General features: G+C 41.4%; 3 protein-coding genes across 5 annotated transcripts; 2 read left to right on the top strand and 1 right to left on the bottom strand.

The window, feature by feature from the left end:
• The first annotated feature begins 4,591 nt into the window (after nt 1-4,591).
• Nucleotides 4,592-47,899, top strand: ATAD1 (ATPase family AAA domain containing 1). Of its 2 annotated transcripts, none has more exons than XM_080911594.1 (10): nt 4,592-4,654; nt 9,106-9,280; nt 14,142-14,240; nt 15,442-15,562; nt 19,335-19,535; nt 24,284-24,390; nt 31,459-31,548; nt 34,425-34,475; nt 42,863-42,996; nt 45,024-47,899. In XM_080911594.1, the coding sequence occupies exons 2-10, from the start codon at nt 9,119-9,121 to the stop codon at nt 45,142-45,144; spliced, it is 1,086 nt and encodes a 361-aa protein (XP_080767720.1). In that variant the 5' UTR covers nt 4,592-4,654; nt 9,106-9,118; the 3' UTR covers nt 45,145-47,899. The 2 variants fall into 2 exon arrangements, with proteins under 2 accessions (XP_080767720.1, XP_080767721.1); XM_080911595.1 differs by lacking the exon at nt 4,592-4,654 and adding an exon at nt 5,266-5,320.
• On the top strand, nt 29,095-29,325 carry LOC308416560 (cAMP-dependent protein kinase inhibitor gamma-like; the record flags this gene model as incomplete). Its single annotated transcript, XM_080911597.1, has 1 exon — nt 29,095-29,325. The coding sequence occupies one exon, from the start codon at nt 29,095-29,097 to the stop codon at nt 29,323-29,325; it is 231 nt and encodes a 76-aa protein (XP_080767723.1).
• Nucleotides 47,900-51,689: 3,790 nt separating the features above from the next.
• On the bottom strand, nt 51,690-117,205 carry PAPSS2 (3'-phosphoadenosine 5'-phosphosulfate synthase 2). 2 transcript variants are annotated; one of them, XM_080911589.1, is made up of 12 exons: nt 117,134-117,205; nt 80,284-80,398; nt 76,830-77,065; nt 75,726-75,864; nt 74,706-74,824; nt 74,444-74,557; nt 72,391-72,502; nt 62,219-62,424; nt 57,103-57,238; nt 55,472-55,740; nt 54,275-54,504; nt 51,690-53,467 (listed from the first exon to the last, which is right to left on the bottom strand). In XM_080911589.1, exons 1-12 carry the CDS (start codon nt 117,158-117,160, stop codon nt 53,326-53,328), a joined length of 1,845 nt encoding a protein of 614 aa, XP_080767715.1. In that variant the 5' UTR covers nt 117,161-117,205; the 3' UTR covers nt 51,690-53,325. The 2 variants fall into 2 exon arrangements, with proteins under 2 accessions (XP_080767715.1, XP_080767716.1); XM_080911590.1 differs by lacking the exon at nt 54,275-54,504 and having other exon boundaries at nt 53,383-53,467.
• Nucleotides 117,206-144,179: the final 26,974 nt, after the last annotated feature.

Below are 144,179 nucleotides of genomic sequence, written 5' to 3' on the forward strand. Positions count from 1 at the left end.
TTTTAACCTAAAATTACACTTAATATACACAAGTCCATATATATGTATGCGTAGATATAGATATAAATATAAATATAGGTATAGATAATATAGATATAGTTTAAATAAAACTTTCCTAACTGGGCTGACAATGCTCCACTAAAGCCCACTGAATATCTAACAAAACCCCCAATACCAGACACGAGAAGCCCCCAGACTCCCAAAACATTACACAGCATATTTGTTATCTTAGGTTGCCTCCTAGAGGTTGAAAATTAAGACTCTAGTGCTAAAGACACTGTGTGCCCTAGACACTGAGGCTCAAAGCTGAAACTCCTCCCTGAAGACTAGGTTTCCTGATACCAGAAGGCATTATGCAAACTTCCAAGGGAGAAGCCAGGCAGTTGGTGGCTTAGGGCTTTAATCCCAGTACTTGAGAGACAGAGATAGGAGGATCTCTGTGCCCTGGAAGCCAGCCAGATCTTGAGTGACTTCTAGACTACCCAGAGAAACCTTGTATGGAAAAAACTTAAAATATTAAAAAACAAACAAAAAAAAAAGTTCCAAGGGAACGAAGCAATAGTTCTACCAAGCTGTGATGCCTATGAACTACAAAAATGACCAGCAAAGCACAGCAACTCTTAGTACAGCAGTGGCATCTATATCTTGGTGGCATCCAATCAACCTCTCCTCCAGATCCATTCCTCCTCTTCCTCCTCCTCCTCCTCCATTTCCCTTTAGAAAAGGGCAGGCCTACGAGGGATATCAACCAAACATGGCTTAATAAGTTACAATAAGACCAGGTACCTCCTCTCCTATCAAGGTTGAGAGAAGCAACCCAGTAGGAGGAAAAGGGACCCAAGAGCAGATAAATGAATCAGACACCTCTCACCCCCACTGTTAGGAGTACCACAAGAACATCAAGCTGGCCTGGAGAGATGGCTCAGTGGTTAAGAGCACCGACTGTTCTTCCATGGGTCAATTCCCAGCAACCACATGATGGCTCACAACCATCTGTAATGAGGATTCGATGCCCTCTTCTGGTGTGTCTGAAGATGCTGACAGTGAACTTACATATATGAAATAAATAATGCTCAACTATAACATTTATGCAGAGGAGCTAGCTTAGACCCATAAAGGGTTTCTTATTTATCACTTCAGTCTCTCAGAACCCATATGTATGAACCGTGCTTAGTTGAGCCTGTGGACCATGTTCTCTTGGTATCCGAAATCCCTCTGTCTCCTATGATCCTTGCCCCAACCCTTTTGGGGATTTCCCTGAGCTCTGCTCAATATTTGCTGTGGGTCTCTGCATCTGCTCCCATCAGTTGCTGGATGAAGCCTTTCTGATGACCACTGTGCTAGTCACCAATCTATGACTATAGCAGAATATTGTTAGAAATCATCTCAGCAATGTATTTTTTGTTTCCTTTTTCTTTTCTTTGTTTTGCCAGTTGATTTTGGTTCTATCCTAAATCTCTGGGTTATCCAGCTTCTGGTTCCTGGCCATCCAGGCAGTTAGGCATGGGCTCCCTCTTGTGGTGACATAGGCTGCAAAATGGCCACTCCTACATGTTCTGCACCACCATTCCCCTAGAACATGTTTCAGGTCAGGACAAATTGTAAGTTGAAGGTTTTGTGGGTGTGTTGGTGTCCCAGCACCACTACTGGAAGCCGTGCTGGTTACAGAAGATGGCTGGTTCCAGCTCTGTGTCCCCCATTACCAGGAGTCTTCGCTAGGATCACCCTTGTAGATTCCAGAGTTTCCACTGCATTAGGTTTCCGAATCACTCCCCAAATGCCCCCAAATTCCAGTTATCTCTCCCAGTACCCTCTCCCTCCTCCCTCCCCTCCCTCCCTCCCTCCCTCCGTGTATCCCTGTTTGATCCTTTCTGTTCTCATCCTCCCCTAGTCTGCTCACAGAATCTATTTTCATTTTCCAGGGAGATGCATGGGACCCAACCCCCTTGACACCTTGCCTCTCTGGGCCTATGGATTACAGCATGGTTATATTTTACTAACAGCTAATTCCTGCTTATCAGTGAGTGCATACCAAGTTTGTCTTTCTGGGTTAGCTCACTCAGTATGATTTTTTTTTTTTAAACAGCTGAGTTTAAATTGTGTAAATGTACTGCATTTTCTCCTTCCATTCAAATGTTGAGAGATATCTAGTTTGTTTCCAGTTTCTGGCTCTGGTGAACAAAGTTGCCATGGACACAGTTGAGCAATTGTCCTTGTGGTAGGATGGAGCGTCCTTTGGGCAGTAATTTGATCTCTTAAGACCCCAATGCAAGAAATTCTTAAATTAAAACATTAGGTACAGAGGAGATAGGCAAACCACCAGAAAGGAAAGAAGCAGCAGCGACATTTATTTTGATCATGTATACCGTCTTATGAACCTATGACCACCCCCCCCCCATCCCCAAGCTTAGACCAGGAGTATTATCACATATCTTTACTTTATAAACCCACTTTGTCTATTTTTAAAGATTTATTTATTTTATGTATATGAGTGCACGGTTGCTGTCTTCAAACACAGTAGAAGAGGGCATCAGATCCCATTACAGATGGTTGTGAGCCACTGTGTGGTTGTTGGGAACTGAACTCAGGACCTCTAGAAGAGCAGTTAGTGCTCTTAACGGCTGAGCCATCTCTCTAGCTCCCTGACTTTGTCTTAACTCTTTGTGTTATTGTTGTTGATGATGATGCATAGTCAAGGATCCGACTTTATCTGAGGGGAGGTCCCAGTGACAGTGATGGTAACACTGTCAACTGACAGAGCTGACGAGGTCTAGAATCACGGACAGAGGCCACTAGGCATACTTGTGAAGGATTCTCTTGACTGGGCTAACTGGTAGACTCATCCTAAACTTGGGTAGACCAGATATTGGCCCGAACATAAGGAAGTCCCAGGGATTTAGTTCAGTCTGCTTGCCTTTTCACGTGCTGGTGAGTTCCCTAGTGTTTCTCCCTTTGTTGATATTGCTGCCTCTGGCATCTCTGACTGAAATCAGAATCCAGATCCTTACTACTAAAGACTAGTAGTGGTTCTCCAGGAATCCTTAAAGCTTTTGGCATCGTGTTGAACTGCTGAAGCATGAAGCCTCCAGCACTGTGCAGCTACCAGGACAGTCATTGTTGGACCACTCAAGACTGTGCTGTGTAAACCAATCTAAAATTAAAACCAAAAAAAAAAAAAAAACCCAAAAGTTTTTTAAAATATCTATTCAGTCCACCTATTGTGTTCTTTTAGTGAACAGTCCTTTAACAAGGAGGTTTCCAAGATCTGGCAGCACTGCTGGGCTGTTTCTCCACAACTACTGACAACATTATTTACTAATATAACTGTCAGCAGTGTGAGGAAGCAGTGTGTTACTATGTGGTCCAGGGTATAAAGCAAACCTCCCTGGGAAAACCAGGCATGGGACACCAAGCCCAGCTTGGCTGCAGAATTCCGTATTTATTTATTTATTTATTTATTTATTTATTTATTTATTTATTTATTTATTTATTTATTTATGCTACACTGTTGCTGTCCTCAGACACACCAGAATTCCGTGTTTGTTTATTTATTTATTTATTTATTTATTTATTTATTTATTTATTTATTTATTTATGCTACACTGTTGCTGTCCTCAGACACACCAGAAGAGGGCATCAGATCTCATTACAGATGGTTGTGAGCCACCATGTGGTTTCTGGGTTTTGAACTCAGGATCTCTGGAAGAGCACTGACTGCTCTTAACCACTGAGCCAACTCTCCAGCCCGAATTCCTTAATCTTAAAAGATAATCCCGACAACAGAGAGAAACAATTTGCCTCCTCCAGGAATATAAAGAGGTTTTAAGAAGCCTGTATTCCTTCATAGCCCCACTGCCTTTATCTGAAGTGATGATGTTCCTTTTGTTTAGAGGCAGGGTCTACTTATCTTGTTCCTTGGTAATTCAGAAGTGGCTGGTTTTTAGATATGGTTCCTTGGAATCTTGGTGTCACGTCCATCTCTTCGCAAGAGGAAGGGGTAAAAGAAAAAAAAAAGCCATCAATATGCAAAACCTGTCACCAGATGCCCTATTTTGACCCAACTGCCAGACCTCCCTGGTCTGCCTGGTTGCTCAAGCGTTCAGCGGATTCTCAGGCACCACCTCCAGGTGTCATCAGTACAGAGATGGGGGAGGAGGGTGAGCTCACCCTAGAAACCGAAAGGCAGATGGTGAGGCCAAGCGCGTCTGCGCAGCAGCATGAGGACTTGCAGCGGGTGGTGGAAGTATATCTCGCCAGGGAAGAATTTCTTTGCCTTCCGTAAAAGGCTCCTCTGTCAGGGTTACCTACAACTTCAGACTAGCAAGGGATTTCGTGTGTCAAGCGTCATTCCCAATTCGGTTTCTGAGTCTCTCAAGCTGAACTCAGAGCCCTTTGGGGGGCACTCTGTTCATCCTATCTTCCTTTCTGAATGTATCGGCACAGCGGGTACTAAGGTGTAGGATGGGGAAAGAAGCTCGCCCTGCCCCGCGTCGCCATGCCCTCCACTGGCACGCCACGGGTTCCGCAGGGATTGCGCATGCTCCGCGCGGGGGGGGGCGGGGCTCCAGCCCCCGGAAGCGTTCTCTCCCAGGCCGCGTTTCTTTCCTGTGCGAGGCCGGGCTAAGGCTTCTGTCGTCTCCGGTCCTGCCTCTGGGTGAGTAGCGGGTTCCCGCGGGGCCGGGCCAGGTGCGTCCCCCCAACCCTCCCGGTCCCCCAGGGCCTGGCGCTCACCTGGGGAGACCAGCCCGGCAGTCACCTGCCCCCGTGTCGGTCACACATGAGCGCCGCCCCGGATCCAGCGGATTAACCTCCAAGGGCGTCCGGGGCCTCGCCTTGGCGCCAGGCCCGGCGCGAGCCCTCAGGTCTCAGCGCTGGCGGCAGTCTCCGGCCGCTCGCAAGGACGTCTCATGTAGACGGCTTGGTCACTGGAGGATTGGGGGCGCTCAGGGCGACCTCAGGACCAGGCTTGTAAGAAGGCGGCTGGAAGGAGCGGGCCGGCATGAGCCTGAGCCGGCCCTGCTCCTCCCTCTTTGTGCAGAGGCGGGGGTGTTTCTTCAGTGCTGGCCATGCTTTCACAGAAGATGCTGATGTATGTTAATAATGACCTGCCCTCTACGCGAAGCCTGGCGTGTCACAGGCTGCGTCTGTAGGGCCTTGATAGGCACAGAATTGGGACTTGAGTTGAGAGACCATTTGTATGAACACTGCAATGACTTAGGAAATACTGCAGCATAAACGTTAGTAAGTTGCACAGTGATAGCGCATCCACACTGAAACCAGAGTTTAAAATGAAAAGATTTAAAATTATATTCGTCTAAAGGTAATTCTGAAATTTCGCTGGTCTTGTGGTGTTTCTTAGTTATATACAGCAATGTGTCTATTTTGTTAAAATTAGTGTGTATGCAAAAATTGAAATACGTTTGCAGCTATTTCGCAGATATATCAGAGTTTTATGAATGGTAGATGGGTATATATTTCATCTGTGGAGACTGTATAAAATATTTCCATTCACTGTCTACAAAGCAGAATGTTTCAGTTTCATTTCAGGATTTTGAAGTCACTTAAGGATATAGATGAGCCTTTTGTTTGTATGTTTGGTTTTTGAGATAGGGTTTCTCCAGCTGTTCTGGAACTCTGAAGACCAGGCTGTTCACCTTAGACATCTGCTTACCTCTACCTCCCAGGTGCCGAGATTAAAGGCATCAGCCACCATCACCTGACAGCTTTTTGAGTTCTTTATATATTCTGAATTTTAATCTCTGTCAGGCAGTCGGCAGAGATATCTTACCATTCAGTGGGCTTTTTCGTCACTCATCACTTAGATTTTAGTTGCTACCACCACCAGCCTCTGCCTAGACATGCAGTAGTCTTAAATCTGCCCAAGTCAATGTTAATGTTGGGATAGGAAGACATATAAGCAAGAGATTTGTCTGTTTTTTTTTTTTTTTTGATGATTTTTTAAAAATTGGATATTCTCTGTATTTACATTTCAAATATGTTGGTGGTTTTTTGATAGGATTAAAGTGTTACTGTCACCAGGTATGGTGACACACAGCACTTGGGAGGCAGGGGCAGGTAGATCTCTTAGTTTGAGAACAGCCAGGTCTACAGAGTGAGTTCCAGGGCATCCAGGCCTACATGGAGAAACCTTGTCTTTATAAGCTAAAACAAGAAATTGTTACTGTCTTCATGACTTTAAGGAAATACACTTTAGGAATATCCCATAGCCCTAATTTATCATTGTAATTCAGTGACTGTCCAGTAGATGGCAACTTGAACATGCCAATTTAAACTTGTTTTTTGGAGGCAGGGATGTTTTATGTATTTAAGATTAATCTTGAACCATATATAGCCCTGGTTATCCTTGAACCTTAACCTTGGACCTTCAGTCTTCCTTACAGTCTGCTGAGTGCTGAGATTGACAGGCTAGTGCCACTGTAACCAGTTCTGACTGAAACCAAAGGAACCAAACCTTAGTGGAATGCCATGACTTTCCTGAGATTGTTAACAAAACCCTTTTCCCATCTGTTGGGTTATTATCATCTGTGTTTGCACCTTATTGGGATATAGACAATGAAAGTAAATTTTCAGGTCCTTTGAGAAGTTGATTATCAAGTGTCCTATTTTTGAAACTCATACAACAGATAATACTACAGATACTTAGCCAGACTCTGGATTGTTAGATGAGGCCATTATCATTTAGTGGCTAAACCAGTTCCTTTTTTTTTTCATTAGAAATTAATATAACGGGATTGTATTTTGTGTATTATATATTAGTCATTATATATCAAATATAACAGGTTCTTTTTTGTAGATGTTTCTTAAGTTCTTACCGAATTACTTATCATCCTAGACCAAAGTTTCTTTATCCAGAACGAGAGCTTGCAGTTAGTTGTTTAAGTGATTGTGATAGAAATGGCTCCTAGTGTCCGACAAGTCTGAACCTGACTTGTAAATAAATGCTTTACGAGTCAGACAATGATTTTGGATGGCTGAAAGAATTGGGAGGGTTTCCTTTACTTCACAACTATACATAAATGTTAGACCTATTGCAGAGACGCCAGTGAGAATTATTTTAACTTAGCAGGAATAAGAAAAGTAACTTTTAGAAGTAGAAGGAACATAGCTATTAGTCAGTGTAATACCCACTCAGCACCTACCTGAGGAGTCTAGATTCTGATTTATTTATTTCTAGGTGAGTTAATACGTATGAGTATTTTTTTCCTATCCTTCTTCCCCCAGCACATGCCAAGACTTAATGACACTGTTAGATACTGATACCTATCTCCTAAAATGTGATGTCACATCACTCATGATAAGCTTGTTTTTGTGAAAGTGTTGCCTTTGACACTGGAGCTAATTCCTGCTATAAACCCAATTGTTGCAGTTGCTTAGACATGTACCATATTTAAAAGCAGTACACCAATTCCTTTTACCCTGTTCCTCAGTTGTTTAGGGTCTCATTGTAGCCCAAGCTGTCTTACAAGCTCACTGTGTACTCCATATAGGCCTCTAATGTCTGTCTCAACTTTGCAGGCACAGGGACTACATTTGTGAGCCCTGTGTCTAGATCCTCTCCTTTTCATGTCACATGTAATCAGTTCCATACCCTCCCTTGTTTTTCCTTCTTAGACCATGGGTTCTCACCCTTCCCAGTGCTGCTACCTTTTAATACAGTTCCTCATGTTGTGGTGACCCCCAACCATAAAATTATTTTGTTGCTATTTCATAACTGTAAGTTTGCTAAGAGAACATGCAACATTTGTTTTTCTGATCCTGCTTATTTAGTTACCATAATGATCTCCAATTTACATTAATTTTCCTGAAAATTATAACTTTTTTTCTTATAACGCACCAAAATCCCATTGTGTATCACATTTTCTCCAAATATTTATCTGTTGATGGACATCTCTATCTTGGCTATTAGGAATAGTGTAGCAAAAAGCATGGTTGTATAAGTATCTCTCTGGGATACTTTTTTTTACATTTCTTTGGGTATGTAATTCATCTCCATGGTGATTTCTGTAGTGGCTGTGGTAGCTCTCATACCTGCTAGTGTTGTATAATATGATTCCTGCTTCCTCATATCCTCACTGGCATTTATTTATTTTATTGATGTTAACTAGTCTGACTGGGGTAAGATGGAATATCAAGACAGTTTTAATTTGCATTTCTTTGCTGGCTAAAAATGTTTATTGTCCATACGTACTCTCTTGAGAATTGTCTATCCAACTCACTAGACTTTATCATTTAGTGATTGTGTAGCGATGTGTGTGTGCTTTAACTTTTTAAATGCATTATAGATTATAGTTATTAACCACTTGTCAGATGTATAGTTTGTAGGGGTTTCGTTGTAGTGTTTTTTTGTTTTTCTTTTTTCTTTTTTTTTTTTTTTTTTTTTTTTGTTGTTGTTGTTTTTGGCAAATACCTTAACCCCAATCTTTCCCTTCTTCACCCCATTTGACAGAACCTAGAATCTTAAACTTGATAGGCTAAATCCCCAATCCTTCAATACTGTAATTTTCTTGATTTAAATTTATTGAAAGTTCTCTTGTTTTATATTTACTTTGTTGTTGGAAGCAAGGGGTAATTCAGAAAGTTTAATGCCACTTACCATTTAAGAAAGTGCATATTTAAATTTTAACAGGTTTCGTATGGGAGGCAAGTGAGTCTGTCTGTACTTAGATTTTCACTGTCAGTTTGACTTAGTATTGTTAAACATAACAGAAGACATTTTTACTCCAGTATTCGTAAATGATTTTTTTAGCCTTTTTTCCCCCTGCAGTTGGATTAACATTAAAATCATTGTTTTAATGTTTAAAAGCTAAGAGTACTATAATATCTGTAACTTACTTTTTAATAAGTGTTTATTTTATGACTAAGTGTATCTTACCTACCTCAGTTTCTAAGGAAGACTTTTAATGTGCTTGTTTACTTAACATAAGGTTTTCCTTCAAATGAGACACTTCTTAAACAATAGGCAATGTTTTATTTTGACCAGAGTTAGTCTCTTTTACTTAGGTATGCCTTCTTTCTCTCCCAATTTTAACAAATATGGCTATTTCTTAGTGACGTTTGTGTGTGTGTGTGTGTGTTTTTTTTAAGGTTAACAATCAAGATGGTACATGCTGAAGCCTTTTCTCGTCCATTGAGTCGGAACGAAGTTGTCGGTCTAATTTTCCGTTTAACGATATTTGGTGCAGTAACATACTTCACTATCAAATGGATGGTAGATGCAATTGACCCCACCAGGAAGCAGAAAGTGGAAGCTCAGAAACAGGTATGAGGACAGCAGGTGTGAAGGTCATGCTTCCCGTGCCAGCAGAGACGGTTTACCCAAGCTAAGATTATAAACGTAAAACTTGTGTGACAGCTCTTTGCTTCATCTTTTCAGTATCAATCCTTAAAATCTTTTTTTTACTCTGTGAGTGGACATCAGAAGGGTCGTTGTTTTGGTTTTGTCTGCATTGCATTTGTTTGATTCTGACACAAGAATCAAAGACTTTGTTCACACTTTGTAGACCAGGCTAGCCTTGAACTCACAGGTTCACCTGCCATGCCCAGTATTGGTTTTTAAAAGACACTTCTTATGTTCCTGTGTGTAACAATGTAACTCCTCACTTCCCACACACCCTCAAACCGTGGGAGAATCAGTTTAGCTCTCAGGTCAGAATTTGATAAGTTTTCATTTTAACTTTTTTTTTTCCTGGTAACAGTTTCTGTGTGTATGTGTGTGTTCATTGTTTGTTTTTAAAGACTTTTAAAGACTTTATTTTTTTTAAAAGTTTAATACATATATATACATACATATATATACATACATACATACACACACACACACACACACACACACACACACACACACACACACACACACATACATATAGTAGCTGCCTTCAGATACACCAGAAGAGGGCATCAGATCACATTATAGATGGTTGTGAGCCACTATGTGGTTTCTGGGAATTGAACTCAGGACCTCTGGAAGAGCAGCCAGTGCTCTTAACTACTGAGCCATCTCTCCAGCCCCTATTTTGTTTTGAGGGGCAGGACTTTGTGTAGCTATGATTATTCTGGAACTCATTCAGTAGGCCAGACTGACCTGGAATTTGGGTTGGCCTACCTCTGCCTCCTGAATGCTGGGGTTGAAGGTATTTTCTTTCTTCCTTTCTTTCCTTCTTTCTTTTTTTAACATTAGCTGGCAGCTCAGAATTACGTAGTATAATCATAAGAGAAATATGTATACTAGTCATAAAAGAAAAAAGATGATGTTAAAGTGTCTAATTTAGACTCCTTGTTAATTATTTAATATGTTCCTTTTGCTGTTTGTTTTACATCCACTAAAATTGGATCACTGAGCTATGTGGCCTCAGTGGAAGCACCCGAGGATGTCTGTGTTTCTGACCTGGTTAATAGTTCATCTGCACTTTTACTCTTAATCTCATGTATTGTCTGGGTCTGTCTGAGGAGCCTGAGAGAACAAGTGTTACCTCGTGGTAGCCCCTTTCCTGCTTTCCTTCCCTTGTACTCTCCCACTCAGGCAAAAAAACCACAGTATTTTAAGGCCTACTTAATTTAAAACAACAGAACTGTACAGAGAAGGAAAGAAGGAAACCAAGAAAGGGCAATGAAATGATAGAAAGGACAAAAACCAGCATGGAACTGTCAGCATAGGTCTTTTTCCCTCTTTATTTGACCCGCCTTCCCCTGTGGTTCTTATTATCATTTTCTGTCCAGAGACACCCGGCACGTGGCTAGGCCCACCCTCTAAAGTGATGAGAAAGTATGATTGTTCTTGAGGTTAAAAGATAAAACCTTGGGCTGAAGAGATGGCTCAGCCGTTAAGAGCACTGACTGCTCTTTCAGAGGTCATGAGTTCAAATCCCAGCAACCACATGGTGGCTCACAACTATCTGTAATGAGATCAGATGCCCTCTTCTGGCATGTCTGGAGACAGCTACAGTTTACTTATATATAATAAACAAATAAATCTCTAAAATAAATAAATAAATAAAACCTTATGTAAGTTGGTTTTTGCCCAGGTGTTCTTGTTTTTCCATTAAAGCAGCCTGGAGTTAGAAGCAGATGTTAAGACCAGACAGTTGGATATTTTGTCCATGAGACATGTTATTTTGAAAATACTTATAAAGTACTTTTTAGTGCTGTATTTATATGTAAATTATGTCCTAAATGAGAAATGTTAGTTCTTCAGGACTGGGCCTTTTACATTAGGGGAACCAGGGTTTAAACTCCAGTAATTGGACATCTTAGTTATATAACCTTGGCAGCTAATAACAGTGGTGACTTCTCAGGCTTAGAGAGGATATCTGTTTCCCCAGAACTGGATGTACAGTTGCTTGTGAGCCACCATTTGGGTGCTGGAGGTCAGACCTGGGTCATCTGAAAGAGAATCCCTGCTCTTTATGACTAAGCCATGACTTTAACTCTTCTTTTTATCTTTTCTGGTACTGTTTCAATACAACCTGAAGCTATAAATGAAACTGTTACTGTAGGAAAAAGACATGGTGAATGATTTTATATTTTCTGTTTCTATAAACTTTAAAAAAGTTATTATGTATGTGAACACACACACACACACACACACACACACACACAAATACACACACCCTGCAGTAATGATGTAGTGGAGATCAGAGAACAACCTGGGCTGTCCTCTCCCTCCATCATGTGATCAAGCTCAGGTCTTCAGGCTTTAGGCTTCACAGCATGCTCAGTTACCTGCTGAGCCAGCTCACTGGCTCTCAGTATATTTTATGTATTGTTTAGGAAATTCCATATATTGATAAATGCTATTATTTAAAATAAGAGACAGTTGTGAAATACAATAATATTTTCAGGGATTTTCAGTTTCAGTATTCTGCATTTTAGGCCTCATACTTCTTTGAGATGTGTGTCTTGTAGAACGGATGTTGATAGTAGCATGCTATCTTCACCTTGCAAGTGTGACAGCGAAGTATTTTTTGACATTGCCAGATGTCTCCCAGGAGGTAAAATGTCTCTTGTTGAAATCCAATGGTTTCGAGCCTTGCCTGTACAAGGCACACGGGAGAAAATTATTGTCTTAACCAGTGCTAAAATAGATACCTTAAGGCTGGAGAGATGGCTCAGTGGTTAAGAGCACTGAGTGCTCTTCCAGAGGTCCTGAGTTCAATTCCCATCAACCACATGGTGGCTCACAACCATCTGTAATGAGATCTGATGCCCTCTTCTGGTGTGTCTGAGGACAGCAACAGTGTACTTATATATAATAAATAAATCTTAAGAAAAAAAGTAAATTGGCTTATTGTGTGACTGCCTAGTGTTGTTCAGGAAATAACATGTTTCTCCGTACCAGCCCTGTCTGTCTATAAACACAGGCTCTATGAAAGGAATTCCTCGTAGCCATGTCCCTGAGAAACTACAATTATTATCTTAAATAATTAAAAGCATTTTAGGAAATAAAAGTGAATAAATTAGAAACCTTTTTCAAAACATGGTTTAACGGAACACCTTAGTTCTAAAATGTTCACTTAATTGAAATTTAAGTCTGTAGGTGTAGAGTTGATGTAGAGTTGAAGACCAGTGATCAAAAACTCCACGTTACATGGAGAAATGAAGATAAAGTGTATTCTGATCAGAGTATAAGCTACAGAGTCAGTGGCTTAAATTCAGCACCTATTCCTTCCAGCTAGCTTTTCACCTAAAACAAATTGTTATTACTAATATTTTTACATTTAATGTATATGTGTGCGTGCGTACCTGCTCACCACTGCCATGGTACACGTGTGGAGGGCAAGGAACAACTTGGAGGAATCATACCATATGAGTTCCATGTGAGCTTAGGTTGCCAGGCCAGGTGGCAAGAGCACTTGCTTGCTGAGCTATCTTACAGGCCCATGATAAAATAAAATCATGCTGAACTTCGGCCTGTTCATTATAAGAGAAAAAAATCATACCTACTTCCTGAAATCTGAGTTCATTCATTGACTTTATTTTTGCTTGTTTGCAAGATCAGGATATGTCCATCATTATTTCCATTTTAACTGAAAACTGGGTTGCACTGCTCAGGCTTATAGATCCTAGGCTGTTTTGCCTTACTTCAAGAACATACATGTATGTTATTTCAAGTTATTTTTGTTATCATCAGTTACCTGGATCATTGTTGTTAAAAGAGCAGCACTTCAAGATTTGGAAGTATGTGTGCATGAACACATGTGGATACCTTGATAATTGGAAGGAAGTTGGAATCTGTTTTAATTTTTTTATTAAGGAAACAAACTCCATTGTCCAATGTTTTCAATTCTTAACTTAAAGGGCTTTTATCTTGACATCTTACCTATAACTATCATCAGTAATCCTACTAGGAAAAAAAAGAAACTACTCCCCAGGTCTTTTGGGAGCCAAGGGAGCTTACTGATCTTTTCAGTCATGTGCCCCCTTTCTTTCTCCTCTCTCTCCTCTCCTCTCCTTTCCCTTCCCTGCCTCTCTGTCCTCCCCACCCCACGCATTTTGAGACTGGTCTCATGTAGCCCAAGATGAACTTGCTCAGTGGCAGAGGATGACCTTACCGCTTCTGCTTTTATGTGGGAGTGCATGCCCACCTTTTACTCAACTTCTGCCTTCATCATAGGATTACATGCCTACTGTCTCCACTGAGGGATTGATTACTTGTCCACTTCAATCTTCAGTCTCCCAAGTGCTGAGATTCTTCTTGTGCCCTCATGCCCACCCAACTTTCATTTCTCAAAAGCTGGTTAAGGGGGCTGGAGAGATTGCTCAGTGGTTAAGAGCACTGACTACTCTTCCAGAGGTCCTGAGTTCAAATCCCAGCAACCACATGGTGGCTCACAACCATCTGTAATGGGATCTGATGTCCTCTTCTGTTGTGTCTGAAGACGGCTACAGAGTATTCATATACATAAAATAAATAAATCTTTAAAAAAAGAAGTGAAAGCATCTTCACTTTAAAAAAAAAAGCTGGTTAAATTTTACTGATTTCGGTAGAGTGAATCCTCAACTTTCTTTTTTTTTTTTAGAACCCAAAATTCACAAGAAGCCTAGAGTATCCCTAGAAGAGTCTTACATCTTGCTGTTTAGACTTCTTTATCTGTTTTGAAATGTGAGTCTTTTCTTCTTTCTAGGCGGAAAAACTGATGAAGCAAATTGGTGTGAAAAATGTGAAGCTTTCAGAATATGAAATGAGTATTGCTGCTCATCTAGTAGACCCTCTTAATATGCATGTACGTATCTTTAATCTTACCTTTTTTAACCTTTACCTTTTGGGGGACGGGAGCTGTCTGGCAGTCTGTGTCAAAAGATCTGGAAGACCATGACTAATGTCAGCGGGTCTTTAGGAGGAGTCAGGTAGGGACCCAGGGACTCAGCACAGTTGTAGGCACAGATTAACCAGTAGTTGTAAAGTAAGGAGCAAGGTTTGCACAGTAAAAGTTGGTATATGTGAGAATTCACTCGTCTTGAGGCAACCAGACCTTGTGATACCAAATTTAGCATTAAATCTCAACATATATACCTACATCTGTATCTATTTATAGCTAAGATGCTTAATATGTTTTGACATTTTGTTTGCTTATTTTTTGAATGTATGTGTATGATGTGAGTTCATGTGTATATATGTCTTTGCATGTTTATGTAAACATGAATGTCAGGGTATATATACACGTACGGGCATAGTAGAGGTCAGAGGTTCATATTAGGTGGCTTTAATTACTCTTTCTACTTTATTGAGACAAGGGTCTTTTGCTAGACCCAAAGAATGTGGGTCTGACTAAGTCTGGCTATCTATTTTTTCCCCAAGAGCCTCTGCCTCCTAAATACTGGGATTATAGGTGGTTGCTATGCCAATCTGCCTTCATATGGATTATAGGCATCTGAACTCCTCTTTTCATGCTTACATGGCAAGTTCCCAGCTCAATAGTTGTACTTTTCATGAATAAAGATTGCAAGTGCAATTTCATGGGTATACATCTTATGTCTAACTAATGTCTGTTGTGTTTCACAGTGACTATAATTACATTCCTTGTAAATTTTTCCCTAGTAGCCAGTGCTAAATTATTTGTGTAAGTTTGTTCTCAAGTCTTTCTTTCTCATGTGTGGAATGAGTTGACCTTATTCAATTACAGATTTTGTGTGCGTTGTGCTTCTTGTTCTTCTGTTGCTAGAATTGAACCCAGAAAAGGCCTTAGATGCTAGGCAGGCTTCTCCTACTAAGTCTTTAGTAGTAAGGCTTTGTAATAAGAAATTGTTAAATTGTTTTTTTAGTCTCATAGACATTATTAGTTTAGTTATTCCCATGAAAATTTATTACTTATGATCTATAGCTTTAACCTTTTATTCACATATAATTCTTAGATTATAAAATGATTTGCCATTGGGGTGTCTATATGTATAAGTTGTGAAATTCATGTTGACTTTTTTTGCCAGGTTACTTGGAGTGATATAGCAGGTTTAGATGATGTCATTACAGATCTGAAAGACACAGTCATCTTACCTATCAAAAAGAAGCATTTGTTTGAGAATTCCAGACTTCTGCAGCCTCCAAAAGGTATGTTTAGTATATGTATTTGCCAAAGCATTAAGAGGATAAAAAAACATTGAACTTTTTGCCTTTAGGAACTTCTTCATGAAATCAGATTCTTAGTAGAATGCCAAGGTTCAATGAATTGTTTTATGAAGATTTTTTTTTTCTGAGCCATAAAGAAATTTAAGATATTTATTCATTCTTCCACTTGTGAAATTTTGGTGAATTCCACGGGGTACAATAATCCCTTTATCTGAAATGCTTACAAGTAAGTTGAAATGTGGACAATTAGGTCTCAAAATACTTTTTTAAGAAGATCAAATTTTCTTTTGGTTTTACTTTCAAGGAAAGCCAACATTTTGTTGATTCACAACTGATTTTATTTTTCCTCTTAATAGCTTAATTTTAGATGTTAATGACTTATAACATTTGAAAGAATAAGCTGAAAATATTGAATTGGACACTAAATACTAAGTTTCACTTTGGACGCTGCATCAATTAACAAGTTGAGTGTGCTTTTGACTACTTCTTTAAGCTCTTCTATTTTTATCTATGAAAACCTTAATTATGGCAAACTTTAATTAATTAAAGGCAATTCAAATAATGTAACAAGAAAACTCTCAGAAAGAAAAGTTAAATTGGGTGTGGTAACTCAATACCTGTTATTCCACCAGTTGAGAGGCTGAGATAGGAGGATTATGCAGTCAAAGCTAGGCTGGCCTACAGAGCTAGATACAGTCATAGAAAAATAAAACAGAAATTTAAGTTAGCCACATACGGCAGTATATTTTCAGTGCTGATGATTGTCTCAGCTTTTAATTTGCCTATGCATGTGTCATTCCTCAGTTACTTGTTACACTTAACTATATAAAGACCTCCAAAAAGCACACATCTTAGATGATACTATATGAGTGTAGCTAGATGAGGTAGTACATGTCTATAATTCCAGTATCAGAGTGAAAATGGCACAAAGATTAATTTTAAAAGGGGTGTGAAGTTTTAAGATTTTATAAAATGAAACATTTTAGTTTGTTATAGCTGTTATGAAAGTAACAAATACCCCAGAAACAACTCACAGACTGTGTGAAGTTCAAGAAGAAAAAAAAATTATACAAAGCCTCCATGTAATGTATACCATACTATTTTCCTTTGAGACCAACAACATATATTTGACATTTTACAATTTTAGAAACATATTCATAATCATGTTTCCATGAACAAACACCACCTATGCTGAGTGGCATAGTTTAAGTATAATTTCTGTTATTCACACAGTTGACACCTTCAATTTTTGTGGTTCTATTTATGGCCACTATTGACTAGAAATTTGTGCTTAATACTTTTCATTTATTTTGATGTTTGTAAATGCAAAACAGGTTTTTCCAGGTCAATTTACGCTTTATTTTTATTGTTTCTGGGAAATGCAGTGTTTGCTGAAATAAATACTTTCTCTCCATGTTTAAAAAAAAAAAAAAGAAAAGAAAAAGAAAACATATTTTTCAACGTTATTAAAAAAAATCATTATGTTTAATCTTTATACACCAAAAAAAAAAAAAGAAAGTAACAAATTAGTACAAGAAACTTGAGACGTTTGTTCATATATTAGCTTCCAGAACTATTGATTTATTACCCGATATCCATATTAACACCCATGAAGACCACTTAAACAGAGCAATACAGAAAGGTGCTGCTTTGCTAGGTTCACTGCTAATGTGTGTTGGTGAAAATAAGACATGTACTGGAGATCATCCAAAGATAGCACTCATGCTGTACTGTGAGACTCAGCAGCTCTGGTTTGCCATTGACATCTCTCACGCTCATTAAATCTGTTGGAGCTCATTCTGTCAGAAGATTATAACACTTACAAGCTTATATTGCACATTTAATCCTTAGACACTAGTAACTACATAATTAAGAATACTATGTGTAATCTGAGGAGGAATGATTAGAAAATCCTAATCTGCTAAACGTCAACATAGCTACACCACAAGGGTAAAATAATCAAAGTAATAAATGAATTCTTTGAAGCAAATCAGATTCTTAAAGTACTGTGTATTTGTGGAGTGACAGTGTACTTGAGAGTGTAAACTCTTGGGCCTTTTGTATCAGCACTTTGTTCTAAAAACTCTGAGACATAATAGATATGCAGGTGTGCATTCCACATTGAGATGCGATTCTTTTGGTATTTTCAGCTTTAAATGAAATGACAATACATTACTATTCTTTACTGTTGTACGTGACTACCCTACAAAACAAGTCAGTAGACATTTTAAACACCTAAATGGCTTAGTTAAAAATTGCAGAGAAGAGGCAGGCATGGTGGCTGGTGCCTGTGGTCTCAGCACTGTGGAGGCTGAGGCAGGAGGAGAGAGAACGTGAGACCAGCTTAAGCTACAGAGCATGGGCAACCTTTTAATAAAAGAAAAGGTTGCTTGAAAATATTAACAATTACTGGTAACAACACAGCCTACAAATTAAATTTTTTTTCTAAAGATTTATTTACTTTATGTGAGTACACTGAAGCTGTCTTCAGACACACCAGAAGAGGGCATCGGAGCCCACCATAGATGGTTGTGAGATGGTTGCTGGGAATGGAACTCAGGATCTCTGGAAGAGCAGTCGGTGTTCTTAACCACTGAGCCATCTCTCCAGCCCCTACAAATTCAAATTTTAAAATCAGCATTTTAGACAGCTTAGTTTAAAATGATTAAACTTGGATTGATGGGTATTGATGATTGATGGATACTTTAGTCTTAAAAAATTTAAGAACAGTGAGAAAATATGCAGACACTTTAAGGAAAAGTTTGATAACAAAATTGTGTTAACATTGTGAAAATAGCTTCAAAATTTTCACTTAAAGATATTTAAAGTATTTTTGAAGAGAAAATGTATCACAGATGTTTTTATCTTGTTTTGATTTTATTTTTTGATTTTTTTTTTCCAGACAAAATGAATTGTCATGGAACTAGCTCTGCAGCCGTGCCTGGCCTTGAACTCAGAGATCCATCTGCCTCTGTTTCCTGTTCATTGGGATTAGATACATGAGCCACCACCACCCACTTTGTTTTAAAGTTAATTTTTGTTATGTTTTGAGACAATATTGGATAATTCCCAAAAGCTTTCAGTTTATTTCATTATGGATCACCTATATATGTTGTCATTTCTAAAGTATTGTATGAAAAAAGCTGAGATTTAATTTAAGTATTTAAGACTAGATTATAATTTCAAACCTGGCTATAGGTAATTTATGACTAGATCCAGAATTTTAGGGATGATTCAGAAAATGTTATTCCATTTAACTGAAAAACAGTAATGCTTGCCAAATATTTAAGACAATAACCTGTTAAGATCTCTTGATTTGTTAAAATATTAACCACCTTAATTTTTTGCTTTTTTTTTTTTTTTTTTTTTTTTTTGCTTAACCACCTTATTTTGTATTTAGGGGCAGATTACTGTCAATAAAGATTAAAGGGGATAACATAATTTTATCCTTTGGAAATTAAAATGGTACTGACTGAAAGTTACTTTTTAGAGAAGATTAATATCTGGGAAAAGGTATCTTTTTGCTGAGACATAAGTGGCAAATGCATTTGCCACAGTCTGTTTGGAAATTGCCTTTTCCCTAGAGGTTTATTATCAGGATGCTTCAGAGTTCAGCTTGTGAAGATGGAAGACATTTCTACTAAATTAATAAAGGAATTGAATATTGAGAAAATTAGTTCTATGTTGGTTAGCATGTAAACTAAAGAAGTCCTTATTTTCTTAAAAGTAATAATAAAATAACTTTGATTTCCAGGTGTTCTTCTGTATGGGCCTCCAGGCTGCGGGAAAACACTAATCGCCAAAGCGACAGCCAAAGAAGCGGGCTGTCGATTTATTAACCTTCAGCCTTCGACACTGACTGATAAGTGGTATGGAGAATCTCAAAAGCTGGCTGCTGCTGTTTTCTCCCTTGCCATAAAGCTACAGCCTTCTATAATATTTATCGATGAAATAGGTATGCTGTTTCCTATGTGAGCATTTTAAAGTCATTTAAAGGTGCTAAGGTAGAGAACCAGAATCAGATTTAATTTTTGTATTTATCTAGGTCTATGATAAACCAAAAGATTTGTTCTTTATTTTGTTTAAAGATTTATTTATTCATGTGTTTTATGTATATGAGTATGCCGTCTTCATGAGTATTGGAAGATGATATCAGATCCCATTACAGATTGTTGTGAGCTACCATGGGGTTGCTGGAAATTGAAACTTCTGAAAGAGCAGACAAGTGCTCTTAACTGCTACGCCATCTCTCCAACCCAAGATTTGTTCTTTTTAAAGAATTTGTGTGGGTGACTGCCATGTGGAAGTCAGAGGCCAGCTTGGCAGAGTTAGTTCTTCCCATTTACACAGGACCAGAGGACCAAACTTATGCCACTCTGTTTGTGCAGTTATAGCCTTTACCTCTCAGCCATACTAGCCTCAAAGGATATATTCTAATATGCCATGTATAATTTCCATAATGTAAAATGGACCATAGTTTGTTTACTCTCTTATTTGATTGATGGATGTCTTTTCTTGATTTCAAATAGTATATAGGTTGTAAACTTACACATGTGAGTATTTTCTTATGCACCTGATTGTCTATGATAAATATAAGCTGAATATCTTTAACCTTAGGATTACTTGTTCTTGGAAGTTTTACACTAAACTGAGGGAGGGCAGGGTGAATGCAATCCCAGAACTGGGGAGGTCAATAGAAAAACCAAGACATTGTCTCTATTAATTTACATATAATGTGAGTTAGAAATTTAATTTAATTTCCCCCCCAATTTGGATAGTCAATTTAGAAGAAGAAAGAAAGACTCTCTTGTTTGTTTTTTTCAGAGACAGGGTTTCTCTATGTCGTCCTGGCTATTCCGACTCACTCTATAGACCACCAGGTACACATTTTACCTCTTACACCCTGAGTTTTAGTGAACTCCAAATTTTGTGGCTTATCAATATTTTTGTTCTTGGTAAAATATATTATTATGGGGCTGTAGAGATGACCCACTGGTTAAGGGCACTAGCCAGTCCTCCAGAGGACCTAAGTTTGACTCAGCACCCATGTCAGGTGGCTTACAACTGTCCGTAACTTAGATTCAGGTAATCCAACACCCTCATTGGGCTTTTGTAGGTACCCACACATATGGCATACACACATAAATAAATGATACAACTAAATCTTAAATTATAATCAAAAGACATACTTCTTTTTTTGTTTGGTTTTGGGTTTTGAGCCCTGGCTGTTTGGAACTCACTTTATAGACCAGGTTGACCTTGGATTCATAAGAGATACTCCAGCCTCTACCTCTTAGTGGTGTGATTAAAGGTGTGCACCATCACACTTAGCCTAAAAATATATTCTTATGTTGTTTAATTATTATACCTTTTAACGTACAATTTATTATTGCTAAATTATGTAATTTTATGTACTATGATAGGCTTAATAAAACTAGAGAGGTCCAAGGATTTAGTGTAGTGAAAGAGTGCTTACTTAGCTTATGCAAAGCTGTGTATTCAGTCTTCAGTACTGAAAACAAAACGAAACAAAAACTGGTTTAAAGATTAAGAAACAAACCAAAAAAAGGCTGAGGTGTTGGCTTAGCTGTTAAGAGTGGGAGCTGCTTTTTTAAGAGGACCCAGTTTGGTTCTCAGAACATACTTTGGGTGTAGTTTTAATTCCAGGAGATTTGATGAATTCTTTTGGCATCTGTAGGCACTCATTTGTGTGTGTATGAGTGTGTGTGTGTGTACGTGTCTGTCTCACACATACATACACGAGAATAGATTGTTTGAAATACATCTATAAAGAAAAAAGGTGCATAGTATGTTTTTAATTTGTGTGTGTATTTTTGTCAGTTTACTCTTTCAACTCATTTGAGTTTTTTGTTGCAAATCTTGAACAAAAAGGTTATAGCTGAATTTTTTTTAAACTTAAAAGTGTAACTCCCTTTAACTGGAAAGTACCTAATTTTCATTGATTATGAAAGCTAATATAGTCACATTTATTTCTGTTACATAATTTTGTCTTTTTTGTTTACCCGTCTGGTAGATAACCTCCTGCCCCCTTAGAACCTTTCTTCTTTCTTCTCCTTCTACACATTTGAAGCTATTTATTCTTTTTCTTCTATTGAAACAATTTACATACCTGCTTATTTTAAAAAAGCCCGAGCTTCCCAGGCATGGTGGCTCACCACAGTAATCCCAGTACTTAAGAAGCTGAGACTCAGTTTGTGTGAATTCAAGTCTGTCCTGGGCTACAGAAGGAGACTCTACCTTAAAATGAAACCAAAATCTTGGGTATGTACATACACAGACACATACACCCAAACTCATCCTTAATTACATCTACAGAACTTCTTGGTCAAGTATTTAGATCTTTGCCCTTTTAAAGTTCAGTTAGCTTATTTTTGGGTACAAGTGCATGTTTATTTTGAATAGAAGTCCTGTTAGGTACATGTTTTGCAAGTCTATATTTTTTATTTTCTTGATAGTATCCTCTTTTTTTTTTAAAAAACTTTTTTTTCTCTCTTTCTCCCTTCTCCCCTCTCTGTAGACCAGGCTGGCCTTAAACTCATGGAGATCCACCTGCCTCTGCCTCTGTAGTGTTAGGACTGAAGGCTTGTACCACCACTGCCCTACAGCACTATCCCCTTTAAGAGTTTATTTATGCTTTGAATGTTTTATATAAAACCTATCACCAAAATTAATGTCACATGTTGAGTTTTCCTATGTTACTGTTTTGAGTCTAGGAGAAATAAAAGCTCTTTTGCAGGCTATGCAAATGTTCTTATTTCTAGACTAGAGCCCATCTTTATGTATTTGACATGTGGTTGTCCTGTTGTTGAAATGTAATTTGTCGGGTGTACATTAAACTTACCTAAAAAATACCTTATCCAAGCCAAGTGTGGTGGTACATGCCTCGTGGGCCTAGTGCTTGAGGATGGTGGTTTCAGAAGTTCAAGGTATTCCTCAGATACATTATAAGTTCCAAGCCAACATGGGCTTATGTAAGAACATGCCTTGGAAATATAGGCATGTCTTGAATTTTTGTTCTCTTTCTGTCTTTTTTTCCTTTCTTCCTCTTCTAAGATGGGGTCTCTCCCAGGTCTATCTGAAACTCAATCAAAATCCCAGGACTCCAGGGGTGAGCCACTGCACCCTGATAATCAGTGCTTTTTTCTTCTTAGTATTTGCCTATCTTTTTCTGTCTGGTCACTGTTCCAAATCATGGCTGTTCAAGTGTGTCTTTTGTAACCAACAAATAGTTTGTAGTCTATTTTCATTGAACTTAATTACTGAGATATCTGTTATGGAGCACTTTGGGGCCTTCATATTATTTTAAAGTTAGCTTGCAAGCACTGCTTCTTGATAGTGAAGATAACTAAGGTTAAATTAGGCAGGTAAATTTATAATGTTCATCATAGGAAAACAGTGACTAGAGTTTACCCAGAATAGATATCGGGCTGATTCACAGTCCTGTAATAAGAAACGTTATGTAAAATTACAAACATTCAGAATATGCAGGACTATTTTGTACTACTTTTTTGTAGTTTGTACTTTTTTGTTGTTTTGGTTTTGAAATGGTCTCAAAGATATGGGAGTCCTATATCTTGGCCCGTCCTTGAACTCACTATAGAGGTCCCAGAGTGACCTTGAAAGTTAGCATGGGTTACCTTAGTCTTACGAGCTGGCCTTAAAGGAGTGGACTACCATGCCTTGTTCTCTTGGAATTTTTCTTCCTTTTTTTTCTTTTTTTAAAGCATGGATCTAATGTACTGTAACACATTTTTATGGCACTTTCATTTGTAATTGGTAAACTTTGAGCTGTAGTTTCTGTGCAAAGATAGTCATTTAGTAATGCCAGTGATATATTATACAGGTAAGCAGACCACTTGAAATAGGGATTGTACTAGACACTACCAGACTCAATTTTACTGTTGATTTTTTTTCTCCTTAGGATGTAATACTTTTCAATCTTTTGGTGTTCTGAAAGAAACTTTTTGTTCCATTTGTTTATTTATTTTTTTATTCTTTTTCTTCTTTGCTTATTGAGAGAATTTTACTCTGTATCTTTTGCTGACTTAGAATGCATAGTGTATCCCATCCCGGCTTTGAACTAGTAGTTTTCCTGAGTGCTGGGTTACATGTCCAGTTGTTATCTTCCTTTTAAGAAAGCATTGTATGAAATGTTTTTAATTTGATGGTAGAAAATAGTTTAAAAGGGAATGCTAAAATGACCTAAAAGTTTCTACATTTTGTTTACTTAAGGCTTTTCATTATTTATGTTTCACATTTTCCCCTCTAATAGTGCTTTAGCCATTTCCTCTTTCTGTTTACTATCTGCAGAGCGTGGGGGGGGGTATATGATGACATAACTAAGAACATGCAGGACTCAGGTAATGAAAAAGTAGGGCTTTTCCACTAAGACTCTACTTGGCCCTTCTCTGGCCTCTCATCTTAAAACCTTTGTATTTTGTACACTTTGGTATGTTGACGTAAATGTATTTTGGGACTAGAAGATTATTCACTGATTGTGTTCTAATTTGCTCAATAATTTACCAGGATTGTCTTTATTAGGATAATACCTGAAACAGCATAAATAATCCCCAACCCTCTTTGTTGTTTTATGAACTTCATAGCTTTTTAAATCGTCTTATATTATATAATGAATAAATTATCCACCATTAGTTACTAAGGTTAAGGACCATTTTCTTTTAGACTCTTTTCTACGAAACCGTTCCAGTTCTGACCATGAAGCTACAGCGATGATGAAAGCCCAGTTTATGAGTCTTTGGGATGGGCTGGATACTGACCACAGCTGCCAGGTATTTGAACAAAAGCTTCTGTAAACATGTATGGCTTTGTTATCAGTACAAACCTTACAGGGCTCCTTTCTGTACTTCTGAACAAAAGTCGTATTATTATTTTTATATTTAGTGCTAAGAGATAAGGAGCCAAAAGAATATAATTTTTATAAACTTTATCCATTTAGATGATTACCATAGAAGAGCCCACACTTCCTGTATAGTTGCTGCTGTGTGATTTTGAACCTAAGAGTACATATACTTTGTATTTGCCTTTAATCACTGCTCCATCAGTGGTCATAACAAAATAGAATGTTCTGTGTATAGAGTAAATTTTTGAAAGAGGAGAATACAAAATTAAAATGAAGAGAAATGAGGCTTCATAAGTATCTTTTTAAAAAGATATATTTATTTAAAAAATACATTCTTTTAATTTACTATTACTTTACGTACATTGGCGTTTTGAGTACATATGTTTGTATAAGGGTGTCAGATTCCCTATAACAGGAGTTATAAACAGTTGCAAGATGCCATGTGAATGCTAGGCATTGCACCCGAGTCCTCTGGAAGAACAGCAAGTTGTGCTATTTCTCTAGCCCCTCCACAAGTAGTCCAAACCGTGCAGTATGAACCAAACTGAACTTGAGACACTGCTATGGGACCACTAATCAAGGCATAACCTGCAGTGCACAGTGGCCACACCAGTTGTCCTGGCTGTATGGGAAGCTGAGACTGAAAGGGTAAAGGTTTGAGTCCAACCTGAGCAACATTACGAGGTCCCAATCATGAAAAAACTGTAAATTTTATAATGGTAGCCAATCAAATTATTTTGCTCCCACATTTTCCCCTATAAATACTGATTTCTAACAGATTCACTACCATGATTTTTAATTTAGTGTTCCCAGTTAATCTTGTTCTTTTTCCTCAAATAAATTATTCTTAAAAAACATGATAACATTGGGTGAGAAGGGATGGTTTAGCAGCTAAGAATACTGGCTATTCTTGCAGAGGACCCAGGTTCAGTTTCCAGCATCCACACTGTTGTGTGTAGCTAAGCTCCAGGAATGGGCTGCTCTACCAGCCCCCACCCAGCTTCCCTTGAATCCACAGATAAACACAGACACACACAGTTGTTCAATTTCAACTTGCCTTTTTGGCACAATTGCTGGGCACTACTTATCCCCCACCTGGAGAAGTATGGCCTTATTAATAGTCTTAGCTCCACACCTCTCCATTAGCCCTCACCTTTAGTTGCTCAGTAACACCCCAGTTAAACACTCCCAACTGCCCACCTGTAGGAGCCACCACAGGCCACTGCTCTGCCTGACCACATGCCCACTGCTCTGCCTGACCACATGCTGGTCACCTTTTCTTCCTCATAAGCGTAGCGATCTCTCTCTCTCTCTCTCTCTCTCTCTCTCTCTCTCTCTCTCTCTCTCTCTCTCTCTCTCTCTCTCTCTTTCTTTCTCTCTCTCCCCCTCCCCTCTGCCCTCCTCTCTCACTCTTTCCCTCTCCCTTTGTATCTGTCTCTTTCTGCAGGGACCTGGAAATCCCACCTATTCCTTCCACCCAGCATTTGTCCCAATATAGACCAAGAATCAATTGGGGAACAGGACCTAGCATCAGCACCACCTGTAGTGGATTCAGTAGGGATGCAAAGTAGTGAATATGAATGCATTCAGGCAAAGGATTCATACATAGAAAAGAAATACAATTAATCTAAAAGTAATATATTTTTAAAGGCAAATTTAGTAAATGATTATTGGTGATTTTACTTTCACAAGAGATAGGCTGAGTGTTGAGGCATCTACCTGTAATTTTAGCTCTGAGAAGGTAGAAACAGGAGTATTTCAAAAGATAAGGCTAGCTTGCGTTATGTGGTGAGATCCTGCCTCAAAACAAAATAAAACTGGCTGACAAAAACCCACAAGCCTATAGTTCTAATGTTTAAGAAGGTGACGCAGGGAATTTCCCAACTGCAGACCAGCCTGTGCTGCATAGTGAGGCTGATCTGGAAAAGTAAAGGACTGGGGATATAGTTAAGTGTTTACCTAGTTTACCCTGAGAGAACAAGAAAAATATCACCTACTTTGATGGATTTATATATAATAAAAATGTTAATAAATTGCCTTAATGGATATTAATCCATTAATATGGATTTAGTGGAAGGGAAAAAACTACTGTAAAATCAAGATGACAAGCTCTTTGCCATCCAGTTTGGCTCTGAACTTTGTCCTTTGTCTCTCCAGCACAGGAATTAGAGGCACATGCCACCACATATTTTCTTTCAGATCAAACTCATTCAAGTTTTATTCATGTTACTTGGTTGTGGGTTATGAAGTCTCTGTGATTATGTGTGCTGTGTATATGTGGTTTTTGTTTGTTTGTTTGTTTGTTTTTAAAGCAGCGTGGGAGAGGGTATCCATGGTGCTCATGCTTATGGAGGCCAGAGGACAACTTGAAAGGGGTGGTCCTCCCCTTCTACCGTGTGTGTACCAGGATCCTAACTCAGGTCCTCAAGCTTGGTGACGAGTGTGCTCACTGCTCCTGCACATGTGTCGCTACGCAAGAGCCCAGGCCTGTTTCCACTTAATGGGTTCTCAAACACGGTAGCTTTTTTCTCATGAGTTCTGGACTTTTATAGTCATTTCTCATAAGTTTCTCTGACCTGTAGTGTGTCTGATGTACACATCATATAAGTCTCTTGATGTTACCATAGTGCCTGCCATAAATCAGAACTCAGAACCATATCATTCTTAAGAAAATAATATTATGTGTTCTTTTCATCACCTCTTTGAAATACAATTTTATGATGAGAGGAACAGCCTTTTGTTAGTATAGTGGTTAGAGAAGAAATCACATTGTTTTTTGTTTTTCAGATTATCTTTTCAAAGACTGTTGATAATGCTTGGGTGTTAGGTAGCTTTTTGGCAAATGTATGGTCACCAAAGGCTGCTGAAGCCTATCATTAAAGCTGGGCACCCTAGCAGCTAATGATATGGTCTTCCATTTTGGAGAAGTGAGACATAAAGATATCTCAATCCATAAAGATTTGAGACATAACTTTAGATTTGCTTTTTTTAAAACATTTATGTACTTTATGTACATGAGTGCTCTATGTACACATATGCTGGCATGACGGAAGAGGGCATCAGATCCCATAGGTGGTTGTGAGCCTGTGGGTGTTGGGAATTGAATTTACAACCTCTGGAAGAGAAGTAAGTGTTCTTTACTACTGAACCATCTCTCCAGCCACTACATTTGCTTGTTTTAAATATGAAATAATAAAGTTGTTTTCATAGTTTAGGAGAATTAACCATTCTTTAGGTTTTGTTGTTTAAATGCTAAAATATTAATGTTTCTGAATCTGAGCTTTAATTACTTAACACAACTTATTTAATGCATGTATAAGCTGTCTTCAAATCACTCTTTAAGAAGGAAGGTGAGGGAGACTGAAGGTGGGGAGGGGAGGGGATATTGTAGTCAGGATGTAATATATGAGAGAAGAATAAAAACTTTAAAATGCATTCCTTAATACTTTAAACAAACTACAAATAGTTTCTGTTTTTATTGTGCATACCTTATTATTCACATTTATTAGGTCATTGTAGCTAGATTAATTTCAGTTCCTTGATTTCGTTTCCAGCACTTCACCTTCCGTACTGTAACCTTTGCTTTATCTTAGGTTTCTGAAATTTATCTTAAAAAATGTAGCTAACTTAGATTACTTTTCTTTCTCTCTCATTAATATGTAATGAGTGCTCTACCTGCATGTACACCTGCATGCCAGCAGAGGGCAGCAGATCACATTATACATGGTTGGGAGCCACCATGTGATTGCTGGGAATTTAACTCATAACCTCTGCAAGTGCTCTTAACTGCTGAGCAGTCTCTCACCTTTTAAGGTTTTGCTTTTTGTCTACTTTTTAGAATATTGCTTTAGATACACATGGTACCTTTTGTGTTTTACACTTTTCAGCAAGCTTTGTTGAATATTAGTTCACATTCCTCCTAACGGTGTATCAGAATATCCTTACACCTTTTTTGCTTTAAATGAGGGAGAGTCTCACTATGTAGGCTTGATTGGTCTGAAATTCACTGTGTACACCATGCTGGACTTGAACTCAGAGATCTGCTTGTCTTTGTCTCCTGCGTGCACACTAACTTGACTTGTACTGTTTCTTTATTATTAGCTCATTAAGTCACTTTTACCTATCTTGCATTTGGTAGACACGTTAAATGTCACTTTTTACCAAACAAATTGTAGGGAAAAGAAAAAGAATCAGGGGGTTAAGATTTTGTTTTAGGACCACTTGATCCATACACACTTGCATAATGTTGTGGAACTTAAATGTTTATTTGTACTTACATTTCCCCCCTCTAGATGGCAGACTTCGTTAATTAACAAAAACTGATTTTATATGTAAAAAGTAAAAATAGAATATAAAATTTGGTAGACATTTTAGTTTTACATGTAAAGAATAAAAATATAATATTTTAGTAGATATTTGGTAGATATGCTCTGGAGTTATTTGAAAATTTAAAACTGTCAGGCAGGGCGGGCTGTGGGCCCCTAGCGGCCCCGGGGAGGTGCTCGTGCTGGCGGCCCAGGCCCCGCGAGGTGACGAGGCGGCAGACTTTCTACACTGGTTAATCAAGAGTGAAAAATCTGAAGAGATGCAAGAAAACAAAATTAAACCAGGCCCGAGGAGCGATGGGACAGGCATGATGGAAGTCGAGTCCTCCTACTTGGACTTCATCCCCTGCGACCTGACAGGCCGTCCGAATGCAGCCCCTGACATCCAGGGTGACTCGGAGGCTGTGAGCGTGCGGAAACTAGCTGGAGACATGGGCGAGCTCGCCCTTGTGGTGGCAGAAGGACAGGCAGAGGGAAGTACCTCAGACAAGGACGCCAGCAGCCAGCCCGAGAGCAGTGATGGAAACACCTCGTCCTGAGTCAGCCTGTGGTCCTAACAGGCTGAAAGAGACCTGCTGTACGTCCTGGACTGGAGCCCTGGCCAGTCAGCCTGCCTGAGAGCCTCATGGAGTCCTCTGTGGCCCCAACTCCAGCAAAGTCCTCCACTCTTCCCCACCGCCCCACAGTGCCCAGGAACACTTAAAAGACACTAGCGCCAGGAGATGTTATTTATTCAGCTGGGCGGGGCTCGAGACAGGCCCTGCCCCTAGGTGAGCTGCGGCCATGTGGACAAGGATGTCCCAGCACCACTCACCCCTCCAGCCAGCCAGCCGTCTGCTGTCTGTCGGGAAGATCTTCCTAGCCCCTTTTTAAAGCCTTTTACAGTTTTTTAAAACAACTTTTTCAGAGAAAGAGGGGAGCTGACAGTCACTTTTTTTCTGTTTTGGTTTTGGTTTGTTTTGAAAGCCGTTTTAAGCTTAGTTCTGATGATCTATGCGGCTCTAAGTTCCCTCACAGAGCCTCACAGATCCAGTTTTGGGAAAGGATTTGGACTCAAAACTAACTGACCAATTCTTTGCCCTTTCTACCAAGGAACTGATACTTAGGCCTTAATAAATAATAAACTTAGGAAATAAATGTCGGTGATTTGTGTGAAAATAAAATAAAACTGTTAGGCAGAAATAATACTAATAGTGCTAGATAAGTATATTCCTACATAAAAATAACAAATGATGTTTGTATATATTAGGTAATGCTGTCATTAGGTTATTTATATCTTTAAGAAATTCTCACAAAGTGTGGCAGCACATGCCTTTTATCTAAGCACTGGGGAGTAGAGGCAGGCAGATCTGTGAGTTTGAGGCCAGAATTCTAGGACAGCCAGAACTGCATAATGATACCCTGTTTGAAAAAAATAAATCAAGGCCTTTCCTTGTTTTGAATGTCTTTGCTTGTATTGTTTTTTGATTTTTAATTGTTTTTTTTTTTATTAATTAAATTTTAATGTGCATTGATGTTTTACCTGTATGTATGTCTGTGAGTGTGTCAGAGTCCCTGTAACTGGAGCTGCAGTTTTGAGCTTCCATGTGTGTGCTGGGAATTAAACTCAGTTCCTCTTGAAGAGCAGCCAGAGCTTTTAACCACTAAGCCATCTCTCCAGCCTCTAAAGTTGTTTTCTTCATTTCTGTATTTTTATAAGTAACAGATCCAGAAGTTGGTAGGACTGATGGCATATTTTCTCTTTTAAAAATTTTCTTTCCCCCTCCTTTCAAAGTTTTTGTTGTCTTTGAGGGTTGGGTGATCAAAGAGCCTCGTGTGTGCCAGGCAAGCAGTTCTCTGCTGAGTTGCCCCACAGACCTTGCCCAGGAGTTTGATGCTTGTTCTTGTTCCTAGCTTCCATTTGAAGTTGCATTCGGTAAAGTTTAAATTTAGTGTGCCACCCATGGAGCTGGTGGTCCAGTGAGATGACCCTGTGAAATCCAGAGGGAAAGCACCTAAAATGCGTTAACCTCCATCAGAAGCCTCACACTTTCAGGGAAATGGTTTATTCATGACATTATCACAGACTTAGAGGGTGCCTTTCATTCATACTCCTAAGATGTATTCATTTAATAACCAACCATATTCTGTAAAATACAACTCATTTTAACATTTTTATAATTTATTGGTATAGGTACTTGTTGATCATATTTGTGAAAGTCAAGTGTTTTTAAAAATTATACTTCTGGGCTGGAGAGATGGCTCAGTGGTTAAGAGCACTGACTGTTCTTCCAGAGGTCCTGAGTTCAAATCCCAGAAACCACATGGTGGCTCACAACCATCTGTAATGAGATCTGATGCCCTCTTTTGGTGTGTCTGAAGACAGCGACAGTGTACTTATATATAACAAATAAATAAATCTTAAAAACGCAGTTTTTATAACTGAAGAGTAGACGTTTTAGTTAGTAGAAATCCAGTGAGATTTTACTAGTCTTTCCATATATGTGGTTGTTTATTTTAATTTTAAGAGTAAATTCAATTTTAACTATAAACATTTGAGTAATGCTGGTTACTGTAAAATTTCTCTTAAACAATTAGCTTCAAAGCCACTTTTAAGTCCCAGTGATAATGATCTCGGAAGTACTTTTGGCACAGCTGAGTAATTAATGCCTTATTTGTCTTTATGTGCTTAGGTCATAGTGATGGGAGCTACCAATCGTCCTCAAGACCTTGACTCTGCTATAATGAGGAGAATGCCTACCAGATTTCATATTAACCAGCCTGTGAGTAGTTCCCGTTGTATTCTGGAGATGGAAATAATTGCCTTCTAAACAGGTTTTTATCTGTGACTTCTAAAAAGGATTGCTTTGTTTTTTGGATTTCTGAGAAAGAAAGGTTTAAGAAACTCCTATAAACTGTGCCCTCTCTGATACTTTTTCTGTTTTTCTTATTTTTATCCTAAGCTCAGTACATTTGCTCTTTCCCCAAGAATATATAAAGTTTTGGATTAAGACAGTTAAATTAGGGAACTAGAGGTGAAAGAATCATTGTTTTCTGAATGCCTAGCTAGAACAACTGAGATTTATTATTAACAAGTTAGGGATTCCAGAACCAGGGTACTGTGCCGTAGCCGTTGAAGGTAGGCGCCGTTCTGCCTCTTCTACTTCCATTTGGTTTTTGAGGCAGTTGCACTCTGGAGCCTGGAACTCTGTATAATTTGAAACCCACCGCAGAGTGCAGGCTGGTCTCGGCCCACTTTCCCGAGTGCTGGTTTACAGGAATCTGTCTTCATTGTTACTTTTTTTCTAGCATTCCTTTTTGTTAAGTATTCCTTTTTGGATAGGTTGTTGTTACTTCTTAATGTCCTATATTTTCTATAGAAGAAACAATTTATACAATTGTGAATGTAGTCAGCTTTTATATTGAAAACACTAGGTTCTTTTCTAATGATAAGGGATGTGTTCTGTATGAGCAGCATATAAGTGCTTATGGCACTTAGGGGGATTTAGATAGTTTATTCTTTCAGATTTTATAATGAAAATATTAGAACTCCACTTAAATCTCAGAATTTTTAACTAAGCTCCATTATAACCTCTGGCTGGAAGTCATTTGTCCCACTCACATTCTGCCAGTTATTAGGTTCAGTTGATGCAGTGAAAACGGGCTGCTAAAGGGGAAGGTTGTGGGCTCTGTATAATTACTCTGATAAGCTGTAGCCAACACCTGGTCCTTCCGAGGATATGGATATATCTATATCTTTCCGTTGGAAAAGTCCCGGATAAATCACTAAGGTCTCTTTGGACAACAGAGAATGTGGTAGATGAATGAGACAAGCAAGCCTTCCAGTCCTAATGAGCAAAGGGAGTGTAAGCAGGTTGTAGGTGGTTTGTAGTTGACTTAGAGCACTACAGAAAGCAGATGTTTATCAATCTGGGAAGGGAGACGGCTGCTGTGCTGACATAGACCGTGTGCTTCACATACGTTCTCTAGTTTCCAGGCAACATAGTAGACTAATTTAAAGAACATTTGTTTATCTACATGGCTCTGAATACCAGCACTAGTGATCCTTATCAGAAAATCAGTTGTAGGACTGGCAGGATGACTCAGGGGGTAAAGGCACTTGTAGCCAAGCCTGATGACCTAGTTTTGGGAGCAGAGCCCACATGGTGGAAAGAGGAAACAAATTACAGAGAGTAATCTGACCTCCACTTGTACTTTTCCACAACATGAATATTTATTAAAAAGACTTTAAAAATTAAAAATTGAAATGTATTTCTAAAGACAGCTAAAGGGTTTGATGTACTTGTATAAAAATAGGGTTGGTCATTAAAACAGGCAGTGTGATACAATGTGCATTATGAAAATGAATTATAGCAGGTTTCATCAAACTTGTTAGATTTGTATACTGTTAATAACAAGCTGGAATTCTGTCATTGTTCATTTTTAGATAATGCACCTTAGGGTAATTCTTTTGTGTGTTAGCTACAGTATCAGAGAATATCTTAAGCTTATCTTAAAATTCCTTTCCAAGAAAAATACTTACTAACTGAAAAATAGTTGTTGGTGATCATATAATACATCAAACTAACCTTTCTGTTAGAAATATGAGGTATGGAAACAACAGAGCTTCCGTTTCATTTACCATGTGATTTTATAGTGAGTTTAAAATCTTTTCTTAATGTTAATAAGAATGAATTTATCCATAATGAATTTATAATCCATCCCTTTTTATGTAAAATATTCCTTATTTCATCATTATCATTTATGTAAGCAAGTCCTTATTTCATTTATTACTGCTAGTATTTTTATTGTCTTAGATGGCTTCTCATGTAGCCCAGGCTGGCTTGATAATTGAGGATGGCTTGAAGTTCAAACATTCCTAACTAAACCTTCCAAGTGCTGGGATTAGAGGCATTCTCTAGCACAACCAGCTTTTATGTAATTCTATAGAATGAATTAAGTGTAGTTTTTGTTCTCTGATGTAAAAGTATCATGTATCACTGAAGGGAAATCATTAACATTTACATAAAAATTTGCTAATGAATATTAATGAGCACAGAAATTTTACTAAGGTCTATTAATCATATCCCATAATTATTAGTGAAAATGGTCCATTTATGAAATGTCACAGTGAAAAAAGTTACTTTAGAATGCTAAATTTTAAAATAAAATGGAAGATACAATTAAAAATTGACTTAAAAGGAATTTTTCGATAGTGAGCTTTCATAAATTTAATAAAAGAAGGGGAAAAAAACTGTAGGACTGTATAGGAAATTAGCTGGCGTAGTTGTACATGTCTAATCTGAGCACTTGTGGGATAGAGGCAGGAAATTTGCTACAAGCTTGAGTGCAACCTGGCCTACGTAGTAAGTTCCAAAATAGTCAGGCATACCTTGTCAAAAATCAAAAGCAACAACAGCAACAAAAAAAAGAAACTATGGGAAAACATTATTTTAATATACTTCTTTGTCAGGCATGAGTAAGAAACAGTTGATTGAACTAACTATAGATAGAGTCATGTGATCCCTTGTTTTAACCTCGGCCAGCCTGTATTTCATATCCCTTATTCAGCAGTTTACAAAGGGAAAACAGTGGAAACATTACTTGGCCAGTAGTTTTTTAAAAAATGAATGCTAATTAGAATATTTTTTGATTTTAGGCTCTAAAACAAAGAGAAGCAATTTTAAAACTCATCTTGAAAAATGAAAATGTAAGTAAAAAATGGTTTATTATTCTAATGCTTTGTTTATAAAGTCATTTTAGAAAGAAATGAAGGAGGAAGCTGAGAATAATGTAGCTTTAAACTTAAATTATTTTTAAACTCTCCACTGTTAAAATAACTAAGTGCCATGTATTTGATGTAGTTTTTAAAGAGTAATGTATTTGCAGATTAAAATGTGACACTTTTCATACCATTGTATGCTTATGTAAGAGTATTTTTTTAAAGAGGTTTTCTATTTTGTTTTTACTTTATGGCTGAACCTTTAAAACTGAAGTGAGGGCTGGAGAGATGGCTCAGTGATTAAGAGCACCGACTGCTCTTCCAGAGGTCCTGGGTTCAATTCCCAGCAACCACATGGAGGCTCACAACCATCTGTAATGGGATCCAATGCCCTCTTCTGGTGTGTCTGAAGACAGTGACAGTGTACTCATAAACTGAAGTGAGATTTTAGAAGTGACTACAGTAGCAATGGTGTGCACACTTAGTGTTCAGGAGGCTGACGCAGAAGGACAGTGCATCCAAGGCCAGCCTGGGCCACACAGGGCGACCTAAGTAAAGTGGACTGCCAGGTATTTATAAGAATTAGCTTTTCTTTCTTATTAACTCTATATTTTGCCCTTTTTTTTAAAAGCAGTATTTTTCATAAAAGTTTTTAGGGCTGCTGTGTTAGGTTTGCCCTTTATCTATATGAGTTGTAAGCTTCTTCCTGTTTCTTTTAAAGTTTTTTTTTTTTTTTTTTTGGAATTATTTATTTTATGTACAGTGTAGCTGTCCTCAGACACACCAGAAGAGGGCATCAGATCCCATTACAGATAGTTGTGAGCCACCATGTGGTTGATGGGAACTGAACTCAGGACCTTTAAAGAGCAGCCAGTGCTCTTAACTGCTGAGCCTTCTCTCCAGCCCTATTTCTTAAGTCTTGTTGTGAAGTTTTTCTCTGTTAATGTCTTCTGAGTTTTAAATATATGTTTAAAAGGCATTTTGTACACTCAAGTTTTTTAAAGTAATTTCCTGTATTTTTTAAGCTCTTGTTACTTTTTTCCCTTCAAACTCTGTCCATGCCAAACTTGTTATCTAGTCACTGAACTCTGAGAGTTCCTCTGAACCAGCATTATCCCATCCATCCACCTTTCCCCTGACTTTCACACTTCTCATGTTTGCCTGGTGTAACTCTTTTAGTGGTAGTTTTGAATAGAAAAGATTCTTTTCCCTTTAAAATTTTAACCACATTCATATTTCATCTAAACATTTGTAATGATTCATTGGCATTACTTATATTTTTAAATTTGTATACAGATTTCTAATTATTGCCCACAATAATTTTTTTCTTATTGTTTGGAATTTTATTTATGTATGAAGTGAAATAGGACTGTTTAGGGCCCCAGTTTCTTTCTCTAAACACAACCTCCTCTCAGTTTTGTGTCATTTAGAAAACATAGCCGGCAGAGTCCAGTTAGTTCTTACGTGTGGGTGTCTTCCTGCAGTATCCTTCACTGTTTAGTGTTTACTGTTCTAGAACCTCCCACTTGCTGACTGAGCACTCACAGTGTTCAGTCATGAACAACACCTCTAACTTGTTTGATAGTTTGACTTGTCTAAATTTATTAGTCTATAGTTAATAGCCTCTTCCTTCATTTACCCATGTCTCCCATTCTTCGTTTCCTCTTTTTCAAATTGTTTTTCAGAATGCAAGTTTTCACATAAAATTGGAGTGGCTGTCCTTGTAATTTGGTTAGGAGACTGGGTGGGGTCTGGTTAGGGTAGTGGAGAGGAATGGAAAGGACTCCTCCTTAGGTGACCTGTGTTCTTCCATCAAGAAAGTGCACTAATCAGGGTGGCCTTTGTCTTAGGTTTTTTTGTTTGTTGTGTTTTTTAAAAAGATTTATTTTTATTATATAGAAGTACACCATAGCTGTCTTCAGACACACCAGAAGAGGGCATCAGATCTCATTACAAATGGTTGTGAACCACCATGTGGTTTCTGAGATTTGAACTCATGACCTCTAGCCCTGTCTTAGGCTTTTTAAATTTTTGATGTGTTTAATATTTATGTGGATCTTAAAACTATGATGTGGACCTAATGTGGATCTAACTCAGCTGTCTCAATGCCAGTTAGAGTATCTTTTTCTTGTTAGATTTTGTTATCTTGTCTTTTTCGGGATCAGCTGATAAGTCTTTTGAGTCTTGTGCTAGTATTCATTGTTGTCCCTTGGAGACAGATGCAGTGTCCTGTACTGTTACACCTAGGTGTTCCTCCCACCCCCGTGGGGATTTTAAAATCAGTTTGTCTTACTACTAAAGAACAAAAAAAATTTTTTTCCTTCTTTTTTTTTTTTTTTTTTTTGATGGATCATTACTTCTGATAGTGAATTTCTTCCTGGTTTTACATCTTTCTGCCCGATAACTTTCTTGTTTTCCTTAGGAGCAGTACTTTAGTTTCTTTTTAAAAATTATGCACACACACACACACACATATATACATACTTTGCATATATATTTTTTATTTATGTGGGTTTGCCTAGATGTATTTGAGTGTAATAAGTGTGTGCGATGCTGTGGAGGACGGAGGAGATAGTTTGATCCCCAGAACTGGAGTTAGAGACAGTTGGAGAGCCAATATGTCAGTGCTGCATGCGGAACCCTAGACATCTGGAAGAGCAAGTGGTGCTTAACCACCGAGCCATTTATCCAGTGCCCTAATTTGTTCCTTTTTAAGCTATTTTCTGCTGCTGTAATAGAATATAATAGATTTATTTAGTTTACAATTCTGGATGTTAGAAAGTTCAAGTGCATGATGAGAATATCCAGTTACATTCTGCTACTTCATCAAAAGCACAGGGGCAAGTTAGCAAAAAGAAAGCAAAAATAAAAAATAAAACCCCAAACTTGCAAAATTGGTTTGATCATGAATCAGACACCTTCTGTCAGACCCCACTTCCCAGCATCACTTGAAATTGCCACTTAACAACTTTATTACAATCCTGTATACTCTATCAAAATGTTAGAAAGCTTAGCAGTTTGCAAGAATTAGATCTGTGATTATCAACCATTTGGGAGCCAAGATAAAAAAGCAAGGTAGGCTTTTCTAAGAAATCTACATATATTCATGACTTTTTTTTGTATAGTTTCAGAAAAATTCTTAAAAATTCAAGGTAAGAATTCTAAGAATATGTTAGATTAAAAGCTGACAAATGGCCTTTTGCCTTTTAATTGAATAATTTATAACTATTTTGATTAAAACATTTTATAGTTATAGTGCTGCCTGAATTAAACATTGTTCATTGGTAATCCTTTAACAAGGAGAGGTATCAGTCTAAGAAAAAAAACCCAGTAAGTTAGCAAGTCTTCTGAATTAGTGTGTATATATTATTCCTAGAAATAATTAGAAGATAGTTGAGGTAAGCAATATAGTTATTTAATTTAAAATAATTTAAGCTGAGCCTGATGGTACAAAGGGTTTTACCATTTGTGAAACTGAGGCAAGAGAACTGAAAGTTGAAGGCCAGCCTGGGTTATAATAGCAAGACCCTGCTTCCACAAACCACCAGAGGAACAGGAATTTAGGGCATGCTACATCGCATAAGTAGCTAAGCTTCTAACTTTTTCTTTCCTTTCAAAACAGGGTTTCTCTGTGTAACCCTGGCTGTCCTAGAACTCACTCTATAGAGCAAGTTGGCCTCAAATAAAAAATCCCCACTTCTACCTCCTGAGTCTAGGATCAAGGCTTGCATTGCCAACATGTTTGTAGCAATGGGCTCTCACTGTATAGACTTGGCCTGATCACCATGCCTGGCAACTCAATAATGTTTTGATCAACATATGTAGGCTAGTGTAGATATTTTGCATCTATATGGTGAATATAAATAATTAAATTTAAGGCCTTTGTCACACTGAAACTTAGAAGTGACTTGTGTGTAATTTAAACTAATTTTAGTAGTCTGTTTTTTTAAACACAGTAAGGTCTCTGGAGTTTCATAATTATATTTGTCATGGTTATAGAGATTAGTTGGCATTCTAATTGTATTTATGAACACATAAGGATTAGTCTTAAATCAGTTTGTAATGCAAAATATGAATGTTCCCTGGTTAATTGCTGACAAATAACTTGTTTCTCTCACTGTTTTTTTAAATGCTAAAGGCATAATGCTGCCTCCGTAAGATTTGAGTTTTAGTTTTGTTCTTAAAAGCCTCACATTAATAGCGTACATTTAATAAAGGTAGCATTAGCATGGTTTCATGTTAGTAAGTAGAAAGAGTTTTGTATGTAATCTATTAGCATTTAAGCAAGACATGTCACCACCCTCTTAACACTGTGGCTTGATCATTCACTTTACAGTTAATTTTTGCTGCTTATATCCTGAAATAATAGGTGTATGACTAGGTACAGATGAATTTCTAGTGGAATTTAAAAAATTATTTATTTATTTATGTATGTATGTATGTATGTATGTATGTGAGTACACTCTCTCTTGTCACCAGAAAAGGGTATCAGATCCCATCACAGATGGTTGTGAGCCACTATGTGGTTGCTGGGAATTGAACTCAGGACTTCTGGAAGAGCAGTCAGTGCTCTCAACCTCTGAGCCATCTCTGCAGTCCCCTCTAGTGGAATTTTTATCATTATGCAATGACTTAATTTCCTCAACTATATATTTTTAATAAATATTATACTATAATCTACCTACATCTGACCTATGCAACTAAAAGTATTATATTACCTCCATTTCCTTCAATATTTGTCTTACATATCATTTTTTACCATTTATTTTTAACTGTATATTTTTCTTTCTTTCAAGTATAACATAAAGCCTGCTTCTTTCAGCATATGTGACTGTTTCAATCCTCAGCCACATTTTTATCATATCTATAATCTTTTTTAAAAAGATTTTTTTATTTTACTTATGTGTACACTGCAGCTGTTCTCAGACACACCAGAATAGGGCGTCAGATCCCATCACAGATGGTTGTGAGCCACCATGTGGTAGTTGGGAATTGAACTCAGGACCTCTGGAAGAACAGTCAGTGCTCTTAACTGCTGAGCCATCTCTCCAGTATCCATATCTACAATCTTGTCTTAGTTTAGTTGTTTGCAGTTGTGTTAATTATAAGGTTGAATTGATTTGTTCTTCATTTAGTTCTTCCCATGAAATGTGTTTTCTTTTTACTTCCTATCCTCATTGTAGTCTCATGTTCAGTAGTGTATTTATATTTCATGTTTCCTTTTTTCTTTATCTATATTGATTTTTGAATTCACATACTCTGGGTAGTATTATAACATTTTTATTATATATATGTTATATATGTATATATTATATATTTATTTTATATATGTATTTATATTATATATATATATATATATGTATATGTATAAATGTAATGGCCAGCCTCTGCCTTCCTTCCAGCTTTACTGGATAGGTTTCATATGTCTTACAGAGCCTTTTACCTAGGATTTTCCTTCTGTTTTCTGTACCCTAAATTAAAGATTGTTGTTTGGATAGTCTATCTCTCCTTTTTACCAAAGACTAGTAACTTCTCTTCCTTTTTTACAAAGAAAGCACATTATTATCATTGTTGTTGTGTAAGTATTCTGGCTGCTTGTACACCTGCATTCCAGAAGAGGGCATCATATCTATTTACAGATAGTTGGGGCCTATCATGTAGTTGCTGGGAATTGAACTTAGGACCTGTAGAAGAGCAGCCAGTGTTCTTACCGGCTGATCCATCTCACCAGCCCACCCAACTTCTCTTCATTTAGCATTTCTATTTAAGGAAGATGTCACTAATTGAAGGTCATAGTTGCAGAGCAGGCAACAGAGCAGATCTAATGCTATCTCTTTCAAGTCTTCCCTACTTCTGGAAAATTAATTAGCATTCAGTTAAGGTCATTAATTAATTTTTGCTTGAACTACTTTTTAAGATAGTGTTTATGTACTTGGATGTAGAAAAAAGGAGAATCCAGTTTTCAAATCCAGCCTGCTAGTCTATGTCTTCTAGTAGGGAAATTGAGACTATTAGTATTCAGAGTTATTACAAGAGATGTATATTGGTTTCTGTTACTTTGTTTCAACATTATTTATTCCCCCACTGCTGCCACTCTATCCCTCCCAGAATCTGTATGTTTATCATCTTCCCCCCTGAAATATTTCCTTCACTATCCTCTCTTATCTTTTTAAAAAATATTTAGTTACAAATTTGTTTATTTATTTTTATGTATACACCATACAGCTTTCTGCCTGCATGTATGCCTGCAGGCCAGAAGAGGGCACCAGATTTCATTACAGATGGTTGGGAGCCACCATATGGTTGTTGGGAATTGAACTCAGGACCTCTGGAAGAGCAGTCAATGCTGTTAACCACTGAGCCATCTCTCCAGCCCCCTCTCTCTTATCTTAATATGTAGTTCATGCAAGTACTATCCCAATAGGTGGCAAAATGACTTCGAACCACATCTAGTCAGAAGAGTTAAAGGGTCACTTCATTACTGATCAAGGGAACAACCTGTCGAGTGTTACAATTCTAAATATTCACCAAACACAAGCATCCCAGTGAAGTTTCCCTAAAAGAAATCAAATATTAGGACAATAAATCTCAATGGCATAAAGCTGAATTTCACAGAAACAGAAGAGATCAAACAGCACATTATTGAATGATGTTGAAATGTGTTGTTGAAATGTAGAAAATTTAAAACATTCATAGAATTAGTGGAAATAAAAATAGCATTCTAAAACCTATGGGATCCAAGAAAACAGTCATAAGAAGGAAACTTAAAATTCTATGTTTCTACATTAAAAATTAGATCTTAAACAACCTCATGATGCCTTTTAGGACATGGGAAAAATAAGAAAGAAAAAAAATTCCCAAGTGAATAGCAGCAAACCAAGTGAATTAGCTAAAATCAAGACAGAGATTAATGAAATAGAAACAAAAAACAAATACAAAGAATCAGTGAAACAAACAGTTCGTTCTTTGAGGAGAGTGACAAAACCTCCACGTAATAAAGAGAAGACCTGAAGTAATAGTCAGAGAGGAGAAGGGAGACACTGCAAAAGTACTGAGAAAATTCAGAAGATCATGAGGGCATAGATTTAAAAGTCCACCAAAGTAAACAGTGTAATAGAAGGGGGTGACTTGTACTTGTGTTACTAAATTTAAACCAGGATGGGTAAATAATTTAAACAGCTCTATAACAATGCATGACCGTGAAACAGTAGTTAAAAGTCTCATAAAAGGAGCTGGAGAGATGGTTCAGTGACTTAGTACTTCTTGCTCTTGCAGAAGACCCACCATCCATACGGCAGCTCACATCCATCCTAACTCTAGTTCCAGGGACCTTCATGGTCACCAGGCACACACACTGAACACATGTCCATATCGGCAAGACATTTATACATGTAAAATTAAATAAATATTAAAAGTTTAAATCTCCCAATTAAAAAAGCCCAGGGCCAGGTAGATCCAGCACAGAATTCTTTTAGACCTTCAAAAAACAGGTTAAGCCAGTTATTTTTCAAATTATTCTTTAAGAATCTTATAATGTCTCGTTTTAAAATTTGCTTGTTTGAAAGGGTAGGTACTTTGTGTGGCCTCCGCTTCTGGCTGTCCTGGTACTTAATAGGTAGCCCAGGCTAGCCTTCATTCCCTCCTCCTTATTGATCTGCCTCCTGCATGCTGGGGTGATACGCATGTGCCACTGTACCCAACTTTTATCTTTTTCCTTGTATAGAATTAATGTTCTTAAAGCAAAACATTTTATAATTAGAAATTGAGTAATAAAGGTAGTATTCATTCCATAGGAGTGAAGAAAATGATTGTGGCAAATGGGTACATAGGGAGAAACTAGGGTTGGACATCTACTGCCTCTTCAGATCCTGCTTCAGACTATTAATAGAATGTGGAAATTGTGCTTCTTGCAGCATTAAATGAAAATTATATGTATAAGCCACTTAGCACTGGAAATGAGACCTCAGATTGTGGATAATAGACACGAATACATTGATTTCCTTGCTTATTTATTTATTTTTTCTTAGTGTGTTTTAAATTTTGCTAAGCCCTGTAAGCTTAGATGGAAGGGCAAAACCAAGTGCTAAATTGAATCAGTATTGAGGCAGCATTATGCTCGAAAGAAATTTAAGTGTAAAGACACACCCAGTAAAGACACTTGATGTTTCAGTTGTAATGACAACTAATTAAATTTGTTTTTCTTTTAGAAAATTACAGTTTTACAGAACTAATAGCTTTCTGGTTTTTTTTTTTTTTTTTTTTTTTTTTTTACTTCACTGTTATGACATTCTGAACATTAATTCTCAGATGGATATTTATAAATATTTTACTTAATTTTATATATTTATTATAAACATGTTTTATGTTTATTTAAGGTGGATAGACATGTAGATCTTCTAGAAGTTGCCCAGGAAACTGATGGGTTTTCAGGAAGTGACCTAAAAGAAATGTGTCGAGATGCTGCCCTCCTCTGTGTCAGGGAGTATGTCAATTCTGCATCAGAAGAAAGGTAATGTTATGCAGACTCAATTTCTGGTATTTGTCAAACATTTTTGGTGAGGTGATTAGTGCTGTTTTGCTTTATACTGGATTCCTTATAGAAAAAGATAATTTTTATTTATTGGCATTTTTCTGTTTGTGTTTGTATATGGACACATGTTCATCTGTGCATGCAAGCGGATGCTAGATGTCTTTCCGCTCCTCACCACCTTAGCTTCTCAGATAGTGGGGTCTGCCTGAGCCAGAGGTCTAATTCTACTAGACTGGCTGCCCAGTGAGCTTAGGAGCCCTCCTGAGAAAGCCTTCACACTAGGGGATTGCAGGCACACTCCACCTTCTTTTTAAAAAATGTGAGATTCCACTCAGGTCCTCATGGTGGCAAGTGCTTTACTTCTTGAGCTTCTCCCCAACCCTTATTGCCATTTTCCTAAAGAAGTCTGCAAATGGAAAAATTGCTATGGGGATGTCTAGAATTAAGGGGCAAAATGTTGAATTTTATTTCATAAACAATGGAGTGACTCATAGAAACCCAGGCTTGCCTTCTTTGTTAAGAAAACAGAGTTTTCTAGAATCTATAGATTGTTTCTATACCTTAAAGGTCATTTCTGTGTAGAAATGAGTATGTATCTTTGGAAACTTCACACATAAAGTCATGTGGGGCAGAGTGGACAAGGCTTCGACTTAACAGTAATGAGTTACCAACAGCCGTTTCTCACGCCAGTCAATTTTACCTGAAACCACTTTGAAAGTGTGGTGAGTTTGAGAAATCAACTTTGTCATCCTCATTTCAGCAAAAATAAGTTCACCATGAATTAACTCCTTTGAGAAAGATTCTGAAAAGGCTTTTCTCCTGAAGCTGCACTATACCATATATCTTTTCAGTGTCAGCTCTCTCAGAAAGACTTTTTTAGTAAACCAGTATACCTTTGAGGCCATGTTAGAGGAGTTGGCTAACTCTTCTCTTGCTCTGAAGTTTTCATGCTGTGTGACCCTGACCTGCCAGCCTGTGGTATCCATGCATGTCTAACGACAGTGTGGTGCCATAGTAAGCTTCTCTTAAAACTCACTTGCTTTGCATGAAGTCCCTGCCAGACAGTAGAACCATGCTGCTCCCTCTTGCCCCATGTGAGGGATGCGTCCCACGTGTGTACCACCCATGTATAATTCCAGTTATTCAGCAAGTTGGGACTATTTAATATTATCAGGAAATCTACCTTCCAAAGGTCTGTCTTCTAGCTGAAAAAAGTCAGAGTCATTAACAAATGACGTATAAACTTTACTTAATTAATTGCATTAATAATGAAAGGCAAAATGTTAGAAAGCCCTGAAAATCTCAGTGGGAAAATTTGGTTATTAGACTTGAATCATCCTGTTTTCCCTGAAAAATTTTTCTCCAAGTGTCCATAAACTACCAAGTAGCAGAATATACCAGGGGTTTGTTGTTGTTGTTACTTTGTTTTGTTTTGTTTTTGTCAAAGTGAAGGGGACTTGAATTAGTTGTTTTTTAAAATAAGAACATTAAGTTTTACTTGTCTTGTAAAAGGCTGTACGTGCACTTGACTCCTGGTTAGAATTATGCTTCTGTTTAAATAGCTGCCACTCTTTAATGAAAGTGTGCTGCTCTTACGCTTGGTGTGAAGTGACTTACACAGCCATTTTGCTTTACTTACTCCTCAGGGCTTTTTAAATGTGCACTGGGGCTGGCTCAGTGCACTGTCTGCACCCACATGGTGGTTCACTACGTCTGTAATGCCAGATCCAGGGAACCTGATGCCCTTTTCTCACTAGGCTCTAGGCACATGCATAGAGTACATATGTACATGTAGACAGACACTCATGAAGTAAAATGAAAATAAGTCTTAAAACAGTTTCTCATGACGTTCATATTAACTTCTAGAAGATTGGGTCTGATGTGTTGTCATTCTCTTTGGGTTCTTGTGTAAATAAAAACATGCATCTTTTTAGTGTTGGTAAAATATTTTAGATAGGTATACTCTAAAGAGATTTGGTGATTTGATGGTTTTGTTTACATTTTAGTCATGATGAAGATGAAATCCGGCCTGTGCAACAGCAGGACCTGCATCGGGCAATTGAAAAGATGAAGAAATCAAAGGATGCAGCGTTTCAGAATGTTTTGACTCACGTTTGTTTAGATTAGGAGTAAAGATCATTTGTATAGTTCAGTGATCTCATGGGACATGCTCTCATCTGTACAGCAGTGAGGGAAATCCAGGCTTGTGGTTTTATACTCAGATCTCTGGTCTGTTATATAAATGGTGTTACTGCTTGTCAGAAATCATGAGGAGGAAGCTGAGTGCGGCCTGAGTGTGGGTGCTTGTCTGACCTTTTTAGCCATATGCTGTTATAGCCTTATAGAGTCTAAGCTGCTCTTCATGTAGTAGCTGATTTGTCAAGTCGTTAGTGAGGAATGGGGTGTGGTTAGGTGCTGGTTTCTAGACACGTGAGTATGAATGTGAGTGTGTGTGTGTGTATGAGTGTATATCAAATGTATATATCTACTTTTTTTATATATTCTGTAGATAGGTTTGAATTCAGAAGCTTTTTTTTTTTTTTTTTTTTTTTTTTTTTTAAATCCCAACTACTGAATCCAAAAGCACCAGATAGTCTGTAGCAAAACTGGGATTAAGGCATGATCTGACAGTTACAGTGAGATTCAGCCATTCCTAGTTGTCACTTGTTTGGGCCGTTTTTAAGTTGAAAATTTTCCTCTGCAGTTGGTTGAATCAACCGCACCTGAATATGTACACGTGTCTCAATTATAATGGTTGTCAGGAGAAGCAGATAACAAGCATTTGCTCAGTGATCAGCAGTGACTCCACCTCACTCTGCTGTGACACCGGGTAGACTTTTTAAAGTTTTACACTGAATTACGTTAAGGATTGAAACTTTTCAAAAGAATGGTTTGAGAAGCCTCAGTACTCTTGAATCCGTGTACATGACTCAGTGTAAGAGTTCTATAACTGTATTCCTTAAGTGCTGTTTGAAAGTTATATGTTCTTTAATTATGTTCAAATTTAATTTGGTCACCCAAACAAAATGATAGTTTATATAAATACTCATTACTAAATGTGCTAAAAAAATACTCACTTTGTAACTTAAATTTTAAAAATTTCTCAGTAGTATAAAATGTGTACAAATAATACACATTAAATTTCTTGTGTTGTACCTGTAGTCACTTGATGCTATGTGAACCACATATAAAACTCTTTTTTTTTTTTCATACCTCCAATAGCCAGAATTCTGTTTCAGGCACCTAGACATATGACAGAGCGAGAAGATAATGCCACAGCACAGTCTTAAGGTGCCTCTGAATCATCAGGAAGATTAAACTGACAAAGATGCTGTCGGTTTTATTATTTGTTTTATTTCTTTGAAAACTAAATTCTCATGTGTTATTGAGTTAATTTCTTTAGTAATATGTTTCACAAGAACCTCCCGGACACTTTCTCCCGATTTGTTTTCTGGGTTACACACTGCAGGAGGCTACTTAGGATAAGGACAAGCAGCTGTGCAGGGTTGTGAAGATGATGGGAAATGAATGCTAACACAGGATGCCAAGAAACTTACCTTGTTTTATAATTTACAATAAAAGGCCCTTCCTTGTGAGTCTTTTTTTCCACTTAGTTCTTGATTGTTCTTAATTACTTTATATTGTGGATATTGTTGTTTATAAAATTTGTGTTTGGACAGTTTTTATGTTGCAGTTAAGATTTCACACTTTTATAGCAGACACTTTAATGTTGATTTATTCTGTTTAAATATGAGTTTAAGTAATTTAATTTTAATGTAATGGCATGTTCAGAAATGAGCAATGTGTATACGTCTTTGTGTCTTTTTCTTTCTTATCTTTTATTAATTTCATATTATCCAATTAATAGCACTGAATTTTATGGTTCTAACCAGATAAAGAGAAATATACTAACCCTAACAACTATGACTCCTGTATGCATATTGAGCCATAAAGTCAGAGAAGCTATTTTCTTATGATTTAAGTAACTTTGAGTGTTTATAATTTCCATCTGCTTTAGATAAGACGTTTCACATATGTAGTTGGCTGTTAGGTTTTTAAGCATTTTCTTTGGGTTGTACATACTGAATATAGAATCAGGCTTTTTGGCTTAAGTCCAGACTTCCCACTAATGAACTGTATGCCCTGAGACTGGCTGCTTTGTTTCTGTTCTGATCTATGAGCCACCTACTTTTAAAAGTTGGGACATCGTGATAGCAGGGAAGCACTCAGTAGCGTGCCTTGTGCAGTTACTGTGCAAATGTTTGCTATTGTGCTACTGATTGTGTTCTCCATATAGTGACTTGTGCATATTGTCGGCTTGTGTGTCAAGTCTCTGAGCCATTTCTGTCATCTCTACACTGGGGACTAAGATGAAAAGGCCATGTGATGCTTCACTGTTGGATGACTTCGTTAGCTCTGGTGTCTCCTGCTGTTTTCATACCTTTTAAAACAGATTTTAAACTCAGCGTTTGAGTCAGTTTTTTACTGAGTCAACTTTCACTACTTCTTTCTTACTGAATCCCATTCCCCATCTGCAGTTAGACCCAGAACTCATTAAGAGCTTGATTGAAATAATCTAAATATTTTGCAGTGGACCATAATAAACTTGTATTATTTAACATGTGTAATTCATAGGTCTGATTTCAAGATGACAGTGTCTTGAGGCTCAGCTGCTTGTATAAAGATGAAAGGAGCCTCTCATTGGTAGGCTTTACTTTTCTACTGTAATTGGGTTATTTGTGGACAGGTTATAGCTTTCTTCTGAATGAGATAAATTGGGTATTGTGTAATTAATTTTTAAGCCTCTCTTATAGTCAGAATGTTAAAAATTTCCAAAAGGTAAGGGTATAGCCTACATAAATAAAATTTTCTTGGTGTAGGATTCTCTGTGTTTGAGGGAGAATTCTGTCCAATGGGGCTGGAGAGAAGATGCAGTGGTTAGGGTCATGCACTGTTTGTTCTTGCAGAAGATGTGAGTTTGGTTCCTAGCACCCATGTTGGCCTGCTCACAGTGGCATATAGTTCCGTTTCCATGGGAATCTAATGCCCCTGGCGTCTGTACACACCTACCTACCTACCTACACACACACACACACACACACACACACACACACACACACACACACCGTAATTTTAAATAATGAAGATAAATCTTTAAAAATGTCATTCAAGTCAACAATCTGTTGGAATCATATTTAAGAGGTCCTCACTCATATAAAACAATCTCCTAACTGAACTGACTAAAGTAGCTAATGCATTATAAGAGTCACCACATGCAAATGAGATCAAGTCAAGAAAGTCATTTCACAATGTTAATTGAAGACATGCTGGCAAACCTGATAATAAACACTGTTTATAGTAATGGTCAGTATTATTGCTAAAATTCTGATGGGAGGTGTTTCGTTGGTTTTTAGTATAGAACAGAGTTTATTCAGGGCGTAAGGAGGGAATTTGAGAGGGAGTAGAGACAGAGTAGAGGCCGTCCATGAGCATATGGGAGGGGGATGGGCAGAGGGGGAGTAGGATGAGAGGACAGAGCGAGAAGGCAAGAGCGTTATAGTCTCACTGTTTACTGTTCTAGACTTGAGTGCTCACTGCTCATCAGAGGGCACAAGGTTGTCAGCACCCAGTTCCCTCCTCACAATTTTCTGTCACTCCCACTTCAGAGAATCCAAGGCCCAGGCTCCTGCAAGCAGCCATACTCACATGATGCACACGTGTAAATGAAAAAATCTGCTTTGAGACTGCTTTAGATAGTTTTTGTGCTTTGAACTAAGATGAAGTGAATGTTAGAGCTACACATAAAAATCATGGGTTTATAAACCATGACAGTTCAAGTGTTTGCTCACTTGTTCTCAAAAGGGTCTCCCAGGCTGCCCTGAAACTCCTGCATCAGTTTACTTAATGCCACAATGCCCAGCATGATAGCCCCAAAAAGAATTGATAACTGGTATGTAAATTTGTAACCAAGAAATAGTGTAGACTACATTGTTTTGAAGATGATTTCAGAAAACAGATACTCTGCAGATTGCATGTCATTATGGCTATTCACAGGCATGTAGGGCCATAGTCAACCTTACAAAGACTACCCAACTAGGATTCTGGTGGCAGCAACCAGTTGTAGATAATCTAGGAAATAATGTATTTGAAACAGGTGAACTGCGTGCCATTGAGGAGCTGAAGAGCCAGCCTTCTAAATAGTGAGCTCTAAGTGGGTTCTATTTTTAGCAGAGACTGCTCAAGGCCTTCTTTTAATCCTCCATTGGACTTTGTGAACTCTTCTGTTAGCCCATTGCTCTGAGACGTCCTTGGATATTAAAACAGATGGCATTGAGTATAGGGGTTTATTGGAGACATCAGGACTAAAAGCAAAAGACTGGGTAAACATCTTCAGTCAACACTGTTAGCCAGCCAGCAGTTAGCCAGCTGATTGTGAAATGCCACAGATAACCCACTGGGCATGCAGAGAGAGAGAGAAAGAGGGGGTTCATTCCTGTGGACAGGCACCTGAAGATTGTTGTGTGGGATCCTGTTAAGGTCTCTCACTTGGAGTGCTATTTACTGTGTCCAACTCTGCCTCGGTAAAATAACTAATGACCAGTGTTTTTATACTAGCTGTGAAAAGTGAAACACAATTCTTTGTTTCCAGAGAGTACAAGTCCTTGAGACAGGTAAAGGGCAGATTGCTGACTGGTCCAGTCCTAGCTGCACTGGACCTGTGCTGCCTTCACCTGACCTAGATGACTGGTTTGCCCAAGCCCCTGCTCCCGGACCCCAGCCTTACTACATCCTATTTACATCTTGTTTGTTTGAGCTGGGAGGAGTTTGGGCTACACCTTCAGATGTTTGTAGCTTTCATTTGTTTTTAACTCTGAAAGGTGGAATCCAATCATCTTGGGAATATAGAAGACATCTAGACCCTCTTCTGGCATGTTCTTGACAAAATCCAAAGTAGTGGGGTTGTAGCTCAGCAGTTTAATTTTTTTTTCAGGCACTTTCAAGATCATGGTTTATTTATTACTCCAGATAAAAAGATAGCATACATATTAGGAAGCCCCTTAAAATTCAACTGTAAAGTTATATGCATCTAGTATTTTTGCATCAAATGTTAACCAAAAGTCTCTGGACACATGAAAGCCCCACTATTACCATGAACTATAGTAATAAACATTTGGCATTTCATTTGTTCAGTGTTTAGTATTTGCGCTATGGAACCAATAGTAAATAAACAATGACAATAAAATCACCAAAAAGCAGAGGTTTGTAGGTGTGCTTTCCAGTTGCAGTTTGTCCCAATGAATACACTGTTGTCTTCAGTCTTTCCTGAATTGTCCTCATCCTTGCAACATCTGTCAAGAAGCAGACAGCCCATACTGGATTCACACTGCTCTGCTCTGCACTAATACTGCCGTGAAGTTTACCTCTGAAAGGCTTCTTTCCAAATGTTTGATTTTTAGTTTCTGTTTTGTTTTCCACTCTGATTTGCTAGTCTTATAATAAAATAGTTTTCACCCCTTGAACCTGGCTAATATGTTCAAACCTAATAAGCAACCCATTTATTTTAAATAATTAAAGTAAAATAAGAATTTAAGCCAGTTAGTACTTTGGAATGCAGGTAGTAACTATTTGAATATCACCTTCATTTGGTAACTGAACTACGTGGATGTGGAGTTGGGAGAGGCCAGTGGATACTTCATCCATATCCCTATGCAGGCCCTTCTCTCACTGCCTGTTAGTAGGCAATAGAAATGTGAGCCATTCCAGAGCTGCATAGCTCCCTTAAACCTTTAGACACAAGAACAACTAACTTGGCTGTCAGGTTCACCGGTTTCTTGCCTGGAAGGACAGTTATGTAGGATATAAATGCTTGCTAGACTCAGATGCCTAAAAGAAATAGGAAATGGGGGAGGGGAGATGCAAACACTTGTGGAAACAAGATTTGTTTCTTATAGAACAAATTGGTTGGAAAGAAATACTGGGGCCTGATAAATACTGATTGATGTGAGGTCTAGCCGATTTGTGTATGCCATTCCAGGGTTTGTTCGTCCTTAAGAGTGATACGTGTACACAGACATTTCTTGGCATATTGTGGAGCCACCAACTATAATCTGGGGAGAAAACAGGAACTACAAATGATACCATTTATTTATTTATTTATTTATGAAATTGGATTTTATGCAGCCCATGTTGGTCTCAAACTCACTCTGTAGCCTAGGAAATATTGGACTTCTGATCTGCCTGCCTCCTCCTCCCAAATGCTGGAATAAACAAGTATGTGCCACTATGCCTAATTTATACAGTGCTGAATCAAACTTTGTACATGATAGACAGTCTACCTGCCGAGCCTTGACTTAGCACCAAGTGATAGCTTTGAGTTGGCTATTACCCAAATGTACTGCCTTAGGCACACAGAATACCGGCTGCAAAGGAAGGTCTGAAAATAGTATCTGAATAAGAACAAGGGCTTTGGCTTCATCAACTTATTAAAGTAACCCAGTCACCTCTGAGAAGCAGTACCCAGCTAAGACCATGAGCCATGTACACCTGAAAGCCAAGTGTGAAAATGATGTGAATAAGGGCAGCCCAAAGAGAGTCATTACTGCTCTCTAGTTAGACATTGTTTGGACACCCTAAAGTGACCATTGAGGCAGTTGATGACAAAAGCACCAGCGTGGTCTTTAAGACATTTATTGAAGTAAGAACAGGCACCGGCGGGACACTGAAACAGTTACACCAACTGTGCTAGAGCAGAAAGGCACTTTACTGTCTTTAAAATCACAATGTCATTTGGTAAGGCACTGCAACTTGTCACATTCTCAGTGAGTACATAGTTGTAGAAGCAGCAGTGAGGAGCTCTGACAAGAGCACAGGCACTATGCAGTTGAAGACTCTGCTGTGGTCACGGTACGTCACTTCCTCTCAAAAGCTCTTACTAGCCTTTTTAAAAAGTGGCAGTATATAAAAAAATCAGTTCCTCTTTTCAGTATGTGGTCTCTTCCAAAGAAACCTATATAAAGATACTTTCAAAATTTATTCTTTAACAATGAACCATGCATAAAATACCAAAACTCCCTCTAGGAAATAAACCATCAAAGGACATCTCACAGTAGGTTCATTCTAGAAAACTTGTAACATCAGGAGTTCGGAATACCCTAAACCTTTGGTCTCCAAGGTGGTTGCTTTTTAGCATCCCCAAGGAGAGCGTCATTAAGTAGCTTCAAGGAATCAGAACCTGTTCCTGTGTTGTCTAAGGTAGGTAGAGACCTAGCTTAGGAGGGTGGTGGTCTGGGCAGCCTTTCAGTGTCAGCAGTATTTGCTAATGTCAGTTTGTGTAGTGCAGTGCTGAGCAGCTCTCAGAGCCCATGTGTATGTTTCTTCACTAGGATGATGTTTGGATTTTATCTTTTCTACAGAAATCGAGTTTTAGCTTTTCATTAAAATGTGGGTTTGGTTTTGATAACTGCGATCAGATAGGTACCTCTTTAAGATAACTGTAGCCACAGCAAAGTGTGGGGGAAGTAGTCTACAATATACCCTGATGGTTTAGTCCCTGGGAGCAATCTCTTGATCAGAGCATACCATGTTTGAAAAGTGCCATCAAACTGGAGTTACTATTCATAGAAGGCCATCAGAATTCTTTTTCTATTGGACTATGTCATTTTCATGGCAGACATAAGTTACATAGTTTCTTTAAGATTTAATTCACATCTTCACACTATTTTTCTTCCAGTTGTATCTTCCACGCATACATTGGGCAGTGAGTCACAAGTAAAAAAGCCCTGATGTGAAACATTTCCTTCAGGGTGCAGAAAGTGTGTGTGTGTGTGTGTGTGTGTGTGTGTGTGTGTGTGTCTGTGTGTGTGTGTCTGTGTGTGTGTGTGTGTGTGTGTGTGTGTGTGTGTGCATGCGCGTTCGTGTGCGCAGGCGCGCGCGCTCGAGTGCTTGTGTTTCTTTTACTTTTAGTGAGTGACATTGGAATTCCAGGCTGGCAAAAGTAAGCTGGAAAGTATGATTCTGCTCTGGGCAAGTCGGATTTTTAAGAAATCTGAGATATGCCTGCTGAGATGAGGTGGAGTACAAGTGCTTCATTCTGGAATGTATTGTTTTCACCTCAGACCAGTCTCCAGTGTGAGTTTCATAGACATAATGAAGTTGGTTTTAAATTACAGGCACAACTCTTTACTTTATTGCAAAATACTAACTTTAAAAAGTCATGAAGAAGCAATTGGATACAGAGCAGCTAATCACAAAAATAGAAAAAAAAATTCATCTTAGAGCACTTGAGAAAGAAACCAGGGACAGGAGCACCTAGTTGATCTTCTCCAGAGACCTGTAATAATCTGTCAGCACTTTCCATGCTTTGGGGGCCATGAAGCCATCTGGGGGGTCTTCTCCTTCCCGGGCGAGCTTCCTCATGCGAGTTCCTGAGATGAAGTCAAACTCATTGTGCCTGTAAGTACAGCGACAGAGAGCTCTCAGCAGAGGTAAGTAACAGCCGCTTTAAAGATCCCTAGGGCTAGATTGCTGACTTTGAGTTTAGCTTTTTCTGTGAACAGCTACATGTTTTAAAATGAGCGGTTCTCAGTCAGTCTTTAGCTCCGAATCTTATGGAGCAAAGGAAGAATAAAGGCAGATGTCTATGCAGTTTTCTTGCATACCTGTTCTTTTATGTCTTGAGACCAGAGATTATCATGTGTAAACCTGGTATGGGGGTAGGAATGCACCATAGATTGTCACTGAAAATTGTGTCTGCCTGTGGGCTTTCCCTTGGCATACCAGGCACTCACAGTGTGTGCATAAGGCATATCTATGGAAAGGAACAATGCTTTTATTTTGGAGTTTCATTTTGCCTAGCCTGGCCTAAAGCTTGTAGCCAAAGATTACACTGTAGTTTTGATCACCCTGCCTCTGTCTCCCTTGCACTGTGACTAGACACACGTGTCACTGTGTCCACCCAGCTCAAGAACTTTTGTGGGCTTCCTGGAGATCAAACCCAGTGCTGTGCACATGCTAGGCAAGTTTTCCACTACTAAGCTATATCCATCAGACCAAAGAGAAATGTTTATGGACCAACAACTACATGCAGAGGATGCTGCTAACTATGTCAGGGGACACAGCATTTGCAAGAGCAGGTCTAACTCAGGATAGTGTCTTTCTAGTTGGAAGCAATTAGACTGGAGACATTGCCAGAGGGTCAAAGGTTTGTTCCTCAGGACAATTGTCATGTCAATTCCTGTCTTTTCCTCCAGAAACCTACCTGGCTGGATCATAAAAGTCCATGGCCTTTTTAATCTTATTATAGGCAGCCACTCGGAATGGAATGATTTCCACAGAGGTGAGGCCGGGGGCCATACTCAAGACTTTACCCCCATGGGTAGGTTCATATAGATCTTTCTTGGTCTCAGGATGGGGCATTCCTGCAGGATCCCTACCCACAATGTAGAAATTGGCTCCTGCAATCATCCGGCACCTGCAGTGCCACTGGACCTGGAAAATATCACACAGGGAACATGATGGTCATGGGTCAAGGCCACAGGTTCCTCTTTATGCTGGTCCTTTAAATTTTTCTTTTGAACTCATTGAAAGGGGCAGGTCACTTAAAAGTAGTGAGGAAGTCTATGGGCCTAAGCTTCAACCACTATTCACGCTGGCTTGTATTGGATAAGACAGGAGTTGTAAAGTCATGAGCTATAGGAGACTCTTAATAAAGTAAGCAATTAAGAATACTTACCGTTACAAAAGGCTGTGTAAATTACAGATTCTAATGAGCATCTGACTGCCAACAGAGAACTATTTACTGAATTACCTTCTAAAAAATTCCTGGGTCATGGTGAGTCATGTCGAAGAACTGGAACTAATAAATTGTTAGCTTAAGTTTAGTGGTGTGAATGAGAAAGGTTCCCCTTAGTTTCAGACATTTAAACGCTTGGTCCCAAGTTGGTGCTGCTGTTCAGAGAGGTTAAGGTCTTGCTGACAGAAGCTTGTCACTAGGAGTGAACTTGTGAGTTTAAAAAGCATCAACTTCCAGTTTGCTCTCTGATTTATGCTTGTGGTAAAGGATGTAAGCTCTCAGCTTCCTGCTTCTTCCCTCAAGCCTGCCACTTGCTGCCAGGCTTCCCCGCTACGATAGACTTGCCACCTTGGAATCATAAGCCCACATAAACTGGGGTTGCCTTGGCCATGGTATTTTATCACATCAATAGAAAGTCAACACAGATACTACTTGCCCTATGACTCAGGTGAGCTGTGCTGTCTGCCTCCCTCACGCCAACCCCCAGATTCTCTAAGCATTGTGTTTATGTTGGACTTCACGCTTCTTTACAAATACAAACTCCAAGTTAAGCTGGGGTGGGGGAGGTAGAAGAATTGATTAAGAATTGATTCACCAGATGTGTTTACTCTTCTAAGAAGATGAGTGTTCTTAGTGTTTGGCCCCGCGCAGGAACTTGCTCACCTCTGTGGGGCCAGCATATAACATAGGAGATGGAAAGATGGCGACAATAGTTGACTTGGGATCCAGGACCCCTTCCTCCAGTACAGCTGCATGCTGTTTCATCCTCCAGTCCAGGGGCACATCATCATCCTTGGTCCAGCCCCCGAGAGGGTGCAGCAGGAGGACTGGGTGCTTGTAACCCCTCTCCAGGAGCCTGCGGCGTGTGTCCTGCATCAGCAGAGCATGACCATTGTGGACAGGATTTCGTAACTGGAATGCAAACACGGCATCTAGGAAAGAAGAGCCAGGGTTCAAAGTAAGCAGTATTGCTTGTCTGTGAGAACAGATGGGGGAAGATGAGGTGGAATATTGGTCTAGCTTTTGAGAGTGGGACAATATGCCTGGTGTGTTAGCTCAGTAGTTTGGACAGGATGGGATGCAAGGGAGGAAACCACACAGGAGAAAACATGACTCAGGAATCAGAACAGGTGCGTCTGTACCTTTCCTGAAACTCTGGACTCCAGCGTTCACCTTCCCTGTACCTACCTGCTGCAGGCTCACCTTTATGAGAGCACATGGAAATGTGTATGGGGACTACAGTCTGCAGGTGAAAAGCAACTGTGTCTTATCCTGAAATACTCATGGTGTATTACATACATGACCTCCACCCAACATCTAATTAAAAGTGAGATACTTGTTTTTATCACAATAAAGATACTTTTTTTACATAATTTTATTGTTTCTTTGGAAATTTCACATCATATACCCCTATCACACTCATTTCCTAATCTGTCCCATGTCCACCCTCCTTCTGACCTTTCCCCTCAAAAAAATAAACATTAAAAAACAAACAAACAAAAACAAGTTCAGTTTATATTACCTGTATATTCTTTGGAACATGGTCAAACTCTCAGTGGCCTGCCCCTTAAATAGAACTGAGATGTTCCCTTCCTACCCCCCTGCTAGAAGCCATCAGTTGTGGAGAGCTACAACTCAGTGTCCTTGTCCTACTTTAAGAGTTCTATTCAATGGCTTCCTGTTTAGGTTACTACTTTTTTGAGGAATGGGAGTGAGGATTGAGGTGGGGTTAGGGGTTGTCTTGGAAGCCTTCCATCTCCCTCTTTGTCAACTGTGCATCTGCGGTCATCAACATCACTAAAAAAGAGCTTCCTTGCTTTTTAAAGTCAGCTGGATCACAGAGTAGGGCCTTCCCAATGGTTTCTATCAGTAGCTCAGACCTCGAACATGACCTCCAGCTGCATTAGGACCATGGGCCCAGACAAGGCCCTTGGAGCCAACCCAGACCACATCCATCACTAGGGCTTCTGTCGGCAGCATGGCCCACAGACGTCAACATGACTTCAGGTTTCGGCACAGACCACGGACATCTGTCCTGGGGGGGCACAGACCCAGATATCACCATGGTCTCAGGTGGCAAGCACAGACCAGTCACATTAATGTGGCCCTCAACAGCAGTGTGATCTATGGACAGCAAACCTGGCTAGCTTCATTCATGTATATAATTAAGCCAGGTGTGTTGAATGCCAGCCCCTAAATGGGGGGGGGGGGAGAATCCAGTTCCCAATACACTTAAATTTTTTGACTAGAGCACTAAAGAGTATTGACAAATGTGCTAGAACCTGATTACATACCAGCATTCATGTCTTTAAACTTCTGTTTGAGCTCTAGAGGTGTCAGGCGGTATTGGTCCAGCCCATCATCCCACCTGATTCTCTCTAGCACCTGGAGGTCTCCACCAACAAGCCAGTCCCCACTTTCCATCACCATCTAGAAGGAAAATCATTAAAGTTAATAGTAACTATACTGGTCTTTTATTTGATGTGTGTTTGTGTGTGTGGCAAGTGCTCATATGTGTGGCAGAGCAGAGTTGGGATACTTAAATAGCCCTTCATTATATTTTGAGACAGGGTTTCTCACTGAACACGTAGCTTGCGAATTTGGCTAGACTGCCTGGCCAGTGAGCCCCCCCGGGATCTGCCTGTTTTTACCTCTCTCTTTAACCTTCCTGGCCCCGGCACTGGGATATTTTACGTGGGTTCTGAGGGATGAAGCATGGGTCCTCATGCCTGTGCAGCAAGCTCTACACCTCGGAGCCTTCGCCCCAGCCTTCCTTTTTCTAGTTTTCCTTTGTGACCTATCTTGAGTTACTGTTCTGCAGCATTTCAGACAGTATGAGTTATGGGCTAGTTGAGAAGAAGCCTAAGCCACAAGGCCTAAACATTCATAAATAAAGTCTCTGGGTCATTATTGGAAGCTGGTGGGTTGAGACATTTGGCAATATTAAAGGGACTGGAAGATCTTAAACGTTTTTGCTTTCAGAAAGAAGAAGGCCGCTTTGCAGAGAGGAAATGGCAGAGCCAGGGTGCACACAGTTATTGTACCAGGCAGGAACCGAGTCAGCAATTGGAGAAAGCAAAGCTTTCTTTCCCTCCACATCTGCTGGCTCTCATCAGTGCTCCCCAGGCACCACCCTCAGTATCACTGCTATTAGCATTAGGCCATTGAGTTGTACCAAGGCGTCAAGGTAGGACTGACTTCAGAAGGGAGGAAATAAGATGATGTTCTTGGAGTGGAAGGAATTAAGGTGATGTAATGACCAGCTCTGGAATGTCTTAAAGGAGACAGGCACCCACAGGTAAATCTTGGCCAAAGGGATACCAAATAAAGTTTATTCTGGCTGAAGAATAGACAGTGGATTAGGGACATATAAACAAGAAACGATGGATGTAAAATCTGGCCCAAACTAGAACAGGAGTGAACTAATATATTTGAATAATACTTGGAAGAACTGCCAGAACTTGATTAACGGAATAGGAAAGGGAAGGAGAAAATGTCACAATGGCATGTAGGCTTTGTTTATGGGTTGAGTGGATGCTTCTAGGTAGGAGACAGGAAGAGTAAGCCTAGGGAGTGGTTGACATTCTAAGACATGTCTAGATAAAGCTTTAATTGCTTTGTAGCCAGAGCTTTCTCAACCCTCATAGCATGTGCAAATCAGTGACAGGACCAACCTGACCCCAAACCAATCAAGCCAGAATCTGGGGAAGTGGGTTATTTGAGATAGGGTCTTGTGATATGGCCTGTGATGGGTTCCTCGTGCTTTTCTGCCTTTCTGGTGCTGGAATTGCACTGTGAGCCATTACAACTGGCAGATCTTGCTGTCCATCTGGCCTTCCTGTGGAGACAAGGGCTATAAAAACCTTGGCTCCTGCCTTTCATTGAGAAGACATACTTTGTTCTCTTCATTTCTACATCTTTAAAACAAGAGCAATCAGTTTTACTTACTTAACTAGTGAATTGTGAGAAAAATTATTGGGTGGTAAAATAGAGCACTGTGGGTAAGATCATGGGTTTGCTATAAGTATTACTTTAACACATTCTGGCTGTTCCTCATAGTGACCATGAGGTTATGGTTCCCTGTTTTGGGACTCCGAGGGGCATGTGGTGGTTTGAATAGGAGTGGCCCCTATAAAACTTCATATATTTGAATGTTTGGTCACTAAGGAGTGGCACTACTTGACAGGGATTATGAGGTATGGCCTTGTTGGAGAAAATATGTCACTGGGGTAGACTTTGGAGTTTCAAAAGTTCAAGCTAGGTCCAATGTCTCTCTCCTTGCAGATCTGAATGTAGAACTCTCCACTTCTCCATGTCTGACTGCATGCTGCCATTTCCCCCACCATGACTACAATGGACTAAACCTCTGAAAATAAGCCAGCCCCAATGAAATGCTTTTCATTATAGGAGCTACTGTGGTCATGGTGTCTCTTCCCAGCAATAGAACAGTAAGCTCAGGAATAGTTATGGAGTTGTGGAACAGAGGCACGCCATTTCCCTACTAAATGACAATTCTTTTGCAAACATTTCCAATGCCATTTGAAAACACAAGGACCACAGTTCTTTTTGTGAATAAAACTATTAAGAGATTTTGTGTTCTAAAAACAAACTATGTTAACGTATTAGTATGAGTTTCAGCGTGTTAAATAAGAATTCTTTTACCCAATAAAACGTATATGTTGTTTCCTTGCCAGATGTGCATTTAGGAAACTCCAGTGTAATGTATATGGGATGAATGCTTCCTCTCTGGTTATCTATGACCTGTTTTATTACCATTAGCTCCGCTAATGACCAATAGTGTATAGTCACTGACAATATTGTCAAAGACATAGGGCACACCTCTCATCTCCTTGACTTCTAAGAAACTGCAACTGCTGATATATTTTGCAAGACAAGATGAAACAAATAGTCACTTAAGTTCCCCTCAGCATTATCTGAGGTTAGTTTTATGTCTTTGGTGTAGCTCGCATGGGTTTTAAGATGTAAACCCAAAGAAGAAAAATCTTTGAGCAGAGATGACAGGCTGTTGTTCTCCAGGCCACCAAAGAAAGATAAGGCCTCAAACCTTTGTGGTTACAATAATAAAAGAAATGGTCAGAAATGTACCTGAAGGCCAGGATGTAATATTTCTGGGGCAGTTATCTCAGAAACCTTCTGCCAGACTCTGAGTGAAAGCTTCTCAGATGACTTTGACCTGTCTGCACATGAAGAAATGTTTGTCTTGAAGGCTGATGGTTTTGTCCAATAAGTAGAAAAGCTGCTTCCTTTGCTCCCTGAGCTTTTCTGTTCAGATTAAGAAGGCTCCAGGGGCCACTAACGGGGCCTTGAGAATGTTTTTCCTATCTTGTAACATTTCGCAACTGAAAAATAACATAATTTTCTCCAAAGTCATAGAGCTAGAAACCTGTTCAGTATATTTTGGCCTTGTTTTTCGAAAACACAAACAAAAGACAGTGTGCTTTGTTTATCACAAGGTCCTTGAGAGCCCTCTGGGGCTTCACTGCTCACGCTGTTATCCATGAGCTTGAAAGCCAACCAAGCTGGGGAACTGAAGAAGTCAAATTAGATTAGTGGTATCTTCACCTCCACCCTGATGCCTGTGTCTCTGATGAAGAATGGACTTGCATTCAGTTTCACAGAATTGTACAGGAAATGCCCTATATCCAGTGACCCCTTAATAGCTTCTCACCACTGCATTACCAGCTGCCATTAGAAGTTGCTGAGGAATCTGATTTGGCTTTAGGGAGGAACATTCACCCTAGTCAGATGAACAGCCTCTGATGACAATGTAGTATCTTCTTGGAACTTAGCCACTATGTGTACTGGTCTATGTTTATGAAAAGATGTCAATGATCCCATTTGCTGGCCACAGAACATGAACTCTGAGTTTTTTTTTTTTTTTTTCAAGGGTTGATTAGGTTCATTACATGTGGTCTTTATGCATTTTTGGAGACATGGGGGTGGGACTTGTTTTGGATTTGGACGGAGTCTTCTGTAACCAAACCCAGCCTCAAACTAGCAAACTAGCTATTTAACTGATGTTGATCTCTGATCTTGCCTCTCACTCTGTAGTGTTGGGATTTACAGGTTTTACCATCATAGCTGGGTTCAGAAAAAAAAAAATTTTTTTCTTTACTCAATCATGAATTTGGGGAGATGGCTTGGACAATAAAGGTCTTTGCTTGCAACATAAACATGACATGAGGAACCCCAGAATGCATGTAAAAATCTGGGTGCACAGAAACATGCTTGTCCTCCCAGCCCTAGGATGCAGAGATGGTCAGGTTCTGGAGTTTGCTGGCCAGCTAGCTTAACCAACCTGGTGCACTCCAGGTTCCCTAAGAGACACTGACTCAAAAAATCAGGTGGGGAGCAATTGAGGAAATTACCCTATGTCATTCTCTGGCCTCCACATACAATCATACATGCATATACATTCTCATGCACATGTACAAATGCATGAATATATACCACATATGTACACATACAGAAATAAAAATAAGCAGAATTTGTACTTGGAAAGAGAATTCAGTTAGTAAAATGTTTGCCTCATATGTATGAAGATCTCAGTTCTGACCCCTAGAATGCATGTAAATAGTTTTTAGAGACTACAGAGAGACAGGATTCCAATTTTACCCACCTACACCTCCACTGTGGGCATAGTGTTCACTGATACAGTTTAGGATGCTTGCAGTTAACCATTGGACTGAACACAGGGACTTCAATGAAGGAGCTAGAGAAAGATCTGAAGGAGCTGAAAGGGTCTGCGACCCCATGGGAAGAACAACATTATCAACCAACCAAACCCTCCAGAGTTCCCAGAGAATAAAACACTAACCATTGATCACACATGGAGAGACTCATGGCCCCAGGTGTATATACAGCAGAGGACATCATTGTCTGGCATCAATGGGAGAAGAGGCCTTTGGTCCAGTGAAGGCTCGCTTTCCCAGTGTAGGGGAATGCTAAGACGTTGAGGGTGGTTGGGAGAGGGAGCACCTTCATGGAAGCAAGGGGAAGGGGAGGGAGTATAGGTGTAGGGGGAAAGGGGATAGCATTTGAAATGTAAGTACAGAGAATATTCAATTAAAAAGAGTATTGAGTTAAAAAAAAAAAAAAGAATGCATGTGAAAAGCCAGGTGCAGGGGCACATGAATGTAATCTCAGTGATGGCAAGATGAGACAGTAAAGCTCGCTGGCAAGTTAGTCTAGTCTGTCTGGCAAAGCTCCAGGCCTTTAGGAGACCCTGTCTCAAACAGAAGGTTGAAGGCATGTCCCTGAAATGACATCCAAGGTTGCCCTTTGACCTCTGACATGTGCAATCACACATCTATACACACAAGTATATCTCTCCCAAGACCTACACACACACAAGTATTTTAAAAGTCCTTGCAAAGGTTTTATACTTACTTTGATATGGGGGTGTTTAGCAGTGGCTGTTCCCCACACACGAGAACAACGCTCCTCCTTCCTGTGCTCATAGAATTCAGGGTCTTGTAATAGAGCGACCCTCCGGCCTTCATACATCAAGGCAAACTTGCTGCACCCTTCGAGCCGTGCCTTGTCATCCACAGAAACAGGCAGTACGATGGGAATACTCATGTTGATGACTCCATCTGTGGAAAGATCCCCATGAGGCACGAGTACCATATTCAAGGTGAGGAATGGCTAACATGTGTACAGCCCTCCTTCCAAAGCCTCTTCTGGGGCATCAAGACCCAAGGCCAATGGAGACAGGCTGATGTTATGGTTTCTTTAAGACTGATAGGAATTCCTTGACCGATTCCTGGGGTAAATTGCCTCAGTAAGTGACCTAGCTTTGAGGACAAGATGGAGATACCTCAATTGGATTGCTTTTTAAAACTGTAGTGCTAACTTTATTGCACTATGAAGAGTGAAGCCTTTTGTTGTTGTTGGGATTATTTACTTAGGAGAATGTGTGTGTGTGTGTGTGTGTGTGTGTGTGTTTGTGTGTGTGTGCACATGCGTGCATATAGGTGCACCCAGAGACTAGAAGAAGGTTTCAGATTCCCCAGAACTAGAATTATAGATGCTTAGAGCTGAACTTGGGTCCTCTGGAAGAGCAGCAAATATTCTTATACCATTGAGTCATCTCTCCAGCACAAAGCTTAGTCTTTAAAAACCAAAGAAACAAAATAAAGACGGGCCAAGCTGAAAGCTCTGCTTGTTCTTGGAAATGATCCTGTGTCAGTGTTTGGCGTTGCCCACATAACTGAACTGAAAAGAAAGGGGAACAAGATCACAGCCCAGACAAGCAGCCCCTGGATGACCACTCCTGTCCAGATGCAGCTTTATCTTCAAATGTTAGGGCTTGCTAAGCTTCTCTGGGGACAGCAGTCTTGCTAGCTCAGCTACAATAAAAACCATCATCGAAAAAGCGTGGATGTAGGGCTTGGAGAGATGTCCCATGGTTAAAAGCACTGTTGCAGAAGAAACAGATTTGGTTCCCAGCACCCACACAACGGTTCACAACCAGCTGTAACTCCGTTTCATGAGGGTCCGACGCCCCCTTCTGGCACCCGTAGGCATTGCTGTGATGTGCACTGAATACATGCAGGCAGGAACACCCATACATGTATAATAAAAATAAATACATCTTCAAAAAGAACACAGAAATGTTACAAAGCCATTTACTAGACTTACCTAAACATGTGCTTTCTCTAGAGAGTAAGGCCTTCTCGCCTCTTCGAGTTTCTCAATTTAACAGAAATGTGGTGGAAGCTAGCTGCTCTAAATCCTCTGTATATAACAGAAGCCATATCTTCATAACATGTCAACAGCTTTGGAAACACCAGACATAAGCACTGGCAGTTGGCTTTCTCTGCTGATGTGGTTGGGCCATGGTACCCAGACATTTGAGCAAATATTTCCAGTGTTGTGTGGATTTTACTTTTAGGTGCTATTTACACTTAAATCAGTGGGTCTCATCTAATCTCTGAAGACCCATTTCCCCAGAAGAGGCAGTTCAGGTAGCAAAATGATCTTGCACTGAAATTGCATCTCTCCCTGGCCTTTCAGATTTCAAACCTGCGAGGCTCCATAATCATGTGAGCCAACAGAAATGTGCAAGTACAAGCACGTATACACTCTTCCCCATCTCCCTCCCCCTTCCTCCCCTTCCCCCCCCAGTTGTTTCTCTGGAGAACACTGATAAATACATATATAGCTTTTTAAAATTTAGAGTATTAGTTTCCCTGTCTCAAAGCAAACAGACAAAAAAAAAAAATGTAGCATGCTGCAGAGATGTCAGCAATTAAGAGCACATCCTGCTCTTGCAGAGGACCCACTTACAATGCCAATGTCTCCAGCTCCAGGTAATCAGATGCCTCTGGCTTCTGTGGCCTACTGTACTCATGTGTACATGCTCACACATAGACACATAATTTAAATAGACATTTAAAATATGCAAATCCATAGAGGTCTTACACTATAGACACTGTAGGGGTGTGCGTATGTGTGTGTATATTTGGTATATTTGTGTATGTGTGTATTCATGTGTGTGTACGTGTGTATATGTATGTGGGTATATGTGTGTGTGTTTCTGTATGTATATTTGTTTGTTTGTATTAGTGAAGCTGTAGATTGTTAAATCTACCAGGCGTTTTACATGCAGGGCAAGCAGGGTGCCACTGAGGTACAAATCAAACAATTTTATGTGTCATGTGAGCGAATAAGAGGGTTTAAAATTTTCGAGGTTTATTTTGTTGTTTTGTTTTCAGGAAAGAGTTTCTTGTAGCCCAGGCTGCCCTAGAACTAACAGGCAAGGATGACCTTGACCTGCTGATAGATCTTCTTAAGTACTGAGAACACAGGCCTGTGTCACCAGGCCCAGCTCAGGGTTTGCTGTTGTTTAAATATTAATGGTGTAGTAACCATGCCTGCTTGTAAGCCCAGGATTGGAGGGCAGAGATAGAATGGATGATCAGGACTTCAGAGCATCCTGGACTATAATAGTGAGTTTGAGGCTATCCTGGACTATCTGAGTCTGTTTCAAGTTCCACTCCCACCCACCCCCCAAAAATAAGTATGAACATTTTGAGGGATTTTTAAATAAAATGGTTAAAAAGATGCAATTGCTTTCCAGTTTGAAACTTAAAACACTGGTCCTCATTTCTTAATGATGCCAGGTATTATGAAGATTATGACCGCTTCCCTTTGGGACGCATGCACAATGCTCTAACTATTCTGTCTCTCTCGACTGTGCTTACAGATAAAAAAACAAGGACCTTGGTCTGATGTATAACACGAAAGACTCAGAGAGAGATCAGAGTTTGGAAGAGAATGGGAGGGCAGACCAAAGAGGAAACCCTCCAGGGGCAGAGAGTACAGTTACTTTATTTGTGGGTTTGAGAAAATGTAAGTTAATGGAGTCCCAAGATGTAAGTTACTGTAGAATGCTTCTGACAGGCAAAGATCTGTGCTGTTTTTGTGTGGGACATAAAACTCTTTAGCAGCTACGAAACCCAGCTGCAGGCTTACCGCTTTGTCCTCCCCAACCCTTCCAAGTTAGCAAGACCCAAAAGAACATCACAGGTACCAACGGCAACTGGCAGCAACACAGACTCTGAGTCTGCCATAAAACCCTGCAGTACAAAGTAGAGCCTTTACTTGCAAACTCAAAGTGGGGCTTTTGAAAAACAAGGTAGCAGTGTGTACTTTCCCAGGTTGCCAGGGAAACACATGCTGTAAAGTACATATTAACAGAAGTCTGTGATGAACCACAGCTTAGTCTGCCAGGAAAGGGGAAGTTAACAAAGAGCAACATAGTCAGGGGTGCTCCAGTCCTAAGGGGAAACCATGCTGTCTGTGGGTGGCCTACTGAGGACCACTGAGAGAGAGACCACCATGCTCTATTCTGATTTATACAGGCTTGATTAGATGGAAGGAAAGCAAAGGTCAAAGGGAGTATCGGGAAGCCTGGCCCTGCCTGAAGCACGCCAGCAACATTGATGTCCCAAGGACCCTCGTTTTCCAGCTGCCTAGTGCTTAGTGAGCACCCACAGTGATGCGGAACTCTTCCTCTTCTCAACATAAGACTCACCTGTGGTCTCCTATGGACAGGACCACTGCTAAGTAATAAACCCAACTGCTCCCATAGGCCCTGGACTGCAAAGCTGTGTGGACATGGGTGTGCTTAATGTGAATCCCTATCTTCTTCCTCTGCTCTTGGCTTTTTGTTTACATGTATGTATGTATGTATGTATGTATATGTATGTATGTATGTATGTATGTTTGTTTGTTTGTGGCATTAAGTTGGGATTGAATACAGGTGCTTCATACACAGGAGGCAAGTGTTCTACCTTAATTACAGCCCCAGCCTTTCTTTTACATTGTTTTTAAAGACTTCCCTTTATGTATCTGTGCATGGTATGGGCAGGTGAGTGCAAGTGTTCATGGTCGCCGGAGGCATTCATTGGGTTTCCCTGGAGCTAGAGTTACAGATGGTTGTGAGATGCCCAACATGGGCTCTAGGAATCCAATCCTTGTCCTCTGTAAGAGCTGAACATGCTCTTAACCATTGAATCTCGTCCACAACCTCTTCTCTACATAAAATCAAAACAACTTATTTCTTAATTTTATGTACATGTGTGTTTTGCCTGCAGGTATGTCTGTATATCATGTATGTGCAGTGCCCATGGAAGCCAGATAAGGGAGTCAGCTTCCTTGGAACTGGAGTAACAGACGGTTGTGAGCTTCCACGTGGTTGCTAGGAACCAAGTCTTGGTCCTTTGTAAGAGCTGCAAGTGCACTGACCCACCTCTCCAGGCCCTCTAGTTATTCTTTCTTTCTTTCTTTTGCTTGTTTTGTTTTTTAATACATAAACCTATGCTACAGCTGAGCTATGCTGAGCATCCTCGGTGGGCTCAAACATTCCTTGAGCCTTGACCTTTCCCTTCATGTGTTTCAGCCCTGCTGAGAGTTGCCTGGATTGTTTCATTACGCTTTATCTCATTTTTGGAAGAGTATTGTTGCTTTAACCATAGGAAACCCAACCGATAATTTCCTGTCTAGTTGAATAGTTTTTCTTTTGCTCTAAACAATGACCAGGTCTTTTCTCTTTACCGTCGTAGATCTGGTTATTGGTTGCATAGACATGTTCTTTCCAAAAAATAAAATGAACCTTTATTGCATAATTTGGCTTTTTAAAGGAAAAAATAATAAGAATGATCTCTAAGACAAATGATATGTTTGGAATTTTACCTCATTCTGGTACAATGTAGAAATTTATAGTCCCGGTAAGTGTATATTTATTTTCAGTTCTATAACCACCAATTACGATAACTTACAATTAAGTCCATGCATAATCAGACTTGCAAACAAACAAAGGAATGATCGTACACAGTCCAACCAGATACGTTTACTTTAAATTCAATCTAAAACAGATTTCTTCACTAACTAAAATGGTTTTGTAAGTGTGACAAAAAATTTTAATTTCAAATTTCTGAAACTAAAAGGGAACCAGAACTCATTAAATGATCATAAATTCAAAAGAACTCAGGAACAAAGTGTGCAATGGTAACTTAGAAACCTGTTTGCTAATGTCAGCCAAACTCAACACTACAAATATAATAGTTTCATCGGACCCAGAAGTTTCCTGTTGTTTGTTCTTGAATAAGCAGAACAGTGTGGTAGGATTTTACTGTAACTGGTTGGATTGTGAACTGAGCAATTCCAACTGGTTAATTGGGATTTTTAAAAATTATACCCTTAATAATTAAAAAAATTAATGTGACATATCTAATTACAATAATTTAACTACTTGGAAAATGAAGTACATACCACGGAGGGCCATGCCTAGAGAAATATAAACACAAGAGACATGTTTTCAGCTCTCCACCAGGATACTCTTGAAGTAACAATGTCAAGGAACAAATTCCTATTATGACACTTCACATATGCAATATGCACATATTTTCAGTTCCTTCTTATGCTATTTTTAAAAACAAGCACATGACACCAAACATATGCTAATGCCATTTTGTGCAGTATTATTCAGTGCACTCTAAAAACATTGTTCAACAGATTATCTGTTTGAAATACTTATAACACATGTTAGTCACGCTTTTAATTTCAGCAATCCTGCTAAATGGTTTCCAAACCAGGCTTTTGGAGAAAGTGTAGACAGAAACAACTGTAGAATGTGGAAGCCCCGAGGTTTAGAGGACCTGACAGCGTGCCCAGGAAAATAAACACAAGTGTCGGGATCATTGGAACCTGTGTTTGAATGCAAGCTTCGGGTGAGATTTCTGCCCTTTGTAACGTTTCCTACTTTATAAAACATCTTCACCCGGGTTAAATAGGATAACCTGCCTCAACTGTAGTCATGGGTGCTTGACAAGTACTAGTGGTACTTCCCTGCCCTAGCTGATGAGAACTTTAAAGAATGGAGTTCCTTTACCGCAACACACAACAGCATGTGGGGCATTTATGCTAGGAGGGCCTGTGACCACCCTGAAACTGTATTTCCAGTGAGAGAGAAAGAAAGAGAAGACACTGAGGTGAAAATAGAAACCCATAAATACCGCAAGCACGGTTGCTTTGCAGGGACTTGGTTTTTGTTCTATTACATTTTCCTTTCATTTTGTATTAAGTAGATTGAGCTATAGTTTTAGACTCAGGGTGAAATGTGAGTCTTTTAGAAAATTAAAACTAACAAAACACTTCATAGGAGGCAGAGTGAGAATGGTATCTGTTACTTGCAGATTGCAAGTAACCAAGAGATTCACAGTTGTAGCCATGTGGCTGTGTGGCTGTGGCTACACAACTATTTCAGTGTCGGTGATGGTGACTCAACCCTTCAGGAACTGTCAAAGATAAAGTAACATCTGTATGGATGATACCTTGTCATGCCTTCTGAGATATATCTATATTTCTATCTCTCTCTCTCTCTCTCTCTGTGTGTGTGTGTGTGTGACTTTCTGGAGCTTAGGTGTTTCTCAGTTTAAAAGCCTTCACACCAGGCACCAGCTTCAAGGAGACTATGGCACAGGAAGTGTCGTGGACTCAAACAGCCTCCCTCACATGCCACAGCCTGGGCAATTCAGAGTGCATTGATTTAAAGTGATGTATGTGGCAAGAAGACACTTCTGCCATTGGGCCAGTGCAGAGAATCTGTCCTACCTGCTCTACAAGCTCTCTCTTTTCAGGACCTTTCTGTCCACAGAAGCTGGAGGAAGCCTGGTGTGTGCATGCTCAGTAAGAAGCTGTTGCTAGCTAGTGACCTTATGTGAGGGGACTCAAGCTGATACGGCTTCAGATGAGCCACTTGAGGTCTCTGTAGCAGGGGTTCATGTATGTTCATAGCTAACAATTATGGAACTTTACTATTGCATGGAACACTTTTCTTGAACACTCAACATCCCAGGGAGGTGGGTACCATCGTTATTCTCACCACCATGTAGGTCAGCTCACAGCTGATTACTGACAGATACATCCAGAACAGTTTGGCATCACAGTTCCACTCTTATCCACTATTACATCCTACCTCTAGCTAGGCTAAAACTAAACCAAGACACAGAGAGTCTAATATCCATGATATCTTTGTTCAGTACAAAGAATTGAACCCATGGCCTCACCAGCTAGGCGAGTGTGCTACAAGAGACTATGTCTCTGGCCCTGTTTCCCTGTTTTATTTTGAGGTAGGGTCTCACTATCTTGTTGAGGCTGTCTTTGAACGTGTGATCTTCCTCCTTTATCCTCCAAATTGGCTTGAATTATAGGCCTGTGCCCTCTAATTTTTTTTTATTTTAATTTTAAGAAATTCTGCCTTATGTGTATGAGTCTTTTACCTGCAGGTATGTGCAACACATGTGTGCAGTACCCACGAAGGTCAGAAGAGGGCATTAGATTCCCTAGAACTGGAGTTACAGATGGGTTTGGGCTGCTAGGAAATGGATCCTTTGGAAGTCAGTTGTATTAACCACTGAGCTCACTGTGCTGTCTGTTTTTATCAGTTAATTTTGATAAAAGCTTCGAGGGCTTTGGGAGCTGTACTGGCTGGTTTTGTATCAACTTGACACAAGCTGGAGTGATCACAGAGAAAGGAGCCTCCCTTAAGAAAATGCTTCCATAAGACCCAGCTGTAAGGCATTTTCTCAACTAGTGATCAAGGAGGGAGGGCCCAGCCCATTGTGGTGGTGTCATCCCTGAACTGGTAGACCTCGGTTCTATAAGAAAGCAGGCTGAGCAAGCCAGGGGAAGCAAGCCAGTAAGTGACATCCCTCCATGGCCTCTGCATCAGCTCCTGCTTCTTGACCTATTTGAGTTTCAGTCCTGACTTCCTTTGGTGATGAACAGCAGATAAACCCTTTCATCCCCAACTTGCTTCTTGGTCATGATGTTTTGTGCAGGAATAGAAACCCTAAGACAGAAGCCATGAAGATCTTTCAATCTTGGGCTACGTAAGTGCAGTAACTCCAGCTTTAGAGTACTTGCAGAGACACATCCATCAGAGAATTTCTTTAAGAATAAAGTGAGTTTCATAGAAAGTTCCAGAAATGGCCTGCATGAGGTTATGGAAACTGCATAAACCTCCAGCCTTGAAGATAGTCTTTAACATAGCTGTGCTGGGGCCTTGGGATAGAGCAACCCATGTGGGATTGGAAAGTATTGACGTAAAGCATAAGAAACCTCCTAAGGAGTCCTCATCTGAGGCTGACACCAAGGGAGGGAGTGTTTTCCTATTCACGGGCACTGGTGCTGGGAACTTTGGTGTCTGAATGACTGTTGAACACAGAGGTCCATACAAGAAGTAGCACGTAGTTTTGGACTGGATATGGAATCCCCAGGGATTCCAACAAACACTTGGGTTTAGGTTTTGGAAAGAACTGAGATTGAGCAAGCAGGGAGGGGCTTGGAACCTGGGGACTCTAGTAGTAATGGCAGAGTGATCGGGTTAGGGGCCTCAAGGGAAACAGAAAGGAAACAAGATGGAGATGCTATGAGAGAAAGTGGAGAGCCATTGCTCAAATCATTCAGAAGGGTTATCTCCATCTGGAAGTCTTCATCTTTTGGAGTCACAGACTCTCTTAAGGATCTAGCAAAAGCCACCCCATCAACCCAGGAACATTTCCTTTCATTCTTTTCTCCAAACAGAGGACATAAGATGCCTTTTCTTCTTCCCTACAGTTCAGGATCTCAGGCCAAGGACCCTTTACCTCACTGACCCCAGCAGCCCTATCTGCCATTCCGGCATCATTTTTTTTTTTTCTTTCTGGAGCAATTCTCGTACAAAACACTCTTTGAAATGAATTCTCTTCTCTCAGTGTGGTTTCCCTGTGGTCACAGCTCCAACCTGGATGTTCACTCATAGTTAACCTCTCTGACATGGCTGGCAGCTGAGTCTAGTGTGTCTTTGATGCAGCCGTGTTTAGCATGTGTCAAAAACAAGATGTCAGGATAAATGTTGTATGTCCTTGTTTGGGTATTCCAACCTTAATGTAGCCCATTGGAAAGGACACCCAGAGAGCAGCCTGGTGTAAGGGGTAACAGGAGTGTTGACTGTGGTCATGGGCATCACATATAAGCTTTAAAATGTGACAAGTCATTGATTCTGAGCTCAATGGCCTCTGAGAAGTGGCTAATTTCTAGGGATTTTATATCTGCTATGACAAGCTAGGCTTAAATACAGTGTGCTTTTGGAATGGTACTTAATCTCAGAGACAAAGGCTTCAGGTTGTGTTGCATGCTTAGTTACAGCAGAGGGATAAAGGTGTGTTATGGTCAGTCTTAGAATTCTGCTTCTAGGTCATTCCCTAGGCAGCAGCCTAAGTCCTGGAGTATCTTTTCAAAGAGCATCTGATTTGGTCTTTTCTTCCCATAGACCTAAAGCCTTGCCTAGCATACACATACAGTGTGACTCTAAAGAACTTCTTCCCCACCTGGCAGTTCCCCCCCACCATGGTCTTGAAATAGAAAATTCATGTCTGAGGACCTCAGGGGACTCAAGGAAGGAAATTCTTAGAGAACAGCCTGGAATTCTAAATAGCACTTGCTTCCGACCTGGGCCAGGTCAGTGTTTTTCCAAAGTCATTATTAGCCTGTGGCCTGGAAGTTACCATCATATTCCCTTGTCAGGATTCAGAGGAAGAAACTGTCTTCATCTGTCATGTGAGGGTTCGAGCACTGACAACTCAGCAACCACCAAGGAAAGCAGGGACAGGGCTGTGCCAGACACCATGGGATGGGAGCAATATGGAGGAAAGGATGTCCTTGTGAGTCAGTCACCTTGTGAGGTCACTGTGATGGAGCCTAAAATGCTCCCAAATGGTGCTTCTGAATATCAGACCCAGCGAAGAACAGGGGAATCCAGAGCTGTAATGGTTTCTTGGCTTTGTACAAGTAAAGCCTTCCTTTCTCAGCAACTTGGCTTTAAATAATAAATTCTTTGAGAATGAAAAACAAAAATCCTAAAAATAGAAACAGATGTAATAAAAGCCACACACGGTAAACAATCGAAATACTGCTGCACTGGGATCTTCAACCCAGAGGTGAGTGGTCCTGTCCACGTGCAAACTTGTATCTCTCATGGGATGAGCTGTAAGAGACAAGGTAAGACATACCGTCCAGCAGAGTATCGAAATGCAGAGTTTGCAAGTACTCCTTCTCCCGCATAAAGCCTTTGAGGGGAGTGGCCCAGCCTTCACTCAGAATCTGCACCCACTGCAGATCCAGCTGGAAAACATAGAAAACAAGGGGGTATCCATCAGGAATCTCTCTGCCTTCAGGCCCCAGGGTAGGTCTCCTGCTCTTTGACTCGGTGGGAGGGTGAAGGAAAAATGTGTTCTAAGTGGTCCCCCATGAACCTCTCATTCAGGAGCCAACTATGTGTATACAAGGCTAGACCTCTCCTATAAAAGAACAATCACATGACTCTAAATTGAGATTATTTAAGTATTTTTATCTGTAACTTTCCATAATGTGTAACAGAATTAAAAGTTCACTGTTTTGTTTTGTTTTGTTTTTTGTCCCCTTACAAAATATTGTCCTTTTTCATTAGATTCACTTACTGGTCACTTGACTGGCTTGAGCGAGTCACTGACTTTAGGATAATAAAGTCAGTGTCATCATGGTATGAAAACCTGTTAAGCTCTGGCCACTGAGAGTCACGAAGCCCTTCTCCTTTTGTTCCCCAGTTGGGACCAATTTACCAACTCTACAAGGCAATGTATGGTCAAAACACATAGGATGATAAAGGCTCACCTCATCTTCTTGGTCGCCCTCGAAGCTCTATGGACTGTTTTAAAACTCAGCACGCAGGTTACTGCTCTGAACCATTTTCTGTCATCTCTATGACCTGAAGAACCACTCATTAGATCTGAAGGTCTCTGCCCCTCAGACTGACCATTCTGTTTCTCTCACAGCACTTGCTTTGATGTGCTCACCTGTCTGCCCTGAGTGTGTGGGCACTTGGGTTGATTTTACAAAATCAAGGTTCTCCATTCATAAATCATTTGTGAGGTCGTAATGACCAAAAGCAAGTACCCTGTTAGCCTGTCTCATTAAATCTCCAAATTTATAATGAATTTAAAAATAGCAAAAGAGACTTGACCATCTTTATGCACAAGTAAAACTGATCCGTAAAAATGCTATAGGTGGTTATCTAGGGTTGCATCTCTCATCTTCCAGCCAATGAAATCAATGCAACTGGCTGCCTCTGTCTTTCCTCAGGTTAGAGTCTTCCTGGTGTGGAACAGGTGCAATCTGCAAAGGAAGCTTCTGGAAGAACTACTTGTTCTTACTCACCGTGTATTTTATAGTCTCCAACCTTGGCCTTGGTTTCCCATATGGCTGTGCATCTCAGATATAGGTCTCTGAGATCATACTGTTGATGACTGCTTTGCCCAAGAAGGTGTGCATAGAACACGTCATGGGTGTGAGCTGACTGTAGCTATAAGCTTTCTCAAAAGACTTGTCTTTGACCTGTTGGTTATTTTATTCTTGCCTGTCATTTTACAGAGGTGAAAATCAGTTCTAGCCCCAAGATCCTGTTCTTCACAGTAAGAACTTTGCATCTGTAGTGGCATCCAGCCAGGGCCAGCGCCCTTCCCGGAGGTTTCATGGATGTGCACAGATCATAGACAGACACACAGCAGAAAAGCTCTTACTGTTCTAGATTACTGTTTTCCCCCTTGTATTCTTCCACAACTGCCTACAAAGCATTCATATTCTGCATAAACCTTCTCAGCCAGTGCTAACAAACGACCCCTGGCATCTTGCCTCTATTTAGCACAAATGGAGGTGTTCGAGAGCTGTGCAAATTGTCCTATGCAAATGTGGTTGCTGCTTCTTCCATCAGCTTCCCTCCCTGGCCTTTGTGAGCTGTTTCCTCAGAGACGAGGTGAAGGGGTGGGGAAGGTCTTCATACACTCACCTTTGCTCAATATTTCTTATGGCCGAAGAAACTGTAAGGCCTGCAAAGTGGCTCAGTGCACCAAGCCTCCTGATAACTTGAGTTCAATTCCCATACATGGTGAAAGGAAGAAGGAAGCTGACTACCACATGTTGTTCTCACTCCACACACACACACACCCCGTAGTTTTAAAAAGGAATTGTAAAATAGCTTATGTTTGATACTAAGAAGCCTGAGTCTCTGACCCTTCTGTATTCTCTTACCTTGGTAATTGGTAGTGACGGGAGAGTCTCTGCCTCAGCTCGGATTTGATCAATTTTGTTTTCTGGCACAAAGAGTTCATGGATACCTTTGATGGTAGTGTGGGGTACAATGTTCTGCAGGGAAATAGGGTTGACAATAGTTACAAATGAGATTGGTAAGGGGACGGGTTTTAATAAAGGAACTCAGGTTATCTTTAAATACACACGCATGAGTGTGCACAGACACACACACTGCACACAGGAGCAAGAACCACCTTCCTACCTGCTCTTGCAAAAGCTCCACCACCTGCTGCACACAGTCGCTTACTGAAGACAAGTTGGTTTTCAGCACACACTCTGGAGTTTCGGGTTTCTCATAATCAGAATCGATGCCTGTAAACCCTGCCGAGGATAAGATAGAAATCACGCCTGTGCCCGGGGAAGAATGCAGTCAACCAATGACGCACAGCATAGAATGCAGTAATGTGAGAATGTGATTTATGACTAAAAAGTCCATCCTTGAACCCTAGCTGTAAATAAGAAAGACACAGCTGTATTTTCAGTATGGAAAGCCTCTTGCTGACATCTGGCAGAAACTAAGCCTTTCTCTGCTGATTAGAATACGAAAGGAAAGGAAGGAGGAAATTCAATGAGACCCATTCCTAAATCTGTTTGCATGTATCTTCTTTCTGTGAACCTCACTCCTTCTGCTTCAGGTGACAATTCTTCAAAGATAATCCCCAAGTTTTAATAAGGCCATAGCCTTCGAAAGTGTGTGCTTTCTGCAGCCAGGACAGAGTGTGTAGCCTCAGACAGATTTCCAAAGACAGAATCAGAAGACTGGCAGGCCGTAGCTGTCAGAGGGGCAGCTAGCTACTTTCGTAATGTTGCTGGCTGGTTTTGTGTCAACTTGACACAAGCTGGAGTGATCACAGAGAAAGGAGCCTCAGTTGGGGAAATGCCTCCATGAGATCCAGCTGTAAGGCATTTTCTCAACTAGTGATCAAGGTGGGGGGAGGGCCAGCCCATTGTGGGTGGTGCCATCCCTGGGCTGGTAGACCTGGGTTCTATAAGAAAGCAAGCTGAGCAAGCCATGGGAAGCAAGCCAGTAAGTAACATCCCTCCATGGCCTCTGCATCTTCTGCTTCCTGACCTGCTTGAGTTCCAGTCCTGACTTCCTCTGGTGATGAACAGCAACATGGAAGTGTAAGCTGAATAAACCCTTTCCTCCCCAGCTTGAATAAACCCTTTCCTCCCCAGCTTGCTCCTTGGTCGTGATGCGTGTGCAGGAACAGACTCGTACCTTTAATCTCTCCTGCTCGGGCTCGTTTGTACAGTCCTTTTACGTCCCGGCTTTCACAGATATTTAACGGCGCATCTACAAAGATCTCAAAGAATGGGAGTCCAGCTGATTCGTGGATTTTTCGGGCATTCTCACGATCCTGAAAGATTGTGTGTTTAAAAATATCAAAAGAGCGTGGGAGTGGAGGGGGGTGCCCACAAACCCAGCACCAGGGAAGTAGAAGCAGGATCAAAAGATTCAAAGATAGCCTGGAGGGGAGGCAGGCCTGAGCGAGGCTGATACTTGCCAGGTTTTTTTTTTTTTTTTCTTTTTTTCTTTTTTTGTACAAAATGCGCTAGGAGCCTTGTATCAGACAAAGGTTTTGACACCATACTTTTGGGTTCTGCAGCCTCCAGTGTCATGAGTCAAATAAACCTCTAATCTTTATAAATCATCACGTCTGGCATTTTGTTATAAGGGAAAATGGACTAGGGCAAAATTACTTAATGAGATTCTTCAGCAAAACACAGTGTACTCTTGAAGTTCATACCCTTGGGGTAAAATGAGATATGTGTCTGGCAGAGGCCTTTCAGCAAGCCCAGAATGTCCCTCTCTAAGCACACTGCCTGAAGACCTTCCAGAGGGAGCTAGCTGCAGAACACAACTCCCCCTTAGCAGGGCTGAGCTCTTAACACAGGAAGGCTTTGCTAACAAAGTCCTGCTTTAGACCAGAGCAGGGATATCCCGGTGAGCGCTGTCCCCTTCCTCTAAGCCCACAGAAGTCAGTGTGGGCTGCTCCGTTTGGGGCAGCTAAACATTCTTGTTCAGACCATTGAAATTACATGCTGTGGAGTTCTTGCTCAACTCTTTCAACTCTGACCACGTGTCCCTGGTGGCTGTCACCCATAACAGCTTCATGTCAACTGGGGGCACTGGCTTCTGGCAGTGAGGCAACTCTTTACATAACCGACAGAGGAAATGAGAGGACGGGAGAGGAGAGGGGGAGTGGGTGGGAAAGTGAAGGTTTAGTGGCTCTCTGATCTGCCCTGCCCCAATGGCCGAGGGCCACAGCTCAGGGAGGACATGAGCAAGCCAGCAGCTCCTGCCCTGCACCAAATCTTTTACCTTTGCAAATGGGGAGATAAAGCTGGTAATGCAAACCAGGCCAGCATCAGCAAAGAGCTTGGCCACCTCTGCAATCCGACGGATATTCTCTTCTCGGTCCCCGGCCGAGAAGCCCAGGTTCTTGTTGAGGCCATGACGGACATTGTCCCCATCCAGGGAGTAACACGGGATGGCATGAGATACAAGGTACTCCTCCAGAGCGAAGCTTATGGTTGTTTTGCCAGCACCAGAGAGACCTGTTGGGAACGGGCAAGGCAGACTTAGGATGAAAAGTGAGCAAGTCAGGAGTAGTGGCGCATGCCTGGAATCCCAGTGCTGCGGAGGTGAAGGCAGGGTGATCAGGAGTTTGGGGCTGCTCTTTTGTTTTTTTTGTTTTGTTTTGGTTTTTGTTTTGTTTTGTTTTGTTTTTGTAGCAAATTTGGTTTGCAAATAGGGAGACCTGGGGTCATGGTCCATGTGCAGTTTTGTCTGCTAACATCTTAAAGATGGTCAAAGCTGTGAAGACAGCCACCTTACCTGTTCGGGTCGCACTTAGAGGAGTCAGGGAGTGGCACCCAGAAGACTAACAAGCCCTACAGATCCCACTGAACACCCTCCAGACATTAGACCCACCTGCTGCCCTTTGGCTGCCAGAGTTCCCCAAAATGACTGTTAAGACACAGAGATGGCCACGCTGGCCAAGACTGAGGAGTTCTGAGCTCTTAGGTGCATGTGCACTTTGAAAGGCACTTCGTGCGTTTCTATGCAAACGGAGTCAAGACACAGTGTCTACTATAGCCTAGGCATGGTTAGGCCTCGATATAATTTTCTAGGTAAGGAGAACATGAGGGGGGAGGGGAAGAGACAGAGAGAGAGACAGACAGAGACAGATACACAGAGAGAGAGAGAGACAGAGGTGTGTGTGTGTGGGAGAGAGGGGGGGTGTGGGGGGAGAGAAAGTGAGACAGAGAAAGTGAGGGGGGGGGAGTGCACAAATTATCTAAGGGTTCTAAGATGCAAGGCCACTGTCACACAGAATTCAATGTGAAAATTAGAAAACTGGGAGAGAAAGAGAAAAAAAAAAGGAAAAAAAGAAAAGCCTAGAGAAGAAGTTAGCGTGTGTGCTCCAGCCTGTGTGCATGTATGTACATATAAAATGTAGCAATAACAATGACTGTATGAAATTCCTAGGCAAATAGATGGAACTAGAGAATATCACCCTGAGTGAGGTAACCCAGTCACAAAAGAACAGACATAACATGCAGTCACTGATGATTGGATACTAGCCCCAGAAAGCTCTGAACACCCCAGAAACAACCCACAGGCCATATGAAGCTCAGAAAGAAGGAAGGCCAAAATGTGGAAGCCTCAGTCCTTCTTAGAAAAAAAATAAGTGTATAGCATCCTCTCAGAGTGTGGTACACCTAGACCTTAAATCACTAATAATTCAAGAGCTAAGAATGCAGCCTTGTGGCAATCCTTGGTATTTAAAAATCATTATGTTTAATCTTTACACACCAAGAAAACTTCAACTATTTCCATGTTACATTTTGTTTTACATGTACCTTATGCTCATTGAAACTAGTAAGTTTTCAATGCATACTATCAAACCTTTAAAAAAAATCAAGTACTGACAAAATATATTCATATAGTTTTATGCAAAAATGCTTTTAGAATCTGTACCTTTATCTGTTTTTTAAAATAAAGTTATTTAATAATAATAATAAAAAAGTAACAACAAATCTGGGACAACCTCGAGAAAGGAAACAGGAAGAGGGAAGGGAGAAACTCTGCAGAAGAAAGTAAGTAGCCCCTCCCTAGGTTTCAGTCTCATTTTAAAGCCACACTCTTGACTCTGATGGGGGAACACTGAAGATGTGACCATGGAAGGTCCTGGGAGTCTTTACCAAGTCACCACAGTTTCTTTTAAATAGATCTCAGGAGCAGGTTCCTCTGGGAATTTGTGTCAGCTCGCAGGTAATGAAAAATAGGAACCTTGACTCTTGGGCGTGTCCTCTTGCATCAGAATAATGAAATTAAATTTCCTTCCATTTGCCCCAGATGTTGGAGAACAAAGGCCACCTCAGTCCCCATGCAGCTAGGCATTGGCTATCCTCTGGGACACGCTGTAGGCCGGCTGTATTGAGGCTGTATTTCACTTACCCCCACCTACAACGCCCAGGAGTCAGGGTCCAATATGCACTAGCACTTTAAGTACTAGGGTATTGGGCTCAGAGAGGAGCAGACAGGAGCCTCAGGAATACACATGTATCTGCTAAAAACTCCATCTCCCAGGGAGAGCTAGGGGAATACTGCAGGCATCCCACCAGGCAAATCTGTCATATTGGCACTCGGGGCTCCAAGAGTATAGTCTGGTCTGGTTAGAGGAGGAGGAAGTTGTTTTGATGCAAATCCCAGCTGTAAATAAAACCAGGAAACCACCAGCACCAGGAAAAAAAAATCAAGATTAGCAAGAAAACAAAAACCAACAAAGCAACCTGTGTGTGTGTACCACAGCCCCAGAGCCCCAGCACTGCAAGACTAAATAAACTGGCTCGGCCAGTCTGGCTTCACAGTAAAACCTCTTCTCATAAACAGTGCAAGTCAACAATAGCAACTCCCAGAAAACGAGCAGGAGAAATTGCAGTGCCACATTCCCCCTAGCTGCTCTCAGGCTAGACCTTCTCCGGAGTGAGCAGAAGACAGGGCACTGGTCGCTCACAGCCCAAATAAACGTGCTTTCGTTTCTGGGCCCCTCCCTTTTCTGGAAAGTCCTGTGAACCTGGGTTTCCTTTTCTAAACCCCGGCGCTGCCAGCTGTGTCTATCAGGTTAGGACTCAGACCTGGGCTATCAGGGGTCTTAATTCCTAATGGCAAGTTCATTGATAATCTCTAGCTTTGGAACTTGTGGATCAAAAGGACAAAGAAAGGGGACACTCACGGGGTCATCTCAGAGACAGAAAGTTGTTTCTACAGGCAAAAGACAACCCATGGCCAAGATGAGATGTTTTTAGCAATCTTTCTCACATAGATTCTTAACTTTGTTAATGGAATAGGCCTCCAGAACATCAAGACACCGGAAAACTAGCCCTAAACATCCGTAATATTCCCTGTCAAATTAGGAGAAGCCCATTCGTCATGGTAGGAAATTTGTTTAGGGGTGAACAGGAGAAGCTCCTTAGGGTCACAAACTGCTTGCCTCATCTCGTGCTGCCAAAGAAGGGTAACTGACAGCTGGTGGCCTCTCTCAGCCTGTCAGACCCCAGTTCTCACCAGTAGCGGAGTGACAGCCAACAGCCAGGTGTCTACATGGCACTCCACGCTTTCAAAGGTTCAAATAAACACCAAGTTCCTTATAATCACGTCACACGTCAGGTTTCGATTTGAAAAAATGGTTCCTTGAAACTCCGTGTGTGTGTGTGTGTGTGTGTGTGTGTGTGTGTGTGTGTGTGTGTGTATACACATGTGCTTATACCTGTTAGCCACACAGTACATCCTCGGAATCCTCCCCTGGTTCCAACCACCTGTCCTCTCTTGTTCCTGCTCACATGATGGGCCTGGTAGACCACATTGGTGGATTTTTGCTGGTCCTACAAAACAAGATAAGATGGAGCATAATATTTGATTAATAAAATGTGCATGCTTTACATGGAACATATACACTCATTTTAACTTTAAATTGCACAGTTGCAGTATACAACAGTGTCTATAAAACATTTTTGGAAAAGTCCCGTCTTCCTCTCCCAGTATTTGAACTTTCTTTATCCCACTCATTTATCTACACATAAGCCAGGAGAATTTTTGTTTCCCCAATACAATTAATTTAGAAGTACTGTATAATATCAAATTAATTCATACAGCACAATCTGCTATATAAGCAATAGAATTATGGCTCCAGCCTTCCCTAGTTGCACCTCCTTTTCCAGAGCAAGAAAACAGATTACCAGTTATTAATTTTACTAGTTTAGAGACAAACCCCGTCTCTAAACCTCCATGCTCCTTTCTGACTTTTCAGATTAGACTCTTTAGATGGTGTCATAGCTCTGATTCCATGGCCATTAAAATTGGGTACTATCTATAGGAGGTGGAGGGAAAAGTCTACCTATAAAAGTATGGTCTCCTCATAGTCTGTGGGCTTACATACAGGGCAGCCAAATACTTCTGCAGCAAGGGGAATTCTAGTGGGGCTGGTTGACCCATCCTGTCAGGAGTCAGGTGACATGGTAAATGCTTAATAAAGTCTAAACCAGATGTGATAGCTCACACCTGCTATTTCAGCACTTTGGGGGATGAGGCAGGAGGGTTTCCTGGAATTTGAGGACAGCCTGGGCAATATTACTGACTTTCAGATCATCCTGCACTATTGTGTATAATGCCTCACAAAGAAAAGAAAACAAACCATCAAGGCTCCTCCCTGATCAGCCATGCTCAGAGTTTGGTCTCTAAGCACACTGGACACTGCCTCAATAGAACTAAACTTTGTGCTTTCTCTACTTTCCCAAGGTCAGCATGTGAACATTGTAACTTTTCAAGACACCAACAGAAATTAAAATGTACCAATTCACACACCATACATCTGCATTTGTGTTATGATGACACCAGCCTAGCCCGGAAACAGCCTATCAGATCTTTATCATAAATTCTGATCGGGACTGTGGGTTGATGCCTACGTGCAGGTGAGGGCAGACACAAGATAAGGCAAGGCCTGTGATTGGGTAGTGAAAAAGAAAGGCGGGCTAAGAATTTTAGAGACCGGAGACCATAGAGAGAGGAGGAGGAAGATGGAGGAAGAGAAGGACAACCCAGGTTTGTGTGGCTTTAAATAGCCACAGGTAGCTATGAATATCTTAAAAGGGACGGATTATTACAGGACAATTTGTCTTATCTAGGTAGGAAGTTTATATCAATATCAACTGGCTCTGAGTTTATTATGTAGACGTTTTATGGAGTGAGAATTTACTGATATAAATCTGATTGATAAATTACAAGACTCTAGAGTTTTGATTTTGCCGGGTGACAGGGATTTGTGACAGCTAACCCCAAGATGGGTGGTCGTTGCATGGGGTTGGCGTGGCAGCAACCACCATGGGAATTAGATGGGTGGTCACTCTGGGGCCAGCCATGGTGGTGAGATCACTGTTGGGGCCAGAGAGTAGCTGGGGCTAGTGTGGCTGGTGCCTTGTTACATTTTTAAATATGTGCTGCTTCACAGGAGGTACAATGTTTGATGAATAATAAAAGAAAGAATAAGTGATCTAGCAAGTACAGTTTAGTGTGGAATTTTATAAAATATAACCTAGTAAATCAACAGACTTTGGACTACCCATATATGTCTGTGATGTAGTCATTTCTGAACTGTAAAAACTATCCTCTCAGTGTCTCTGTCTCCCCATCTCTGTCTCTCTGTGTATGGGATGTATTCATAGGTAAAGGACAGAGACCAATGTTGAGTGTGTTCCTCTATTACTTTCTGCCTCATTTGTTGAGATAATAATGTCTCCCACTGAACCTAGAGCTCAGGAGCCAGGATAAACTGAACTCTCCTGTATTAGTCTCCCTACCCCTGAGCTGTAAGTGCTCTTACATCCATCTTTTAATTTTCATTCTCTTATTTACTCTTTGAGAATTTCATACATGTATGAAATTAAATATCAGATCCACCTCCTCCAACTACCCTCAATTTCCCCCAATATATCCCCTTCCAACGTAAAGTATTTTATCTATCTATCTATCTATCTATCTATCTATCTATCTATCTATCTATCTATCTATCTATTCCAATTCATTCAATTCAGCTGCTCATATGGACATGGGTATGGGACCATCCACACAGAGGAGAATGATTCTTTTCCCTTAGCACTTGTTGAAAGCGCCTCAGTTAGAGGTGGGCTCTTGTGAACCTTTCCTCCTGCTTTGTTCCCATATCGGCTGCCTTGGTCCTGGACAGGTAACCAGGGTGGCTGTGAGTTCATGAGTACAACAGCCATGTCTGGAAGACACATGTCTCCTCCCAGTCCTCCATCATTTGTCCTCCCAGTCCTCCATCATCTGTCCCCTAGTCCTCCCGCACTTCATTATTCCTGCCTCCTTTTGGCAGTGTTTCCTGAGACTTGGCAAGTGGTCCCCAGTTTTTCAGTGTTGGTGCTGGGGATCCAAACTTTGTTCCTCAAGTTTGCATGACAAGCACTTTACCCATGAGCCACCTCCATGAGCTGAACATACATTCAGAATGGAGAAAGCATCATTGTTTTTGAGCAAGTCCCAGAGGACCCTAGAAAACTCTGGATGACATGGGGCAGGATTTATAGGCACAGCAAATCAAGTTCCCCTTTTCTGTGTCTCCCTTTTGTCATATTAAGTAACCACACAGAGAAACAAAGATTTATTTCAAGCTGTACCCCAATACTGGTCAGCTAAATGATTTACAACTACCCCCACCAAGCTAATGGAGCCACCTCCCACCCCATCCCATGATATTTGCATATTATTATTGATCTGGCTCTTTGGGCTTCAGAGTGTTTTCTTATGGTGTCTTCTTGGACCCTCTCCTCTGGCTAATCTCTTTATTCTCCTGACAGATCCTGACAGAAATATCCACCCCCCCCCCCCAGTATTTCTGCCTTCCTTGCCCATGGCTGGCAGATGTCCTACCCTATTCTCTCTTCTGCCCAGCCATTGGGAGATCAACATTTATTGACAAGGCAGAGAATCAATGGTAAGAATTGTTTACACAAACCCCAGCCAGCCAGGAGAGTTTTGGTACAAGCATTATAATGTTGAGTCGGTAGAAACAAGATATGAGGGAAGAGAAATCAGCATTTGAAAAACACAAGGATAACCTTTACACAGTACACAAAAACATCATGCCTACAGCCTTCACAAACTAAAAAGCCGAAAGGGACTATGGGTAGAGCTATCTGGGGGGGGGAGGGTGACAGGGACAATGAAAGGAATGTGTTCTGTCAATACCCAAAAGCCACCCAAACATGGTGCTGCTGGCTAGTATTCAATGCAGACCCCAGCACAAGTGGCTGCAGACATTGGATTGTAACCATTCACTTCAAAGGCCAGAAGGAAGGAGGAGCCTCCTCAAGAACCTTGAAGTGATCAAAATGGTGGAGTACCCCACTGGGAGCAGGCCTGCAAATGTGGCAGAGTTTACCTCCGTGGGAAGTTGACAGAAAAACAACAGTGTTTGAGGTGGGCAAAAGGAGGTGGTCCCAGGACCCAGGGTGAGAGAGGGGGTGTCAGCCAAAACCTGGAAGACCCGGGTAGATACAGTCTCAGAACACTATGGACTAGACAGGGTCGTACGAGAGGGAACACCAGTCACTATAATTCAAAGACAGCGTTTGCATCCCCTTACTCCATCTTTGCTATGTCCTAAACTGAGATCACCACGTCTAAATGGTCAGGACTGGAAGGCTCGTCGTGAGCTCCTTCATTGACTCTTTTGGCTCCTACTCTGTGCGAAGACAATCCTAGGTACTAAGGTAGCAGAGTCCTTGACATCAATTTGGGTAGAAAGACGACTGAAAAAAAAAAAAATAGAAGTATCTCTACTTCCCTAAGGAGAGAAGAACACGTGGATATGATTGTCATCAGTAATAATAATGAAAAAGATACATACCCCTGATGAAAACCCAGGTCAAATAGCCGAAGGGTTACAAAGTGGAAAACTATTCAGATCCCCAAATGAATGCACGGCTGATATGTTCAACATCAGTGGATGAACGGCCTTATGCCAACTCCAGTAAGTCTTATAGAAAATAATGTCGGTGTGATTCTATTAATAGGAAGCCACAAAACAAAATGGGGGAAAACAAATCAGCTGCGCTAGAACAGCAGCTGCCCGTGGTGACTACAGTGCTTCTGTATTGATGAAGGCTTGGTGCGTCTTTATGTTTTCTTCACTGAAGGCACACTTAGGTGTGCATTTCTTTCTTTCTTTTTTTTTTTATTTCTGGTTTTGTGTTTTTATTGGGGTTTATCATGGCAGGAGCTGCCACCATAAGGTATGCCCCTCCCACCAAGCAGGTCCGTCCTATCCTCCTGCACCTTCTGGGACTTTTTCTTTTTCTTTGTGCAGCTGGCAGCAGCCTCGGGGCTCCTTGGAAATTTTCCTTTTCTTCTTAGGGGTGGGGCTTGCTGCCTCTTCTGGTTCCCTGGCCATTTCCTCCTTAGGTGAGGGTTTCTTTCTCTTAGGAACACTTATGCTGCTGGTGGCCATTTCTTTAAGATCACTGGCCAACTCCTCCTTGGGAAAGGCTTTCTTTTTCTTGGTTTTAGGCAAAGAGACAGGTGGGTCTTCCATTCCATTTTCCTGTATGGTCTCCTGGGGTTCTTTCAGCTTTTTCTTCTTCTTAGGTTTTTCATGTGTCTCCTCACACTCTTCAGGAGTACTACTGTTCTCCGGAGATGCCAGGGCCAGTGCACCCAGTCGCTTCTTTTCCTTCTTCAAGCATTTCTTCTGCTTTTCCAGCTTTCTGGCTATTTCAGTAGCCGCTTCCTCTGCCTGAACCACAGCTTCTTTCATGACACCCAGATTCTTCCGTGGAATCTCTCCAGTCTCATAGAAAGACAGCCGCTCCTCAACTTGTTCCCGGAGTTTTCCCCCAAATACACTTGTGTCGACCTCAGAGAAGCAATCAGTTCTTGAGGCAATAAAGCATTTGTTTGCTAGGTATCGGGAGATACGGCCTTTGTTCTTTGCAGCTGCTCGGCCAGTGAAGGTGGAATGAAAAATGAGTCCATATTTTGGTGTGTTACCCCTTGTCTTCAGGGCTCTGGAAACTTGGTTCCTTTATGCTGGGCCCTGGGAACTACTCAGACACCAGGACTGGCCATAGCAGAGGTCTGTAGAGGTCAGGTAGCCATGGTAAGCCATCACTGTAAAGGGTATGCATTTCATGAGACGTAAAATTTACTAGCTGTGTATTTTAAAAGGCCAGGGAACAGAAATCATGTAAGATTTCAGACAGAGGAACCCCTTCCTGGATGCTAATGTGTTTATGGAAGATGACATCGCTTCCAACCACAGGGTCTTAGGCTACAGTGTCCTGGCTACCTGTGCAAGGAGCCCCCAAGTTCACTCTGTCTCTTTCTGGCTATTTTTTTTTTCTTGGCAGGTGGTCAGAAATCCAGAAACAGCTCACATTCTGTTAATCTTCTGTGGGAACGCCGACATGAAACCAATACTGTCTCCAGGAGCTTTCCATTCCAAACCAGCTAGTCTCTCATTGGCTGTGTCTGTTCATTCATTTAATTAGCAGTGGTGGCGCTTGAACCAAGAGCCTCACACCTGCTGGTTAAGTGCCCTCCAGTTCAGCTGAGATTGCCAGCCCTTTAGAAAGTGGCTTTGAAGCTTGCTGTGCAGTCTGTCATGGCTTAGAACTTGTTATTCCCCTCACCAGTAGCTGGGATTACTGACACGTGCCACCACCACATACCTGGCTTTTAAAAAGGAGAATTAAAAACATTCTCCTTTATATATATATATATATATATATATATATATATATATATGTATGTATGTATGTATGTATGTATGTATGTATCTGTGTATGTGTGTGTGCATACTTGTCTGTACTGGCACCACATGCATGTAATGCTGGAAGGCCAGAAGAGGGCACTAGATCCCCTGGAACTGAAATTAAAGGTAGGAAACCCTTTAATTTATGTAGGTGTTGGTTGGGAGCTGAACCCAGAACCTCTGCCAGAGCACCCAGTGCTCTGAACCACAGAGCCATCTCTCAGCTCCTATAGCTGTGTTTTAATCATGATATATATATATATATATATACACACACACATATATATACACATACACATATACCTATATATATATATATACACATATACCTATATATATACACATATACCTATATATATATATACACACCTATATATATATATATATATATATATATTTTTTTTTTTTTTTTTTTTTTCACTATAGCAAAGTTTAAGCAAAAATATTTTCCAGTGAGCAGGTACTGAGTTCTTTTGGTTCAGCAAAACATTTTGCTTATTTCAAAATCAATCTTAATGTTCTACAAAGGCAATTAACTAACATAGAGCAGATGTTTGGATATTTGAACTGCAGAGGGGTGGGTGGCCAAAAGGCCTCCTTTCTCACCGGAAGCCTTGCTGTTCTGTGATGAGCATGTGGTGTTCCAAGCTTTGGAAAGACAATCTCTGGCTGGAAAAGGATCTTCTCTACAGTTCTGTAAAACACACACACACATACACACACACACACACACACACACACACACTCGAAGGGAGCCGCTCCTTGTGTATTCAGGGAACTTAGCTTGCCCTAGACACCTGCCTAATGCTGTCACTTGGCTGGTGACATACTTTTATATTGGGTCTCAGAGAAAAGTCTTTCAAAATCCCTGCCAAGAAAATTTTCTTTCAATGAGAGAGAGAGAAAAAAAAAAAAAAAAAAAAAAAAAAAGGTTGAACCAGAACCGAGCAAACCTGGATTGGAAACTGGCTTCAGAGTCTCCTTGTGCTGTGACCCACAGTGAGTTATTAACTACTGCAAACTTTCATCCACTTCCCTGAACAATGAGATGCTTCCCTCCTGTGATTGATAGTTAGCTAAGATAATTATTTAAATAAAATAGCGAGAACCATGTGGAGACATGGTGATAGTCTAAATTATCCAGGTTCAGGAGAGTCTGGGGTGTAAGTTCTCTCTGGGGCAGGTCTGAGATTCTTGATCTCATCAGACAGAAGATAAGAGCACATCTTATATGGAATCATGAATTTCCACAGATGACCAGGATTGTGGCTGTTCTTGCAGGTCTGATTACAAAAGCTCACCTAGAAAGCACTGACCCATCCCGATTTAAGGGCACCTCGTTTTGCCCAGTGTACGGTCCTTGTTTGGGCTCTCTTGGAGTAACACTTTGTTACAGGAAGAAGAGGAGGCCTTTGCCCAAGGTCAACTTCATGAGCTCTTCAGAATTCAGGTCACATCACACAACCTAGGTGCCCCGTCCCTCTACGGACACTCCCCTTCCTCCCATTGGTGGTGCAGAAAAAGGAGAGAAGACAAACTTCTGAACTTAGGGCGAGGAGCCCTGGGTGGTGGCAGAGCAGGGCAGAGAGTAACCTGGCGGAAAGACTTCGGGGTATTTCTGGTGGAGTGGGCAGTCCCAGAGCCAAGCCAGCATCATAGGTGGCTCCCAAAGGGGAGGACGCCATGGAATGGGACATCCAGAAACTGCGACTAAGTTTCCTAGTGTAGAAAAAGCAGAGAGTTCACCGAGTTCTCACCTCACCACAGCTCACCCTGCACAGTGCAAACAAGCCCATGGCATCCCTGGAAACCACCCACTGACTTTTAAGCTTGACCCGCACAAGTTTCACCACACTGTTGTCGCTCTCTTGCTGGTATGTGTTCGGTGGGAAAATTTTTCTGAGAACGTGGAAGCTTCCTTCGGACTTTTCTCTGCTACACCTTGGCTTTAAAGAAGCTCTACAATCATAATGCGGGGAAATGTGATTCTTCCTCAAAACTGTTCGCAGCAACGCTATTTGAGTCGTAAAATCAGAATCCACAAATAGACTCTTGAATTAACGCGATGAAGGCGCCTCTGGGTGACGTCAGTGCGTTTCCACCCGAAACTGAGACATGCCATAGGTTCAAATGGGAGTTTGCAGAGTAGCTTTGGTTTCCGTTTTTAAGTTATTTTTATTTGTGTCTAGGTGTATATATGCACATGTGTGTGGGTGCCCCTGAAGGCCGAAGAAAGGTGGGACCTCTGAAAGAGCAGCAAGGGCTCTTCAACACTGAACCATCTCCCCAGCTCTTTTAAACTCACATTTTAAACTTATCTATAAGGCTACAGAGAACAGAAAGTCTGAACACTCAACAATGAAATGCTAGTCGGAATCATCTTGAGGTTTAGGAATTTTGAAAATCGTCTTCCTTCTTATTTCTATATTCTGATTTTTCAGCATTAAATTTGGAAGTAATATGTTATTTTTTAAAATATAAAGATTTTGTAACCAGAAAAATATGATGCACCCAGGGATTTCTGATATGCAGGGAAAAGCAAGTTCTGAGGTTACAAATAACAGAACAATCGCCAACCCAAAGCAATCGCTAAGCAAACCCACAGCTGATAACCCTGACACCTTAGGAGCCAAGTCCTGAATAGTGAGTCCTTCTAACAGGCTGGGAGTGCTGGGAGGCTATTTGCCCCCAGCTTTTGAACTGTGACCAGAGATGAGAACCTCTCTTTACAAATTCTCCTTAGTAAGCTATTCACCTTTACCTTCAGAGACTTTGTTTACTTTGTCACCCTTGGGGACTTCACCCAAAGCATGCTAACTATGGAGGAGTTAGGGGAAGGACTAGAGGAGCTGAAGGGGTTTGCAACCCCATAGGAAGAACAACAATATCAACCAACCTGAGCTCCCAGGGACTAAACAACCAACCAGAGTACACTGGAGAGACCTATGGCCCCAGCTGCATATGTAGCAGAGGTTGGCCTTGTCGGGCATCAGTGGGAAGAGAGGCCCTTAGTTCTATGAAGGCTCAATGCTCCAGTGTAGGGGAATGCCAGGGTGGGGAGGTGGGAGGGATGGGTGGGTGGGGGAACATCCTTATAGAAGCAGAAGGAAGGAGAATAAGATAGGGGGATTCCAGAGGGGAAACTGGGAAAGGGGATAACATTTGAAAATAAATGTTATTAAAAAATCCAAAAAAAAAAAAAAAAAAAAGCTACCTCCAGTAGCTTTACATATCCAAATGCCCTCTGTTCAGGGTTCTGTCCAGCTATGGAAACAGCACTATCATGATGGAATTCATCCTCTTTTCTTAGTGCCTCTCCCATTCTCAAACAGCTACTTAGCATCTGAGGAGTCAACCTGACACCTTTAACTCTCCTTTAAAAAGCTTCCAGCTTATCTCTAACTCTTATTACTAGACTTGGCCAATTACTCTCAAGTCAACCTGGGAGCCAGCTGCTCCTGGGGGCCTCCTTGATACCTTTCAAACTGGATTTTCTCTCTCTCTCTCTCTCTCTCTCTCTCATCAGTCCATTTACTGGCAATGTAACAGTTGTACAATAGACCATGCGGCTTTCAGAGTAATGGCCACAGACTTCTTATAGGGACACAAGCTATAGCTTCCAGTCTCTGTCCTATTGCCCTTCCCCCATCTGTTTGTTGTCTAAGCAACCCAGGCTTACCTCAAACTGGGACTAACCCGCTTCAGCCTCCCAGTGATGGGATTATGGCTATATGGCACCATGCTAGGTCCTTCTACTGACAGGCACGTGAACCCCATTCTTCTTTCTAGAGCAAGATATTCCTTTCTGAACCTTGGCCAGAATTCTCCTTGCTTGGAATGTCCACCTCTTCCCCTCTTCATTGCTTGGCTCACACATCACAGCCAAGCTTCAGTTCCCCTTCCCTTTCAGACACACTGCACAACTACCTCTTCCAACCCCACTGCGGTTTATTTGGCCCGACAGTTCATTTCTCCACCTTGCATAATTTCTCCTTGTGGAAAATACAGATTCCTAGGGCCCTCGACAAGACATTCTATCTAACTCAGCTGGTGAGAAACAGAGTCTCAGGACTGTGGGAGGGTTTTGTTTTAAATAGCAACATCAACAGTGAAGTATCTCGGAGGGTTTCATTGCTCATGCAAACATGGTGCTAGGAAACACTGGCAAATGTGCCTAAATGTAGGTCACACACACAATTGACATAGCTGTCTGCTTTCAGCGGTTTCTCTGCTCACATGTGCCTTTGAACTCATGTGCCTGAAATATAGCAGTACTTCTTTCTGATTTACCAAATAGTGGCTGGAGAGATGTCTCAGCAGTGAAAGGCTTGCTGTACAGTAAGGAGGCCTAGAATTCAGATCCCAGCATCCTCTAACATCCCAACATCCTACAAACACCTGTAACTGTGGTTCCAGGGAATCCACTGTTTCCTGCTGGCTTCCAGATGTGCACCTTACACACACACACAACACACAAACTTGCATACATTTATGCACACACACACACACACACACAAATAAAATTTATGAGTTTAGAGGAGGTATGTTGGTACTATGGGAGGAGTTGGAAGGGAAGGTGGGGGTTAGATATGGTCATATCTCATTGTATACATATATAAAATTCTCAAAAATAAACATTTTTATTTTTAAAGATATATTTATATTTGTTTTTATTTTATGTGTGTATTTGTCTTTTTGTATGTAAGTGTACCATGTGTAGCCTGGTGTCTGTGGAAGCCAGAAGAAGAGTATGCTAGATGCCCTGCTGGAGTTTTGGGCAGTTGTAAGCTCACAGATGGATGCTGGGGACAGAATCCTGGTCCTGAGTGTCTGAGATGTTTCTCCAAGCTAACAGATATTTTGAGGTATGTTATAGATATGAATATAGTTCATGGCTAAAAACTTGCTAAAGGTGACTTATATATGTCCAAACTCAGCGAAAGAAACACATCTAATATCAAAATATTTGTATAGTAATTATATTTCAATTAAGCTGCCGTGAGAATTAATTAGTGTATTATATCAAATAAATAATATTAAACAAATTTTAAACTTAAGAGAAAAGTGTATGAAACTGTGATAAAGCTATTATTGTTTAACCACTACTTAATCTTGGCTCCTCACCACTTCTTACTTACATAGGAATGACCTGTTTAGTAATTAAATTCTTTACTTACATGATCTAATAAGTAAAGCTAACCAGTTATGACTCTAAATATACTACTAGTTACGTTATTTTTTTTCATGTATATATAACTTTGTGTTTATATCTTGATATACTATCAATATATCTTACTAATTAAAAATCTCATACTAATAGTATTTTAATAAATCATACTATTTTAAGATGTTTTATTTCCTTAAAATTGAAAAATAAACATTTTTTCCTTTAAAGTTAAAAAACAAAAATTATTAAGCACCAGCTATTTTATTAAGAATTGTTTATTAAGCTCCAGAAAGCAGTCGAGACATACAGCCCCAAGGCCACTTCTGAATCTTTCTACTATACCAACAGTAAGTCCTCAACAAAAACTGTTGAGATTGTAGCAGCAAAACATCAGACACCTGGATAAAGTGGCCAGATTTAAAAAAAAAAATGTTCAATACATTATCTATCTGGACACATTTAACACTCATGAAACTATTAATCTGAAATTCAAATTCAACCAGGCATTCCTATATCTCTCTGTCTTCTTTTTTTTTCCCTCTAAGTTTGCATTTACTTTTATTTTATGTGCCTGGTGTTTTGGTAGCTTGTGTGTTGGCATGAGGATGCCAGGTCCCCTGGAACTGGAGTTACAGCCAGTTGTGATCTGCCATGTGGAAACTGAGCCTGGGTCCTCTAGAGGAGCAAGCAGTCGGTGCTTGTAATGGCCAAGCCTTCTCCAGCAGACATTCTGGTGTAGCATCAGAGTAGGGATTAACCCCACTTGTGTTCATTCAGAACGAACACCATCTGAGCACTGGAGTTGTTGTTCCTTCTGACTTCGCTCACCTGTGCTTTCCTGTCGCTGATAAGATTCTGTCTTTAGGAACTGATTTCAGAGCAACGTCTGTCTCCCCCTGTTGCTGACCTGTTCTTGCTTTTTTAATCTTCTGATCACTTTAAACAGTGACAGCACCATGGTAGGACAGCAATCCATCTGGCCTCAAGAGCTTACCCTTCTATGGTGCGTTCTGAAATGGCAGACAAGATAATTCTTCAGAGTTTAGATAACTTCCTCTAAGATGTGATATGTGAGGTTGGAATTAGTTTACACACTGGTGTTGCTTCCTGGAGCTGAATGTCTGCGAGGTCTGTGAGTGGGGTGTGAATGGGAAGAGAAGGCAACCTCAGGTTCCAGAACCCTCAATTCAGACTTTCTACCGGAGGAGCACCCTCCCCCTCTGTCAACCAATGAGCAGAGGCTTCCCCAGCCCCCAGCCTTTTTTTTTTTTTTTTTTTTTTTTTTTTTTTTTTTTTTTTTGGAAACCTGCCATTTCCCTTCTGGCTGGTACAGCTCACAGATTGTAGTGTGGAAGGAAAAGACAATGATCTACAGAGATCAGCCTGCACACCTTTAATAAACTGCTTGGAGAAAAACAGTAATTAAAGCATATCTACACGTGTACACCTAATCACCTCTGTTATTGTTTTTTAGTCTATACTGGAATCTATAAGGAATAAATTACTCCTTATTTTCTAGACCGGGAAGTAAAGACCATGATGCCTCTGGGTGCCTAGCAAGCATGTAGCTTTGGTAGGACAAGGTGTGGGCTCCTCACAGGCAGAGGCATTGGGGTGCCCCATGAATTTTTGTCATTATACCAAGCCAACCGGACACTGACAGAATTAGAAAACTTCCTGAAATGCCCAGGGAAAGACACAAGAGTGGGGGCCCTCACATTATACGGTGAATGGAAAAGATGGTGACATGTTCAGAGCCCTTCACTTATACCCCAGAGACCTAATGTCCCCACCCGAGTGTGTCCCTGGATGAAATGGCAAAACAACAACAACAAACCAGAAAAAAAACAAAACATGCTTTTGTGTAGATTTTATAGATAAAGCAAAAAAAAAAAAAAAAAATCCAAAAGAGGAACTTGGCATTTCTTTTCAAAAACTCATTGAAACAAACTGCCTCATGACTTGAGAGGATCCCTCAATTAAGAGAACAGACTGAAACAAGACTAAGATGTCCTTAGGTTTCTTCATTCTCCATGAGGTAAAAACGGAGCCAGACAGAAGGAGCGAAGATACCGCAACTGAAAGACATGCCTGTCTCCTGTCAGGGGCTAGTCCAGCTTTCAGCTATGCTCTGAAAATGGGAAGCCCTGCCTGAGTCTGCAAAGGATTTCTCGGGAATTAGAGACATTGGTTGAACAAGCAAAGTCATCTGGGAGACCTTCCCTAAATAGAAAACTTGACTTTGGGACAAGGCTTTAGTGACAAAGTGTGATAGTGTGTATATGCTCGGCCCAGGGAATGGCAATTTTAGAAGGTGTGGTCCTGCCGAAGTAGGTGTGGCCTTGTTAGAGTAGGTGTGTCATTGTGGGTGTGGGCTTTAAGACCTTCATCCTAGCCGCCTGGAAGTGAGTAGTTTGTTAGCAGCCTTCAGATGAAGATGTAGAAATCTCAGCTCCTCCTGCACCATGCCTGCCTGGATGCTGTCATGATAATGGACTGAACCTCTGAACCTGTAAGCCAGCCCCAATGAAATGTTGTCCTTATAAGAGTTGCCTTGGTCATGGTGTCTGTTCACAGCAGTAAAACCCTAAGACACAAGGTTAGACATGAGTCTGTGAGAGCTGAATATATCTCTCCATCGAGCTACCAAAATCTCATGCTTGGATTCTTTTAGCTCATGCCTCTAATCTTAACACTCAGGAAGCTGAGACAGAAGGATTGCTGTGAATTTGAGGCCAGCTTGATTGATAGAGTGAGACCTGGTGAAATACCCAAAACCAACCACAGAAGTGTAAACAAAGGAACAAGCAGAAAGGATGAACTAACAGCAAGCAGCCAACCGTCAATCACCAAAAGGCTATGGAAATCAACCCTGCTATCTACACAATGGAATCCTACACATCGGTGACAATAACCAAAAACCACAACTGTTAAGGACAGATGTTACAGATGTGTCACTACAATAAGTCCATATATACTGTAAAATTCCATTTATCTACATCCCATGAAGCAAATGCTTCATAGAGTTCAAACCAGGGCAGACACCCCGAGTATCTGACTGTGAACTGGGGTCTGTCACGATCACATGACAATTGCTCCCTTGGGATTCTGGGGTGGTCTTAGGAGGCTAGACTCCAACTTGAAAAATGTGGCTTATCATTGAGGTTACAACTGCAGTGCCAGCATGGTCTATCCTACTGTCTGACAACACACAAACCCATCACTGCTCTCAGACAGGCAGGCGAGAGGAAACTTTTTACAGATATACTCTCCCAAGTCCAGACACAAATCAGGCTTCTAAGGGTGAAGACTAGGGCAGCAACAACACACCCAGACAGGATGGACCCAGTACTCTGGCTTCAATCTTCATTGATCCCACAATTAAACCACTGAGCAACTCTAGTTACTCAATGTACTGACACATGTACTTTTAACATGTACTTATATACTATGGTTGTAAATACACCCCAAAAGGCTGTGCAGGCTACAGCTCAACTGTATTTGCCCCCCACTGGCACATAAGAGACAAAAGCCATTGTTGCATCTGAATCAGTGGAAGAAGCTTAAAATAGCCGGTCGTGATAACCTGGGTTTAAACCTTCGAAAATCCACATCAGAGACAAAACATTTTCGGCCACAATTCTGCAGGCGCAGGGAGAGGCTTTCTACTTCACACCCACTGTACATTGCTCCCTGGCTGGTGACAGAAGCCTGGTGAGCTGAGGCACAGTCCTTGGCACTTACAGTGAGGCCACAGTTTCTGAAAGCACACTTGTGGGCTCATGTGGGTATGGGGCTAGATCACACATGAACAGCTGCACACTTTGAAACCTTCGGCCCTATCCCCAGACCCCACCAGGAAAAGCACAAATGATGTCTCAGCTTTGAGCTCTCTTTACTCTCAATCCTGAGTGGAGAGGCTAGCCTTCCAGATGCTTCTCCTTCAGAACATCTCTGACTGCTGACGATTTCCTACACACTCTACCTGATAATTGTTGCTGTCAGCCACCTACTGAGAGAGGACAAAGAGAAACATCACCACCTGCTTCTAAAATCCGCATCTTTAAGGCAGATGGCTGGGCGCTAGAACTGGGGATTTTCTTCACTTCTTTGTGCTTGTTTGTAGTGAGCATTTTCTTTCTTATTTTGAAATGTTTTTAGATGTCATATTTCATATATATATATATATATGTTGTCTAACAAAATGGTTTTAAGGACTTAATCCTAAAACTTCAATAATTCCAACAGAGTTGAGGTAGGAAATTCCTGAAATGCACTTTTCTTTTAACTTGAAAAAAAAAATATAACACCACCTTGCTAGGTAGTCCGAGCCTTTGTTGAACCCACTGTGTAGCCCAGGTTAGCCTCAAATTTGTTGTCCTGTTACCTCTTCAGCACTGCTAGTGTGACAGGTGTGTGGTACAAGCCTGGAGAAAATGGAGGGAGAACACTACCTTTGTGAATCTGTAAACTGAGGCTCAGGCTACCCCAGCCAACCTCAAACTCAGATTCTTTTTTTCTTAGACAGATGCCAAAATGGAAACAGATAAGTGGTATTTTCATCCCCTCCCCCACCCCTCATCTCCCACTTTCTATTTTTCTTCTGTAATGGATAAGGCAATTACTGATCAAAATATCAACCTAAATTTCATTGAATAGGCCAGATCAAAATATCATTGAAGAAGCATGAGGTGGGCTGGAGAGATGGCTCAGAGGTTAGGAGCACCAACTGTTCTTCTAGAGGTCCTGAGTTCAAATCTCAGCGCCCACATGGTGGCTCATAACCATCTGTAATGGGATCTGATGCCCTCTTCTGGTGCGTCCGAAGACAGTGATGGTGTACTCATACATAAAATAAATAAATCTTTATTTTTTTTTAAAGGAGCATGAGGCATTTACACTCCGACCTCCTCCTTCGTTATTCACATACAAGTCAAGTTTTTCTGAGTACTTGGTGGAGTATGCATGTAATGGAGACACTAAAAGAGACAGTGGAGGCAGCTGCAGAGCCAAGACATGAAGGGTAAAGCTGCATGCTGGCTCTTTAAGGTGAAGCAATGCAGTTGGCTGCTGACTTGTTTGAGATGGCACATTATTAACATCCAGAAACCTTAGAGCCAACTGCACTATCAGTCAATATAAAAACAAAATAACAGCAACAACCAACCAACCAACCAAAGACCAGAAGAAGTTTTTGAATGGCAATGAAGGTCCACTTCACTTTTAAACTGAAATGTGATGGATTTGATTTCTAAGATTACAATCTATAGTTTAAATAACAGTTAATGACATCAACGGTTCACAAATCACTTGCTTTTGACTTTCCTTTCCCATAATCCTGTGTTTGCCTGGGAGGGGAAGGGAGCAGAAGGCATGGGCCAAACAAGCTGGCTTTGACAGCTTTAAGATCTAATCCAAAATTTTTGCTGCTCTTTCCTCACAACAACTCATATTGGAAACAACCCAAGTGTCTATCAACCTGAACCTGGGCCAAAGATGTCTATTCAATGGAATCCAGTCCACCATATAAGGTGAAGAGGTTCTGACACCTGGCCCCATGTGCCGGGCATTGAAGGCACTCTAAGAGAGACACAGAAGACCACACATCCCATCATTCCACTAACAGGAAAGGGAAACATCCAGAGATGGAAATACTGGTGGTTTCTTGAATCTCAGGGAAGAACGGGAACAATTGCACAAGGCTCTGGGGACTTAGGGTGTGGACAGGGTCTAAGATCAGGCCGATGGCTATACAACTCTACAGCTTTTCTAGGGATCTTTGGATTCTCTAGTTAAAATGAGTAGACTTATCGTACAAAAATCACCCCTCAGTGAAGGCATTTTTAAGAAAGTCCCTTCGGTGTTGGAGAGAGAACTCTACTGCTAAACCACTTGCTGTACAAATCACAAGGACCCATGCTTGGGTCCCCAGGACCTTCATAAACAGTCACTTGTGACAGTGCCTGTTACCTCGGCCTGGCCTAGAAGGCAGAAGAGGCCAGAACACCTTTGACACATTCTGGCTAGTGAGTGAAGCCCAGTGTGGGAGCTTACATGCACTAAGACACTCTGTCTCAAAAACTGAGCTGGACAGAGACCGAGGAAGACGCTGGATGCTGAACTTTTACATGCATGTGAGCAATATGTACATACATGAGCATGCATACAAACTTACTGCACATACGAGTAGTGACTGTCATCTTAGGCTGGAGAAATGTCTCAGTTGGAAAGGTTTCTGCTGTGCAAACAGGAAGATCCAAGTCTAGTTTTCAGCGTTCATATAAAAATGATCAGGCATGGTGCACATGCCTGTCAGGTGATGCTGGGGAGGCAGAGGCAGGGGAATACCTAGGGCTGGCTGGCTAGCCAGTCTAGGCAAACCAGTGATCTCTGGGCTCAGTGAGAGATCTGTCTTACTTCTGGCTTCCATATACACATGCACACATGCATACCCACATGAACATACCACACACATGGGCATATGCATGTGGGCAGAAGAGGCTTTTTCATTCTTTGAGGAAAAGTTTGTGAGACTAGCTCATTTAGAATCTCTTCAAAATTCTTGAAACCATCCGAAATCTCTGAAACATAGACTATGAATGAGATCACACACAACAGTTCCTTCTCACCCCGACACTTTCTTTTGCCATTACAACTCCTCTCACTGGAAAGTGTTCTGTTCTGAGACCTCATTATGTGACCCGTGTTAGCCTCAGTCTGGTGATATTCTGTTCTCTGCCTCCCAAATGCTGAGATTACAGGTATGCTCCCACCACCATGCCTGGTAGCATGGTAGTCTCTTTAATTTCTGTGTAAGCATGCATTCAGGAATTTCAAAGCCATGTCTGGATTTCCCAAATGCTCGTGAGTTCACAAGCCAGGCTCTGAGAAATACACAGGTAAATAAGAAGAAAAATACTTCACGTCACAAAAGACTCTACCGACTTGTGTCTCCAGCTAAGTACTGGTAGTGTTTTGTGCCTGACAATTCTTACTTGTATTGTAGGATGGTTTAGAAGTAACCTCTTCCCTAGCCCAGTTGTGAAGATTATAAAATCCAAATATCAGCATCTCCATCATATTTGGTATCGGACAAAATGAGTCCGGCTGAGAACCAGTAATAGGAGTGAGCGGAGCCTGACCCCCAGCAGCAGTATGTATGATATACCTGCATAGGTACGAAAAGATGCAAAGGGAGACACACACAGGAGAGTCTGCCAAGCTGAATCTGTTTGAGAGGCTGCAAAGCGGTCATGTTGATCAGGAGGCACTAGGGATGTAGGACGTGCCCTGTGTCCTCACCCGGGTGCTGGTTATACAAGCATGCTCACCTCATGAAAATCTCCAGAGTAGTATGCTTTAAGTTTACATATTTTATTCGTGGACATTACCTTGAAATAACAAGTCATAAAATACGGGTCCTTGGTGCTACAAAAACAGGGCATGTCAAGGTGACCCAGGAGGGACTTCACACCTTCCTAACAGGGTGCCAATTCATCCTTCAGTAGACCCACCACGGGTCCTACTGGGCCACCCCAAACTGTGAAACAGAAACCCCACTGTATTCCACCGATGAATGAAAGCCTGTTCCTGCCACATGCTTCGTTAGCCAAGTGCCAAAGCCAAGGCTGAACCCCCAATTCCAGTTCAGCTCAGACTCTCAAAGCACAGGCTTCAGACGGATTTCAGCGTGAGTTAGAGAACAAACGTGAGAGACTTTACTCCAGAGAGAAGGAAAATAATGGAGCCACTTCCCAAACCTGGAAGCTTAACTAAGCCTCTTTGGGGAGTGCCAAGGTGACATGCAGTTAATTGTTAGTACTAAGAAGGGACGTTTGGCTTCGTTTTCCATTCCTCATCTCAGTTGATCAATAACTTGCCCTTGTAACAGTGGGCCAGATAGGAAAATGGAGTTTGTGACCGTGGTGACCTTTGATCCCAGCTGAGTTAGAGGTGCAAGATCCAGGGCTAATAATCTAATCAATAACAAATTAATACACGCCCCATACTACTCAGCTAAGGACCTTAAGGCACCAAGAGTTACTTTTAGCCTTTAAGCCTCACCTAAGTTTCCGTAACTCTGTGTACTATCATTGTGAGTGTACTATCATTCACAAATGAGAGATGGACAAATGACTCTCAAATCGTGTCCCCGTACATCTTGTGAATGGCACTAACTGATACTTACTCTGTGTTTTCCAGATACAGTTTCAGGCTGAGGTTGTATTTGTGACTTCTCTCCTGAAATGAGCTCGGTGTTTACGCAGGCTTGTGAACACTAAGAAAAGGCACTCGTGCAGGTGATCAGAATGTTTGCCAGGCCATGAGCAGCAGAGTCCCATATTTCTGACCCAGAGAGTTTACGTGCTCTGCTATGGTCTGTAAGGTCACAGCATGTTCATTGTAAAAGGGGTAAAATCTCAGCTCCCTGCCTTATCCTTGATAAACTAATGGCTACCTATTGACGGAGGGAAAGGGAGAACGTGTCTCTTCAGTCACATACCCACTGGAGACCTCATCCATTTCCAACAGACAACCCTAATCCAATCGTCTCAGAGATGGCCCTGGTTGCACTGAGTCACAAAACAAAGCCAAAAGCCGTAGTCTTCAAAAGGGACGGGTGGTCTGGACTGACTGATGATCAGCAGAGGGTAGTCAGCCCGGACTCTACACATGTAAAAACTGGCAAAGAACAACATTCTAGAAGAAAATCCTGAGGACTCCCACTATTCCTGACTGCACACATAACCTTTGTCTTGGCCTCTCCAATATCCTTATAAATACATTATATGTAAAAGCGATTTACACGTGTAAGTTTACTTTCTCTACATACTTTTAATTTTCCTTGGGGTATATTCACACACTGTAGGACACTTACTTGCAAGATCTCCATTTAAAATACAGGTGCTAGGATTTGAGTAGCTCTCCTTAAGAACACACTCGCGTGCACACACACACACACACACACACACACACACACACACACACACACATTAATTTAAATGTCGACAGGCTTTGCCAAATCTCTGCAGAGGCTGTGTGGATGCACAGCCCTGGTAGGACTGAGTCCCAATGCCCACCTCATGGCCGCTCCTATAAAACATGCTGCCAAAAGTTTTTACCTTTGCCCACTGAGAAACAAAAGGCAAATCGCTTACTTTTAGCATCATTTCTTATGATAAACTAGGTTGACTATTTTTCATACATTTAGAGCCACCTTTATTTTCTTTTCTAAAGCTTTGATTTCCCTCAAAATTTAAAAACATATATATATAATTATTTATTTGCTTTTGAGATGCGAGTGTGCAGTGTGGTCCCAGCTCACTGCAATTGGCAGGGAGCGCCCTTCCTTGGAGTTGTGAGTGGGTGTGTGACATCACACTCCGAGATTTGCATTCTTCCCGAACTTGGTGCACTAGTTTGCATACCTTAGAAACACTGACTTATAAATGTCTGTCCCAGGCGTGAAGCTCACGCTGTCAGGCTCAGCAGCGAGGCCCTTGTGTGGAGCCTTTGCGCTGACTTCTAAATCAGTTTCACATTAAAAACACGCGGGATCTGAGTGTATGGCACAGCCATTCTGAAACTGTAGACCCATTTTCTTCCTTCAGTTCTGGGTTATTTATTTAAGTACCTGCGGTTGCTGTTGTTGTTTTCTTATGGCAAACTTCACTTTTAAATCAATTCTTAAAATTTAACAATTTAACCCTTATTTAACAAGGCTAAGCGTGTCTTCAAAACAAAGTTGTTGTTTTGTTTTGTTTTGTTTTTCTCAGCTACATGGATGTTTTTGGTTGTCACTGACCCATGAACTGAGCTATAGCATGGACCAAAGTCCCATCCACACAGGCATACATACAGTATTAACATTCTACAATGAACGAAGTCACCCTATAAGGACAGCAGATAACTCTCCAGTGTTAACTTTCTTTTTCTTGTATTTGCTGAAGATTGAACTTGAGAGACTTTACTCCAGAGAGAAGATGTCTCTACCACTGAGCTGTCTGCTCAGCCTCCCAGTAAAAAGCTCCACCAAAGAACTTCTACCGTACAAAAATGCAGAATTATATTGCTTACAACAATGTAGATGGCCCAGAGGAGACGGAGCTTCCCTGGGGAGACCATTCACTTAGTTGTCATTTCTGCTCCTTTCTACACAGGGCTGTAAAGAGACTTGGTGAGGAATTGCCTTCCTTTACATCTGCCTCAGTTCCTGTACATCCGGCGTCTCATTTCTCACATCCGGTCCCAAAGCATCCTGACGTTCCTTTTACACTCAGAGACTTTTATGGGAAAACGAAAGGGAAAGCATACATTTTACATTTCACACAGGCATTTGGTTTTCCAAATAGTGTAACTCAATTCACTTGGAAACAATAGGAAAGGAAGAAGGTAAAGGGAGGCTGCTGGCTTCCTCAACATGCAAATGATCAGAGAGCAGAAACCCAGCTTTGGGAAGTGATTAGGGGCTGGAGATGTGGCACAGCAGCTGGAATTGCCTGCTGTTCTTCCAGAGCTCAAGGTCAATGCCCAGTTACAACCTGTAACTCTAGCTCCAAGGCATAGCACCTCTTCCGGTCTGTATTGTCTCTCTTACACACTTACACACACACACACACACACACATACACACACACACGAAAATTTTTAAACAAAAATTGTTATAAACTTAAATCACCTAATCTGAGTAAGCCTAAGTACCTACACTAAATACCTTCCTTTTTATAAGAAAAGATTTGTTTATTTTATGTATTTGAGTACACTGTAGCTGTCAGACACACCAGAAGAGAGAGGACTTCGGATTCCATTACAGATGGCTGTGAGCCACCATGTGAAGATCACTGTACAAAAGGTAACATTAATTTTTACATGACATAAGATAAAGTTAACAACCACGATCAGTTAAGTAATGCCAGGTACCTATTCATATGGATGAAAAGGTGTAAGGATTATAAGTTAATTTTATTTACTGTAAGTAATTTTAGATGACAGACATTAGGCATAAGTGAGTAATATTTCTGCCCTTGAGGTACTTACATATTTTTTTCCCTTAGAACTGCCAGTATTAAACTAACTCATAGAGGAAAGACAAACTTGCCTCCAGAAGGTTCTTTCAGTGTGGTCTTTAGCATTTAAATCTGCCAGAAGTGCCATTAGAATTCTTTTAGATCTAGTCCCACCCAGCACTGACCGGTCAACCATGAGATCGTGCACGTTCCATTGGTGAATAATGGTCCAGTTACTCACTTAAGTCACTTCTGATTGTGACAGCACAATCGAGGAAATTTACAGAGACAGATCCAAGGATGTAGAAAGGACGCCTTCAGTCAAGGTAAGGCAGGAGAAGGAGAGCCAGCTTGGGAATGGTCCAGCAGGGTGTTTAGTTTTACATCTTCCGTGAGGGATGTGGTGAATGCAGAGCTGGTGAGTGACCCGAGAGATCTTGGAAGGGAAAAGGAAGGCCACAGCACAGAAAAGCCACTGGCTACCACCTAGCCAGGCCCTGGCATGTCACAGAGCTTCCCTTCTCCGTGAGAAATAAAACTAGGCTGGACTGAGGAACTTCCTCATCAGCTTTTAAAGACTGTTGCATTGCTCCAATGCTGACCAGTTCTGTCAGATGCTCCCAGAGTGGGATCCAGGCTTGGTAGACTGGAAAAACACAGGGACCAATCTCTGCACTCTCAGCCAGGTCTCAATAAAGTAGGAGACTCAATCAGATAAGCAGCACATTGAACAGACAGAAGAAAGTGCAGAACCCATCAGGTAGACATCATTTCTAATCTCAGGTCTATAACACACAACAATGTGCTGTTATAATCCCCGATAAACCTCGGCTTCTTTGTACAGGAATATTATATACTTGACTGAACACAGGCACAGAATGACATGTAAGGAAGGTATCAGGTGACGGATCCCTGCTAGCATTTGTAACTCTTTCCAGTGGCAGAGGTAAGAAATAGATGTATAGCATAGTGGATAATCCAAAATAGAAATACTTTTAGTATAAACTATAATTCAATTATGAAATGATGGATGTTTAACTTTCATTGGAAAACACTGGGCCTTGCAGGATACAGGCCAAGGAGACTGGATTAAAGGGAAGAAAGGGATCATCCTCATGTGACTGAGGGCTTCAAAAGTAAACCAGGGCCTAGAGAAATGGCTCAGTGGTTAAGGCTTATCTTCCAGAGGACCCAGTTTTGATTTCCAGCACCCACATGATGTCTCAGAACATTTGTAACACCGGTTGGAGGGGCTCCAATGCCCTCTTCTGGCCTCCGAGGGAATCTCATCCATGTGGTGCCCAGACATATCTGCAGGCTATACACCTATACATGTAAAGTAATTTTAACAAAGTAAATAAAACTCTCCCTCATGCGACCTCCTATTATGAAGTAGTAAGAAAAGCAAGTGTTGTTAGAATGCAGTCCTCAGAGGCTGGCCTCATCAGGGAGTCCTGAGAACCCCTGAAACTATTTATAAAGTATGTGTGTGCCCACATATTTGCACAAGTATATCTCATTCTTTTTTGAATCAGAAATCTCTTTGGGAATTGGGAATGGTGGCACATGTCTGTAATCTAACATTTGCAATGGAAGGGCACCAAGGCAGGAGCATCTCATTAGTTTGAAGCTAGCCTGGAAGATAAAATAAGACCTGCCTCAATAAAATACAAAGCAATAAATAAATAAATAAATAAATAAATGGACAACCAAACAAATAAATCTTTGTTAGCCTAGGACCCCTTCTTAGGAAAAAAATGTTTCTAAGTGCATAAAACACAAAACACAAAAGATTGCAACAGAGACTGAATCACAATGGTCAAAGCATTTAAGTTTCAGCCTGGTAATAAATATACTTCTCTATCAGCATTAACTGACAAGATCTGGCTGTCTATAGAGAGCTTAGCAACAATCTTTACTCTGTAGCGATAAAGAGCTCAGATACTCAGAACTATCTGCAACCGTATATATGGTGTGAAAAAACACCATGGTTTCTATTGGCAACATGGTTATAAATACTAGTAACACCGCTATGGTTTTTGCAGTCTCTGCTTATAATGGGCTAAATTTCAATTATAGGTATAAAATCTTCTTTCCTCTTTTAAGTTTGCAACTTTGAACTCTCTGGAGTCTAGTGAGGAAACTCTGACCTGTGTCATGAGCCCTCTTGAAAGGCCTCCAAGAAGGTAGGCGACTCAGCCAGAAAACCCTCAGAGAGCTTCAATCTTGCAGACAGATAGAGTGCTCCGGGCAGGCCCACAGAAAACACAGAAAGCAAAGAGCTCTTACACACAGGACAGCACTGAAGGCCTCTTTGAAGCTCTGCCTGGAAGATTCAAATACATTTATTATTTGACTTAAAATTCAAATGTATTTATAATTCATTTGTGCACATTTTTACTGTTCTGCATAGTGTCTTTGAAATGTATGGTGAAAGTTTCTAAATCAGAAGGGAAAAGGGAAGAGAAAGTAAGCAGGAGACATAAAATGAAGACTAAAGATCTCAAACACAAAAAACCTAAGTAAGCCACACCTTCAGTTCTGGGTAGCAGGCAGGCACGCATCTAGAACTAAAAACCTGAATACTCACAGAATTTAGGAAAATATTAACCTCTGTATTAAGATAGAAATTTCCCCTATGGATCTTTATAGAAAGACTGACTTATAAAGTACGTTTGCAAAAAGTGGCTCTGTGTGCAAAGGTATCTGCTACCAAGCCTAATAACAGGAGTTCAAGTCCCAGGATACACATAGAACCAACTCCCACAAGTTGTCGCCTGACCTCCACCCATGGCAAAGTACTGCATGCCCACCACAAATTAATATGCATGTACTTTTAAAAAGAGAGAATGCCACAGATCTTTACAAAGAGAATATTGTAAACAATGAAGCTCAACAATACTAGTAAGAAACAGGAAAACGTTTCACACACACACACACACACACACACACACAAATTAAAACCATATATTATTAAAAACAAACAAAACAAAATGGTAAACTAGCAAGTCACTCAGGACACTGGCGAAGCACAGCTCATCTCTCAGCTCTCCAAATACAGATGCCCCCAGCTGAGCACTAATTGCCCATAATCTGAACTGAAGGGGGGGACACCCCACCAGCCCACAGCAGGAGGTGCTTGAGGTCTCCAAAAGCATACATCCCCAAGCTTTTCAGGAATCACAGATCCTGTGAAATGTGGAATTTCTTACATGTTTCATATACCGTGAACTGTGTAGGAAGTGCCGTCCTTTTAAAACTTTTCCTTAAACCTTCTCTTCTCAAGATAGAGAAGCAATACTTAGGTTACTGGAAGAAGCATAGGGTTGGATTTGATCCACATAAAAAGTTGTGTAGTTGGGGGAACGATTCCCGTGTTTCTAGCAGTTGGTAACAATAGGCCTTCTAGAGAAATGGAGGCCATGTTCATGGTCCAGTTCACAGTGACCTTAGAGCCCTTCCTTCTGACTATTGTTCAGATAGCTGTAGCTTCTCTCTGCTCTGAGAAGGGAGGCCTTGGCATTTCCTGCACGATCTATTGGGCGACAACTTGCTTCATCTTTTTATATTTTATTGTCTTCATCTATGACTGTTGCTGTCACAGGCAACTGTCACTGTCACAGGGAACCATTGCTGGGACAATTAGTCAATTTGCATAAATAAAGCTTTGGCAAGTGTGAGAAAATAAAGAATCACGCACACCCAGAGGGACCCTGCTCTAATTCAAGGCGACAGTTACACTGTCACATACCGTGTACACATCAAATTGAGGTTCCTGAAATCTGTGGCTCCCTCCATACAGAGTTTAATAGGGAGCCTGGTGGCCACCAACGCTCACCCTCCTGCTGTCCCACTGTGGGCTGTGCCGGGTTACCTCGGTATATCTTCTAAAGGCTTTTTGTTTTGTTTGTCAGTTGGGTCTGAGAATCAGGCTGTGTATATGACATGGGCTCCCTGAACCACACAAGATTAAAATTCTTTCCTGAGCCAGGGAAATGCCAATGTAATTTCTAGCACATCCCAGAACAGGCCCAGAGCTTGTTGGCCTTTGGGATCTTGTAACTCATGAATGCTCAACTGTGAGGCACTTACATAATGAACAAGTCAAGGTCTACAGTTACATGTAAGTTACAGTAGTTATTTCTAAGGACACTTACTCTTGAGTCCGCGAATTCATTCACTGGAACAATAAGGCCTTGTACTATTAAGGTGAAACGTTGGGTTTGAGTCCAAGGACTACTGTTACTAAATCTAGCCACAGGGCCTTATCCATGCTGATATTTATTGCCTATTAACGACATTTGCTAAAATCCACATCTTCTAAAGTTTATACAACTTTCTAAACAGCCCTCAAGGAAAATAATTTTCAGTGTGACCCCCATCTTTTAAATGTCTTCACTTCATTAATCTGCACGTACAAAGACAAAATTAAAACATGTGTTTAAATAGACAAATAGTCTCTCTTCTCACCATTATAGTATCTTTTATATCTACCCTATTAACTGGGAGGGGGTAGGCTGCTTAAAAACAGAGCAAATGAATCTGAGGACGCCAACTCCTCCACAGAGGACCTGGAGGAAGAGGCTTTTCTAGAAAAGACCTTTTTCTATTTAGTGAACCCCATCAGATTACAGTGCACCCTTCTGAATCCCCAGGGGGTTTATGTTCTCAAGGAGAATTAATTACACAGGGATGTTCACAACACTTTATTTCAACACTGAGGAAAGTACGGAAGAATAAAGTGTGTGTATGTGTGTGTATCTGTGTATGCGTGAGTTTGTATGTCTCTCTTGTGTCTGTGTGTGTGTGTGTCTGTGTGTATGTATTTGTGTATGTCTGTGTGGGTATTTGTGTATGTGTGTGTTTGTATGTCTCTCTGTGTGTGTCTGTGTGTGTATCTGTGTATGTGTGTGTTTGTATGTCTCTGTGTGTCTCTCTCTGTGTGTATATGTGTGTGTATGTGTCTCTGTGTGTGTCTGTGTGTGTTTATCTGTGTACGTGTGAGTTTGTATGTCTCTCTGTGTGTGTCTGTGTCTGTATCTGTGTATGTGTGTGTTTGTATGTCTCTGTGTGTCTGTGTGTGTGTATCTGTGTATGTGTGTGTTTGTATGTCTCTGTGTGTGTGTCTGTGTCTGTGTGTATCTGTGTATGTGTGTGTTTGTATGTCTGTGTGTGTGTCTCTCTGTGTGTGTCTGTGTGTGTGTGTATATCTGTGTATGTGTGTATCTCTGTGTGTGTGTGTGTGTGTGTGTGTGTGTGTAGCCACATTTCCATTATGAAGTCATATGAAGAGAAAGCCACTGTTTACACAACAATCATTCTCCCTTTAGTTTAAATAGTGCAGCTCTTCCACCTTTCCTGCATGCAATAGATCCAGCCATTGTCCTGTACAACACACACAGACTCCATACTGTCGCTGCAGGCTTCTAGGAACGGGAACCCAGACCTTCTCAGTACCCAGCCTTGTAACTCAGAGGTGGGATTGACAAACCACTTCGACTTCCCTGTGCTGTGCTAGAAGAACAAGCTTTTTCTTCTAAGCATGACATGAGAGGCCATGTATAACTCATAGCTCCACTCACTGTTTTTTGACTGAGGGAAAGGGAGGAGGTTAAGCCTCACATTCTAATTGGGTCAAATTCTTACTTAGAAAAAAGCATCTACTGGTCTCATTTCTAGTTTTCTCTTATCATCTACAAATTATGCTCACAACTTGGTTCATGTGTTGCCAGCTTCCATGGAAACAAACCATTCTGTGTATTCACAGCACACTGCCAAGGTAGCAAGGCTACGCCGGGAAAACGACTGCCCACATGACGAAATGGATTCAGTTCCGTCATCCCGAGGAAGGATGCGTCTGATAGTGGGAACAGAATAAACCACTCACTTATGCTTTTTTTTTTTTTTTTTTTTTACTCTTAAAAAAAAAAAACTGCTGAGGAATGCCTCTAATTTGAATTCATTATTATTGTCTTGAGATATTACTGATAGACGGCTGCCAAAATATTGTACAAATGAGGTGGTAATATACCATGAGTTACCCAAGCCAACTGTGTTTGCCACTTGGCAATAAGCCTCGCTCCCTCTGAAATCAGCATCTTAACTATGGAGAGCTTGCGGGCTTTTAGCTGCTTCTGTGAGTGCCTCTCTCAAGACTCTTCAGCGGGTTAAGCTGGCTGCAGACCGTGGTTCACACTTTTGTGACCAGGAAAGGACAAAATGAGCTCCTGTGTGGACGACTCAGGATTGGTGCCCGGCAAATAAGAACTAGATAAACACTAGTAAAAACAAACAAACAAACAACAACAACAACAAAATTGCAGCACAGGAGAATTTTATAACAAAACAGGCAGATTCCATGTAACCCTGGTTTAACTATCTGGGTTTTATTTGCCTGGCTCATTTAAACCAAGGGGTAAATGTTTTTTTTTTTTTTTTTTTTTCTTATTTTTTAGTAACCGCTCAAAACACTGTGGTAATAGGGACCCAATGGACTGAGAGCTGTAATTAGTGATTTAAATGAGGGGAAAGTGTTCTCTGGGGAATCGAGCTAAGCAGATTGACCCAGGGGCCTTGTGACCACTGTCATCAACTTCCTGATGCTTCGTGACCTTGAGAAACACCACAGGCAGATAGATGGGTTAACAGATAACAGGGAACGGAGGCTTTAGCTTGTAACTGAAGCAGGTCCAGCTTTTGCCCAGTGTAATTTGATCTGTGCTGCTCCCCAGGCAATTCTCTCATACCCTCTGCCCTTGACATGGCCCGTGTATCCCAGGCTGACCTCACCTGGTAGTTGAGGATTGACTTTAACTTTCCTGCCCGAAGTTCCCAAATGCAAGCTTCTAAGCACCAAGTTCTGCAGTTCATGCAGTACCCACTGGGGTCTAACCCTGGGCTTCCAAATGCTTAGCAAGCATTCTAGCACCAGCTCGGATTTTAACACCAGCCCGAACATCTCTTTTTAGATTTGGGTGGGGGGGGCATTCAATTGCTTGAGAGGGTTTAACTGGTTAGAATACGTTGGAATTGCCAAATGACGTCTTTCAAATACTGCTCTTTGGTCTGTATTTCTATCTGCAGAATATTAGAATACAGTGCTAACCTAGAGTTGAGAGTGTGCCGTGACTCACTCACTGATAAAGCAACTAGGAGGGAATATTTATCTTATTTATGGAAAACATTTCTTGGTGACTAGAAGTCAAGACCAAGTAGCAGGGGAAGGGCGGGGCCATTTTCAAAGGACATGATAAGAGGCAAGTACTTGGGATATGCTGTGTAATCAGCATTCCAGTTTAACAGTGGTGTTGCCAAGTTGTCAGCCAGGAGGATGGCTCCCGGGCCTAACAAAACTTTTAGTTGCTATGCGATGACTCAACTGTAATAGAAGGCATTGGAGAGGTAGGCTCTTAGGTTTGGCAGTGTTACTGTTTTTTGAAAACACACACACACACACACACACACACACACACACACACACACACACTTTTAGAGTATAAGTAACTTTTTTTTTTTTTTAAAAGAAGGACAGCCTAACAGATTATCAAGATGCTTGAGTAAAAAGTGAGAAAAGACAGTTGGTGATGTCACTCCACAGTAGACTTTCTGTTTTCTTAGCCCGCATGAGACACTGGATTAAATTCTCAATATCATGTGTGTAAGAGTTAACTTTGTAGAAGAAAGGGTTAAATATCTAAGGAAAGTCAGTTGGGAATTTTATTGCTTTTGGTACAAGGCCACATTGCAAGACTTATGGGACAGAAGGCTTAAAGGACATAAAGGTTGCAGGTGGGTAGGGTATAGACACGTGATTTAGAAAAAAGTAATTGCTGTGTTTAAAATAGACTTAGACCATTTGAATGAACTGAAATCGATACATGAGGAAGACAGGGCTTCAGTAGATTCACTCGTGGGAAACGGAGTTCCTGGATAGTTGACAGACAAAACATAAATGAGAATCTGGACAGGAACTTGGAAGGGACAGCATAAAGGCCGGGGGCGATGAGGGGGCCACACACCCAGGCATCTGCAGCGAAAAATGTGAAAACCGGGTCAGGGTTTTAAATGTTAGGTAAATTAGGACAACAAAGGACATAGTTATTATTTAAAAAATATGATTTTGATTTTACGTGTGTGTGTGTGTGTGTGTGTGTGTGTGTGTGTGTGTGCGTGTGTGTGTGTGTGTGTGTGTGTGATATGAGCATGACTGTCCACGGAGCAGAAGAGAGCACTTGGTGTTGTGGAGCTGGAGTGAGCCACTTGATGTGGGCGCTGGGAACTGAACTCGTGTCCTCTGGAAAAGCAGTACATCCTCCTAACAGCTCCCCCTCTGCCTCTCCAGCCCTGGCACTAACGCCACAGGATGCCAGTTGTTTTGGAAACTGGGAGGGTATATAAATTGTCCATATGTTGACCGTGACTGAAGCAGAGTGTTGATAAGAGGCAGGGGGACAAAGGCCTCTGATTTTATCACAGGGGTTTAAAATCAGTAAGTCTGGAAATAATTAAAAAAGCATCTATTAGATCCAGGTCAAAGAAAGTAACTGTCATGTTACTATACTCAATAAAGTTGCTTAGTATATACAATTTTTTTTTTTTTTTTTTGAGACAGGGTTTCTCTGTGTAGTAACCCTGGCTAGGCTGGAACTCAGAGATCTGCCTCCTGAGTGCTGGGACTAAAAGTGCATACCACCGTGCCTGGCAAAATTAAAATTTTAATAATGAAATATGTAAAGCATATATATTAACTAGTTAGCCAGAGCTGTTAGTCCAGCATAGAAATGAACAAAGCAGCATTTTTTTTTTTTTTAGAATACATTTAGATAACTGTTTTAGGAACATTTTATAGCAGACCATGGGCTATGTATTTTTATTACCAACATTAATATTTGTACTAGACAGATTGAGTTTGCTATGTTTAAACTGTAGCCACTTTCACTATATTGATTGTTGTTCAGCAAGCAAATTCACAAACACAGGAAGAGTTGCCACAGCCAACAAGGCATGCTTCTCACAGCGGCCGGGTACCACCAGGGCCTGGTTGTACACCATCTATTCTTAGAGAGAGAGAGAGAGAGAGAGAGAGAGAGAGAGAGAGAGAGAGAAACTTTATATTGGGTACCTATTTATCCTAACTTGAGGGAAAATAATTATCACAAAGCAGAAACGTGAAAGAAGGACCAATTGGTCTAGGCCTATGACAAACCAGTCTGCTTTCTGGGAAGGGTTTGTTTAATCTTTAGAAGGAGGGAGACAAGGAGAGCTTCGAGGCCAGAGGGAACCAGGGAAGGAATCTAGTTGGGATCATCTTCATCAGGCTATGGGCTGAGGGGTGAGGGACTTGTGTTTATGATCTCAGAGGGCAGTGTCCTAGGTGAACCTCAGCAGTTTCCAGGACTCCTCAAAGTCCCAGAAAGGCCACAGTGGAGCAGGAATTGCCACCCACACTCCTGAGCATAGTGTAGAAATGTCAGAGAACTTATCCAGCTCCACCTGTTTCCCCAGAGTCTGATGGCAGAACCACACAGAACATGACAGGCTCAGGGAAGAAAAGTGTTGAAACTGAAGGAACCTCTCTCAGAGGAGAACCAGAGGGTATGTGGGGAAAGCACAGCTCTAAGGATTAAGGCCACTAAGGTCACAAGAACAACCCCAACCCCATCTTTGTAGAAGAAAGAGAGTTTAATTTCCTATTTCTGACGACTCATCTGACTCAAGTTCTTTTGTTCGAGGACTTTTACAAACGTTACAGGGGTGCCAGGGAGATGGCCCATTGGTTAAGAGCACTTGCTGCTCTTACAGAGGGGTTTGGTTCCTAACACACTGTTCAGCTCACAACTGCCTGTGACACCAGCTCCAGGGACCCTGACATTCTCTGGACTGAACATACATATTCATACAGGAACATACATGAAATAAGAATTTAACGAATCTTTTGTTTTAATACTGAAACAGACATGTCAGATACAGGTAGGACTTGGCTTGTTAGTGATAATAGGAACTGAGAAAAGACAAGGGGCCTGTGTCCACTGCAGTGATGAGTTAGCCTTTTCTGATAATCACTTCAAATGCTTGTTATGGAAAGAAACTACCAGGCTGAAATCTGGAACAAAGGGAGGCTCCAAAGAGCAAGTGTGGGGGTGCTTTTGTCCTTATGTGGCGTGTATGCAGACAGGGATATATTTGAACAGATTGCGCAGCCTCCATAGTAGAAATCAAAGCACAGAGCACACACAAGACCCTTCTTTTCCTTTACCCAGAGCTTCTAAGAGTTGTGTCCAGAAAATTAGGGTGGACCAGAGCAAGCGCACCTTCTAGCCCTCCGAGGACACTAACTGGGTTGTAAGAAGGGTGTGTTAGGTTGGATAGAACTGCTTTAAATGCCGTATCCACAAGGAGGGTCTTCGGTTCAAATTCCAATTTATACCACTTGGGTGGTGTTTTCAAAAAGAGTGAGGTTTTGGCTTAACGAGCCCGGACACGGAGTGCTGTCAGGACCCAAAGCGGGTCCTTTCTGAAAAGGGTCATTTAGCCGCAACGCATCTCTGTAAATATTTTTTTCCAGGGGGCAGAAATGAGAAATCCCTGATCAAAAATAAGCAAACACACATATAGAACAAAAGGCATCAAGAATGGATTCTGCCGAAACCACACGTTGTAGGTGGAGGCATGGGTGAGTTTTGTGACTCTGCGTTCAGTCATTCATTTTACATGTCTTTGCCAGGCACTGTTGTGTTTGCGGAACTCACATGAACAAGTCACCTTGGCAGTAAAAGTCTGCTGACCTGCCATCAGATGGGAGCTTAATTTATCTTAATTTTCTGAGTTCTTCAAAGATTTCCAAACACAAAGCCTAATGAGTACCCATTACCATCTAGTGGCAGATTTTGAAATAAACAAAAGTCTCTTAGGACTAAAGTTGATATCACTGCCTCCTTTCTCAGAATCTTATTCCCCGAAGGTTCCATGGCTGAGCTAAGCCTAATTATTCCTGAAGAAAATCACAGAGCCATGCCTCTTAGCAGGAAGGTGATTTAAGACAAAGTCAGTCCTTCCTCAAGGATGTTACCTCAAGGGTAAATATCTCTAACTTTGTGAAGGTCCAAACAGGTGGCCTATTACTGGGAGTCATAGCGTGAACTGGAAAACATTGATTTTTAAGGTACATCTGGAAATAGTCAAAGGGATAGGAAGGGTGGGGGAAAGTTATACCAATATTTAGTTACACAGGGACGGCCGGTGTTCACCGCAGTGCTAGCAGAAATATCGGTAGGACAACATTTAGGTTACGGAAGTGTGTCTGTACTAATTATTAACCCATTTCTTCTATTCAAACTGTCACCTCCACAACCCTGTGTTTGTTTTCTCTCCTTAAACATTCTGTCAGTTGTCATTCACTCTGTACCCAGGAACCCATGCCTTCTCCTTACTTATGCCAAACCACAATGGTACAGTGTGATCATAATAAAAACCAGAGTCGGCCACGATGGTGGCCTGATCCTGTGATCCCAGCACTCGGGAAGCAGAGGCAAGAAGAGGGTGAGCCAGCCTGGGCTACACATGAGAGGGAGTCTCAAGTGTTAAGAATGATTAAGTCACTCTTATCCTATTTCACGCATGAGAAGACACAGTAAGCGAGGACACCCCCTGAAGCAGGTGCCGAGGAGCGTGAGTGTTCATTTTACCTGTTCAACCAACCCGGAGTTAAATCCTGCTCTGCCAGCAGCTTTCCTCATCTGGATGAGGTTCAGTTACTTTCCAAGGTGAAGGGTGCTGTGGGGGGTGAGAGGGAAGCCCTGTGCATTCGACTGCACAATTCTAGCAAGGGCTGGCTTTTACCCCCCACCCCTAGAGATGCTTCATCTACTAAGGCACATCTTGACTTACGCAGTGTCTTCAGATGGTTTAAAAGACAGCTTCTTTCAAAGGAAATGAAGCACCACTGGGCAGAATTTTTAGACAGACGAAAACAAAGACCATCGCTCTAGCCACAGGGAGCCTTTGGGTTTCAGGACCCCTTTCCACGCATTGCCAACACTGACTTATTTCAGCCTTCAGAAAACAACATAATACCTCAGTCATAGTTTTTAAGTGGGCTGTCTCCAGAACATCATCTGTGGGTCTTGAAAATATTAACCCAGGAAATAGTGCATGAAAAGACGCCCTGACTTGGCCTTCCCTTTGCTGGCCTCTCAGATAGCCTGCCTTTCCTTCCCCAGGTATCTGTGTACACAGGGAATGGGACTGGAGGTTAGCCAGGACTAGAGTTAAGTCAGGGGTAGAAGAGAGATCTGACCAACAGCTGTTTCTTTGGTCTCCATGGCAAAGATTGCTAACACAGAAGGGATCCACTACCTTTTTTTTTTTTTTTTTTTTTAATTTGAAGAACACTCTTTTTCCCCCTTAGAGCTGATAAATCATTTTTGTGTACCCTCTTATTTAGATTTTATGATTTACAGGTCCTAGAAAGAAAGGTGTGATGTGAAAGGCTGTATTCACCCAGTAAATCTGTAAAACCCTGAGAGAGAAAATGGTTGCTGACAACAATTTGCTGATGCACTATTTGGGTAACTTGGTCACAGCCTTCCTAATCATCAGCCCATGTCTTTCAGCCTGGATTTCACACCCACCACCACCGGGCACAGAATGGGGTTCAGAAGCATCTGAAGTTACTCAGTGGCTGCTAGGTGAATTAACCAGGCAGAAAGCAACGTAACAGACTCTTCAGATCTGTGAAGAAAGCCTTTACCCAGGCTGCCTTCGGAGATGGGCAAGACTCACTTCTTAAGTAACTGATGAGTTCAGAGGTCACACACGTGGTGAGGTTTGTTTTGTTCTGTAAGGTGTCAAAACCCAGTTTGAGTTTATGCTGACAGTTTGAGAGATTTCACATGCACTCAGAGTCAGCCTGTTAAAGAACTAACAGCAAGGCCTTGGCCTTTTGGGGAACTTGGGATGGTTGTTGGAAAATAATTTTTAGGCTAAGGAAATATTTGGAAGTTCTGCTTCAATGAGCTCTTTAGGGTATTAGTTGATCACGGCCCTAGAAAAGGAAGGAAGGGGTTGGGAGAGGGGATGGAGAAAGAAGAGGAGGAGCAACAATAACAGAAAAATAAATTTAAAATTTCAAAGTGTGTAAAAATTAAAACCCAAACTCAGGTGACCAAATTCCTCACTGTTAATGGCGCAGCCTCCCGGGATGGGCTTTTAAGGCCTTGCCCTCAGCCCTGTACTTCACAAACTCTTTCTAACCAGAGGCATGAGAAGGAGAGTCCACTTGCTGGCTGATACTTCACAAAGTTCCTGTGAGGAACTGGAAGTTTTAATGCAAGTGAGGAGGTGGGGCGCTGCTCAGCACTGACAGAACTTGACCCTATGGAATTACCCTGGCAGAGGCAGCTAGATTCCAACTGCTGTCCCATGCCAGAGTGATGCCACCTTCCTCCTGGACTCTCCCGCTGGTCCGGTGTGACGCCCCCACCAAAGACACAGATGGCCCACAGTTTCCACAGTCACACCTCCAGTGCCCTCCTGACTCTCCCCTCTCTCCCTCCCTTTCTGCTGCTTCTCTGTCCCTCACCGGCCTGGTATGCTTCAAAGTACAGTAACGAGTAGTGTATAGGAATGACCATTTATAGAACACCTACTACGTGCCGAGTATATGTCTAATTATTTGAGAGGACTTCCCATTTACTCACCCCCCCCCCCACAGTCATTTTAGGCACGCAGTGTGGTGGTTAGAGGCCAGTGTTCAGCAGCCGGTTAGCTGGGTGGGATTTTAATTAAGGCTTGTAGACCACATCTGAGGGGACCCAAATGCTGTCTGTAAGGCTCTTCCTAACTCAGAGTCTATGATTAGTACTCATCCCCCCCCCACACACACTTTTCTTGGAATATAGTTTGGTATTTTTTAAGAATATAAATTATTTAAGAGCCAGGGTGGTTATGAGGAAAGATACTTTAATATATCTAAATTTCCCCCATTAAAAGGGGGTTGCCTCTGTAAACTCTCCACTTACCAAATGATGCCTCTTCCTGCAACCCCCCACGGTCCCCCAAACGCCGATGAAGAGAGAATCAGGCTACAGGGTTAAAATCTACCGGTATGGAAATGCAATTTCCTAGCTAATTGCAGTTCTATGAAAGTCTATCATTAAAGTCCACCCCAGGAAGGTCCCAAGGTTGTCGCTGTCGCTGATGTGTGGCCAGCGATCAGATCTGGCAGAAGCAGAGTCAGCCCAGCCCACCACCCACTCAGTGCGCGCGGAGGTCCTGTGGAAGGCAGGGCGGGTGGTGGGAAGACTGGAGGGAGGAGGGATTTTCCTATCGGGTCCTGGTTTCTGGTGAGGACGCACTTCGCAAACTGAGAAGGCTCAGGAGGGCAGGACCCCTACGGATCAGAGGTTCCCAGTGGCTCCGCACAGCGAGAGGCTCTCGGAGAGTGGCCCAGAAAGGGGGACGCAGACTTAGCTCCGCGTCCCTGCCTGTCCCGGGGCACCCGTGTCTTCCCTCTCGGTTCCGAGTCCCGCGCGGTAGCCTCCCGGGGAGGGCGGGACCCACTGCGGGTCGGCAGGCTGGCAGGGAGGGAGGGAGGGAGAGAAGGGCCAGGCTGGCAGCCTACCGTCTTCTGCTTCTTGACCCCCGACATGCTGTGGCTGTGACGGAGCCCGGGTCCAGGGCGCAGAGACGCGGATGGCGGCGGTGGCTGCCGGGCTCCAGGGAAGGAGGTATAAAAAGGCTCCTCAGACACGTCGCACTTCCCTTGACCGGCCCCCTTCTCCTACTCCTCCTCCCGCCGCACTCCTCTCCGCCCCGTCGGCTCCGCCAGCAGCGCCCAGCCCCGGGGACCCGGCAGCCGCCAGGGCGGGGTTCCCCGCCGGCGCTCCGCCAGCTCAGGTCCAGGACAAGCCTGACACACGGTTCTGCCGTCGGCCCCTGGAACACCCCTCACCTCTCACCACATTTCACACCCCGCAAGAATCTCTGGGACCCCAGCGTGTACTGAGTTAAAGGCGAGCGCATCTGAGGCCCCCCCAGGCTTGCTGATATAGACCTCAGAGCACCAGAGCCCAGACTTTACTTAAACCTTTTTGGATGCTTATTCCGCAATCCCAGCGAACCCTGCCTCCTTCCTCCTGTGCTGCCGTCGTGGCCTGGCTTCAGACAGCCTTATTCTTTCTCTTCATTTGGCGAATCAGGTCATTGAGATATTTAGGGCTTCACCAGGTTATATTCCAAGCGAGGAGGATTCAAACCTGGCCTGTTAGTGTGTGACCCCTGGCCCCCCCCCCCCCCCGCATCACTACAAGCAAGAAAAAGGAAAACCTTAAGTTTATCAGTTAACGGCCCCATGCGCCTGACATTGTGGTCACTGCCCTTTCTGGCCCACGACACCACAAACTGACCAGAGGACTTACTGCTACATGTCATAAAAAAGTTAACTCTGCAGGGCCAGACCCAGAGGATGGGGAACGAGAGAGCCTCACCATTTATCTCAAACATTTTCCTAACGAGGCACTTCTGCCAGTGGGGTGGGCCCAGAGGAGGAAGCCATACCAGTTGAGGAGGATTATGGCCTTTAGGTTTTATGGGATGCCACTCTCTGGAAAGACCCAGATGTCAAGGATGAGTAAGCCGGCGAGAAGCTATGTTGATCGGCACCTTTAGGAGCAGTCACTGGCTTTCTAGTACCCTGTCTGAGGACCCAAACAGGCCTATAGATCAGTGCCCTCAAAGGCACCGCGAAGACCTGCAAGGTCTGCTTCTTCAACTACTCCCCACCCCTTTCAGTGAAAGGGCTGGAGACATTTAGGCGAGCGATGCATCTTTTCTTCCATGCCTAATTTACTTCTAAAAGACGCTCAATTTTCTTTACATCTGAAGGGTTATTTACGAGTGTCCCTTCTGCGTGGGAAGATGGCAGAGAAAAGTAAACCAGGAACCAAACTTTTAAGGGCAGCCTGAGCAGATGATCACATTCTTCACAGCTCCCATGATAACGATTTACAGTTTCCCATGCCACTCAGAACAGTCACACGAGGGTCCAATTTTGCCCACTTTTTTTTTTTTTCTTTCTAGAAAATTGGTGAGGCTCCACTAAACTTAAAAAGGTTGAGCTTTTTATTGCTTAGAGAAGCTGGAATCAGTCAACTTATCAAAACCATCAGGGGAAACACAAGAATTCCAGCGTTGGTGAGTATTTATGTCACAGGTTCCCCAACCTATTTTAGGGGTGCTCAACATATTTTAACCAAGGATCTAACAGGGAGGCACCACCCACGCATCATCAGGACAAAGGAATTCAACCGCGGTGCCCCCTGGTGGCTGAAATGCGTAAGTGTTTGAGGAAAAAAAAAAAAAACCCACTGAATTGTTGAAAGCCTTACATATGTAGTAGCATTCCATTCTTTAAGAAATCCTGTCCTGTCCTTTCTGAACAGGCTTCCCAGATACAGGCAACAGCAAGGCACGAAATAGATCCTCTTTAATCTGATCCTTTCAACTAATGCATGTTTGGAGCCAATAAAAAAATGATAAAGGCATGCCTTAACTGTTTTACTCTGACTTAAAGCATACACATGTCAAAATATTTTGATGTAGGGCAACGGGCTTCTATCATGGTGTGGAGTCTACTGATGGGAGTTTGCATACCAACCCCCATTAGATACGTACAGTAATTCCCAGTCTTGTAAACTGGAGCTTATAGTTAAGGGCATTTGGACCTGAAAAGGTGCATCTGCACATAAAAGTGCTTTGCTGCCCTTTGAGGTTGGAGTCTAATTTCCTGTGCCCATGTCAGGTGCTCCCCTGTGACTCCAGCTCCAGGGCATCAGATGCCCTCCTCCCATCTCATTGGGCAGTGTCCCCATATGTAAGTAAGCTAGTACTAATAAAAGATACCTTTAAAAATTAAAAAAAAACATTTAAAAATATGTCTAAGAGGCAACAACCACTTTGATTCCTTCAAGAGATAGCAGTGAGTCTTTATGATGTTGTATTTGTCAGTCATCAGGCTACAGCTAATTCTGCAGAAGCACAAAGGGCAGTGGGGAACGGAGTGTCAAAGTTTCCTTGAGGAACATTAAATGTGACCTTGAACTTTAAGAACTGGTGGAGCTTCACGAGTTCTCTCTTCTCCAAAGTGGGTGGTACAAAAAAAAATTTTTTTTTTTCAAAATTAAAGGCAGGATGATGCATGGAATCGCATGGTATGTCTGGCAGATTACCAAGATCTCTGCTGCTGATTCTAGACACAGCAGGAGAAGAGAGAAGGCTGGAAGGGAGAACATGCTGTTCCAATCAAACAGCAACATGAATTCGTGTTTCCTCTTCATGCTCATCGGAGTGCGTTAGCTGTGTGGCTGGTCTTCACTGGAAGGATGGGGTGCTTGTCAGGTCTAGGGATCAGAATTAACTGTCCTAGGGTATCCAAAGTCTGGTGAGTGAAGGGTGTGTGTGTGTGTCTAAGGAAATATCTTTTTATTCTTCTCATTATATACATGTTTATACATGATATATATATATATATGTGTGTGTGTGTGTGTGTGTGTGTGTGTGCGCACATGCACATGGAGGCTCAAGGTTGATATGGAGAATCTTCTTCAATTGTTCTTCCACATTATTCTTTACATTAGGGTCTCTCAACCAGTCTTAGAACTCACCAATCCAGCCAGTCTTGATAGCCAGCTCGCTTTGGGAATCCATGATTGCACACCGAGACTGGAATGATAGGTAGACCACCATGGCCCACCCATTATTTTCTTGGGTCTTTGGGAGATCTGCTTTGAGCTTGTTACACTTTACCTGCTGAGCTATTTCCCCAGCCCCTAGGAAGATGTCTTAAGAGCTGGTCCAGTTGGGCCTAGTGCCACAGGCTTGTCATTCTGTCTATCTGAGAGGCTGCAGGGGAGAACGGAAAGTTTAGGGCCTGCCTGGGCTACAGAGACAGAAGAACTGGAATATCTGGAGGGACAGATGAAGCTCAAGAGTAAAAAACTAAAATCTAGGGCAATGGCTGCAGATGTTAAAGACATTCATATTTGATCTGAGTTTTCAACAGTAGAAGGAGGCTGCAGTAAGTGTGACATGCCATCTACTGACTGACAGTTGTAGCTCTGTGACGTCATCACTTCCTATCTTCATGTTTCTGAGTCTTCTGAAAAAAAATCCAGCCTGTCACTAATGGTTCAGTACAGTCTACAGAGAAAACGACATGTGGTACACCAACAGTGGACCTGGCCTGCCACCCTGCCACTCAACAGCTGCCGCACAGGAAAGTCATATACATACATACATACATACATACATACATACATACATACATACCCCAGGCAAAAGGAACGCTATTCACCATATCTCTGGTGGAATCCAGACCGTAGGCACTATGTAGTCTTGTATTAGTTTAGAGAGATAGTTCAGTGGGTAAAGATACTTGCTCCCAAGCCTATGACCAGAGTTCTATTCCTCAGAGCTCACATAGTGGAAAGATAGAACCAAATACTCCAAGTCATCCTCAGGCCTCTACCTATGTAGTGTCAAGTGCATGTATGCACACACACACACACACAAAGCAAAATGAAACAAGTATACGTCTTAGCATGTTCACATGTTACATAAACTACAAAGAGATCATTTTACAAATTCCACGTTTCAAGGAAGTGCAGTGACAAGAGCTGCATTTGTCAACTGTCAGGTAAACAAATGACATCATCTCATTAACTGAATTTCTTAGCTTCTAACAGATTCTTTGAAAAGATGTTTAGTGTGACTGTCTAAGGTTCTCAGCCAGCAGGTGGAGAGGAGTTCTAGCAAGCTGCCAGATGAAGTCTGTGATTATGACCAAGGATTAGACCTTTAAGACCTCTCCCCTCCTGTAGCTCCTTCACACCCTGTTTTTATGGTAAACTCAAAAGTAAAAAGAGAATTATATATATGAGACACCCAGTTAGACCAGAATAATTTTCAACTCTTATTCAATATAATTCTTCAAGATTTAGCCATAGCAGGCAAGAAGTAAAATAATATATTAGATAAAAGTAGGAAAAGAAGAAGTCAGGTGACCCCCTGTGAGCCCATGACGTGATCCAATACTTTAAAGACCCTAAAGATTCCATAACAAAACTCTTAGCTGCGATAAACATTTCAAGAAGTACAAAATCAATTTTAAAAAATCAATAGTTTTTCTGTGTACCAATAACAAATTTGACAGAAATGAAATTGGGGGGGGGGAGGGGAACTATCCCTGAGTCAAGGATTTACAAAATCTTTGAAAAGATCCCTAGGAATAAATATAAATAACTATGTAGGCAAAATATTTCTACAGTGAAAAATTAAAAGTGTGAAGAGCCAGGTTTGATGGTGTGAGCCTTTGTTCCTAGCACTCAGGAGGCAGGGGCAAACCTCTTTGAGTTAGAAGCCAGCCTGGTCTACACACTAAGTTCCAGGACAGTCAGGGATACGTAGAGAAACTCTGATTCAAAACCATCAAAATAAATAAGTGTAAGATTCAGAAACACAAACAAACAAACAAACCATGAAGAAAGAAATTGAGGAGAGATGGTATTTTGGAAAGATCTCCCATGCTCTTGAATTAGCAGAATTAATATTTCAAAAAATGGGTACATTACAAAAAAGTGATCTATCCATTTAATTCAATATTCATTAAGCTTCCAATGATATTCATCACGGAATTAGAATAACGATCTCAAAATCCATATGAATCACAAAAGACACCAAGTAGCAAGAATAGATAGAAAATGCTGGAAATTTCACAATATCAATCTCAAGCCACACCACAGAGCCACAGTAATACCACCAGCAACAGACAGACAGACACATGAACCAGTAAAACAGAACTGGGGAAAAACACAAACCTGCAGGCATCTGGTGGGCTTTTTTTTTTTTTTTTTTGTCTGCTTGTTTGTTTGTTTGTTTTTAATGTTAAAATATTCAATTGGAGAAAGGGCAGCCTCTTTAGCAATAGCAGGAAGACTAAACTCATCCCTCTCTCAGTTCATACAAAATCCCACTCAAGGTTGGTCAAAAAGACTTGAAACCGGAAGCCCTGAAGTTGCCAGAGGGAAAGAGGAAGAACACCTTAAGGTGCAGACATAGGCAAGGACATTCTAAAAAGGACTCTCCTGCAGCAGGAAATAGCTCTTAAGAATTGCATGTAATTTGGGAGCATCCGCACAGCAAAGGAAGAGACAGCCTAGAGATCAGAAAGTAGTCACCACGAGCTCATCATGTCACCGAGGACAACGTGTAGACGCTACAGAACTGAGCAGACATTGGTTCTCACAGGAGGTACAAGTGTCTGGAAATGCTTTGGGGACAAAAGTTCAGCATCTTTATATGTCACGATAATGGGGCTATTTGAGGGAAGAGGGGAACTGAGCAGGACTTGGGAAGAGATGAACTCGGTATGCACAGGCAGTACTGTCATTTTTACAGGATTAATTCTCCCTCTCCATGAGCATGGGACCTTCCTATCACCTGGTGGCTTCAGGTTTTTCCTTCACCACTTTAACTTCTCATTGTGGGGGTCTTTCACTTCCTCAGTTACATTTATTTCTAGGTCGATATAGTGATAAACATGTGAAAATGTCTTAATGAAATCCATTATTTTGCATGCAGGGCTACAAGTTAAAAATTCTAAAAGCATCAATGTTTTAAAACCATTAATGGGCTTTTTGAACTTTCTGTCCCTTTCCTGCCATTCATGCAAGAACATTTCGGTCTCAGAGAAAACAGAGAAAGTAGGGTCTCCTTGTGATGGTGTCACGGATTTAAAGCTCTCCAAGGACACAGACTAAACAAAACACTTGGAGAGAGAGTTCCAGCCAAATGAAAAAGCCCTCCATGTTAATTAGAGCTAAATGACCTTGTGGAGGAATGCCAGGATGAATCAGGAATGCATGCTTTTGTAAGCACCTTCAGGAATTTCAGTCCACACCATGGTAGGAAAACCAGTGGTTACCTTTGTGGTTCCCAGCTGCACAGCAGAATCATCCCAGAGTGCGGCAGCCCCCGCCCCATACAGATAGCTGTGCATCTGGGGAAGCCCAGGCAGCAGGGCTGTCTGGGGCTTTTGCTTGCTTGTTTTAAGCTTCTTAGGTAATCACAATGACCAGTATGTTGATTTCCTAGGAATAAACCTCAACTGATGTCAACCTTATTCAGACCCCACCCCCATCCTTATCCCTCATGCTGGCCCTCTCGATTCCTAAGAGCCACTCTCCGGCCTTTATGCTGTGAATATGGCTCTCCTTGTTTGCTTGTGTTGAAATCTAGATTCTTCCTGCTTCTTAGTTCCTATCAAACAAGGCTGTTAAATTTCATATCATTAAAAATCCAGAGAAGTAAATTACTAGAGTAATATTCAATGTTGTCTCCCCTATGTATGTGTGTGTATGTGTGTGTGTGTTTGTGTGTGTGTATTTGCATGTAGATGAATGTAAATGTCTATCACCCTGCCCAAAACTCAAGTTCAAATGGGTCAAAGAATTCAACACAAAACCCTGTACACTGATAGAAGAGAATTTGGGGAATCGTCTTGAACGCACTGGCACAGGAGACACCTTCCTGAACAGAACACCCACAGCACAGGCACTGAGACCAACAATTCATAAATGAGACTTCATGAAAAAAAGCTTCTGTAAAGCCAAAGACATGGTCAATAGGACAAAATGGCAACCTATAGAATGGGATAAAATTCTTACCAACTTTACCTCTGACAGAGGGCTAATGTCCCAAATATACAATGAACTCATGAAATAAGACATCAACAAACTAAATAATCCAACTTTAAGAAATAGGGGAATGCCAGGGCGGTGAGGTGGGACTGGGTGGGTGGAAGGGGGAGAGGGCCCTCATAAAAGAAGGAAGAGGGGGGATGGGTTGGGGGTTTCTGGAGGGGAAACTGGGAAAGGGGATAACATTTAAAATGTAAATACATAAAATATCCAATCAAAATGGGGTACCGATCTAAACAGAGCATTCTCAACAGAGGAATCTCACACGGTGAGAAGCACCTAAAGAACTGTTCAGCATCCTTAGCCATTAGGGAGATGCAAATCAAAATGACACCGAGATTCCACCCATCAGATGGCTAAGATCAAAAATCTCAAGTGACAACTCATGCTGATGTGGAACAAGGGGAACACTCTTCCACTGCTGGTGGGAGTGCAACCTGGTGATGCCACTTTCAAAGTCAACCTGGTGGTTTCTCAGAAAATTAGAAATTGACCTACCTCAAGACCCACTTTAGGGCATATACCTAAAAGATGCTGCATCCCATCAAAAGGACACTTACTCAACTATGTTCATAGCATCTTTGTACATAATAGTCAGAAACTGGAAACAACCTAGATGTCCCTCAACTGAAGACTGGATAAAGAAAATGTGGTACATCTACACAATGAAGTATTACTCATCTGTTAAAAAAAAACAATAACATCATGAAATTTGCAGACAAATGGATGAAATTGTATTAAAAAATTATACTGGATGAGGCAACCCAGCCCCAGAAAGGCCAACACAATGTGTACCCACCCATAAATGGACATTATCTGTGAAGAAAAAGACAGTCACACTACAACATACAGACCCAGAGAGGTTAATAACAAGAAGGGCTTAAGAAAAGATGCCAGGATCTTCCTGGGAAGGGGAAATAGAGTAGATGGGGTAGACTGGGGGCAGGTGGGGTTGGGAACAGGAGGAATCAAGTGGCATGGAGGGGGAGAGAGATTACACATTTGTCATATATAATGTTGAGGTATTTTCTGTTCCTAATTTCTTCAGGGCTTTTAAAATGAAAGAATACAGATGTTTGTCAAAAAGCCTTTTCTGTGTCTGAGATGATCATGTAATTCCATCCTTAGTGTATTTATCTGCTGTCTTACACTTATTTTTTTTTAATTAATTTATTTTTATTTTATGTATATTGTGTTTTTCCCGTGTTTGTATGTTCCCCATGCACACGCCTGAAACTCATAGAGCAAGAAGAACACATTTTCATTTTCATTTAGCTCTCTAACTTTTTTCCCCTCCTTGATTTTTTCTGGTCTACTGGTCATTCCAGAGCACGTTGTTCAGTCTCCAAGTACTTGTATATTTCTGTGGTCTCTCTTGTTACTGAATTCTACTTTTTATGCTCTGTGATCCATAATGTTGTTTATTTAATAATACTTCAACCTTCTACATGGCCTGTGGTGTCTTCCCCATGCCACATAACTGTGGCTGGCAGACACCATCCCCAGCAGCAGCTGAGTTGATGCCAAGTCTTTGTCACAACCGACCCTAGGGCCTGAGTGAGCAGCAGCTTGGTTCTGCGATCTGCAACTCTTTCAATTTCTCCCTGTTCTTGACCAATTATGTGATGCCTTTATCTGGCTCTCTGCCATGCCCCCTCGAATTGTGCAGGGCATCTGATTAAAAATGTTAACAATTATAATGGTATAGCAACTTTACCTGCATTTAAGAAGAGCAAGTTTCCTCTGCCTTGTGTCTGTATTCGAGTTTCTTACACTCACATAGGAGCAATTTTTGTGGAATTACAAACAAACACTATTGTTCTTGCCATAGAAGACCTGCTGCAGATTTTGAGAACTCTATATGTTTACTCGACTAAAGCTCATGAGTTAGTAAATAGCAGGTCTTTCTCTTCCTTTGTTAACGTAACTGTCACAACACCCGAGAATCAGTGATATGAAAAATAGTGTCAGAGGCAAGTGGGGGTTGTGGTAGGTTGTTTTGGAGAGTGGTTGCCTGGAGGTAGCCCTTCTCCTTGAGAGACGATATGGAGGTAAGCTAGAACTTCTAAAAACATGTACAGGACATATCAAAAGAATCCTAGGCTCAGAAGCAGAAGACCCACGTTCTACTTTTCTGTTCTCTTTCCTGTTCCCTAACAGTGGGCAGGGACCACAGCCCAAGGAAGCCCCAGGGCCAGTTAGAAGATAGTGCAAGGTATAGAGTAGAGATGAGTAGTCCTCAGAATTTGCAGACCCTCTGTAATACAGCATTTTCCAGGTTCTCAAGCAAGTAGCTTTCATCTGGTCTTGCAGGAGACTCCCAGCCCTCTCCCTTGCTGCCTACAAGCAGTGGCTACATTGCTTTTTGTACAGGCAACACATTTTTGCTCGTGAATGTGTCCCCCTCCTCTCCCCTACATCAAGAAGATAAGGGTACCCCAACATGAATGATGCTAAATGGGTACCAAAATAAATCTGCAAAGATAAATCTTATTAAAGTGACTTTTCCCCCATCCAATCTGTTTTTCTCTCCATTTCTCTCTCCCACCTAATTGCTACTGGGCAACTTTATCTCATTTTCTAGAAAAACACTTTCACTAATGTTTGGGTGAAACAAACGTATTATCTTCTTCCTCTTTTTCTTCCTTCTCCTTCTCCTTCTTCTAGCTAGTTTGACTCCAAGACTCATCCTCTTAAGCTAAAAAAAGCATAGGAAAAGGGCTTGTTGAGTTGCGTTTCACCCCTAATACTATGAAGCTCTCTGTCCCACATCTGCACCCCAAAGCCTTGGAACTTCACCACCCCTAGATTTTGCCAGTTATCATTGTCTGCAGCTCTCTGTCATAGCCAGTCAGGCATGGGATTAGTAGGGTATGCTGTCACCTGTCAATCAGATCCCAATATATAAATCTTGTCAGAAACTTATATTGCTGTAAATGCAGGATAGCCAGTTGATATATTTTTCCTAATTTCTGACAACTTCTTTAATCCATAGCTGACTGACAGGTATAATTCAAACATGAGGTCACAAATGGAAATCCTCTATTCCTGTCCCCCAATAATTTTTTTATCAAGAAATCAAACTAGTTCTCTCCTTTATGCAAATCACACTCATTAACATGAACCTCCTTCCAGCTTCTGCCCTGTGAGAACGTCCCTTGTTCATGAAGGTCACAGATGACAACTTTATGAGCTAGAGCTACAACTCAGTTGTGAAGGGCTGGCTAAGCAAGTCCAAAATCTTTCAAACGGTGGGAAGAATGTCTTCAGTTTTCTCTGCTATTTTTAATGTAACATCTACAAACACAATCCATCTTGAAATTAATATGCATTATCTCATAAAATTATCTTTCCCTTTCTTTTTAGAAAAGGTTTGTTATTATGGCTATTATGGTGTCTTTCAGGGTGTGTGTGTGTGCGTGTGTGTGTGTGTGTGTGTGTGTGTGTGTGTGTGTGTGTGCAAGTGACATGTTCTTCTATTGTTCTGACTCTTAGAGATCTACCTGCCTCTGCCTGCTAAACACTGAGGTTAAAGGTGTGCACCACACATCCAGACGATTTTGTTATCGTTAAGCCGTGTTATACGTCTTTCCACACCGCTAGTGCCCACAGATGCCCGTGGTATCAGACCACAGTGGAGCTGGAGTTTCAGGCAGTGGTGAATCAGCTGATGTGGGGTGCCAGAAACAGAACTGGGGTCCCCTGCTAGAACAGTGCTTGTTCTAAACTACTGAGCCATGTCTTCAGATTCTTCCTTTCTTTCCTTCCTGTATGTATGGATACACATGCATGTGGCGGTCAGAGAAGAATTTGCAGATGTCGATTCTCTACTACCACGTGACTTCCTGGGATTGAATTTATTTAGCTTTGGCCTTGATCCACTGAGCCATTTCACTGGCCAACAGAACCTTTCTTGAAACAACAAAAACGCTAGCCATGAGTTAAGTTGCTGACTTAACAGGCCAAGCACCGAACGGTTCCAGAATGGTGTGTTATAGGTCACTGTCCGCTGTCTTTAATATTTGAAAGGAGGCAACTGCTGCCAGCAACTTTTAACCCTGAGGGCTCTTTCCTGGGACTGGTGCCAGAGATCAGGAAGGGCACAATGTTGTGAATATGGGAGACAGCATATTGTTCTCATTTCCTGGTGTCTTCTTGGGAATGGGCTGGATTGATGGCTGGCTTTCTTTCTTTTTTTTTTTTTAACACCTTTATTTTACAAAACAAAGATAAATGTACAGATTTCAAACATTTTTTGCATAAAATTATACAATACATTTTTTGTCAGTACTTTTTTTTTCAGATTTTAAAATAATTTTTACATAAATCTATATGAATAGTCAGTACTTGATCTTTTTAAAGGTTTGACAGTATGCATCGAAAACCCCATAGTTACAATGAGCACAAAGTACATGCAAAACGAAGTGTAACATGGAAATAGTCAAAGTTTTCTTGTTGTGTAAATATTTTTTTTGTTTTGTTTTGTTTTGTTTTCTTTATTTCTTGGACTTCATACAGTCTGTGAGTTGTTTCTGGGGCAGTGCGAGTCTCTGGGGTTAGCATCCCACTATCAGTGACTGCATATTATGTCTGTTCTTTTGTGACTGGGTTATCTCACTCAGAATGATATTCTCTAGATGCAGCCATTTTCTTAAGAATTTGGTCAAGTCATTGTTTCTGGTGGCTGAGTAGTATTCCATTGTGTAAAAGTACCAGAATTTTTTGTATCCATTCATCTTCTGAAGGGCATCTGGGTTCTTTCCAGCTTCTGGCTATTATAAATAGAGCTGCTATGAACATTGAGGTGCATATATCTTTGTTGTGTACTAAGGTGTCTCTGGGGTATATGCCCAGAAGTGGAATAGCTGAGTCTTCAGGTAGTATTATGTCCAATTTTCTGAGGTATCGCCAGACTGATTTCCAGAGTGGTTGTATTAGTTTGCAACCCCACCAACAGTGGAGAAGTGTTCCTCTTTCTCCACAACCTCGCCAGCATCTGTTGTCATCTGAGTTTTGGATCTTGGCCAATCTGACTGGTGTGAGGTGGAATCTCAGGGTTGTTTTGATTTGCATTTCCCTGATGGCTAAGGATGTCGAGCACTTCCTCAGATATTTCTCAGCCATTCGATATTCCTCAACTGAGAACGTTTTGTTTAGCTCTGTACCCCATTTTTAATAGGGTTATTTGATTCTCTGGTGTCTAGCTTTTTGAGTTCCTTGTACACCTTGGATATTAGGCCTCTATCTGATGTGGTGTTGGTAAAGATATTTTCCCATTCTGTTGTTTGCCGTTTTGTTTTCTTGACGATGTCCTTAGCCTTACAGAAACTTTGCAATCTCATTAAGTCCCATTTGTTAATCTTTGACCTTAGAGCTTGAGCCATTGGTGTTTTGTTCAGAAAATTTTCTCCTGTGCCTATATGTTCTAAAGTTTTCCCTACTTTCTCATCTAATAGTTTCAGTGTATCTGGTTTAATGTGGAGATCTTTGATCCACTTACAGTTGAGCTTTGTACAAGGAGATAAGAAAGGGTCTATTTTCATTCTTTTGCATGCTGAGTGCCAGTTGGACCAACACCATTTGTTGAATAGGCTGTTCTTTTTCCATTGAATGTTTACGGCTCCTTTGTCAAAAATCAGGTGACCATATACATGAGGGCTCATTTCTGGATCTTCTATTCTATTCCATTGGTCCATATGCCTATTTCTGTACCAGTACCATGCAGTTTTCAGCACAATTGCCTTGTAATATAGCTTGAGGTCAGGGATAGTGATTCCCGCAGATGTTTTTTTGTTGTTGAGGATGGATTTCGCTATTCTGGGTCTTTTGTTGTTCCATATGAAATTGCACATTGATCTTTCCAATTCCATGAAGAACTGTGTTGGAATTTTGATGGGGATTGCGTTGAATCTGTAGATTGCTTTTGGTAGGATGGATGGCTGGCTTTCTAAGGATGGTAATATGGCAAGATTAGGTCACAAAAAGACAGACTCCCTGTCACCCAGATTTCACTCTTTTCTGTTACCTCTCCACCTCTGTCAGCACCTCTCCTCTGCCCTACAACAAGATCTGCCTGGGAAGGAAAGAGACACTTGTACCTATACCCAGTGATGCCTGAGACCTGTCACCAGCCACACCAGAGAGCCTGGGAGTCGAGCTTCCCTTAGTCAGTCCCTGAGATGAAAAGTCACATACCAGCAAGGTATTAAAGTGCAGTATCTGTACCCTGATCTAGACACTTATAGCTTTGAGGCATGGAGGTCCAGCTAAGTCATGTCTGGAACGCTGACCTACATAAACAGATTATAAATGTTTGTTTTAGATCACTCTTTCTAATATAGATAAGGATCTGAATGTATTGCAGGAAATAAACAGGGTGTTAATTTGACCCTTTGCAGACATAAATGGCTGAGTGGCGTACCGTCCTCAAGTTTGGAGTGCCCAGGTACAAACGGCTCAGCTGGGATTCAGTAGATCCCGAGCTCCCCTTTTGACTCCAGCTGTCCCCACTGAATGTCTCTTCTGCTTTCCTTGGGGCATTTGGATAATGATGAGCAGTTCACCAAATCAGTAAGGTCTTCAGACCAAGAACAGCCTCCACAACCAGTAACCCCCTCTGCCACCCCTGCATTGCTTGGGATTTTATTTGCCTGGTCCCTGAGGATATCCGGATAGTAAATGCTTAGAATGAGAACATAGACCTTTTCTTTCTTTCTTTCTTTCTTTCTTTCTTTCTTTCTTTCTTTCTTTCCTTTTTTCTAAAAGAATAACCACACTCACATTTTCCTGGAAATGTGAACCAGAGTTATTTGGGTCTTTGAAACATAAATGTTTTAATTCATTGAGAATTTCATAGAATGTATCTTGATTATATTCATCCCATCTCCCTCACCCCTCCCAGGTTTGTTCCCACCTTCCCCCCCCCACTCTTATATCCTGTGTTAAAAAAATTAGTAATTTATGCTGCTCAAATATTCTTAGGTTGAGGTCTGGCCTGGAGCATAGTTGACTTACTAGGTCTATCCTCAGAAGCCAACTGTCCCTCGGTTTCAGGTAGGACGTCATACCCACTTTCTTGCTCGATACTGGGATGTACTCTGACTTGAGCTTACGTAGGTCTTGTGCAGCTGTTCTCACAGATGTGTTTTGAAAGCATTGTTTCTTTGTGGTCGTCTACTGCCCCTGGCTCCTCCAAGCTGTCAAGTTCCTTTTCTGTGGAAATCCCTGAAGACACGGAGATTCCATTTGGGGCTAAGCACTCTACAGCCTCCTTTTTAACCAGTTACGGGTCTGTCTGTGTTAACTGGAATGTGCTACAGGAAGTTTGTCCGACAAAGGTTGAAAAAGACACTAACCTATGGATACGGCTACAGTAAGTCATTAGGAGTCCCCCTAACACTATATCCATTTAGCAGAATAATAGTAGGTTCTCCCCTCGCACGTGTAGCCACAGGTTCTTGCCCTTAATCATATACAGCAGATCTTAAGTCCAATCAGAGAATATCTGGCCACAAACATCCAGCATAACCTGCTGTCTCCGCCCATGCATAGTAAGAATAAACTTTATAGATGGAAGGAGATATCTCACGCCCCTCTAGCATCTATAGTAGTCAGTCATTCTATCCTGAGGTGTCCGTGCTTCATGAAGTGTTGAAGAAGCAAACTCACCAAGGTTCCAATGCTTGTGTCCCTTTACGGATACAAATCCCTAACCTCTCGACAGTGAGTTCTTAGGATTTGCTGTTTTGGGGCCCAATACACAGTTGGCAAATTCAGACAGTGAAGCCAGCAGCTGGGTACCTGGGCACTATTGCGAGTGTTTTATGTTTATTGGTAGATGTAAGCCCTCGGCAGGCTCTGATGATGTTCCACACTATGAAGAAGAATGAGGTACAGAGAGTTGAAGGGACAAAGTGAAGGACACCCCAAGATTTAAATGCAGAGTTGGGCTTCTCAGTCCATGCTCACCATGGCTTTGGCCTGGCCTCTGTGCAGGCAGTCTGTTTGCAACATTTTAAACAGAATAAAATGATCACCAACTTGCAGTCATTTATAGGAAAATAATTCTGTATAAGTGAAGGGGGAGCTTAGGTGACTGCAAAACAAATCAGTTTTGAAGTCTCTAATGATTTATGTGTTCATATACCTCCAACAACAGGCGTTTGCTCTCAGACCGAACTATGTTTCCCAAGAGACAGCCCACTGGGGGAGCATAGCATCTGTGTTTAACCATTTAATGGATTACCAAGTGGTTTCTTAAGGTGGTTGAACAAGTTGACAGTCCCATCAGCCAGTGTAGGAAGATTCCAGTTCTCTGCAGCCTTACTCATCACTGCTGACCTTTTTAAAAATTATGACTCTCCCAGTGACTGTGACATGTTTTTTCCTCTGATTTTTTTCCCCTCCTGATTACCAGTGTTCAGTATCTTTTTGTGTGCTCACTGGCCATCTGTACTGATCCTTTGGAGAGCTTTCTGTCACTATTTCTTACCTACTTCAATTTCTCCTTTCCCGGGAAAAGCTATTGCAGCCTGTCCCTGGCTTCAGTTGCCTCACTGTAGTTTATAACCTCCAGGAAATGGCAAACTGGGTTTGTAAAGTAAGCAATCTTGGCATTATTAACATCTTAGTCTTCAGAGTTCATGACTTCAATAAAGACTCCAAGAATTCAAAGTTCATTGCAGATAGATCGGTCTTAGATCTAAGAGGGTTTATATATCCAGGATACAATTGAGCCTTCGGGGCTTTATTCTGGGGCTATAACTCAGGGTGAGGATCATTCACAGAATATCAGGTGAAGGATCTAGAACAAAGTAAAGAAAGACAAAGAAATTGTGGAGCTTGGGGCCTTTGAAAACCACCAATTGTTAACCTGCCAACATAGGTGGCCTTGATCTGACCTGGTTTTCTCAGCAAGTTCTGGGACATACCAGAGGCCTGGTTAAAGATGTCCATCAGCCACCTGGACCTATCTCATGCTCCTAGGTATGTAGGTGACATGGCTGTGAATGAAGAAGCCATGAAGTGCATTGGCTGAGCACAAGAGGCTGTGCCAACTTCATGGCTTTGAACTCTACACTGGCTGGTTATTTGTAGCTTATGAATCTTGGCATTTACTTTACTGCTGTGAGCCCCAGGCAAGCTCAAGTGAACTACAGAGGGGTTCAGGTCTAATGTGGATCACGGTACAAGTTAGTTTCTAAGGGTAGAACTCATATGCTGTCAATTGTTGCATTGAGAATTCTTCAATTTGAAGGTGAGTACATTCCAAGTATAAAGTTTGACACAGACAATGCTAAATACAGTTTCCTCAGAGCGGCCCCTTCTCCGGTGCTTTGCTCATTACCCTCATTGCCTTCTTCTGTGAACACTCTCATATCTCTGGCAGAAGTAAATTTTGGGGAAGTCAAAGCTTTGTAATCACGTTTCCAGTCTTCCTGAAGGTTTCAGCCCACAAAGAAGGCTGCTCTCACATGTGGCACATCCAGGAACTTGTAAGGCATCCCATAACACTTTAACTCTTTCTCTTCTGTTCTAAGCACCCGTGTAGAATTCTTGCAAGCTAGGTGTGTACATGCTGGTTCTCCTCTGTGAGATACATAAAGCTATTTAGCAGAGCACTTAGAAAATCCTCATGAGAGACCTTCCCAACATATGCTCACTATGTTGAAGTACCCAAATCTAAGCTGCTTTGTTGACTGAGGTGAGGAGATTTCTCTTCTGAGAGAAGAGCAGTGTGCCCCCTGGCAGCATCTAGTACCCAACTCTGCTTGCTGGCTCCCGTGGTGGCCTCTCCCAAACTGCTGTTCTGGAAGCATTTCCAGGTCTGCTTTGCCTAGCCTATCGCTCAGTACACAGATCACGATAGTCAGACCAGAGGTCATGGTGGCTGGGAAAAGAGCTCACTTATCTAAACTGGACCCAGAGCTTCAGAGTCAACTCTCAGCAGTAGAAATGGTGAAAGGCAAGAATATAACATCCTCCTCCTTACTGTCTTCTGGAGCAAGACGACTGGGAGGATGCAGGTACCATTGGACAGGAAAACAAGGGCATTTGGAAGGTCACTAGGAACACAAGGTAGCCATTAGTGTGGCTTATTCATTGGGAAGCTCCACCTTGAAGAGTTTCAACAAAAGGAAGCATTGGCTAAAGCAGAAAAGCCTTATTGGTATCATACTAAGAGACTGTACCAGGCCAGTGAGTAGAGGTGTTTGCCTCTCAAGCCTGAGGAGCTGAGGTCTACCCCTAGAGCCTGCATGAAGATTGAAGGAGCAAACCAATTTCACAAAATTACCTTCTGACCTCCAAACTTATGCCATGGTATGCATATAACCACATGCCTAGGTGTGCACAAGTATGCACACACACACACACACACACACACACACACACACACACACACACCCACTAACACTCCATCAGTTAACTATTCATTGGTAGAGAAGTGGTAAAGGCAATTATGGTACATCTTTGGAATAGAATATCTGATGTAATACTGGACAGATGCTGGGATATGCTGCTGTGTGGGAATAAAAGCAAGCAAGACACAGGAAAGACAGAATAGGGGAAGGAGGTTGTAGTGCTAAGCAAATATCCATGTGTTTATATTTGCTTTGTAGATCTCTACAAAGATACACAAAATACAGTTAGCAGCTGTTGCTTTCATAAAGAAGAAATATTCTTTTCTCCTGTTTAATTAATTCATGTGTGCTTGCATCAAATTCGTAAAACAAAAACATAATACAAAATACAACTATAAGGAAAATTTTAAAAAGGAAAAATCCACACCATGTATTTTTCTTTATCTCACCAGCAGGGAGGTGTGCAATGGAATTCCTGCTGCTCTGGGGCAAAAGGGTTTTACAATCAAGTAATCAAAGGTTGAATTGAATGGTTTCCCATACCAAACACAGAAATGTACAGTCATCTTTCAAAGATCAAATATAACTCAGCTAATGACAGTCCATGGGTCAGAACAGGGAGGCTCACTGACTGTGCTCACTTGAGTTATTTCAGTACACATTCTCACAGGACACAGAAAATAAATGTGTGTTTCCCCTTATGTAGGAGAAGGAAAAGTGATTTCCCAAACACAGTCAAATTTTAGTGAATGTTTAAGACACAGTGGATCATGTGTATAATCCTAGAACTGGAAAGGCTGAGGCAGGAGGACTGTGAGTTTGAATCTAGTTTGGGCTGGATCATAAGATCCTGTCAGAAGAGATCAAGGGAAAGGGGGTGGGGTAGAGACAGGCAGAGACTCACAGAGACACATAGAGACAGAGACAGAGACGGATAGAGAGAGATGTGGAGGAAGGTAATATGGGTTTCCTTCTCGTTAGTGCATGAGATTTAAGTTTCTGCATGGAGAAGGGGTAGTGTGTGCTTTCCTTCATCCGACATGTTATCAGCTGATGTACACGGATGCAGGGTGCCAGGGCTGCATATGAACACTTAGCTGCCATTTTCTCTTCCTCTATAGAATCTGTGCCCTCCTTTCCTAGTGGCATGGCCTGATTTTCTGTTGGGGAAACAGTATTTCTACTCTTGGCTCAGCTTATTTCTTCCAGGAGCGGCTAGGCTGGTACCTGAGACCATGCTCTGTAATCACTGACAACCCCAGGAGCAGGGCAGGCAGCTGGCACATTCTAACTCCCAATCCCAATGCTATAAATGGGAGCTAAGAAAAAAAAAATCCTGGGACTTTTGTGGAATCATTGTTAAGGGATGATCCCCCTCAATTGAGGCTGAAACCAGGAAGGTGTGGCCTCCTGGCTTCTGTAACTAGACAAAGTGGCCGACATAAAATGAAATATTGTGGCTGGAGATAAATTTTGAGCGGAATCAAGTGAATGGTAAGTCTGCTTCTCCCGAAAGGCAAAAACTCATACTAATTTCCATCTTTTGCCCAATGAGTTTAGCGATATTCTCTTTAAGAATTCATTTACCAGATGCTTATTTCTCTCCTTTAGTTGTCACTCAAAACTAGAATGTTCCCAACAAATAGAACAGTACATGAGAAACGTTTCATTCGCTTCAGGAGAGGCCGGAAAGGGATTGAGAATCATTTGTCCTGTGGTGGGTAATCAGACACATTCTGTGCCTGGTGCTATGTGGTCACCCAAAGCGACAGATAATGTGGTTTGATGCTTTAGAGTTTTGAAGGAGTTTATCTGTGCTCACCACCTCATTCAAAGCTCGACACCGTGTCCTTAGGGGTGGCTCTGAGCTGTATTTTAATGCTCTTGCATAAAGGTAATTTTTAGTACCATTTTCCCTGACCTACCAAGAATACTATTTTTTCAAAACTAATTTACTTGCTGTTCAATTTTACCTGTTCATCATCACTGTGGAAGACTTATTAAACATGAGGAAGGTCACTGGCCAGGCATAGTGGTGTTCTGTTTTGATGCCAGCACTTGAGGAGGTAGAGGCAGGCAGATCAATGTGACTTAGAGGCAGTCCTGGTCTACACAGAGTTTCAGGACAGCCAGCAGTACCTGGAGAGACCCTGTCTCAAAAACAAAACAAAACAGAAAAAAAAGCCCAAAAGATGAAACAAAAGTTATTCCTAATATCTACCAACCAAAAGAACCTATAGGCTCTTTTCCTATGAATTCTTTTAGTTTTAATGAAATTATCTGTTTTAAGATCTGCTCCTTAACAATTTCCCTACATTATTAGATATTCTTCTATGAAGTTTCATTGGCTGCATAACTTATTCGCCTCTCTCTTTCTGGAGAGCTAGGCTGTTTCCAACTGTTTAGTTTTCAATGCAGCGCAGAGATGGAATTTTTAAAAGAGGAATCTTTGCAGCCATCTTATTTCCCGAGGACAAGGTTCCCATCCATAAAACTGTGAGATCAAAGAGTACCAAACATTTTAAGACTCGAGCTCACTTTGCATGATTTTAGGCAGCCCTGATAAATACTTTACACTCAACCTTATTAGCAGGGGCAACAGTGTCAAGTCAGCTGCCTACAAGAAACAGCAGCTATTCCGATGGTGGAGGTTGTCTCCTAATGCAGCCAGGAAATGAACGTGTGTTAATGTGTAACATCTCGCTAAGCCTAAGCACTGTGTTGAAGAAGAGAAGTAGAAAGCACAAAAGTTATTTGCCCTCAAATTCTTTTTAAATTTTTGCATCAATTCATCACATCATCTCTCCCAAGAATTACTGGTGCCCAGCACAACCACTCATATCTTCTCTAGACTGTCACATGTCCTTCTGAAGTCTCCTGACTGAACTTCATGGAAGTTTTCAAAGCTCTTACTATATGACTTAAAAGCCACATTCTGAAAACCACCTTTCTGGTCACTTGTCCCAGTGAACCTACTTGCACAGGCATGGTCTCTATCTGCTGAGGATGATCTGTACTTTGGTCACACACTTTCCTATCTTTGCCCACTAATCTTCACACCGAAGATGCTACCCACTTCTACCAATTCGTCAGCCCTGCTTTCTTCTCTTGTTAGGAACTGGGCACCCCTGTGCCTGGTGGACCCCTTGAAGGTGGGGGATACACCTTATCAAGTTGTTTTTTTTTGTTGCTGTTTGTTTGTTATGTTTTGGGTTTTATCAGTCAGCACTGTGCCTCCTGCCCACAAGTGGATAAATAAGTGTCTGCCAAGGAACATCGTGCAAGCTTCAGATGGATGTGAAGTGGCGTCCAGGTGATCTTTTGAGGCAGTACTTGATGGAGACCCCTTTCCGTCTTATGTAGCCTCATTGGCCAGCCTTTTCTTGGTCCCAGCTTTCCTAAGCAATCCCTGAGAGGCTCATTTTTGGTGGATGTTGGGAGTTTGCCCAGAATTTTGGCTTGAAACTCAATCTTTCAGCATTTATGTGGGGTAGGAGGTGTACTTTTTCTTTGGGGGAGATCCTGGAAACTGCTCTGAAAACTGAACATTATTGTTTTGCTTAAAAGGAAACACAAACAAGAATGTGCTAACATCAGTTTTCGGGTCACTGGCACTCACCCCTAACTGAGTCTAGTGAAAGGATAGTCAGTTTTATTTAAGAGTGTGGCCCTTGTTAAAGCGACCATCCGGTCAGTGGTCTCACGAGGGCAGCTATGGGCAGCACAAATTACACTGAATGGATTGATTACTTAAGAAGAGACGAAAAGAAGAAGGAGGAGGGGAAGAAGAACAAGAGGAAGACAGGAAGTTGGGAGATAAGGAGGCAGGTATAAATCTCCGAGGAGTTAGGAGCAGATGTCAGGAGCAGAGACATGGTGATACACAGCTTTAATCAGCACTCTTGAGGCAGAGCCAGGTGGATCTCTGTGAGTTCAAGACCAGCCTGGTCTGCAAAGTGAGTTCCAGTCCTGCAAGGGTTACTGAGACCCTATTTGTTTGTTTAGTTTAGTTAGTTTGTTTGTTTTAAAGCATTCTAAACATGAGAATGAGCCAGCAGTGTTCATCTATGCTTTCTGCTCCAGGGTCCTGCTGGAGTTTTTACCCTGGCTTCCCTCAGTGATAGACTGCACCCTGTAAATTAAAATAGCCCCTCCCATTCCATTGCTCCAAAAAACAATCCGCTACAAAACGGACTAAATGAACATGTTTATGTTCCCCTCAGACTCCTCAAAACACACATAAAGATCTGTGGTCAAATATAATCCTTCCATGAAGAATACTCCATGAAATGAGTCTCCAGTATACAAATGATGTAGTAGGTATTGAAAAGGTTTCAGAACAGCTTGTCCTGGCACTACACCCACATAACAGAGCCGTGTCCCCTGCTGAATTAATTGCTCCTTGCTCTGACTAGGGCAGTTTTAGAACACTGTCCACAGTAATCTGGACATGCTGCGGGTAGTTGGTATGAGAGAGGTTGAAACCAGGTATTTGCCACCAACAAAGAACTCCTCAGTGCATTTCCTAGGTTGTTCAAGAATCTATGCTGTTCTTAAATGAGAATATAGTCAGAGGTGAGCTTCTTGGAAAAGTGTTGCTTCCCACTGTCCCACAAAGGGCATCAAGTCTGCATCCTTGGGAATCCCAAGAGCTTTCACGGGTCACGTGTGTTCCAACCGTGCTTGCTTAGCTCTGAGACGGGCTTCGGAGAAGCACAGGGGTCGCCTCTGTTCCGGAATGCTGCTGGTGCAGAGGGGAAGTGGGTGGGTATATACACCGCTGGAGTCCTTGTGATCTGTGCAGTAACAAAAACACAGGACAGTAATAGAGAAAAGCTGGGGTCTGCAGTTGTCTCCAGGGCCATCAAACAATAGACCTCATGCACTTCACAAAGCATGTGGCTGTGGGTTTGGATCAGCAAGGCTTTACTAATGGATGGGGCAAAGGACAAAACAGACAGATGGAGTGCTGTGTGGAGGCACAGCTCCGTGAAGAACCTTGCCCCCTCAGTAGAGAATTCCGGAACCTACGGGAATTACTCTGGAAACATACAGGAAAAGGTGAGGGGAAGGCCCCCCCGCCTCTTGGGGGTGGGGCTAATGAGAACGGTACTTGTGCCGACCAATCCCGCTTTTCGTTTGAGACAAAAAGTTTGTAGACTGGTAGGAACTAATGTGGTTAGGGTTCTATTGTGCAAACGCCTCTTGGAAAAGTTCATCTCATTGTTTGGCAATTCTGAGTTAACTCTCCAGACCCCCTGCTCATGCTGCCTGATGCCGCTGGCCCCTGTGGTCAGCACTCAACCGGCTCCCTTTCAGTTGACTTCAAGTAGTGGACATTGGCCAGAAACTAGAAAATCAGAGGGAGGCCAGAGAAGGTCTTGATAGCTGTTTAATAGAGGGAGGAGAGAAAGGAGAGGAGGAGGGAGGAGAGGAGAGAGGGGATTGGAAGGGAAGGAAGGATAGAGAAGATGTGGGGTGAGGAGAAAGAAGAGGGGAGGCTGGGGGCGATAAAGAAAGGAGAGGAGAAAGAATACAGGAGGATTTGGGAGACTAGAGGAAGAGAGAAGCCGGGGAAATTTTTGTTCAGTAATTGCCTCTCGAAAATGTGAATCCTGGAAGTCTGATCTCTGCAGGGCAGGCTACTAAAAATTCAGAAAATGGACGGCATACTGTCTCCTTGCAGGAGCTGCTCCTTCCTCCGAGGCTTCCAGTCGATTATCCAATCACGTACACTACAACGGCATTTGCTTTACTCAAACGTACTGATTTAAGTATCAATACAGGGCTCCAGCGATGGTTAGGAGTGCTCGCTCCTCGCTCAGAGGACCCCAGATCAATTCCCAGCACCCAAATGGCGGTTCGCGATCATCTAGTTCCAGGGGACCCTCCGACCTCCAAGGGCAGCAGATATGCATGTAGTGTACATGCATACATGCAGGCAAAACACCCATGCATACACCTACAAATTGAATAAATATAATAAGTACCTTAATTGGCAACATCAAGTCCAAATCCAGTGTTTGTGGGAAATCTGGCTCTCGTGCCCAGCCAAGCTGACACAGGATGCTAATCACCGGGCATGTTTCTTACACCTGATCCTCGTCCTCTCTGCCAGGCTGCGTAGTGCCAAACACGGGGTGGAGCCCGCCTTACTCCAGTGTTGCTCTGTCAGGCCCAGGAATCCTCTGTTGTAAACTACCAGGCCCATCTTTTGTTTCCTTGAGGTCTGCCCACATCTTAAGTCTTTTTGTCTGCTTTTCCCCAATTATTCGACTTTAATATTTTAGTTCTTTCCTTTCAGTGAGTTTGTTTTATCTCAGAGCTGATCACTGTGATATCAATCCTTTGGTGTTCGTATGATTTTTTGTGGTCCTTGATATGTGTGAGGATTGTACATATATATTACATATATGATATATGTTGATGGTGATGGTGCCTCCTTGTACTATACATGTGATAATCGAAACATTAAATGAATGAATGGACACATTTCTTCCCACCTATAAGAAAACTGACTTTAAAAGTTCAATAAGATGCGTCAGTTAAAGGCACTGGCTACAAAGCTGACAACCTGAGTTCAGTCCCCAGAGCTCATACGGTAGAAAGAGAGACTCCCTCTGCCCTCCATCGATTCAACATGACTCCGTGGCCACTCTCTCTGCCCTCCATCGATTCAGCACGACTCCGTGGCCAGAGATTCTCAAAGGGAATATGTTTCACAGAGATGGAAGTTTCTAAAAGGCAAAATAATAAATCTAAAAGTTCAGTGAGTTTGGTGAGAGTAAAATTAATTTCTTTTTGCTAGTTGCATGAGCACGAGGGTTTGAGTTGGCATCTCCAGCACCCACAGAAGAAGCTGGGTGTGGCGGTGCACACACCATCACAGTAGCACCGGAGAGCTGGAGACAGGAGGATCCCTGGAGCTCGCTGACCAGCCAGTCTTGCTGAATTGAGAAGCTCCACAGTGAGTGGGAAGCAATAAAAAACTCACCTGACATCAACCTCTGGACTGCACATGCACACATATATAAATGTGCACACACATAAACACACACACGGGCATTTGATTTTTTTTTAAGATTCATTTTTATGTGACTGAGTGTTTTGCTTATACTGTGTGTGTGTGTGCATGTATGCGCACATGCGTGTGTATGTGTGTGTGTGTGCGTGTGTGTGTGTGTGTGAATATATGTATGTGTGCTTGGTGCCAGAAGAGGCCGGAAGAGTGCTTTGGAGTCCCTGAAACTGGAGTTCCACACAGTTATGAATTGCCATCTGGATGCTGGGAACATAACCTGGGTCCTCTGCAAGACCAGCAAGAACTTTTAACCACTCAGTCATCTTTCCAGCCCTAAGTAGTTTTCTCGATATTTCTGCTAATATATAAAACTCCATCTGAAAAGTTATTCATCCTGGAAACTGCCCTTAAATAGTTGCCCTGACCCATCCCTAGGCAAGGCCATGTCAGTGACTTGACCAAAATTGCATGTTTTTCAAGGTGGTAGGTGGTAAAAGTTTAGTGTGTGGGGGCACGTGCTTGCTAGAGAAAATTAAGGTTACAGGAGGCGCTGAAGGCTGAACAGGATGAGCTGGAGGAGACATGGCAAAGCATGGTCCTACATGCAGGTCCTGTGGCTCAATGGGTTCAAACATGTGGAAACAGGGCAAGGTAGACAGAAGTTGCTGAAAGACAACATTTAAAAACTTGATGTGGCCACTGACAGTGAGAAGAATGAGTCGCTTTCCATCCATGTTGGCACGTGTGTGCAGAGAGCTAAGCCTTTGAGAGAATTGTTTCTCACAGCTTGGAAAGGTGGGCTAGGTGGGCTATGTGCTTCCACCTCAGAGAGTTTATTATCCCAGTTGAGATACACACTGTGAAGGATATGACTCATCTCCCAGAGATGACTTTTCATTCCCTTTTCTCAAAAATATAAATAATATATGCATTTATTTACAGTAACTTAATATTAATAGAAGTACTATCTTGACATGAGAATTTTCATTCTTTTACTCGTTGTGTTCAATATAATATTGGTTGAGCATCTAATAATATCAACAATTAATAATAATAATAGTAAACATATATAGGGCTAGGCGGTAGTCATTTCAGCCCATTTAAGAATAGTTTTAGTCCTGTAAGTAAGGCTACAATACTCTCATTTACAGATGAGGAAACTGAGTCATAGTGACATCAAGAGTACTCTGACTGGGGCAGTTAGGTTTCAAACCTGGACAATTTGATTGTCACTCCCAACAACCATACCAACTATTTGCTTCATGTAAAAACTTAGAACTGATTATCCATTAGGTAGGATGTCTGCAAACCACAATATTTTAGGGATATGTCTTAAGGTAACTGTTTCATTAATAAAACACCATGACCAAAAACAACTTGGAGAGGAAAGGGTTTATTCTGCTTACATGTCCACTTCACAATGCATCACTGATAAAAGTTAGGTAAGGGAGTCAAGACAGAACCTGGAGACAGGAGCTGAGGCAGAAGCCATGGAGGGGTGCTGCTCACTGGCTTACTCCTCATGGCTTGCCCAGCCTGCTTTCTTATAGAACTCAGGACCATCAGTTAAGGGGTGACTCCCCCTCACTCTTTCCTACAGCCCATTTTCTCAAGAGAGCTTCCCTCCTCTAAGATGACTCTAGCATGTGTTGAATTGACATAAAAACTAGCCAGCATAGGGGCTATGAAAATTAATTTCTCTTTAATGTAGGAGAAAAAAATGAAATCATGATGTTTGCAATAAAATGAATGAAGCTGGAAGTCAGTATATGAAGTGAAATAAACCATATTATAAAGATAAACACCATATGTTTTCTCTCATATGTGGACTCCAGATTTTAACATGTGTGTCTGGGTCTGGGTCTGAGTGTAAGTCATGAAACTGGAATGAGGACCATGAGAGAGGAAGAAGGGAGCTTAAGTGAGGGTGTGTGTGGAAAGGAATACATGTGGCATGGATGCAGACACTGGGAGAGAGGAAGAGAACCACAGAGGTGGGGAGGGGAAGGGGGACTGAATAACAAGGGATACACGAAAATTCCATAGTGTAATCCATTGTTCTGTATAACTGACTTAAAACAAGAAACCCGAAGTTGAAGAAATATTTTTATTTTTTCTTATTCCAGAAAAAAAATCAAAGCAAAACAAACAAACAGAACAATCTCTTATTATGGTGAAATTTCCTATCAGAGAGAATTTCAAAATAAGTTTCTTAGAATAGGTGATATTGCAACCAGGCTTCAGGGGACAGCTGGTTCATTGTTTGAGGCAGCAGCAAGGGAATGGAAGGGTTGGCAAGGACATTTCCGAGACAGGCAAAGTCACTGTCAAGAGCAGCAAACTGGAAGACAGAGGAAAACAAATCCAACATGGGTGAGAGAGGTGAATGGTTGGGGTAGTGACAGCTACTCTGCTTGCTTGCTGGTGGGATCTGACCTCTGGACACCGATAGGAAAGCAGCTTTGAGTCAGGGCAGAAGTGCAAAATCTACTTAGTGCCACAGCTCAGAGTATACAGCCCTGTCTGAAAAAT

Source organism: Micromys minutus, assembly GCF_963924665.1.
Source record: "Micromys minutus genome assembly, chromosome: 2".
NCBI lineage: Eukaryota > Metazoa > Chordata > Mammalia > Rodentia > Muridae > Micromys > Micromys minutus.

What these genes read in the sequence shown, in the direction of transcription:
- ATAD1 (XM_080911594.1), top strand. Translation starts at nt 9,119, where the DNA reads ATGGTACATGCTGAAGCCTTTTCTCGTCCATTGAGTCGGAACGAAGTT. An exon ending in GATTTCATATTAACCAGCCT is followed by an intron (nt 31,549 to 34,424) that starts GTGAGTAGTTCC and finishes TTTTGATTTTAG; the next exon opens with GCTCTAAAACAAAGAGAAGC. An exon ending in TCATCTTGAAAAATGAAAAT is followed by an intron (nt 34,476 to 42,862) that starts GTAAGTAAAAAA and finishes TGTTTATTTAAG; the next exon opens with GTGGATAGACATGTAGATCT.
- PAPSS2 (XM_080911589.1), bottom strand. Translation starts at nt 117,160, where the DNA reads ATGTCGGGGGTCAAGAAGCAGAAGACG. An exon ending in GGGTCAAGAAGCAGAAGACG is followed by an intron (nt 80,399 to 117,133) that starts GTAGGCTGCCAG and finishes CTTGTTTTGTAG; the next exon opens with GACCAGCAAAAATCCACCAA. An exon ending in TGGAGCTTTTGCAAGAGCAG is followed by an intron (nt 74,558 to 74,705) that starts GTAGGAAGGTGG and finishes ATTTCCCTGCAG; the next exon opens with AACATTGTACCCCACACTAC.